Below are 144179 nucleotides of genomic sequence, written 5' to 3' on the forward strand. Positions count from 1 at the left end.
CAAAATCAATTTATTTTTTTTCCTATAGGAGGCATATTTCATTAACCAATCTGTGGAAACTGAAAGAGAAAGGGTGGAAATGATAATTACAGACATAAGAGATAGAAAAACTGAGCTGAAGTAGCTATTATTTGATAATATAGACTTTAACATCAAAAACTTTAAAAAAGATGAAGAATGGGCCCGGCGCGGTGGCGCAAGTGGTTAAACGTCCTCACCTTGCACGCCCGGGATCCCATATGGGTGCCGGTTCTAATCCCGGCAGCCCGGCTTCCCTTCCAGCTCCCTGCCTGTGGCCTGGGAAAGCAGTCCAGGACGGCCCAAAGCTTTGGGACCCTGCACCCGCGTGGGAGACCCGGAAGAGGCTCCTGGCTTCGGATCGGCATAGTGATCCCCAAGTGAGCGCAACGGGCCGATACTATGCCGATCCGAAGCCAGGAGCCTCTTCCGGGTCTCTCACGCGGGTGCAGGGTCCCAAAGCTTTGGGCCGTCCTGGACTGCTTTCCCAGGCCACAGGCAGGGAGCTGGAAGGGAAGCCGGGCTGCCGGGATTAGAACCGGCGCCCATATGGGATCCCGGGCGTGCAAGGCGAGGACTTAACCACTTGCGCCACCGCGCCGGGCCCAATAAAAATAAATCTTTAAAAAAAAAAGATGAAGAAGGACATTGCACAATGATTGAAGGATATTTTTGACAGAAAGAAATCTCGTAAGTCCATTTGCTCTAATCTCTCGGTGAGGTATGTCATTTCTTTGCTAATTTTCTGTCCCATAAATCTGTCTATTGATGTGGATGGAGTATTAATATCACCAACTATTATTCTATTGGAATCAATTTTTTCACTTTAAATTCATTAATATTCGTATCATCTAGCTAGGAACCCAAAACATATACTGTGTCAGATTCCTCATAAGAATGCAAGAAACAAGAACTTTTATAACAAGTGTTTTGAATTCTGTATCCCACATTTTCTCGATGTCTTTCTCAGTTAACTCTGTGGTTTGCAAAACATTTTTGTTCCTTTGAAGGGGAGCCTTCACTAATATTCATTGTGCCTCTGTATCTTCTCTTGCTCTTTGTCATTGTGCACACAGTTACAAGATACCAGATGTCTTGTATGTCTTGTATAGCTAGGTTGTTTGTGGTTCTGATCTTGCAGGAAGCTATTGGCCATTTGGTCTGAGGGCCACACGGACCTATTTTGACCCATATGATGCCATAGTCAGTATTACTTTCCTGTGGGGCAACTGCAATGCAATGATCTCAGTGACTTCTCACCAAACTCAGCACATGGGCAGCTCACTATTGTCCTTTGCGGTCTTAAATATTTTGCCACTCTGTAATAAATGGGGCCTGATGTACCACTACTAAAGTTCTTAATTTGCTGGATGTCAGTTCTGAAGTCTACCTGGAACTGCCTTGGGTGAAACCTGTAGAAAACCAGGTTGTTGCAGTTCACTCAACCAGAAATGAGTTCACTCTCTGCTCAGTACATGCACAGTCCTGTCCCATAGCCCTTGCCTCCATAAAAAAGTGGTACCCAATTCAGCTCTAGGAGGTAGATTTGGCTGTGAAACCCACCTTGTTCCTGCACTGCCCACCTAGGTCCTGCCACTCTGTCTCTGCTCCTGGTCAAATCAAACCAGCAGAATATGCAGTTCTTTGGGTTCACCTCTTGAGTTCCCAGTAAATGTTACTTCCCACCTGTTTGCTGCTGGTGATCCAGCTCCCAGTGGAGTTCAGATCACCATCCGCTGAATGCTGCTGGAATATCAGTCACTGCAACAATACACCATTGGTTTCACTGCTTCCTTGTTTCTGTCAGTCTTCAGATATCCCTCTGCTGTTGTTCTGTTTTCTCCTATTTCCTGGAATGTGCCCTCTACTTTTTACTGGCTAATATTTTTCAGTCTGTTTAAATGTGTCCTTACCCTATTCCACATTCTTGATTCCCTCAAGTTCTTGTCAACAGCAAGAAGCACATAAAGAAGACATTTAAGGAATTCAAAATATATGACACACTTGAGATGAATTAAATGAAAGCTGATATATCCAAAATGAAGAATGCAGTGGAGCAAACTAAAAGTACAGTGGAGAGTCTCCAAAATAGAATGAAACAAGCAGAAGATATTTCCTACAGGGGGAAACAAAATAAAATCTGGAAGCAGAGCTGGATCAGGCCAAAAAAAGATTCAAGAATCGAAAGACACTTTTAAAGGCCAAATCTAAAAAATAGTTATGGGAATATCAGAAGGTGCAGAAAGAGAAGCTGCGTTTAAAATGTATTCAATGAAATAGTAAGGAAAAAAAAATTCTTTAATCTAGAGAAAGAATTGGGAAATAAGATCCAGGAGGGATACTGAACTCCCAAAAGACTTGATCAAAATCGATCTTCACAAGATATATGATCATCAAGCTCTTTTCAATTGAACATAAGAAAAAGATCCTTAAGTGTGCACATAGAAAAAGAAATAATCGACACATAAAGGAATACCAATTAACTTCACAGGAGATCTCTCAGAAGAAACTCTACAGGCAAGAAGAAAATGGAGCAACATATTCCAGATTCTAGAAACAAAAAAGAAAAAAGAAAAAAAAATGTCAGTCCAGCATAACTTACCCAGCAAAACTTTCCTTTGTTTTTGATAATGAAATAAAATTGTTCCACAGTAAAGAAAAGTTAAAACAATATGCCTCTTCCAACCAGCCCTACAAATGATACTTCAAGATGTTCTCTGGACAGAGAAAAGGAATAGTTCCCACCAGAACCAAAGGCAAATGTGAAGAACATCCCAGTAAATAACAACAGAAGAATAAATCAATGAACAACAAAGTGCTAAAATGTCAAGACCAAAGTACCACCTATTTGTATAAACTCTGAATGCAAACAGCTTAACCTCATCAATGAAATGCCAAACATTAGTAGACTGAATTCAAAAACAAAACCCATCTATTTTTTGGCATACAGGAGACACATTTCACCAACAAAGATCAGCAGAAACTATATCTCATGGATTTTTTCTTTTCTTATATCTCATGAATTTTGATATTTTTGTTGTTTTAACTCTTCAAAACACTTCTGATTAAATTCAATGAGTCATAGATCATAAAGAAGCATTATTTTCTTCAAGAAGGTTCTTGATTTTCTTTTTCAGTTATTTAATAATGCATTACTCATTCAGTAGCATGTTGTTTAACTTCATGGTGCTGTAAATTTTTTTCTTTCTGTTGTTGATTTTGCATTGTAGCTTTTCATTTAAAGGGATAGATAGTAACTATGCAATGGAGACTATCATATCCAGATGTAAGCATACAATGCAGTATGCATCTCTATTTCCAGATAAAGTTGGACTCCCACTGCAACTGTTTATTATATTTTGGCAATAGGATGCTGGACTCTCTGCCTTTGTCCATGCATGCAATAATAGACATATGACTGTATATAAAGAACTATACTACAGTAATGGTATGGGAGAATTCAGTGAGGGGAGAGGGATTTGGGGAGGGCATAAGGAAAATACCAGGGCCTTTGGAACTGCATTTTAAAATGATAATAATAAAAATGAGTAAAATTTGAAAAATGGAAGTGAGAAACAAATATGCTTAGGCCAAGTGATCAGGAACTAGATCTACAGTCTAATCTTAGTAAATGGTTTTGAAATGAAAGAATAAACTCATGTCTCCTCTTCTTCAAATGAGAAAAACGATTGTGCAATCTGATATTACTTTATAACTCTTGTATTTGTTTAGCTATTAGTGCAATTTTGTTCCACATAACAAATAAACAACTTAAGTAAGACAGGTTCAGATCAGACTCTAGGCAAGTCCTCTGATCTCATTTTATTTAATCAAATCCAGCATGAGCTAGAATGACTGAATAAGGTACCAAGCCCACTAAGTTCACAGGTCAGGATCTGTCCTGACTTGTAGTGCCCTGGGATGGAAAGATGTAATGCTGAAGATTCCATTTTTTACCAGGCAGATGAGGCTGAAGAAGTGTGAATATCTGATACAGAGTGGCTGCTTTAATAATATGCTGAATACTTCTCTCTGTTAGGGTTCTACAGAACGGAATAGACTTACTGTTTCCTAAGAATAACAGTTTTTCCTATTACTAGGAAGCCTGGCATTCTTTAACCTCCACTTTCTCACACTTGTTTGGGCCCAGCCATATATACACTTTTTGATAAAAACACATGTCAGGTGAAATATAGAGTGAAAATGCATCTGCTAGTTCCCTCTTCAAATAGCTGCAACATTTGACTGAATCAGAAAACAAACAAGACCTCATATGTATTTCCCACATTGGTAAGGGATCCGTAAATCTGGAACATCTTTGGCTAACTTCCAAGATGCATGTGCAGGGATCTGGAGCACGGGTGGAGTAGTAGGGATTTGAACCAGCATTCATATGGGAATCTAATGTGCCTGGCAAATTATTAACCTGACTCTTACACGTGAATTATTTGAAAGGTTTTGTTACTTTTACTGTATGTTGTAGTAACATAAGACAGCAAGCAGCAGACACAGAGAGATTTACCATCCACAGGTTCCCTCCCCAAATGGCTAAAACATCAAAAGTTGGAACAGTCTGAAGCTGAGATGAACGAGCTGCTTTCAGGGTACAAGATGCCAAGGTCTTGGGTTAATCTGAACTAATTTACATGGACTGGCAGTCAGTGTGAGTTCTTCTGCACAAACTTTCAGTTTGCAGAAGTAGGATCCTCTTCGCACCTGTTTACTGAGGTAGTGGATATGTTTCTTAGGGAAATGATGCCATTATCAACTTGTGAGAGGTGAATAAGAATCCATCACTTTGAAAATACACTGAGCTCTCTGTAGAGTGGAGAAGAACCTGCACAAATACAAGGTGACATGGGCATAACACTGGGGAGGGGGTCTTAGGAATGAGGTAAACAGTACATTTGTTTCAAACATTGTGTGCATGTGGTGAAGTGGCTTGAAACAAAGTTATTGTGGAATTAAACAGATGAAATGTGAGTTGCATGGCTAGAGGCATTCAGGTTGTATGTTTTGGGTGATGGGAGCTGTTGTAGAGATTTAAGCAAGGAACGGACATTAAATGGTGCATACTCTAGTGGTTGCTAGTATATGGCCTGGAAAAGGACACACCAGTGTCCTGTATAATAAATTAGGAAACCACTTCAGTGATAGGAGAGATGTCACAGGTTTGCCAGCTTTCTCAACCTTCCTGTAATGCTTACTTCCCTATTTCATAAACATCCTCACCGTGGTCTCATTAAATCTGTTCCACATTCCTATTTTTCTTTTAATTGTTGACTTCATCTCTTTTTGCTTCTCACCTTACTGGAAGTCTAAAGCCTTCCTGATTTTTATGCTCACAATCAGTTTGGTAATCACACTGAGAGTGTTCTGGAAGATACGGGACAAATAATATTTTATACAAGTTTAACCCTCTGAATCCCAGCAGACATACACACCCCTGTTTAACTTTAGATTCACCAAACAGGACCGCAGGTTCAGGCTGCATGTTTCAACTGTGTTTGGCAAGTCTTCTTGCACTGTTTTTCAGCCTTCATCCCATTGATACTGAGAAGTACTACTTGATCCAAAGCCCAAGTGATCAAAAATTCTGCCAGAAGACACTCATCTTTTTAATCTGATTTTAAAATATTCTCCTCCACTCTCACCCAGACATCTAAGTGTAAGGTCCCTTTATCAGGCAATCAAGGATTATATTTTACCTGTGTCCTAAGACTGTTGCAATTGTGATTTTGAAACCACATTGCTATTCTGCTTCAAAAATGATGAAACAGCTCAATGTAGGAAATATACTTCCCCCTCCCCCCACCTTTTGCCCCTTTCTTTGCCTGCTTACCTCCTTCTGCAGGGATCATCTCTTCCTTTCTTTTTTTTTTTTTTTTATTTTTTCTTTTTCTCACTTGAGACCCCATGCTGGGAGCCAGTTGCAAATTTAACTTGTTGGTTCCTGGTGAGGAGATGCCACCTGAAGTTATGGGGATAGCGCTCTCTTTTGGCAACTGACAAAGTTTATCTCCAGATTTTCAGTTTTTATACATTTCATGAAGCAATGGTTCAAACCCAACTGAGAATTAGGTCATGCCTAAGACCAGAGAGTACAAAGAAGCTAATGTTGACTTAGTCAAAGAATTATTGAAACAAGAAATAGATAAATGGTACTGTCCATCCTTTGTTGACCAGACAGCACAGTTGTCCACCTATCTTCAAAGAAAACATGAAAACACATCCAAGGACTCACTGGGGACAAGAACACACTGTGGGTGACAGGCCTTCTGCCTTCTCTTTCCTAGAACCTCTTCTTAACAGATCCACCAGGCCGCTGCTGTCCCAGCTATCCTGCGAGCTGTTTTCCATTATTACACTCCAGAGATTTTCAGTGCAAAAGCAGTTGACTTGCATTCATCTGCACTAGCTTTGCTTTCTGAGTTTGCACCTGCACTGGAAGAGTGTGGGAAATGATTTCCTGTATATGTGGTTGGCTCTTTTCTTTCTTCCTTACCCTGCAAAGGCATCATTGACACAGAGCAGCCCAGCAACCTGGACTTTAGTGGATGCTCAGCCACCCAATCTTCATATGAGCTGGCAGGTACTGCAGTCCAAACAAGTTTGGCTTGCATATTTATCTTGCCTTTCACTCATGCCGGTGTGTGTTGTGAGCTAACCGTGCCTGACACACCCACAGTCCCAGATCACATGTATGCCAATGTGTGCTTCATCCCAGCCTGGTCTAGCCTGTTTCCAGCACCAGCTCTTGTGCTCACAAGCAGAATCTGTCCCCAGCAGGAGAGTTTTGCAGGTTTCCCTACCAGGCCTTCTCCTAGCAATAGTTCTTTCATGTGTTTTTTCATGCTGCTACCCAGACTGACGTGGTTAGACCCTGTCTTGGTTCTCACTAGTGGGTTCTGTGGTCTAATATAACCAGGCTGGATCCCTTCTGGCTTGTGAAATGGGTACTGTATCAGCTCTCATGTGACCTAGGAGGTACTGTTGGCTAGCCTTCCCTGTCCCACATACATTCTGTTTTTCCTGAGTGCCAGTGTGTGATGGAGTATATCCCAGGTCAGTCTGCCCAAACCCAAAGAGCACACACATGTTGGTGAATGCTGTGGTCTTTCACAGCATGGTCCACAAACAGCGCAGTTGTCATATTTACCACTGGGAGTTACACTCCAAATGAGGAGTCCCCAGAGTTCAGCTACTAGGACTGGGTTTTATGTGTGCTTATGGGTGCTCCACTAAGCCTGACATGTCCCATCCTCATTCTCAGCTCCCACTGGATGGTGTTATAGCCTGCCCAGCTGAGTGGCCCATACTCTTTACCGGTTTCTATGCATTGTAGCAGGTGCTTTGGCCTGGCCCAGACTGACCTGTCCCCAGACCCAGCCTACAAAAATGGTGATAAGTGCTGCAGACTTACCTGACCTCATCGTCCTCAGGCCTGACACTTGTGCCACCAAATGGGATGTGCAGTCTAGCAGGTTAGTTCTGTAAGATCCCCTACCAAGCCATCTTACAGCTCCAGACCTCATGTATGATTACTTGCCATCCTCTGCTCTTAGTGCTGGTCCCTGCATGTACTGTTAGGCGCTGCAACTTAGTACTTCACAGCATCTCCCAGTTCCAACTCCCACAAGTGTCAGGTAGACTCTTTTCAAGTGAGTTGTGTGGTCTAGCCTGGCTTGGCCCATCACTGTCCCCAAGCTGCCAGGCACTGTAGTCCCATGGAGGTGAACCCTTGTGTTCCCTACAGAATCTAACTGCCTGGAATCCTCTGCATTTCCCACCTATCATTTTATTTTTTTTTTAAATCAGAACCCTTAAACTCTGCAAATGCCTTCAATACCCAGTACTGCACTGGGCCTGTACCTGAGAACTCTGAACTAAATGCAAGTACCCCAAGTAGTAGCTTTTAGTTGAGCCATGACTGCTGGAGCCCAGGAAATGTATCATCAGCAATGTAAAGTGAGAGACCAGGCCCAGATATTGTACACATATGTTCAAATATAAAAGAGTGTTATATAAGATATTATGCTGGAATGTCTGAACATGTGCAGTTATTTTAATATAGTAAGCCCTGTGTGTAGAGGTGATACCTGTTCCTCTTTCTTATATTATGCTACAAAATTGGAAGGTGAGTCCACATGAATTCTGTGACTGATGTATTTTATTGCTCAACAACATACTCAAGAGTGACATAAACCTTTAAGAGCCTTTAGATTGACTGATATCATTAGCTTCTTTAAATCTGTCAGAAGTCTAGAAAGTTTATGATATCTAGAGAATTGAATCGATGCAAACCTAGAAATCTCACAGCTTTCTCTAGTTCTCATATTTCTCGTTTGTCCCTGGAAGAAAAAACCTGCTGCCTTCTGATATTTTTAGATAACATAAAGGTCTAGGAAAACACATCATAGGGAGAAGGTTTATGTAGTACATGTGGACAAGGTTAAACCACAGGGTTTCCATTATACTCAGAGAAACTCAAGACAGGTTTTGAATTCTCCACTTCAAATATCTTCTTTATTTTTTTTTCCCTCTCAGGTATCTCTGAATAGGAGTTTCTGGATAATTAAAGATAACAATATTAAGTAAGTTGCAACTGTATTTTGTTCAGTTTGCTTCAATTAGAGATTACAATAATAATCAAGTTTACAATAATCAAGTTTCATTTCATTTCCCATCCAAGGTTGTGTGGGATTTTGACATGGAATGATATACAAATGTAAATTTTGTGGAAGTGACTATTTGGGAAGCCTTTTTCTCAAAAAACCAACTTTTTGATTTATTTATTTTATGTATACCTTTGATTTCTATTTGGTTTATCTCCTCCCTTTTTTTTTTTTGATGATTTCTTGTTTGCTATTGTGTGTGGGGGGCTCTTCTGCTGCTGTTTTTCCAGTTCCTGGAGGTGTGTGGTTAGTTCCTGTATTTGGCATCTTTCTTGGGCATTGACATGGGCTACAATTTCGATGAGTTTACCATGTAGCACTGCTTTGGCGGTGTCCCACAAGTTTTGGAATGTTGTATTGGAGTTTTCATTCATTTCCATAAGTTTTTTTGATCTCATCTTTAATTTCTTCTCTGCCCCATTGTTCATTTAATAGCATATTGTTCAACTTCCAAGAGTGACTATATTTCCTGGGGTATTATTTTGAGTTGTTGATTTCCAGTTTCATTCCATGGTGGTCTGAGAGGGTACATGGTATGATTCTAAAGTTTTGGTAGTTATTTTTAGATTTGATTTGTGTCCTATCATGTGGTCGATTCTGGAGAAGGTGCCATGCACCGCTGAGAAGAAAGTATAGTCTGTCACCTTAGGATAAAATGCGCTGTATGTGTCTACTAAGTCCAGTTGTTCTATTGTTTGTGTAAGCTCTGTTGTTTCTTTGTGAGTTTTTGTTTCGTAGACCTGTCCATTATTGTAAAGGTGTATTGAGAACACCTAAAAATATTGTGTGTGTATCTGTGTCTCCCCTTAAGTCTGTAAATAACTGCTTCACGTAATTAGATGCATTGGAATTTGATGCATAAACATTAACGATGGTGATTGCTTCTTGATGGATCATTCCTTTCACCAGTATAAAATGGCTTTCCCTGTCTCTTTTGATGTTAGTTAGATTGAAATCTATGTCGTCTGAAATTAGGAAAGCTACCCCAGCTTTTTTTTCTCGTCCATTGGCATGAAATATCTTTTTCCATCCCTTCACTTTCAGTTTCTTTGCGTCTTTTCTGGTTAGATGTGTTTCTTGCAGGCAACAGATAGTTGGGTCTTGTTTGATGATCCATTCCACGAATCTCTGTCTTTTGATTGGTGAATTTAGACCATTTGTGTTAAGAGTTAAAATTGAGAGGTTGAGATTTTGCTCTGCCATGTGATTGTGTTTTGTGTGTGTTGTTATCTGTGTAATTGCCCTACTTTTTGTGGGCTTTAGTTTGGAGACTTTCCTGTTTGCCATCTTCGTTTATGGTTAGCCTCCTTTTTTTCTGGAATTAGCGCATTTCTAAGGAGATTTTGCAGAGCTGGTTTTGTGTTGGCATATTGTTCTAGTTTTTCTTTGCTATGGAAGTATCTGATTTCATTTTCATATACAAATGAGATCTTTGCTGCGTACATTATTCTTGGTTGACAGTTGTTTCGTTTCAGGATTTGGAAGATCTTTGTCCAATCTCTCCTTGCTTGTAGGGTCTCTACGGAGAAGTCAGAAGTGATTCTGATTCGTTTTCCCCTGTATGTGATCTTTTCTCTGCTTCATACTTGTCTCAGGATTCTTTCTTTGTCTTTGTTGGAGTAGAACTTGAGCACCATGTGTCTGGGTGAAGATCTCTTTGGATCGTGTCTGTTGGGAGTTCTCTGTCCGTCCTGTATGTGGGCTGGATTCATGTTCCAAGTGTTTTGGAACTTTTTCTGTATAATTTTGTCAAACACCGTTTGCATTCCTGATTCTCTTTCTACTCCTTCGTGACGTCCCATGATCCGAATATTTGATTTTCTATGGTGATCTTTCATTTCTTGTTTCTTTTTATTAGCTTTGCTGAGGCTTGTCTCCTGCTGTTTAACTAGCTGGGTATGTTCATTTTGTGTGTCTTCCATTTCAGAGATCCTTTCCTCTGCTGTATTTATTCTGTTGGTCAGACTTTGAATTTTGAGTTCCAGGTCCTGAATTTTGTTTTTAACTTGTTGTATTTCGGTGGCTATGTGGTTCTTGAAGTCTTCCCACTTCTTCTCGTCGTCTCTGATGAATTTTAGCATTATTTTTTTTTAATTCCTTGTCTGGTAGATCTTCCATGTCTTCATCTCGCAACTCTGATATTGATAATGGCTTTTGGCACTTATTTGGTGGGGTGCTGGCTCTTTCATCTGGAGCACAACTTTTTCTGATTGTTCTTCCCATTGCGTTGATCTATTTTGGGAGTGGCCAAGGATCCCATGTGTTGAGGGGTCTTCAAGCACTTTCCTGTAGAGATTGGAGCCTGCATGTGTGGAGTTTCAGGGCGTTGGGATTTTCAAGGCAGTTTTGGTGTGTCCTCAGTGCCTGGAACTTTAGGGCACCACCTCCTGCGCCACATGGATTCAAGGCACACTCTGGGCACCTCCTCTACAGGTGTGGCGCCCCAGGGAGTGGAAGGATGAAGATGTTCTCTGGGTGCTTCCCCTGCACTGGAATTCACAGGACATAGGAGATTTTATGTGCTTTCTTGGTGCGTCCTCAGTGCCATGAACTGCAGGGTTTTTCAGAGCACACCTGGTGTTTTGCCCCCACATGGGACTGTGGGTGAGGCACTTCCTGGGCTTGGCTCCTGCACAGTGGTTCCACCATGCATGGCATGTGGGTATTCAAAGCCTTCCTTGTGTGACTCCTTCGCACAGGACTGTGGCGGAGGAGTGACCCAGGACCACTGTTAATGTGACTTCACGGCGGGTTTGCACAATGCCAGTTCAGCTCCAGAGATTTCAGAGCTCTCCTGTTTGGTCACCCACGCTCAGAACTGTGAGGTGGGAGGGGTGGACTGGGCAAGTCACTGTGGGAGTGGCTCCTGCATGGCGGGCTCACACATCAATGCACAGGGGTATTCAGAGCCCGCCTGGTGTATCCCCTGCACACAGAACTGCACAGCATGGGGTTAGCCAGGTGCTCTGTGTAGGCGGCTTCTGCGCAATGGGACCCGGCGGGACCTCACAGCCTGGCGCGATGTTCAGAGCCCTCCTAGTGTGTTGTCCACCCACAGGATATCAGGGTGTGGGGGGATTCCAGACACTCTGGTAGTTTCTGCACACTGAGATGCACTGGTGCACACAGTGCAGGAATATTCAGGGCACTTTGTGCCTTCTCAGCACACAGGACCACTGTGCGCCACCTCCAAGGCACAGATTTGGCAGTTTCAAGGCACTTGCCCTGTTTCCTCAGAAGCTGGATCCTCTGCAGGAAGGGGGGGTGAGAGGAGCACCCAAGAGGCTCAGGCTTCTGGAGGGCAGGCTCCAGAAACTGTTAACCCTTCCCCGGCTCACCTGAACCTCAGGCTGTTGCAGTCTGCCTCTGCTGCTGTTGAATACCTTTGCCAGTGATGATCCCTCCTGGCCTCCTTGTCTCTGTGTCGGCTGTGTCTCCTGTTATCTGCCCTTAAAGATATATTTTTTTGAGAAAATAAACAAAATAGACACTTCACTGGCCTGACTGGCCAAAAAAAACAAGAGAAAGTGAGAATCAACAGCATTAAAGATGAAAAAGCCAACATAACAACAGACACTGCAACCATTAAGAATATAATTAGAAATAAATTTGAGGATCACCAAGAAATGGAAAAGTTCTTAGACTCCCACCACTTACCAAAACTTAGTCCAGAGGCAACAGAAGAATTAAATAAACCAATAACCAAAGCAGAGATTGAAACAGTCATCAAGGATCTCCCAACAAAGAAAAGCCCAGACCCAGACGGTTTCACTACAGAATTCTACAAAACATACCGAACAGAACTAACCCCAATCCTCTACAAACTCTTCAAAACAATAGAGAAGGAAGCAACCCTTCGAAACACATTCTATGAATCCAAAATTACCTTAATCCCAAAACCGGACAGAGAACCATCAGAGAAGAAAAGCTATAGACCTATCTCTTTGATGAACATTGATGCAAAAATTCTCAACAAAATCCTAGCCAATAGAATTTACTCTTCTCTGCAGGTTTCTATTCTGCTGATCCTCCCTCAGCTATCTTTCTTCCCTCTTTTACCAGGTCTTCCTCTATGCCTTCCCTTCTCAGTCTGCCTCCTTCTATTTCCTTTTTAGTTATAGTCTTACCTGTGCCAATAGAGATAGAGTGTGGATGAGAGACTTTGTAGCCTTGGGCTTCTTGTCTTAGTTCTGGGTAGATAAAGAGCGTGTGGTTTCACACCCTGCTACACTCTCACAAATGTGCTCCCCTGTTGGGAAACATGCTGCTGTGGCCTGCTTGCCTGCGCCTCCACCCAGGTCAGCAGGCTCTGTTGAGCAGTGATCTGCCTCTGGAGTTGGAGCTATGCCTTACCATGCCAAGCTTCCCTAACCCAGCTTGAGGCTGTGGATTCAAAGCTGGATTCCAAACCGCAGACAGCTGGAGGCTCGTGGGGAATCCCCCTGCTGCTCAGCTTTTACCCCAGATGCGGGGCACCACTCAACAGAGTCTACTGATCCAAGCAGAGGTGTGGGCTTGCAGGGACACAACAGTGTGACCCAGTGGGAGAGTGCCTTTGAGAGAGTGTAACAGGTAGAGCAGCCTCGCACTAGGGCCAGGCCCAAGAGCCTTCTGACACAACACAGGGTTGTGTACACTCTCTGTTGCACTTTCTCACAGGTACTGTCCCAAAGTGAGACACACTGTCATGTCCCTGCTAGCCTGTTCCTCTGTCCAGATCAGTAGATTGATTGAGTGGTGCCCCAACTCTGGGGTTGGAGCTGAGCACAGCAGGGACTTCTACCCCAGTCTCCAGCCACCTGCTGCTCTTTCTGTCCCTGAGTTGTGTCAGAAGGCTCTGTGGACCTGGCCCTAATGCGAGGCTGCTCTACCTGTTACACGCTCTCAAAGGCGCTATTTCACTGTGAGACAAGTTGTCATTTCCCTGCAAGCCTGCTAGCCTGTAATCCTGCCCAGATCAGCTAGCTGTGTGGAGCACTGCAGCTCTGCCTCTGGAGTTGTGGCTGAGCATGGCAGGGTGTTCCACTTGAGTTTCCAGCTGCCTGTGGCGCAGGATTCGCAGCCCTGTGCTGGTTTGGGACAATTTTGGGTGCTCCAGCCTAGTGAGGGTCCCTGTTGCGTACTCTCAAAGGCACTCACACTGTGAGACACACTGTCATGGTCCTGCTATCCTGGGCCTCTGTCTGGATCAGTAGACTGTTGAGTGGTGCCCCCGCCTCTGAGCTTAGAGCTGAGCACAGCAGGGGATTCTGCCTGAGCTCTGGCTGCTGGTTTGTGCCTTAGAATTTACAGTCTCAAGCTGGGTTAGGAAAGCTGGGCTATGCTGGAGTTTCCAGTTGCCTGCAGCTTGGAATCCGCATCCCCCCAGCTGGGTCAGAAAAGCTTGGGTTGTCCAGGCATAGTGAGGCTTCCTGGTGCACTCTTTCAGATGTGCTCCCCAGCTGTAAGGTGCACAGCCATGTCCCTGCTAACCCGCACCTCCATCTGGGTTGGGCGACTCTGAGGAGTGGTGCCCCACCTCTGGGGCTCAGGCTGAGCACAGCAGGAAATCCCACAGCTAATCCACAGTTTGGAGCCAAATTTCTGTGACCCAGTCCCTGAGAGTCACTCCAGCCCCCTCTGCAATCTCTCAATGGTGCTGACCTATTGGAGGGCGTTCTGCTGGGACCCTCTCCCCTGCTTGTCCTCAACCTCTGCAGGAGTTGATGGCCCCTATGTTCAAACGTGTAGCCACCCTTAGGGTTTCCAGGGCTCCAGTAGTCTGTGGCTCCAGCTGGTGTGGAACTTGTTTTTGCAGCTGCCCTTGTCTTCCCTGGATCGCCCAAAACATCTTTACTCTTTAAACAACTTGTAGCCTGGTTGAAGAGATATCAAAATAAATCACGGATGTTATTAAAGTAAAGTAGCATCAGATATTATTTCAGTAATCATGCTTAAAAAATTAATGACAAAAGACAGTGTACTGGTCATTATGTTCCCAAAGTGTATTTGAGGGAGAATTTGAAGAAGAAAGATAAGGAGTATATGGAGAAGGAGTGCTGACAGAAGGAAAGCTGACAGAGAAGGAGAAAGACAAGTCAGAAGCTAGTTGCAGACAAGAGAAAATGAGGGAAAATATTTTATTTTCATAGTAGGAGGCATTATCTACCTCTTTAGTGAATATATAACCATAGAGTTTTCAATTGAAGCAGGAACCTGTTTTCCCTTCCATCATTCCTATTCCTTATATGCATTCCAGAATTTCAATTCATCACCAACCCACATTAAAAAAACAAGCAAAACAAAACGCCAAACAAACCTTACAATCAGTAAGTAACAGACTTAATAATCTACAAAGTCTTGATAACTCTGGTCTTGATATTTGGAAATCTGCACTCATGTCAACACCATGTTATTTATAATCATTGGTGGTGCAGTTTCCAAATGCTTGCAATATTTGGACTACAATCAAGAGTGAAGCTTGCTCCAGAAGACCTATTTTATAACTTAACTATTAAAAGAAGTGAATTTTGGCCCATGTAGCCTCATACTACTGCTTTTAATATTGGGCACAGATTTAAATCCCAGTTGCTTCATTAACAATGCAGCTTCCTGCTAATGTAGCTGGGAATGCAGCAGCTACTGAACTCTAGCATTGTACTGAGGGATCCACAAGGAGTTCCTGATTCCCAACTTTGATTTGATTCAGCTTAAGCTGTTGTGATCATTTAGAGAATGAACCAGCAAATGGAAGATCTCTCCATCTCTGTTTCTTTCCCTCTCTTTCTGGGAATTAATTACCCTGATTGTCAAATAAATATAATGAAGCCTTAAAAATTATTAAGAGTGAAGTTAATAAATCAGCGTTGTAGGATTTAATATCACACAAGTATCACTAAATTACCAACTGATATATCAACAATAAATAATTTTGTCCCTTGTATGATGCTATGGAACTCTAGGTACATTTTCTTTAAAGGAATGCTAATGGATATTAAAATATTAAATATTTCAATAATTTACTATAAGTAAATATAAGTAAATTTGATTAATTTATATATATATTAATAAAATAAATAATCAAATATTAAATGAATAGAGACAAAATAGTATTGTGAAAGAAGTACTTATTCGCATTAATGATGAAATTGAATATTTGGAGTTGAATTCACCACAAAAACTGCAGTTTTTGTTCAAGAACAACTACAGTGAACAATATCTATGAATAAATAAGATACAAATGAATTCTCATGGAAAGTTTTAAATATTCAAATAATCATGATTTCAACATTGATATATTGTGAATCATAATAAATCATATGTATAATAAATACTATGTCAAACATGTAAATACTAACTCTAATTCTACTTCAAACTCTGTAGATTGCCACTCATTTAAAGGCGATATCTGTCTATTTAAAGTATAGAATGACAGGAAGTGTTCAAGAGACTTTGTATCTGTTGTTTTATTCCTCAAAAGTCTATGCTAGCTATGGCTGAGCCAGACTTAAGACAGGAGCCTAGTCCCCAACGGGGTCTTCCATGACATAGAAGAAGATCAAGTACTTGGGACAACTTCTGTTTTACAAGATACAGTAAGCTGGCACCTATACCAGAAGCACAGCAGTCCAGACAGGAACCTGTGCTCACATATGGAGTGTTGACTTTGCAAGGAAGAGTTTAACTTTTTGGATCTCTCTGATTGACAACCTGGATGATATTAAGGGTAAATTATGTTTCAGCTAGCTTCCATAGAGCCTTCTCTTAGGGAAAAAAAATAAGTGTAAATATTTATTTATTTTTATTCGGAATCCTGATATACAGAGAGAAGAAGATACACAAAGATCTTCCATCATATGGTTCACTACCCAAATGGCTGCAATGGCCAGAGCCTTGGCAAACTTAAGTCAGGAGGCAGGAGCATTTCCCATGAATCCCATGTGGTTCAGAGACTCAAGACTTTGGGCAATCTCTACTGCTTTCTAGGTCACAAACTGCAAGCAGAATATGAATTGAGGCATCCAGGAGATGAACTTATAAACTGGATCCCAGAGTTTGCAAGGAAACTATTTAGCCTCTAGGTTAGTGTGCTGCTCCCAATAATATCTTTTTTTTAAATATCTTTCATAATACAGCACCATAGGCTCAGCAGATTTCCCCTTGCACTCTCCACAATCCAGCTCCTCCACATGTTTAACATGTTTTGTGTGTCGTTGATTGACATCCTCCTGATGATATTAAATGGGGATTGCTCTGCAACCTAGTTTTACAGTGGCTTTCATTTGCAAATATAATTAAAAACTATGTCAATAACTACCCTCTAGTGCAATGAGAGTTCTCCCTAATATTTCTGGGAATTCCTGTAGATACTCTCATCCTGGATAATGTTATTTAATCACAGTCAGAATCTTCTCAATTCCATGTATTCAATTGAGGTCATTGTTTAATACTCAGGATTACTTAAGCCAGTGAGGCCATAACATAATAAAATGAGGCATATGTCATTTCTGCTGAATCATAAACAATTGTCCTGGATATGTAGGTTCATTTCTGGGATTTCTGTTCTGTTTCTTTGATTTCAATGTCATTGTATGTATCTGTACTATCCTCATATAAATACATATATAGATATATATATATATATGCAGTTTTTGAAGAATGTAAAAATACTATATATAACTCAGAAGAGGGACTTACAGAGAGAAACATCTTCAATTGACTGGTTGAGCCCCAAATGGACAAACAGCCAAGTTGAGCCTGTCCGAAGCCAGAAGTCAGGAAATTCTACCAGATTTACCATACAGGTGCAGAGTCCCACGACTTTCATCCATTCTCTGCTGATTTTCCAGGCCATAAGCATGGAAGTAAATTGGAAATGCAACATCTGGAAAACACATCCATGTCTAAATCAGATTCTGGCACTTGCAAGTGGAAGATTGGGAAATTGAGTAATTGTTCTGGTCCCTCACCTTGTTTTTGTTTTGTTTAATTTTGTTTTTTTTTTTTTTCTCTCACTGATGAAACTCATTTCCCCTAACCTCTCTCCAAATTACCCCAAAATTGACACCACCATGAATTAAATAACATGCAATCGAATGACAAATATAACCTCAATTTTCTTGCTGTATTCCTAAGTTAAATCTGAGGTTGGCAAAAGCTGTTGCTCCCTTGCAGGGGAGTCTTCAGTTACATTTGTTGTGCATCTGTCTCTTCTTCTGTTTCTTTTGAACATATTTTATATTGTTTTATAGTATAGTTCCAGAGGGTCTAAGGTTTTCCATTCTCTTCCCCACAATCCCTGCACCCTATACAGTGATTTCCCCTACAGTTTTACACTTGTGCATGAACAGTCACAAGTCCATCATGATGTTTTTGAAGTGTTTCCCAACAATCTAGTCAAGGATATTATCAGGAAGTCCATCATCTTACTGTTAGGATATGTTCAGTTCTTTCAATGGGGTTACATCTTTGGTCTCTATGAATAAACATGCAGCACCTTATCAGTCAATGATACATCTCCATTACATATCTTCTAAAATGCAAAACTGATGATCACTAACCACAACGGGGTAAAAATGCAATTTTTCATTAATTTGAAGTTAACAAGCATGCTACAAAAATAAAAATACATCACAAGAATTTTGAAAACATTAATTAAAATATTCTTGTAGGAATAGATGCTAGTAAATGACTCCTGTGTCTCTGAATGGACTAAAATTTAAAGCAAAAACTTCAATTCTAATTATATGCACCAAAACAGTGTTGAAATGACCATTTACAACTTCAAGTGTTTACAACTAATGCATCTCTTATGGGTAATCAATTTGTGAATCACAAGAAATTATTGGGAGAGATACCATTAACTACAAAGTGAGAAAATATAAGATTTACGGCAAAAATCATTAGACACTACAAAATTGCCAATTGAAACAAGAAAAAGCCATTCCATCAGAAGATGAGCAAAAGAAAAGAGCAAAGGCTACAAGGTCATAAGCTACCTGTTTGTTCTAGTATGAGAAAACTTACAGCAACATTTCAGTTTTAATATGGCTAAGGCCAATATGGCTATGGCTTTACTTCTCTTTTTTTTGTACAAGTTTTTGACACTTTTTGGATATTTGGTTAGGTGTGAGTGGCTAGAGGAAATTGGGTGTGGCCATGGTTTCAACATTCTCTTTTTTTCCATCATATATTCAGGGGGATGGGAATGATAAGAGGAGAAGTCATACCCAGCATCCCAATCATCTCAGGTTCCCTGATGTGGGCAGGCTCCCAGGGACCCAGTCAAGTTGTATTGATAATTCGACATATCTATGTCACTGCCAATCTTGCCGCTCCAAGCACACCAAAATCTCTCTAGAATCATCCAGCTGACATTTTCCACCTTAGAATTTTCATGTTCCCAGTTATTCACTGTCAACTTTTTGCTTGGGTAATTGAGGAATCTGTTCTGTCCTCAATTGTCTGCTACAGAACCAGCAGTCCTCTGCAGGCTACAATGCACTGCCATAGTCTCCATGTGCATATGGTTATGCTGTTCATCTCTCCACCTAAACCACTGAGTAGGCCCAGCTCTGACACATGCAGTCCATGGTCAGACCATGGAACGTGCAACTTAATCCACTGGTGGAGTTTTGAGTCCAGCAGTTAAATTGGGGGGATTTGCAAACAAACTTCATCTGAGGTAATCTCAGACCTAATTCTTGTGCCTGCACACCAAAAGAGGGTCCAGCAATGTTTCCCAAATTGGCCAATTGCGTAATGTTATTTGCACTTGCTGGGTAAGTTGTCTCCAACTTTGTCTTCTATGCAAACTAATGGATGTTGCAGCACAGTCCAATCCTGCTGACGACACACCCAGAGTGTACTTGAACCAGCAGGAGCTGTAGCCTAGTCAGAGCGACCCATAGTACCCCTCCACCAGGTCTTCTTCCTGGCCTGGTTCCTGTATTTGTAAGTATGTTCAAGAGACTGGTCCATTCTGTCCAACATCCCATTTAGTTCTCATACATGTCAATGGGCATTAAAGCCTAGTTCAACCCAACCAGATAGGCTATCCAGCACACACATGTGCAGGCGGGTGCCACTCTCTGTCTAGCCATGCCTGTTCCAGGCCTGGTTCTCTTGTTCATCAGTGGGAGCGGCAATCCAAGATGGAAAGAACCATTGCTTCCCTACTGGGTCCACTTTAATTCCTGGATCTTTCACTTTCCAAATGGTACTGCCTGTTGGCTAGACAGAATTTGCCCCTCATGCCACCATCTGCTAACTGATGCTGCAGCAAGGCCTAACCAACCCTCATTCCCTCTAGTTTATGCATGTACTAGTAGGTACAGTCCATCCAGTTTGGCTTGTCCCGAATTTAGCTTTCTTGCATGCCAGCAGGTGTTGTAGCTCTGTCCAGCCTGGTTTGCCAACAATTCCAGCTCTCAGGCGCACTGCAGGGAATAATGGCCTAGGAGATGATCACAATGTAGCATCCCTACTGGTTTCACCCACTCTTCCCTGGGTTTCACATGTGTTAGTTTGATTCTGTGGCCCAGTCTAGTATATGTGGCCCATCTCACATCAGCATTTGCTAGCTGGTGCTGTGACAAGGCGAAGACTGAGCCCAGTTCTGGCTCATGCTCTTAAAGACTAAATCCAGTGAGCCAAGCCAGCTTCTAGTCCTGGCTATTGTGTGAACTGGCTGGTATTGTGGCCCATGCTGAAATGACACACATACACACTATTTTGGATCTCTGAATTGCCAGCAAGTGATATGAACTGGCCAGGCTAGCCCCAGAACTGAGCAAAAGTTTAACCCATATGTACCATAACGAGGCATCGTCTGGTCTGCTCTCTTTCATGGCTCTTGTGTTCACCTCGGGGACTATGTCCTGACAGAAGAGTTGCCAAGACCCTCCTCCAGAACCTCTCCCAATCCCAGATCCATACACACTTTTGGTTGTATTGGCCAGCCCTAATTAATTGTTTTTTTTTTTTTTTGCCTAGCAGGAACAGTGACCTTGTCTGACTGACCCTTAACAATTCTGGCTCTTATTGTTAAGTGCTACAGCCTATGCTAGCCTGGTTCATACCCAGACACTGCTCATGCTTTGTTCAACAGGGACAGAGACCTAGTCCAACCATCCTGATTCTTATGAGCTTCAATAAGTACTGAAGTTTAGCACAGTTTTGCATGCCCCAGGCCAGGTCTACAAGCATGCCAAGTTAAAGTGAATCCATATCCAAATCTAACTGAAGCCGCTACCCTGGCCCTGATGCTAACCTGTGGGACCCACACTCCATCCAGGCCATCCCCTTAGCTTTTCAACCAGGCCTGATTGCAGCCACTGATCTTGCATCTACCAGTGGTTGCTCTAACCCAGCTGGACATATCCCCTCCTCTGTCAGGTTTTGGCTTTGAATGCTGTAGACCTGTCTGGCCCAGCCATCCCACAGTCACAACTCTTCTTTGCACAACTCTTCTACAACCTGGCTTGCTCAGTCTTCTCTTACCCATGACTCATGCAAACCAGTAGTTGTGGCAGGCTAGCCTGGCCAGAGATGCACCCTGTCCAATTTTCTGCCCTTGCCAGTGGGCTATGGTTCACTCTTCCCTGTCTGGTCTGCATGATTCAAAACAAATTCAGACACTTGTCAATGGATAGAGCTATCCTGCCCAGCCTTCCCAACAACCAGACCTTGATCACATACTCATCAGTGGGAGCTATGACCTAATTGGGCTGTCTCCCAGGTTTTCCCTCTCTCACCACTCTCAGACCCAGATCAAATGCATGCCAGCATTTGCTTGGACCTTACCCTACATGTCCTGCCCCATCCATCTTGCCCTCTGTAAGAGCTGATGTGGCTTGGACCACCCCACACCCTATTTTATGGTGATAATGCAGGTGTTGCAGCCTGTACCTGCCTCCTTATTTCCCAGGCCCAGGACCAGCGAGCATCAGTGAGTTCCATGGTTATGCCTAACTCATACCATCACCATCATAACACTCAAGCCAACCAGTGGGACTTGCAGTTTCATACGCTGGACCTATATATCCCTCCCATAATTTACACTGATCCTGGTTCTCTTGTGTGCTGGTTGGTGTCATGGCACAGTTTAATGAGACACTCACTGTAGGGTACTGGAATCTAACCCTGCCAGACAGTCCCCCAGCCATAGCTTACACGTCTGCTGGCATGTGGTGGTTAGCCATGTTCCATACTAACAGACCCATGCCTGGAATTCCATGTGGACTGGTGCATCAGTCTGACCCAAAAATATATTCAGGTCATTCGCCTCCAAACCACCACATATCAATCACCTCAATTATCTGCAAATGGGTGTCTTTGGGAGTCACTCGGAATTCATTCATTGCTTTCATGTGCTAGAGTCCAGCTCCAACTGAGTTTGGGACTCATGAAGGGTGTGTGGATTAGGTATAGAAAAGAAATGGACCACTACAATTTCAGGATCAAAATGAGAAATGTGAGGTACTACCTGCGATGAACAATACTCTTCAAACCTTCGTGTCTTCCACATCCACCGCACAGACCCCAGCATACATGTACTGTGGCCTGAACCATGGATGTCTCTAGGCAGTTAATTCCATATCCTAGACCCTAGAGCTCAATGCTTGGTGGCCACATGGCTGAGCTTACTACAAATTGGTGTGTAGGCCTCCAAAAAGCCCAGGACACCACCATCTCCTAGCATCATTGCATGGGGACCTAGGATGCACAGCAAGAGTTTTGGGTCAGCACTAGTATACCCAGCCACAAACACATTGCTGTAGAACCCAGACACCTGATCCATCCTGCTGTCAAGGCTTATCTGGACTCTGCCCACCAACATGACAGCAGTGGACAGAGCAATGATCCTGGGTATGCCTAGAGATGTCTGAGATCTGTCATCAGCATTGTTGCTATGGATGGAAGAAATTCTCAGACCTGAGCCCGGCTTAGCTGAGCATCCTTCCACCAACTGTCAGCATTGCTTGAAGGGCTAGGACCCCTGGCAGAAAGCCAGAGAAAACATGGATACCCCCAGACACAGCCATGAGGCTGAGAAATTCAGACACATGCCATGCTGCTTGCTTATCATCTTATTAAATGACTCTGTCTCTTCTTTTGCTCTTGGTCATTGTACTTCTCCTTCGCAGATTCTCCTCCTTAGGACAGGTTTCTAAACTCTGTTACCCATAGGTCTACAATTCAAGTTTACTTATTGTGATTTGTTCACAATTCTTTGTTTGAAGTAACTTGTGTCACTCACTCCCTCTAGCAAGTTTCAGGTCCGAGCTTCCATGTTAGACTTCCGCCAGGGTTTCTGTAGCCCCAGGTCATTTATTTCCACTCTACTCCTGTGATTCCATGCTGATGCTGCCCCACTGTCTGTACAAGCTTTCTTCCACTTTTGGATTGAGCAGTTCCCAAGATTAGTTCTCAGGACACTGGGTGTCCTGAATAGCTAGACTCTTGTTGATGCTGATCATTTTGGAACCATCTGGCCAAGTTCTGAGGGCTACCCAGAACCATTTTGAGTCATAAGATTTCAAAGTTGGTATGTTCAATGTGGGCTTAGTGCAATGCACTGAGCTCAGTGAGTTAAATTCTAGTTCAGTGGATGCACAGATCACTGTTGCTTCTGCAGTCTTAAACCATTGCCACTTTGTACAAAATGGCACCCAACGTACACTGATAGAGTTCTGAATTAGCTGGCCATTAGGTCTGTGTGTTGCCCTCATCTATTTTGGGTGGGGGAGGCCACATCATTGCAATTTATTGAGCCAGAAATAAGCATGCTCAGAGCTTAGTGCATGTACAATCCTCACCCATAGCCTTTGTCTACCTACACAAGTTGGCACCCAATGCAGACCTACTGAGGATCTGGGCTGTGAGACCCATCTATACAAAAGTCTTCTGTTTAGGATCTGCTGCTTTGCCCCTCCTACTGTTCAAAACAAACAAACCAGGGGGACAAGCAGTGTTTGGTTTGGGTTCCCTTCCATGTGTCCCGATGAACTCTCCTTCCCACCTCATTACTTGTGGAGTTCCAGCCACCCATGGAGTTCAGATGACCACTTTTCTGACTGCTCTTGAGTTTTCTGGTCACTGCAAAACCACACCATTTCTGCAGTGTTTTCTTGCATCCATCAGTATCCAGGTGCCCCTCTGTTGTCATTCTATCATCTGTTACTTCATAGAATGCAACCTCTGATCACCCTTGCTAATATTGCTTTGTGTGTTTAAGTCTGTTTATTTTATTTCTCCATCCCAATTCTCTTTGAACTCTGAATTCTCCCAGTCCCTTCTGATTAGAGTCGTGCTGCAGAACTTTTTGAAATTTTGTATTATGCAACTTGTCAGAACACAGCCCATAGGAAACCTGGGACAGCGGTGACCTGTGGGAGCATCTTGAGAAGAGGCTACAGGAAAGAGAAGGTAGAAGGCTTGTCACCCACAGTGTGCTCTTGTTGCCAATGAGTCTTGGATGTGCTTTTGTACTCTATTTGAAGATAGGAGGACATTTGTGTCCTGTCTAGTCAATCAAGTTAGGACAATATTATCTATTCCCTGTTTTAATAACTCTTTGACTAAGTCTACTTGTTAGCTTCCTTGTACTCTCTGTTTTTAGACATGATCTAATTCTGAATTATGTTTGAATCTTTGTTTCATTAAATGTATAGAAACTGAAAATCTGGAAATAAACTTTGTCAGTTGCCAAAAGAGGCCACTGCCCCTTCCCCCATTCCTTCAGGTCTAATCTCCTCACCAGGAACCTGCAAGGTAAATTTGCAACTGGCATCCAACATGGGGTCTGGAGTGGGAAAAAGAAAAAAGAAAGGATGAGATGACCCCTGCAACAGGAGGTAAGCAGGCACAGAATGAGGCAAACGGTAGGGAAGAGGAAGTATATTTCCTATATTGGATTGCTTCATCATTTGTTGAAGCAGAATCACATTGCGGTTTCAAAATCACAGTTGCAGCAGTCTTAGGACACTGGTAGAATATAATCCTTGGTTGCCTGATAAAGGGCCCTTAGGCTTAGATGTCTGGGAGGGAGTGGAAGAGAATATTTTAAAGGCAGATTAAAATAGGAGTGCCTTCAGGTGTAATTTTTGATCACTTGGGCTTTGGTTTGAGTAGAGCTTCTTAGTATTAATGGGATAAATGTTGAAGATTTAGAAACTGCCACTGAGGACTGTCTGAATGAATGCAAGCAGGATGAGCAAACTAAATACCAAATAGAGAAAGGAAAAATGGAGTTTTTCTCTGAGAGTTATAAAAGGCTAAAAACAAATGTAAACTTGCTAATGTAGTTTGCTCCTTGAATCTGAGAGTGAAAATGAGGGTCTTAAGCCCACAATATTGCTCTATCCAGATTTTCAACCCTACTACCATCTAGTAATTCTGAAGAGGAGTGGGAGGAGATTCTTTCCGAGAGTTATCAGTTGCATCTGATGAGGAAAGGACAGGACAGAGGCAGTACCCTAAGGTGCAGCAGGCATAGGAGGTGAGCTTTGCGGCACTGCCTTCAAATACTGCTGCAGTATGAGGCCTCACGGGTTAAGATTAATCTTCCCCGTCACTTTCAATCAGCAAGGGAGTAACATATGGTCAGGATTTGATCTGAATACAGTGTCTGATTTTAAGAAAGTGTGTGCTAATTATGGACCAACCTCTTTCTGTTATTAATTTCTTTCAAGTTGGAGTGAACAGGGTAAATGGATTCCTTATGATTTTTACCTTGTAGTCAAAAAAAATGGTATTGTCAAAAATCACAGTTTTTATAATGGCAAATGTGGCTTGGTGATGAAGCAAAGGAGAAAATCAGACAGCTTGGTCAACATGGTAGAAAAGTTGGGGTCACTGTTGATATGCTTATATGTAATGGTATATGGACTAATGTGGCATATCAGACTGCTAATATCAGCCCTATCAGACTGCTAATATCTGCCCTAATGCTATTCAATACATCTGAGAAGTAAATTTAAACACTTGGGAAAAAAAATGACATGAAATCTGATCATGTTGGTAGATTCAAAAAAATCTATAAGGGTGTGAGGAACCTTATTCAGACTTTGTGGGATGGCTTAAGGATGCCATAGAAAAACAAGTGTTTGGCTTTGATATACAAACTGTGTTGTTCAGGCAGTTGACTTATGATAATGCAAATTTGGATTGCCAAAACATTATAAAACCTCAAAAAGAGGATGGGGAACCTGATGGATTATCTGAGATTATGTCGAAATGTTGGAACTATTCAACATAAGGTCAAAATTGCTGCCCTAGAGGCACTGGGTGTTAATAAACAACAGAGACTTAAATGTTTTAATTCTGTCAAGCCAGGACATTTGAAAAAGCAATGTTGTAATTCCTTCATTGAAAAAAAAAAAAGAATAAAAGAAAAAGCAATGTCATACCCCTCCTACAACTTCTGTATGGCAAGAGGCAAAAGGAGACGAGAATGTAAACTTTTTCTCAACCAGGCTTATGCCCTTGCTGCAGGAAAGGCAATTATTGTGCTAAACATTGCCACTCTAAATTTGATAAGGATGGAAACTTCTTCTTCTGCCTAATTTGGTTCCTAGAACCCACGTACCCCTGCCACAGCAATATTTTATGCCAGCAGGAAAAGTCTGGGGGTGCACCAAATCAAAACTCCTGGCACCAAATCAAAATTAAGGGACAAAAATATTAGGGAACATTCTGGAGCCACTGCAGGTAGTGCTGTTGTTGCTCTGCCTGCTCCATGTGATCTGACAATACATCCTTCTCAGTGTCCATATAAGTTTCCTTGAGGATATTGTGGTCCCATTCCTTCCGGTTCTGTGGGTCTGATTTTGGGATGAAGCAGCCTGTCTTTAAAGGGCATTACTGTACATACAAGAAAAATTGATAAAAATTATACCGGTGAAATTCCTCTTGTGATGACAGCTCCTTTGGAGTGGACTTTTACATAAGAGATACAATTGCTCAGCATTTGTTGTTACCTTATGCTCCCCCAAAAAGAAAAATTGTCAGTGTCAGGGAGGATTTGGTAGCACAGATGCTGTCATTGTCCTCAGCACTACGCTGTAGAGTCAGTGAAACCACTGCTTGATTTAATAATACAGGGAAAGACTTGTACTGGAGTACTTGATGCTGGAGCTAATGTGTCTATTTTTACTAAAAGTGAGTGGCCTGAAAATTGGCCTTGCAGGAGGCAACTATAGGGTTAATTGTCCTGGGAGAAAAAAGTCACTTTCTTTTTTCTTTTTTTTTTTTTTTATATGCCTGGAAGAGAGGATATCACAAGTTATGTTTATTGCTTACAGTTTTTGATTTTGATTGACAGGTGAAAATACAGGTATTTGTCATATAAAACATCATGTTTGGAGTAAATAAACACTGTGGAATTATTAAATTTAGCTCATTATTAATTATAGTCAGAGATGATCTCTGTGGTAAGAAAACTTACACATTCTTTTTGCATTTTAATTGTAGCAATCCTTTTTGACTGGCCTTGTGGTATAGCAAGTTAAGTTTCTGCTTCTGAGACTGGCATCCCAAATCAGAGTACTAGGTTGAGACCTGGTTGCTACAATTTCTGTCCCAACTTCCTGACACTGCTCCTGGAGAAGCAGCACAAGATGGTGCAGGTGATTCGATTCCTGTCACTGATGTTGGGAACTAAGAGCGATTTTTCTGGTTCTTGACTTGAGTGTTTTCTCTTCCTGGTCTTTGTCATCAACGTTCTGGAGATGTCTAGCTGAAGAAAGAACTGTCTCTCAGTCTCTTTCTTCCTCACTCTTTTCTTTCTTTCTTTCTTTTTTTTTTATTGTTAACATTGTATTGTGTGATACAGTTTTATAGGTACTGGGGATTCCCCCCACCCCTCCCATACCCCTCCCCCCATGGTGGATTCCTCCACCGTGATGCATAACCACAGTTCAAGTTCAGTTGAGATTCGTTCCTTGCAAACACATCAAGGATCTCCCAACGAAAAAAGTCACTTTCAATTATGGCTCAGCAGTTGTAAATTAAGTTGTGTGGAGAGGGGAAAATGACTGACCTCGAAGAGCTGTTATAAGGTGGAGCACGGAGAGAGGGGGACTGATCCAGCAGAGGAACAAAACAGGAGACACAGAATTGCAGGGAGAGGAGTGGAAATGTCACTGGACTTGGAGGAACAGCCAAAAAAATAAAGGAAAGGCAGCACGCTGCGCAAAATGTTGGGTTGTGGTCCCAGGCAGGGGTAAGGCCGGCGCAGTCTTAGCCAATCCAGAGAAGACAAAGGCATCTACAAAAACAAGTCCCCACACCAGCGGGAGCCACAGACCACTGGGGTCCTGGATACCATAGAGGTGGCTACAGGATTGAACATAGGGGCCATGAACCCCTGCAGAGGTTGAGGACAAGCAGGGGAGGTGGTGCCAGCAGCATGCCTTACAACAGGTCAACACTATTGAGAAAGTGCATAGGGGGCTGGAGCCTCTCTCTGGGGCTGGATCACAGAAACTCAGCTCCAAACTGTAGATTAGCTGCGGAATTTCCTGCAGTGCTCAGCCTGAACCCCAGAGGTGGGACACCACACTGCAGAGTCTGCCAACCCAGACAGAGGTGCAGGCTTTCAGGGACACAGCTGCACACCTTCCAACGGGGGGGGGGGTGCGGGATCTTTGACAGAGTGCAACAGGGAGAGGAGCCTCACTAGACCTGGTTCACCAAGCTTTCCTAACCCAGTTAGGGGCTGCAGACTCCGAGCAGCAGGCGGCTGGAAGCTCCGGAGGATCCCCCTGTGGTGCGCCTGACCCAGGGCAGAGTAGCTCCCCGCTGCAAAAAGCCCTTGAGCTTCAGGCAGCCAGCATCGGAGCAAAGCGTGGCTCCACCCACATGGCGCAGGACTGGTGCAGGGAAGCTGGGCAGCAGGTTGGCTCCTAACGCAGGACAGAGCAGTGTCCCACTGCAGAAAGCCCCAGAGCCTCGGGGCAGGGGAGGGGGGAGGGCGCCTGAGGAGAGGGCAGTTCCAGTTTCTCCACTGAGCCAGCGCTGGGCAGCCCGGCTGCAGGGCAGCACTTGACTTTCACATCAGAACAGTGTAGCTCAGCAGCAGGTTGGCTCCTAAGTTTCACGAAAAAAAAGCTAGACCAGCAAGACTTCAAATGACACACTAGGTAACAACAGAGGTCAAGGGTGTGAAACCAGTAATACCTCATAGCCATGGGGCGAAATCATAGGAAAATAAATGACCAAGAGATAAGAGCCAGTACCACCACAAAAACTCACCAAAAGGCTGGGTCAACCACAGAGATTACAGATGAAGAAATTGAAGACATACCAGACAAGGAGTTCAAAAAAATGATTATGATACTCTTCAGAGATAAAGAAAAAAAATGGGAGGAACATAAGGAATTTAAAAACCACATAATTACAGAAACCAAATTACTCAAAAACGAAATTCTTGCCATTAAACACACTCGAGAGCCTAACCAATAGAATTACTGCAACAGAGGATAGGATATCCAAATTGGAATATGCCCAGAATGAAAACAGACAGATCATTAACCAACTGGAGACACAACTACACAAGGCACCCAAGGCAATCCAAGAAATGAATGACACCATGAAGAAATCAAACATCAGAATTATGGGGCTCCCAGAAGTAGTAGAAAGAGAAACAGGCATACAACCGGTGCACAACAAAATTGTACAGGAGAACTTCCAAAATGCCTGGAACATGAGCCCAGTCCAAATCCAGGAAGGCCAGAGAAAACCCCACAAGATTGACCCAAAAGGATCCTCTCCCAGACACATGGTAATCAAGCTACCCTTCAATGAACACAAGGACAGAATCCTGAGATTAGCACGAAGCAAAGACAAGCTTACTTTTAGAGGCAGATCCATCAGAATCACCACTGACTTCTCAGAACAGACTCTCCATGCAAGAAGGGAATGGAATAAAATCTTTCAAACACTGAAACAGAACAACTGCCAACCAAGAATATTGTAACCGGGCAGAGATCTCATTTGTATTTGAGAATAAAGTTAAATACTTCCATAACAAAGAGAAATTAGAAGAATATGCCAGCACAAAACCAGCTCTACAGAATCTCCTCAGAAACGCACTACTTCCAGAGAAAATAGAGCCAAACCACAAGCAAGGATGGCAAGCAGGAAGACTACCACATTAAAGCTCACGCAAGGAAAAAACACTCAGAAACCACCATCCTCAAAGACACACATACATGGCAGGACAAAATCACAACCTCTCAATAATAACTCTTAACACAAATAGCCTCAATTCATCAATCAAAAAACACAGATTATCAGACTGGATTAAGAAACAGAATCCAACTATCTGCTGTCTACTAGAGACGGATCTAACCAAAAAGATGCTAAGAAACTGAAAGTGAATGGATGGAAGAGGATATTCCATGCCAATGGACAGGAAAAAAAAGGCTGGTGTAGCGATTATATTTTCGGATGAAACACATTTCAACATAACAAACATTAAAAAAGACAGGCAATGATGGTATATTTTGTTGAAAGGCAAGATACATCAGGAAGAAATTACCCTTCTTAACATTTATGCTTCAAATCTAGATGCTCCCAGGTATGTGAAACAACTACTTATGGACTAAAAGGAGATATAGATGAGCACACCATAATTCTTGGAGATCTGAATGCTCCACTAACTTCATTAGACAGGTCAAAGAGACAAAAGCTCAACAGAGAAGCTACAGAGCTCACACACACAATAGAACAACTGGACTTGGTAGACATATATAGAATATTTCATCCTAAGGCTGCAGAGTACACATTTTTTTCAACAGTGCATGGCATCTTCTCTAGGATAGACCACATGATAGGACACAAAGCAAGTTTAACTAAATACAAAAAATCAGAATCATACCATGCACCTTCTCAGATCGTCACAGAATGAGACTGGATATCAACAACTTAAAATGCCCCAGGAAATATGTAAACTCCTGGAGGTTGAACAATATGCTATTAAAAGAGCAATGGCTTAGAGAAGAAATCACGAACGAGATAAAAAAATTTATGGAAACCAATGAAAACCCAGACACAACGGTCCAAAACTTGTGGGACACCGCCAAAGCAGTGTTACGTGATAAGCTTATTGCAATTAGTGCTCATGTCAAAGCAAAAGAAAGGAATCAAATACGGGAATTAAACACACACCTCCAGGAATTGGAAAAATAGCAACAGAGTGAACCCCAAATAAGAGGAAACAAGAAATTATCAAAAGAAGGGAGCAAATAAATCAAATAGAAATAAAAAAAAAAACTATACAAAATCAATGAATCAAAAAGCTGGTTTCTGGAGAAGATAAACAAAATAGACAACCCATTTGCTCAATTAACAAAGAGAAAGCAAGAGAAAGCAAGAATCAGCAGCATCAAAGATGAGAAAGGCAACCTAACAACAGACACTGCAACCATTAAGAAAATCATCAGAAATTATTACAAAAATTTGTACTCCAACAAATCAGATAACCATTTGGAAGTGGAAAGGTTCCTAGACTCCCACCACTTACCAAAACTCACCTCAGAGGCAACAAAAGACCTGAATAAACCCATAAATGAAGCAGAGATTGAATCAGCGATCAAAAATCTCCCTTCAAAGAAAAGCCCAGGACAAAATGGCTTTACCACAGAATTCTGCAAAACATTCCAAACAGAGCTAACCCCAATCCTCTAAAAGCTCTTCAAAACAATAGAAAAGGAAACAACCCTTACAAACTCATTCTATGAAGCCAATATCATTTTTTTAAAAGATTTATTTTTATTATTTTTTTATTGGAAAGGCGGATATACAGAGAGGAGAGAGAGGAAGATCTTCCGTCCGATGATTCACTCCCAAAGTGAGCGCAACGGGCCGATACTATGCCGGTCCGAAGCCAGGAGACTCTTCCGGGTCTCCCACGTGGGTGCAGGGTCCCAAAGCTTTGGGCTGTCATCGACTTTAATCCCAAAACTGGACAGAGAACCAACAGAGAAGGAGAACTACAGACCAATCTCCCTGATGAACATTGATGCTAAGATTCTGAATAAAATCCTAGCCAATAGAATTCAAAAAAAAACATGAGACAGAACATACATCCAGAACAAGTAGAATTCACCGAGGGAATGCAGGGATGGTTCAACATATGGAAATCCATAAACGTGATACACCACATCCAAAAACTGCAAAACAAGAACCATTTAATTGTATCAATAGATGCGGAAAAAGCCTTCTACAAAATCCAACATCACTTTATGTTAAAAACCCTAGCCAGGGTAGGCATACAAGGAACAATCCACAATATAATCAAAGCAATATACGAAAAACCCAACGCCAGCATCATACTGAATGGTGAAAAACTGGATCCCTTTCCACTAAGATCTGGAACAAGACAAGGATGTCCGCTATCATCACTGCTATTCAACATAGTCCTAGAGGTACTCCCAGAGGCCATAAGACAGAAAATGAAATCAAAGGCATACAAATGGGAAACGAAGAAGTCAAGCTTTCACTATATGCAGATGACATAATCCTGTACATAGAAAAACCAGGAGACTCAATACAGAAACTGCTAGAATTTATATGAGAATTCGGCAGAGTGGCAGGGTACAAAATTAATGAACAAAAATCAACAGCCATAGTGTACGCAAACAGCCCCATGATGGAAGAAGATCTAACCAACAAGATACCTTTCAAAAAAACAGATGGAAGTATGAAGTACTTGGGAATAAATTTAACCAAAAGTGTAGGAGACCTATTCGAAGAAAAGTACAAACTACTCAAAAAAGAAATTGAACAAGACCTCAAAAGATGGAATAACATCCCATGCTCCTGGATAGGTAAAATCAATATCATTAAAATGCCTATATTACCAAAAGCAATATATATTTTCAACGCAATTCCAATCAAATTGCCCAAAACATTCTTCACGGAACTGGGCAAAACGATTCAAAACTTCATCTGGAAACAAAACAAAACATGAATAGCTAGAAAAATCCTAAAGAACAAAAAGTTAGCAGGGGGAATCACGGTTCCAGATCTCTGGACATACTATAGAGCAGTGGTTATCAAAACAGCCTGATACTGGCACAAAGATAGAGAGGAAGATCAATGGAATAGAATAGAAACACCACAAGGGAACACACAAAAATACAGCCAAATAATCTTTGACAAAAAAAGGCCAACTACAGTCCAAGCAAATGGAAAGGCCTTTTCAGTAAATGTTTGGACAACTGGCTGATTGCCTGCAGAAACAAAAAGATGGATCCACATCTATCGCCATACACTAAGATCCAATCTTCATGGATAAAAGACCCAAACCTACATCCAGAAACCTTCAAACTCTTAGGAAAACATGTACGAAATATCCTGCAAGACCTAGGAGTAGGTCCTGACTTTCTAAGAAAGACACCAAAAGAAATAGCAGTTAAGAACAGAATAAACATGTGGGACCTCATCAAACTAAGAAGCTTCTGTACAGCTAGGGAAACAATAAAAGTAAAAAAAGCAACCCACAGAGTGGGAAAAGATCTTTGCACACTACATAGGTGATAGGGGGCTAATGTCCAGGATATACAAAAAACTTCAAAACAGCCAAAACACCAAAACAAACAAGCCACTCAAGAAATGGGCACATTAAATGGGCAAACATTTCACAAAGGAACAAGCCCAAATGGCAACCAAACTTATGAAAAAGTGCTCCAGCACCCTGGCAATAAGGGAAATCCAAATTAAAACATCGATGAGGTACCACCTAACACCAGTAAGATTGGCCCACATAAACAAGAACACCAACGACACTTGTTGGCGAGGATGCGGGGAAAAGGGAACCCTACTCCACTGCTGGTGGGGCTGCAGGTTGGTACAGCCTTTATGGAAATCAGTCTGAAGAACACTTAAACAACTCAAAATCACTATACCATATGATCCAGCAATAGCACTCCTAGGAATATATCCAAAGCACCTGTTTCATGACAAACCAACATGCATCCCTATTTTCATAGCAGCACAATCAGTAATTGCAAAAACATGGAAGCAATCGAAATTCCCATCAGCAGAAGATTGGATAAGAAAGCTTTCGTTCATGTACTCCATGGAATACTACTCAGCTATTAAGAAAAACAAAATGGAGATCTTTGTGGCTAAATGGGCCCAAGTGGAAACTATAATGCTAACGGAAATGATTGAATCCCAAATGGTTAGATACCACATGTTTGCCTTAATTTAACCAGTAATTTTATTTGTTTGTTGGCTTATTTGTTTTTGAACCTGTCATTGATATTGTCTCAATCCATATGTTGTGAAAAATTGAACTTGCATTACTTTTAACATATTGTTTACCCAATACTATGTCAATCAATTTCATAACATTGTAAATTGTTGCTGATGTTTCGTAGGGGCTTTTAACTGACAGGGACTTTACTCTGTTAGCTCTACCTTCCGACCAGAGAAGGTCTCCCCTAGAAACCGCTGAACTTATCTGGACAACAAGATGCTGAACTCTATGCCAGGTATATGCATGCAATTTATGAATCCCAATTGAACTTCAACTGTGAATATGCAGCTAGTTGGAGGAATCCACCATGGGGGTAGGGTTGTGGGATGGGTGGTTGGAATCCCAGTGCCTATAAATCTGTATGAAAGACAACCTCAAAAAGTGAAATATTAGAATAATGGGCCTTCCCGAAGGAGTGGAAAAAGATAGGCTTACAAAGGGTGTTCAATGAAATAATGTAGGAGAACTTCCAGAACACTGGAAATATTAATCCAGCACAAATCCAGGAAGGTCAGAGACCGCCAATAGATTCGACCCAAACAGACACTTGCCCAGGTATGTGGTACTCATGCTCCCCTCAACCATATACAAGGAAACTATTTGAGGACAAGTAAGAAGAAATATTACTTTCAGAGGAAGGCAAATCAGAATCACAGCCGATCTCTCAGAAGAAACACTCCAAGCAAGGAGAGAATGGGGTAAAACCTTTCCAAACCAGAAAAAAACAACTGCCCACCAAGAATAATATACCCAGTGAAGCTTTCATTTGTATTTGAGAATGAAATTAAATTCTTCCACAGTAAAGAGAAACTTGGAGAATATGCCAGCATGAAACCAGCTCTAGAAAATCTCCTTAGAACAGTGCTAAACCCAGAAGCAAAAAATGAAACCCAGAACCATGATGGCAAATCAAAGACCTCATCACTAAAACCCATACAAGCAAAGTCAACTAATCAGAGATTCCAATAGACGCAAATACACACTTGCACACTTACACATGTTCATGGCAGCTCAAAATCACAGTCTCTCAATTTTATCACTAAACACAAATGGCTTAAATTCATCAATCCAAAGACACAGATTAACAGAATGGATGAATGCAACCATATGCTGCCTACAAGAGACACATCTAACCAAAAAAGATGCGAAGAAAGTGAAAGTGAAGGGATGGAAAAAGATATTTCACTCCAATAGAAGAGAAAAAAAAGGCCAGAGTAGCTATTTTAATCTCAGATGACTTAGAGTTCAACATGACAAAAATCAAAAGAGACAGAGATGGACACTTCATGTTGCTAATGGGAACCTTCCAGCAGAAAATGATTACCAATATAAACATCTACTCACCAAACACAGTTGCACCCATCTATGTGAAGCAATTGCTGATAGACTTAAGAGGGTACATAAATGAACACACAATAATTGTGGAAGACCTCAACAGACTGTTAACACCAATTGACAGATCAACAAAATAGAAACTTAACAGAGAATGAGTAGAAATCACACAGACCATAGAACTAATGGACCTGGTGGACATATACAGAACCCTCCACCCCACGGACACAGAATTCATGTTTTTTTCAGCAGTGCATGGCACCTTCTCCAGAATTGCCCACATGATAGGGCACAAAGCAAGCCTCACTAACTTCAAAAAAATTGGAATCATAGCATGCACCTTCTCAGGCCACAAGGGAGCGAAACAAGAAATGAACAAATCGGGCCCGGCGCTGTGGCGCAAGTGGTTAAGGTCCTCGTCTTGCATGCCCAGGATCCCATATGGGCACCAGTTCTAATTCCGGCAGCCCCGCTTCCCTTCCAGCTCCCTGCCTGTGGCCAGGGAAAGCAGTCGAGGACGCCCCAAAGCTTTGGGACCTGCACCCTCGTGGGAGACCCAGAAGAGGCTCCTGGCTTCGGATCAGCATAGCATTGGCCGTTGCGCTCACTTGGGGAGTGAATCATTGGATGGAAGATCTTCCTCTCTGTCTCTTCTCTCTGTATATCCTCCTTTCCAATAAAAAAAATAAAAAAATAAATCTTTAAAAATAAAAAAAAAGAAATGAAACAATCAAAATGCCACAAAAAGTATGTAAACAACTGCAAGCTAAAGAACATGCCACTAAGTGAACAGTGGGTCAGAGAAGAAATAATGGATGAGATAAAAAAAATTTATGGAAACCAACGAAAACTCAAATACAATGTTCCAGAACTTGTGGGACATCACCAAAGCAGTGTTGCATGGTAAGTTTATAGCAATCGGCACCTATGTCAAAGCCCAAGAATGATACCAATTACAAGAATTAAACACTCACCTCCAGAAATTAGAGAAACAGCAACAAAATGAACCATCAAATAAAAGGAAACAAAAAATCATCAAAACAAGGGAAGAGATAAACCAAATAGAAATAAAAAATGGATACACAAAATGAATGCATCAAAAAGCTAGTTTCTTAAGATAAACCAAATTGACAACCCACTGACCCAACTCCAGAATTCTACAAAACATTGCAAACAAAGCTAACCCTAATCCTTCACAAACTCTTTAAAGCAATAGAAAAGGAAGCAAGCATTCCAAACTCATTCTATAAAGCCAATATCACCTTAGTCCCAAAACCAGATAGAGAACTAACAGAGAAGGAAAACTACAGACCGATTCCTTGATGAACATGGATGCTAAGATTCTCAACAAAATTCTAGCCAATAGAATCACAAAAACATCAGAGAGATCATTCATCCAGACCAAGTAGGATTCATCCCTGGCATGCAGGGATGGTTCCACATTTGGAAATCCATTAATGTAATACACCACATCCAAAAACTGAAGAACAAAACTCATATAATTGTATCAATAAACGTTGAAAAGTCTTTTGACAAAATCCAACACCACTTCATGCTAAAAAACTCTAGCCAATGTAGACATAGAAGGAACAATCAACAACATAATTATCTGGAAACCCAAAAAAATCACTAATAGGCAGAAACATCCTAATGAATAGGCAGTTAACAAAGGGAATTACGGTTTCTTATCTCTGGTCATAGTACAGAGCGGTGATCATCGAAATAGCTTGGTACTGGCACAGAGATAGAGAGGAGGACCAATGGAGCAGAATAGAAACAACAGAGGGGAACCCACTTAGATACAACCAAACAATTTTTGACAAAAATAGAGACAACAACCCAAGCAAATGTGAAGGTCTCTCCAATAAATGCTGTTGGGACAACTGGCTAATAGCCTACAGAAACCAGAAGATAGCCCCACACCTCTTACCATACACTAATATCAAATCTACATGGATAAAAGACCTAAGCCTACACACAGAAACGTTCAAACTTCTGTAAGAAAATGTAGGAAACACTGTGCAAGAGCTAGGTGTAGGCCCTGACTTTCTAAATAGAACACCAAAAGCAATAGCAATCGAGACCAAAATAAACAAATGGGGTTTTATCAAACTAAGAAGTTTCTGTACAGCAAGTGAGACTATTAACAAAGTAAGCGAACAAACAGACAAAACAAAACAACCTACAGAATGGGAGAAGATCTTAGCACACTACATAGGTGATAGGGGACTACTCTCCCAAATATGGAAAGATCTCCAGAGAAACCAAAACACCAAAACAAACAAACCTCTCAAGAAATGGACACATTAAATGGACAGACATTTCACAAAAGAACAAACCCAATGGCAAACAAACATGTAAAAAAATGCTCAAGTTCCCTGGCAATAAGGGAAATCCAAATTAAGACACTAATATGGTACTACTTAAAACCAGTAAGAATGACTCATATACAAAAAACCACCAACAACACTTGTTGGCGAGGATGTGGGGAAAAGGGAACCCTTCTCCATTGCTGGTGGGGTTGCAGGTTGATGCAGCCTCTATGGAAATCAGTATGGAGAACACTTAAAGAACTGAAAATCTACATACCATATGATCCAGCAATAGCACTCCTAGGTATATAAGCAAAATACCTGCTACATGAGAAACCTTCATGCACTCCTGTGTTCATAGCAGCACAATCAATAATTGCAAAAACTTGGAAGCAACTGAAATGCCCATCAGCAGAAGACTAGATAAGGAAGTTATGGTTTATTTAGTCCATGGAATACTACTCAGCTATTAAAAAAAAAAAAAATGCAGTTTTTTTGTGGCCAAATGGAAGCCATCATGCTAAGGGAAACAAGTCAATCCCAAAAGGTCAGATACGACATTTAGCCTTAATCTAAGTTGAAATGCTGTCACTTGTACATTTAAGAAATCATATTTGAGTTCTTGAATTTTAACGTACGAATCCATATCAGCATTTGTATAACAGCATAACCTTGTGTTGTCTTGACAAAATATTGAAACTTGTTACATTTATGTTGCAAAGTTTACGAGTTATGTTTCTCCTTGTTTTACCATTGGCATAGTAAATTGGTGTAATTTAAAATAATGAAATTGGGCCCGGTGTGGTGGCGCAAGTGGTTAAGGTCCTCGCCTTGCATGCCCAGGATCCCATATGGGCGCCAGTTCTATCCCAGCAGCCCTGCTTCCCTTCCAGCTCCCTGCCTGTGGCCAGGGAAAGCAGTCGAGGACGGCCCAAAACTTTGGGACCCTGTACCCGCGTGGGAGACCCGGAAGAGGCTCCTGGCAATGGATCAGCATAGCATCGGCCATTGTGCTCACTTGGGGAGTGAATCATTGGATGGAAGATCTTCCTCTCTGTCTCTCCTCTCTGTATATCCTCCTTTCCAATAAAATAATAATAAAAATAAATCTTTTTTTTTAAATTTATTGTTGCTTACATTGTATTATGTAGTACAGTTTTATAGGCGCTGGTGATTCCCCCCACCCCTCCCATACCCCTCCCCCCCCATCTTCAGACCATAGAAGGTCTCCCCAAGAGGCCACTGAACTTATCTGGACAATAAGACGCTGAACTTTATGCTAGGCATGTGTTTGCAATCAATGAATCTCAACTAAAAATCAATCTTTTAAAAAATAATGAAATTTACATAATATCCATACATAATTTCAATTAAAAAATGTTCCCTTTTAAAGGAGCTGAAAGACCTTCAAATATGCCTTATGAAAACATACGTTTGGCCTGGTGCAATAGCATAATGGTTAAGGTCCTTGCCTTGCACACCTGGCATGCCATGTGGGCACCAGTTCTAATACCGGCAGCTCCACTTCCCATCCAGCTTCCTGCTTGTGGCCTGAGAAACAGCCGAGGAAAGCCTAAAGCCTTCAGACCCTGCACCCCCATGGGAGACCTGGAAAGAAGTTCCTGGCTCCTGGCTTCAGATTGGCACAGCACTGGCCATTGTGGCCACTTGGGGAGTGAACCATTAGACAGATCTTCCTGTCTGTCTCTCCGCTGCTCTGTACATCTGCCTTTCCCATAAAGTAAATAAATCTTAAAAAAAAAAAAAGAAATGTTTTCTTTTATAAAATATCTAGAAAATATTGGCTCTTATTTGAAAAAGTTGCTAGGTTTTCCAGTTAAAGGTTAATTGGATAATTGATAACCTAATAGTTTTACCTGCTATTCAGGTCCTTTAAGTTAAATGAGCCTGTAAAACATAAATAACAACTCAATAACTTTGAAAACAGCTAGTAAAGCTAATTTTGTGAGTTTTCCTCTCATCGAGGAGGATAACTCAAGGTGAAAACAAACTCTCTCCATTAGATAAGCAATTAAAAAAAACAAAAGAACTCTGAATACCTATTTCTAAATAAGGTGCTGTGAGAATTCTAAAGTAGTAATGAGCAACAGTGTGTTACATGCTGACTCCAAACAGTTATGTGAACCAGTGTTCTTTCATGCTAACTGGCTGCACTAGTAGTACAATTACAGAGTTTAGCATTTGCAATAGTAACCATACCAACCTGCAAAGCTTTGATGTTATCTAGTATCTTGTCTTTTACATAAAACGTTTGCTAATTACTGATCTACATACTTCATCCAGTGACCTCAAATATATAGCTTTTGGAGAAAAAAGTTTTAGGAACAAAAAAACAAAATAAGTATAGAAAATATATAAATGTTGATTGGGAATATAACTCAAAATATCAAATCAATACATCTCTTCAAATAAACTATTTCATATATTATCCTACAGGAAATAATTTAAATTATATATGCTTACTTTCAGACATGACTATTTTACAAAAGTAACAAAAACTAAAGTAAATATGAAGTGTAACACTGAAGATTTTGTTAAATTTCCACTGCCAAAAGGTTAGATACCACATGTTTCCCTTGATTTAACCTGTAATTTTTGTTTGGTTGTTTGTTATTTTTTGAACCTGTCATTGATACTGTCTCAACCCAGATGTTTCGAATAATGGAACTTGCATTATTTTTAACATATTGTTTACTCAATACTATGTCAATTAATTCCATAATGTTGTCTATTGATACTGTTGTTTTGTTGGTAATTTTAACTGACCAGAACTTTACTCTGTTAGCTCTACCATCAGATCAGAGAAGGTCACCCCAAGATGCCACTGAACTTATCTGGACAATAAGACGCTGGACTTTATGCTAGATATGTGTTTGCAAGGAACGGATCTCAACTGAACTTGAACTGTGGTTATGCAGCAAAGTGGAGGAATCCACCATGGGAGGAAGGGTATGGGAGGGGTGGGGGGAATCCCAGTGCCTATAAAACTGTATCACATAATACAATGTTAACAACAATAAAAAAAATTTTCCACTTTAACGGGCAAATATACAATGCTGTATATTTTCTTGAATGTTTTCGCTAGTCTCAAGCCAGATACACTTTACAGTCTCTGCACTGAGGAAAGTAGTGTGATGTCTAGGCAGTGTGATAGCAAGGAAAGGGTGGAGCTTGGATGCAGCTATCCTAGCTGTTTTCCTGAAATAATATATCAGTGGACTGACTTGGTACTGCACATTTCCAAAACCAGACCCATAGTCCATAAACTGCAGTTCATTTACAGGTAATGTGAAAGGTTCATCTAGGTTCATGAAACTGGGATTGTCTGCAAAGACAATAAAACATTTCTGTAACCTGGAGCCATTCTCTGAAATCATATGGTCTATAACCTTCTCCTCTTGCCTAGATTGGTTTTCCACACTACGTTTAGGTTTCTGATTTGGTTACTCCTTAATGATGCCTGCTCCCTCTGCAAATTCCTTTCTTGGAATTTATTCCTTGATATAATGGTGTGAGTCCATTGGCTTCAAATATGCTCTTGACCCAAATATGGATACATACTCTCTAGCATGGGCCACTAAATTAAATTGTTAAAGTGTATGTTGTTAGGCATCATTTACAACTGAAGGATTCTCACTCTTCAGGTAGTTAAAAGGCGATCCCAAAATAAGTCTTTCTCTTCACATGATACTGGGATATTGGTGAATAAAATAGGTAGGTAGAGCTAGCCAGTCACATCACTTTTATAGGTAGCAGATGTTTGTATTTTGAAGGATTCTCCTCCAATTGAACTGTCACTTCCTAAATACTGCCTATTGAAGCTGTGGAACAGAAATCAATAGCTTTTGATCTCACAAAGTATTCCATGACTGAAAAAAGCTTATAGGCTCCATGCACAACAGCTGCAAAAAAATTTAATAATTTAGGATCTGATTGCCCAAGTATGTGCAGGATTTCTATGATGAAAATGACAAAACATTAAAGAAACAGAAGACACCAAAAATCAAAACATCTCCTATGTCTGTAGATTCGTAGAAATGATATCAGAATGTTCATAGCAACAAAAGCAATCCACGGATTCAATGAAATCCAATCAAAATAGATACAACATTAGTCTCAGACCTAGCATAAATGATACTGAACATCACAGACATGAGACCAACACAGTGGCATAGCTATCTAATACTCCACCTATACTGCGGCATTCCATATGGGCACCAATTCCTGACCTGATCGCTGTACTTTCTGTCCAGGTATCTATGTGCTTGAAAACAAATAGAGAATGGCTCAAGTCTTGATCTCCCACCCACGTGTGAGATGAGAAAATGCTTGTGGGTCCTAGTTTCAATCAGCAAAGCAGCAGCCACTGTGACCATATGGCTAGTGAAGCAGTGGATGGAAGATCATCTTTCTCTTCATCTCTTCTTCCATGTGTAATTCTTTCACACAAAAATGTATAGCTTTTAAACAAAAATTCATATGCAAGCACAAAGGACATTGGATATATAAATCAATCTTTAGCAAAAACTGAAATTAGTGAATATAAGCTCAGTTTTCTGTAAGAAATTCCATACTTTCCTAGCAGGATTATGGTTACTAATATGTCCATAATAAGCAGAAAAAAGCTATTTGCATTTTATTTAATATTAATGCTTTTTCAAAGTGTTTGATTCCACATGGCAGACAATAGTATGAGGATCAAAGCCATAGAAGTATTGAGCATGCAGTAGGCCCTGACAGACAAGCTCTGCAACCCTGTGGAGATAAGCGGTTAAAATTCTATGTCCCTTATGATGTAAATACGTCTGTTCTAATGGGAGGTTGTTTTGTGTCAATACAGTTGTAGGAGATAACTATGTGGGAAGAATCAGAAACTGAAGTGGGAGGCTAAGATCTATTCTGTGGGAAAATGCCTCCTTTAACCGTTGTTCAACAAATTGTAGCTCTTTATCAACCAGAGGGCTCAATGAGCTAATTGTCCAGCACAGGATCGCCTTCTAAGGTAGCAAACACATTCTGTAGTTCATAATTAGGAATTCCCAACATAGGGGTAGCCAATTAATATCTCCTAGTAGTATTTGGTAATCATTTAAAGTTTTTAATATTGACCTTCTAATTGAGATCTTTTTGGGTCTAATAGTTTGTCTGCCCACTGCATATCCTAAATAGTTAATTACATCTGTTCTTTGTATTTTCTCAGTAGCAATAGCAAGCCCGTGCGGTTGTAAATTTTCTTAGAGCATAATGAATACCTTTTGCAGCATCTCAGCAGACGTGGTAGAATGTAGAATATCATTCATATAATAAATAAGATATACGTTTGTAAAACTTTTGCCAATAGATGCCATAGTTCTTTCAACTAAGTATTGACACATTGTGGTCAATGTGTCATACCCTAGGGGGAGCACTCTCCATTGATATCTTTGAAAAGGTACCTTATTATTAGAAGTAGGAACTGAAAAAGCAAATCTGGGCCTATCAGTTTCATGGACAAAAATATTATAGAAGCAATCTTTGAGATCTAACACTATAAATTTCCAATCCTTAGGAATTGCAAGGAGATCGCAGGCCAGGCTGTAATGGTCCCATAGTAATCATACTGGCACTTACATTTCACAAGTCAATTAACCATTTCCGCTTCCCTGACTTCTTTTTTATAAAAAACACAGGGAAATTCCAGAGAAAGAAAGAAGTTTCTATGAGTTCTTTTTATAATTTTTCTTGTACTAATTCTCTAAGAGCCTACAATTTCTGTTGATGTAGGTGCCACTGAGGAGTCCATACTGGTGTATCAGACTTCCATTGTATCTTAACAGCCTTGATTGTCTCAATAGCCCCTAGGAAAATCCCAAACCTTGGCAATGTAGGTTAGTAGATTAAGTGGCTCAGTAGTTCCTTGCTGATATTTTCCTAAGCCTTTTCCCTTTTTATACCCCATTTAGCCATAATATGTCTCACTGTAGGAGAAACATTTTTGAGAGGAGGTAATTAAAGTTGTGCATTGGTTTGTTGTAAGAAATTTCATCCCCACAAGTTAATAGAAATTTCAGTAATTAGAGGCTGAATGTCATCAGGCTCCACAAAACTGGACAATATGATACTAGACTCTATGCCTGGTATATGCTTGCAATGAAAGAATCTTGACTGAATTTGAACTATAATACTGCAACAAAGTGGAGGAATCCACCATGGTGTGAAGGTTCAGGGAGGAGTGAGGGGAATCTCAGAGCCTATGAAACTGTGTCACATAATAAAATGTAATTAGTATAAAAGAAATAAATTTTTAAAAACCCATCTGTTAATACTGAATCAAAATTTTTAGCAGTCAGAACCATAAAGACAGATGATCAATAACCAGACATACACATAGCTGAGATAATCATGTTGTAAAATGCCATTACTCAAATGTTTAAATGGCAGAGTTTGGATATTTTTAGTCTTATTAAATTTATCATTTTAATTCATTTCTAATTTTAGTAGTTCAATTGGAAAGACCTCAGGTACAAGGCATCTGAGTGAAAATAGAATACAAGTGAGAACTTGGGGAAAAGGTTAGAAGATACAATAGGAAATAGCATGCTAATGAACCACAACCATAAGAAGACAACTCAGCTTAATTGAACTGGCCCTCAAGATGTTGGAACAAAAAAGGCATTTCAAACATCTGAAGAGAAACTGTTGTTGTTTTTCTAATAAAGAAATCTGAGACAATGTGATACAATTAGATTTGCCCTCAGTCAGTCTGGTGCAGGGATCTACTGGTATGTGCCAGATTTACCACTGGGAGGAGACCAGATTAAAGAATTTATTGAAATGCTTTGTCTGGTTGCAGTCTCTTCAGGTAAACCTAAGAAGCAAGGCAAGGAGCCACTGAACCCAGAACAGTACCCATCAGCAAAAATGTGGGTCAGCTGAAGGTGTAAGATAGACAAGGTCGGTTCATAATGTCCCCTAGCATATCGGAGAATCAGGATGGGTGCAAGAGGGGTCAAATAGGACCATACCAGTAGCCAGTTAACACTGGAGCCAGGGCTGGGGCTGATTCTGAAGCTGAAGTACTCACTGATGGATGCCAAAGAATATGAGACATGTCAGTCTGGGGGCGGGGGGATGGGGGGAACCGAGTCTATGAGCCCAAAGGGTGTGAAGCCAAGAGGAGCCTGAGTCTTCTGGCCAAGATTCTAGAACCTACCTCTATAGTGGTTGGCAGTTCTGTGAGCCCTGGGAGTGGGGGATCCAGTGTGTCCCAGGTTGTATGGCCCAGGGCCAAAGGCCTGACTGTGTGGTGGTTGCTGGATTTGTGATCCTCTGTGCAGGGGCACGTCTGGCAAGACCCTGGTCACCTGACTCATGTTAATGAGCCCACCTAGGAGAACTTCCTCGTCAGTGTAGAGGATGGATTGCTGGACATAGAGGACATGGTAGCTCATTGGGTTCTGCAGAGGACATCTGGTACTCTAGCAGAGAATGGAGAACAGAACATATGGGCAACTAACCCATTCTATGTGGCCTGATCAAGTATGTAAACAGAATCAGAAATTTAGAAAATTACATACTATTAAAGATGGAAAACAGTACCAAAAACAAGAGAATAATTTCAGGGCAGTTTTTATATACCATGGAGAGTTATCTGGTGGCAGGGACAAGTGTACAGACTCGGAATTTGGGGCAGCAGTGGCATAAGGTTGTCCCCTACTTACTGGCAATGAGCGGCTTGGGCAGGAACATGAGGACCTAACCCCCAACAGGAACATTTGAAGATTGGTGGTGCTTTTGACTGGCTTGAACTTCCTGCTCTTGTGATTCTTGGGGACTTCAATTAACAGCTTCTTCATGATCTCTAGCACCATGCTCCAGTGCCTGTCAAAGGCTAGCTCAGCCCAGGAGTTTTTGTCATGGCAGCTGATTAGCACCTGTGTGATTTTCTTGACCAATTGTGTTAGCACCAAAAGTGGCCCATGTTGAACTGTTTCTTATTCTGCATCTGTAGCCTCTCCGGGGTCATTTCACTCTTGGACTTGTTGAGGAGACTCATGATACTGGCAATGCCTCTGGTTACTTCCATCTGCATTGCCGCTGCCTCTGCAAGCCAGTTTTGTCTCCCAACATAGATTTAAGTTTCCAGATAAAATAATTGTGAACACTAGCATATCTATCTATATAAACAAATACCTAGAACATATCACTATATTATATACATATGTATTATACACACATATCAATATATAAATGCGTATTTTATTGCATTTTGAAATAAGTAATCAAAAATTGAGATAAACTTCACTGACCCAGTTATTTCAAGTTAAACATTGTAGTTTTCCGAGAAGTCAACATCATGTTAAGTTAGAATCATCTGCTGGTTAAATTCTTAAATGTTGCAATAGCTGTTTTTGAATCAGGAATGGAGTGGCCATTAAAATTAATGAGAATTGGTGATTTCATTCTTACTAATGATCATATTCAGTATTTCGCATTGAATTTAACTTAAAAAGTGAAATTTTTGCTTAAGAACACCAACAGTATAATTTCTAGAAGTTTGTAAGATACAAATGAATTCTCATGGAAAACTACAAAAACTTTTGGATCTTGCTGCTGCTGAGTTCCTTTATGTTATTATGGTTGTATAGTCCTTCATAAACTGTCTTAAATCTTGCAGGCATGGTCAATGAAAGACAGTCCAGTATCCCATTGTTAAGATCAATTTAAGAGTTCCACTGGGAATCCGTCTTTGATCAGCATTTGGCTTAAGCCCAAACACTCAAGGTTACTATGAATGGATGGTTATTTGGTCTTGCCATTTTAACAATATGTTGTTCATTGATATAGTCTTATGTTGTCATTTTACTGGGATGTTCTTCACATTTGCCTTTAGTTTTGGCCGTTGCTATTTGTGATCTATATCAAGAGAACATCTTTAACCATCATTTATAGGGCAGGTTTGGAAGGGGCATATTCTTACAGCTTTACTTTGATGTGGAAAAAATATTTTGCTCTTTCTTTCTTTCTTTCTTTCTTTCTTTCTTTCTTTCTTTCTTTCTTTCTTTCTTTCTTTCCTTCCTTCCTTCCTTCCTTCCTTCCTTCCTTCCTTCCTTCCTTCCCTTTTTGCTTCCTTCCTCCCTCCCTTCTTTTCTTTTCTTTCTTTCTTGCTTTCTTTCTTCTTTCTTTCTTTCTTTCTTTCTTTCTTTCTTTCTTTCTTTCTTTCTTTCTTTCTCTTTCTCTCTTTCTCTATTTCTTTCTACTGTACATGTGTTCATAAACATACTAAAATATAAGTAACGAAGGCACAAGGGAGTGCCTAACCCTGCAGTAGTGGGCTGGCATATGCTTTATGGATGCCTTCAGGTCCAGACACCAGTTTCATGGCAAACTGAGGGGCAGCCCCACACCCCAGTCATCACTGAAGCTCCAGCTTCTGCAGCAGGGGCACTTTCGTTCCTGACCGTGCTTCTTATGGGCTGGCCAGTCCTCTTGCTGACACTGGAAGCCACACTAGTATGCCATCTGGCAGCAACCACAGATTTTTGAATTCCCAGGGCTGCTTCTTTTTTTTTTTTTTTTAAAGATTTATTTTTATTATTTTTTCATTGGAAAGGCGGATATACAGAGAGGAGAGACAGAGAGGAAGATCTTCCATCTGATGATTCACTCCCCAAGTGAGTGCAACAGGCCGATAATATGCCGATCCGAAGCCAGGAGCCTCTTCCGGGTCTCCCACGCGGGTGCAGGGTCCCAAAGCTTTGGGCCGTCCTCGACTGCTTTCCCAGGCCACAGGCAGGGAGCTGGAAGGGAAGCAGGGCTGCCGGGATTAGAACCGGTGCCCATATGGGATCCCGGGCGTGCAAGGCGAGGACTCAACCACTTGCGCCACCGCGCCGGGCCCAGGGCTGCTTCTTGATCACTGTGCAGGATGGGTAGTACCACACCTAGTAAGTGCATGAGTTCCACTCTTCCTCCACCACATCCTGTTGGCACTGTAGTGCTGAGTCATGTTCAGAATGGGAAAGTATTCTTCTATGGGGTTTGTAAAAGTTGCTGTATTGCAAGCCAATACTGGCTCTGCTTAATGTACTTGCTGGAGACCTCCTCAGGTCAAGGCCACCAGCCCCAAAGCACTAGCTGTAGGTTGTGCAGGCAATTAGTCATCCATGGTCAAGGTATTGAGATCAGAACCTGTGGCTCCTATGGCATCTTGTGCAAGAACCTGCTGAATCCTGGCCGTTGTTCTTGTCAAACGTGTGCGAAAAAATTTCAGTAGCATTTCCTTTCACATCCACTTCTCTGTGGGCTTCAAAAGAGTAGCGCTTCACCTGCCATGTGCCATGACAAGCAGAATGCCCTGGTCATTGATTATAGAGTACTTTGTCTTCCTAGCCACCAATCTGAGTCACATGATGCCTAATTAGAAGTCGGTCATGACTGGTTTTTTGCTCTATCCCTGAAGTACTGCTCCCATGGGAAATGCCAGAATCAGGCGAGGATCCCTCTCTTCTGGCAAGGACAGGGCTGGTATGGGGCCTCATCTGGGCAGGGCCAGACTGGGCTGGCTTGGGCCACACAGCCTCAAGCCTTCTGGGCCTAGTCCATGTGCCACCGCCTTACACACTACCACTCATTTTCTCATCTTCAGATATTTATTTATGTTGCATTCAAAAGTCATATATACAGAGAGGAGAGAGAGAAAGGAAAAGTTGTCTGCCTATTTACTCCCCAGTGGTTGAAATGGCCAGACCTGAGTGGATCTGAAGCTAGGAGCAAGGAGCCTCTTCTAGACTTCCCACACATGTGCAGGGTCCCAAGGCTTTGTGACATCCTCAACTGCATTTCCAGGCCACAAGCAGGGAGCTAGCAGGGGATTGGAGCTGATGCAATATGGATTGATGTTCCCATATGGGATCCCAGCACATACAAGGTGAGGACTTTAGCTGTGTGTAGCTATAATGCTGTGCCCTTATTTCATTTTGAAAGGCAAGGAGAGCCCTGCTGGATATGTTATTTTGGGAAGAGGTTTGTTTGTTTGTTTTTGGTTTTAGAATCCGGAATATGTTGCTGCGTTCTTTTCTGTCCTGTAGTTTCTTGTGAGAGGTCACCTGTGAACCCAGTTGCTGTTTCTCTGTATGTGAATTGATGTGATTCATGTGCACATTTATAAATCTTTTCTTTATGTTGGTTTGAAGAGAGCTTGATTATTATGTGCTGTGGCAAAGATCACTTTTGGGAAACCCTGTTGGCAGTTCTGTGCCCCCTCGTAAATATTGTTTCCTAATTCTTTTTCTCCAGATTATGGAAGTTTTCCTTTATTATTTCATTAAATATACTTTTAAACCCAGCTTCTTTTGATGTGCTTTCTGAAACTCCCATAACTTCAATTTTTGGTCTTTAAATCGCGTGTTGTAACTTTGAATAACTTTTAGCTTGACCCAGTTGTAATGCCAGCTTTTTTTTTCTTTTTTTTAAGATTTATTTTTATTATTTTTTCATTGGAAAGGCAGATATACAGAGAGGAGAGACAGAGAGGAAGATCTTCCGTCCGATGATTCACTCCCCAAGTGAGCGCAACGGGCCGATAATATGCCGATCCGAAGCCAGGAGCCTCTTCCGGGTCTCCCACGCGGGTGCAGGGTCCCAAAGCTTTGGGCGGTCCTCGACTGCTTTCCTGGGCCACAGGCAGGGAGCTGGAAGGGAAGCGGGGCGGCCGGGATTAGAACCGGCTCCCATATGGGATCCCGGGCGTGCAAGGTGAGGACCTTAACCACTTGCGCCACCGCGCCGGGCCCAATGCCAGCTTTTTAATTGTTTCCCAACTGTGACAAGAAATATCTTCCAAGTCTGATATTGTTTCTTCTGCCCTCTTCATTTTATTACTCAGAATTTCCACTGAATTTTTAATGTGCTCATGTGCCCTTCATCTCCAATAATTTAGCTTGATTTTGTTTCAATGTTGCTATTTTCTGTGTGATAATATTCTTAAATTTTTTCAACTCTTGTACATGCTTCTCATTCTTGATAAGAAGCTTTACAATGGCTTTTCTGAATTTTGTTTTCCCCATTTTTCTTAATGTATTCCTCAGTTAACTCCTTTATAGGAGTCTGGAGTAATATTCAATCTGCTACTGTTTCTTATTTTTCTCTTGGTCATTTTAATCCTGGCTAGCAGATTGTTCTAAGCTGTGTTACCCACAAGTTCTACAATGCGATTTTACATTTAAAAAAATTGTATTATATTTTTGACATTCTTTACATAGTTAATTGGGGTAAAAAATGTTCAAGGGCTATAGGAAAGGGGATAAGACTATTATTTAAAAATTATTTCCTTCGTGTTTTAAGTGGGGTATTAAAGGAGAAGGCCCACCCAATTTCCCACCCACCCCAGGTGCTATATGTAGGGTATGCTGCAAGCTTCTTGCTCAAGCGGTTTTGATAGTTCACCAGTTTTGAATTGCTACTATTCTTGCCACTCCAAGCAGTATGAGGTCTTTGAAGAATCCACTGATTAACATAGTCCATCATAGAGTTTCCGTTTGCCCTATATGTTGCTGCCAACATATAGCTGAGATGGTTGATTCACCTGTTCTGTATTCTCTCTTTTCTTGGTTAGGGTTCTGAGTCCAGCATTTCGATTGGGGAGATCTCCCAAGGAACTTTGTCTAAGGTGTTCTCAGACCAGATTCTTGTATGTACTAGCAAGTACAGGGCCCGGCTCAGGCCATGGCCCTGATCAGCTGGTGTTTCGATCACTGGGTTGATTCTGTTTTCAGCCCTGACTTCCACTGGAAACAATGGGTGTTGCAGTCCAGCCTGGTTTAGCCCACCTCATTCTCGGCCCTCATATAAACCAGTGGGAGTTGTAGCCTAGTTGGAGCAACCCACAATAACACCCACCAGGCCCGCCTCCTACCCTGGTTTGCCAGTATGTGTAGCAGTAGTCCAGACTGTCCCACACTTCATTTCTCTCCAGTCCCTGTCCTGGTTTTTGTGCCCTCCCGTAGAAGTGGGATGAGCCCACTCTTTCCCTTCCAGGACTCTCCCACTCCCGAATTATGCACTTTCCGGGTAATTCTGTGGTTTGACTTGAGAGCACTAGCCCCCAGTGCAAGCTGATGCTGTGGTTAAGCCCAAACAAACCTCACCCACTCTAATTTTGTTTGCACCAGTAGGAATAATCAGTCCAGCCTGGTTTTCCCCTTATCTAGTCCACCTGACGCATACAGGTGTGATAGCCCTGCTTAGTCTGGTCTGCCCCCATCCCAGTTCATGCTCTCCAGCTGAAGTAGCTGTCCAGCAAAGGAACCACCACTTATTCCCCTGCTGGCTCTGCCCCATCCCTTCCTGGTTCTCAGGCAAGCGATTTTACATTTTGCAGTTGATTTATAGTTCTTTATTTGCAGTCATTTGTGCCACTCCCTCTAGTGAGTTTCAGATCTGAACTCATGTTAGACTTCCACCATGGTCTTCTTAGAGCAGCTCTTTGTTCAACTTCTACCTGCTATGATCCTTTGATGATGCTGTACTATTTTCTGTAGAGTGATCTCCCAGTTGTGTTTTGAGTACTTCCCAAGATTAGGGTGAAATCAGATGTCATAAATAGCTAGGTTGTTTTAGATGCTGATATTGCTGGAACAATGCTTGCTGTAAGATATGTGGGCCATCTGGACCAACTTTGAGTCATAAGATGCCAAAAATCAGTATTATTTTTTATGTGTAATCAGTATAATGCACTGCGTCCAGTGAGTTTACTCCCAGCTCAATGAATGAACAGCTCACTGTTGTTCCAGCAGTTTCAAAGCCTATGCCACCCTGTACAAAATGGTTCCTATTGTGTCACTTGTGGAGGTCTGGATCTGCTAGCTATTAGTTCTGGGAGCTCTTCAGATCTATTTTGGGTGGAACCTGGTTGTTGGTGAAGGTCTGCCTTCTGGTGCAGTTCAGATTGCCATTCGCTGACTGTTGCTGGGGTATCTGATCACTATATCAGCACTCCGTTGTCTCTCTTGTAATACGTCCATAGGTCGCCAGGTACCTGTCTGTCAACAGCATGTCTTTTCCTATTTCCTGGATTGTGCCCTCTCTGCCTCTGTCTCAGGTTTCTCCATCTGCTTAAGTGTATTCTTACCCTATTCTGCCTTCTTGATTCTCAGAGACAGATTTTGTATGCACTGGTTTGTTCCCTAGTGGCTGCAACAGCCAGAGCTGAGCTGATCCGAATGATGTTCAAGACTTGCCAGAGAGAATGTAAAATAGTGCAACTGTTGTGGAAAATAGTTATTGTGTTCTCAATTGATTAAGCCTAGAGATACCATGTAATTCATTGTTGCTATACTTGGTGATGTAGTGAAGAAAATTGAAAGATGTAACTCTACATGTTTTGGCTCAATTCAGGCAATTCTGCAAAAGCCAAATGTGAGGACACCTCAAATGTTCTTAAACGAATGATTAGGTAAAGAAATCATATAGACATACAACGCAACACCAGGCAGGCATCAGTATGATTCATTTGCATTACTCTTGATATATTATGCGAATTGAAAGAAGGCAAACATCTTAGTTCACATGTTGTTTGATGCTGTTCATGTGAACTGTCCAGAATGAGCTGACCTATAAGGACTGGGCACACAGTGAAGGTTTCCAGGAGCTGAGAGAAGAAAGAATATGAAGAAGGCATTTAGTGGAGCAGGATTTTCTCTTGCCATGATTTGCAAATTTGGAATGAGATTCAGGTGTTGGTTGTATAACAATGTGAGGAGTATAAGTCCTGATGGTTTTTTATTTTATGATTGATTAAAAATTGTGTTTTTCATTTGAAGTATGGAGGTAAAGAAGAGAGAGAGAGCAAGAGAGAGAGAGCTTATATCTCATTTTCACTTCCCAAATGAGCTCAGGGTCCAGACCTTTGCATGGCCATATCCAGAAATCCATCCAGGTTTTCCATCTGAATGTCATTAACCTTAGCACTTGGGGTCATCTTCTATTGCAGGTGTGTTAGTTTGCAGTGTCCTTTTTCTGAAATGAAGAAATTGGGTTTGAGCAGGTGCTTGTGATGAAAGCCAATATTATAAATGGTGACTTAATCTCATGTAGCAAGCACAGTTCTATCCCCTACAATGGATGATTTATGGTGTGTGAATTCTACATGTATGGATTTTCCAATCTCTAATGCAAATGCATATATGTATGAGAAATGTCAATATGGTGCCTCGTAAGCCTAGGGACATCGTAGTGTGTCTACAAAACTTCAGGTCTGATGCTGAGGATGCCACGGCTGTGCTTTTCCTATGCAAACCCAAGATTCAAAGCCTGGCCAGTACTTCGATTGCTTCCTTTTTACCTGTGTATTTCTAGTATTCCTTTATACATGTTTCTCATGTTTGTACAGACGTAGACTTGGGCTTTTTAAATTTTTATTTAAAAGGTAGAATTATAAAGCAAAATGAGAACTTCCATTTTCTAGTTCTGTCCCCATATGGGTTCAACAGCGGGAATTGTGGCAGATGAAGCTCCACAGCCAGAAGCTTAAAATAGGTCAACTACATGGTTACAAAGGCCTACAGACTTGAGGCATTTGTTTCATTTTTACTTCAGTATAAAATAATTATTACAAAAAAAATCCTAAAACAAACATTATTATTTTGCTTCAGAGAAAATATTTTTCAAATAGCTATTATCCGGTCAAACCTGCAGTGATGCAGCTGAAGCCAGGAACTCCACAGTTGGCAGCTCATGTAGTTTATGTATTGACAGGAGGTTTACTAATATCCAAAATCAATTTTTACTAAACCTAAACTAATATTACTTAAAATATAAAAAATACAGAATTAAAAAGAAAGCTGATAAATGAAATGAATTTGTAAAGACATATGTCATAGATTCTTTATTAAATCTTGCAATTAGCCATTAGTAATCACCATCACTTTCACCTAGTATTGATTCAATTGTTTTTTGTTCTTTTGTTACAGAGCAGTGAAAAATATCAAGGCAGGTATGCCATTCTATGAACATTTTTACAAGAAACTTATTTTTATATTTTTAAACTGTTTTAATTCCCTAACTGTAAATGCCAATATAAGTAGACATTTTAAACCATTTTTCTTTGAAGGTTCACATTTGTCTACCTTTAGGAAATGCCCCATATACTTTCTGCTTTTCATGGTGAGAAACTGAAATACGTCATTTCATGTGTTGTAACAGTTTGAAGCTGCACAGTAAACAAAAACTTTGTACCTCCATGATTGGCATCTGTTCCAAGATATTATCAAGCTATTTCATAAGGAAAACATTGTTTATATTAGGGCAAGTTCCAGGAAAAAGAGGGTCACATAACAGGATGTTTGGGGCATTGTGAACTCAATTGTATCATTGTATGCCTTTAGTCGTGTGTCATTGCCTTAAGTTCCCAAAATCACTTTTACCATAACATGATTGACTAGTTTGAGGTGCTATACCCATTACAAAAATCATTTCACCTTTGCAGAAAAACAAAACAACCACTGTCAGGAGAATTCTATGAAACATCAGAGAGGTGGTCAAGGGTCCATACAATGTGCTGAGGCAGCAATGAGGTGCTTAGGGACATTTATCCTGGGCTTTGCCATGCAGTCAGAATATCCGTATAGCCTTTCTAACCAATGAGCAATGTTCATCACACACCCATGCCATCTGACTCAACTGCATGGCTTTTAGCAAAAGTTGAAGCTAGCACAGTCTCACTATTGCTTATCTCCTAGGGTTTCAATGAGGATTGATTAAGAAATATATGAGACACTTAGTGAGCCTTGCGGTGCTGCGGAGAGGCCTAGGAGTTTTCTAACAGGAGAGACACATTTAGGACATAGCAGGACATGAGTAGTAATAAGTCATACTCATCCTTTTTTTCTCAATAGCATTGCAGCAGTTCAAGGAGGGTAGAAAAGATATCCTATGCCTCCTCCCAGTCTTTGTACGCAGGCTTCAATATCAGCTTAACAAACTAGATTTCCCTTCCATTAAAAAACCCCCACCTGACTAGGAAGTTACATTGTATGTTCTATCCCTTTTGTCCCAAAGAAGAAGTTCTGAATTGTATTTTTTTTAAGATCTGGGTGTTGTCTGTGCTACCTAAGCTGACATCTGCCACAACCTTGATGGCCAAGGTGGTTGAGGTCCATGTGGACATTTGGCCTGCTCTCTTATATATTTTTTTGTCACACCCATTCTTGAGATACCTAATCTTCCTGTGGAGAGAAAACCAAAGTGAGTGAAATCTAATCAGTCTATTGTAGGACTCTGAGTGCACAACACACAGAGCCTGAATTGATGTAGCTCATGGCAGCCATGGTTCCATCTGGTCCACTCTTCATGAACTTTGTGGCAGCAGAATCCTGGTGGAACACCCACAATGTTCAGTCATGGGGACTGAGGCCCTGATAGCTCCTCTCACTGTGGTAATAATCCAGGAAGATGCAATGTTCTCCACCCAGGGTCACTGAGAGAAGGTATAAAGGGCCAATCAACCTGTTGCAAAACACTGTGCTGGACACTAGGGACATAACTGAGACTAAGACCCAGGGCATATATTTTAGATGCTTGTGATGTGGTAATGAAAACACAAGTGGCGTTTACAGTGATACTGGAGGGCAGGAGGGCAGTGATCCAAATGTGAGTGTGGGACTGATGATAACTGGAGGTGAGAGTACATGATGTTTAGAGGAGTTTGGTGAAGAGTGATGCCCCCAGCAGGCCTTGTAATTCCATAGGGATGGGCCCAGTTATCCACCAAATAATTTACCCCAGGACCTGGTTCTCTCACATGCTGATTGATGTCATGACCCTTTCTAATATGACCCATCCCCTGTTCCAAAACTCAGTCAGGTACTGGAATCTAGCATTGCCAGACAAACCATCAGCCATAGCTTTCATGTTGACCAGTGTGTGGCAGTCAGTGATGTTGTAGGCTAACTGCCCATCTCAGGACTCTCATGTGGGCTGATGAAGCAGTCTGACCTAAACAGATCAAATGGACTCTCCCCTCCAAACCACAATGTCTCAGTCCCCAAGCTTGCCAGCATGTTCAGTGATCAGGTCATTGGAAATCATACAGGATTCATCCATCACCTATACTCACATTGGACTTATGCATGGATGCCTCTAGGTAGTAATTACATGCCACAAAATCCCTAGAGCTTTCCAGCTGCGTGGCCAGAAGGCAGAGACTGGCATCACTTGGTGCATTGGCTGCCCAAAGCCCAGGACCCACTAACTGTGTGGCAATGGTGTCTATGTCCATAATCCAAAGCATTGTGTCTGACATGGCTCAGGTATCTCCCACAGTTGCCACATTGCTGAAGACTGCTTTCACCCAAAGCTTGCATCTGAACACCCACCTCCTAGTTTTCTCCTGCCATAAATTGGTGAGGAAAGGGCGGGCCAGAGTCCTAATCCCATTCCCGAGATTCCGCCATGGAATACTCACCCTGGGGGGAGAAATTTCTCAGGCCTCCAAAAAGCTCAGGACTCACTCTCCACGTGGCAACGGCGTCCATGGCCAGAGTCCCAAGCGTTGTGTCCAACCAGGTTCAGGTATCCCCCTCAGTTGCTAAGGCTGCTTTGATCCTAGCACTGCAGTTGAACACCCCCGGAGCTACTTGTCACGGCAGTTGATGAGCACCTGCATGCTGTTCTTGACCATTGTGTGAGCACCAAGTGGAACCCATGTTGAATTGCTCCTCCAGCCACTTCTACAGCCCCTAGGGCATGGTCTTACTCTGGACTTGTCAGGAGTCTCATGGTGCTGGCTATGACTCTGTTCACTTCCCTCTGCATTGTCGCTGTCTCTGAAGCCCAGTTTTCTTTCACAACATAGATTTAAATGTCCAGATAAAATAATTGCAAACAACAGGATATCTATCTATATACATAAATATCTATTATATGTATCTACATACAATATATACATTATAATATACCAATTTGAAATAAGCAACCTTAACTTTCAAAGAACTCCAGTGATCTAGGTTATTTCCAGTTTAACCTTGTAGATTTCAGAGAAATGAACCTCATGTTAATTTATAATCACCTGCTGGTTAAAATTCCCAAATGTTGCAATAGCTGTTTTGGCTTCAGGAATGGAGATGAACCCAAAAAGTGAACTATCTTATAACTGAGCCATTTAAATAAGTGAATGGGGGCCCTTGTTGTTTCAAAGTAGCCTTTGCTGCTGCCTGTGACTTTGTCATCCCATATTTAGGCATGGGGTGGACTCCCAGCTCCTCTATTACAATGCAGCTCCCTGGTAACGTAACTGGGAAAGCGATGGTGAAGATCCAAGTGCTTGAGCATCTCTCACCCATTTGGGGAACCCATATGGACTTCCTGACTCCCAACTTTGACCTGGCTCAACACCAGCTGTCATGAAGATTTGGGAAACGAATAGGCAAAAGGAAGATCTGTTTCTATTACACTGCTTATCAAATAAATAAAATAAATCATAAAAATAATTACTAAAATTGAAGTTGACCTGTGTTGCCAGACTTAATATCACACAAATAGCAGTGAATTTCCTACAGATATGCCAATAATAGATTATCATTAAAGTTAATGAAAAATTCTCAGTAAAGATCAAATTGAGTATTTGGGGTTGAATTTACCTTGAAAAGTGCAATTTTTGTTCAAGAACACCTACAATGTATAATTTCCAGGATTAGTTAAGATACAAATGAATTCACATGGAAAATTTAAAAACTTTTTAGGTCTCATTCATTAACCTCCTGCAGATTGTATGAAGTGGGTATAATATTTCAGCTAGCTTTCACAGGCCATTTACTTTGGAAAGTGTAATTTTTGATCATGTAAATGTGAGTTGTTGCTCTTGTTCCTGAGAAATCCAGTTCATATTCTCAACTTGAATAAGTTTTATTACAGCCTGAACCTCTTCAATTTCATGTTTTAAGTTGAGGTCATTGTTTAATATTCAAAAGACTGAAGAGAGTGAGACAACCCCACAAGAAGACAGGAGATATATGTAATACATAGTAACTTGTAAGTAATTGACCTGATGTGTAGGTCTCTTTCTAGTGTATCTCTTCTGTTCTTTCATTCAATGTCTATGTTTTTTTAAAGATTTATATATATATATATATATATATTTGAAAAGCAGATTGACAGAGAGAAGGAGAGACAGGGAGACAGATTTTTTGTGTTCTGACCATTCATTCCTGAATGGTCACAGCAACAAGAGCTGAGCCAGTTTGAAGTTGGTTTGCAAGAGCTTCTCATGGTTCTTTCTATGGTTGCAGGGTCCCAAAGGTTTGGGTCACCTCTTCTGCTTCCCCTTCTGTAAGCAGAGTGCTGGATTGGTAATGGAACAGCCGTGATAAACCATGCACATATACGGACCTGGTGCTTGCTAGGGCATGATTAGTAAATTATGAATGTTTTTAAAAGATGTATTTATTTTATATGCAGAAAGAGAGAAGCAGAGACAAAGAGAGATATATTCCATCTGTTGGTTCACTCCCAGGATGGCTGTCGTACCTTGGACTGAAGCCAGGAGCTAGAAGCCTATTTCAGTTTCCCATGTGAATTCAAGGGCCAAAAGGCTTAAGCCATTCTCCACTGCTTTCACAGATCTTGTGGATCTCTGAAGTGAAGGTAGAGCAGCTGAGACATAAACTGGTGCTCATATGGGTGCTGGCACTGCAGGTGAAGAGGTGGCTTGATTTTCCTCTGTGTTGATCCCCCTGCATATGAAGTCAGCATCATTTTATCCAGATCTGAGAAAAAAGATGTATCTATTTTGATTGGGATTGTATTGAATATGAAAACTTTGTTTTGGTTTATATGGACATTTTGATGACATTACTTTTAGAATTACATAAACGGGATTTTTCCACTTTTGTGTCTTCCATTTAATGTTTTGTCATTTTTGTTTTTAAAAAGTATTTGCTATGTTATTTTTATTCAAAAGGCATTTTCATTTGTTCAAAGCATTATGTAATTTTCATCATAGAGATCTCTCAGATCCATCTTAAATGTTTTTTAAGATATTGGCATTTTTTAATCCATTGTGCATAGGGCTTGCAAATTCTTTTTCAGCCATTGAATATTTTAGGAAATCAAACGCTATTGATTTTTTGGTGTTGGTTTTTCTATCCTGCAACTTTACCAATAGGCTTTGGCAGAATCTTGTTTCTCCCTTAAATAAAATCATGACATCTTCTAACAAGAATAGACTAGTATGCTTTATTTTTATGAGGAGTACTAGAGCAGGATGGAGGTTAACCACCTTGGAGGGAATATACAGGATATGTTGTTCTCTGTCTGGGAACCTGTGCTCCCACTGCTGAGCGAATCATCAACATGATAAACAGGGCAGGTGATCAGGAACAAGGTCAATAGTCTAATTTCAGCAAACTTCAGCATTTCATTTGGTTTTGAAATTAAAACTTGAATTTCGGAGTCCTCTACTCAATTTAGGAAAACACATTGTGAAATTGGAGGTTACTTTATAACTGTCATCCTTGTTTAGCCATTAATGGAACTTTTTTTTTTTTCCAGCTAGGATGAACTATTTTGCTGAGACAGATGAGGATCAGGTACTGGGCAGATCCTCTGTTCTCACTGCCTGCAATCAAGTCCAGCATGAGACAGATTGACAGATCAAGGCCCCAAGCCCGCTGTAGGTCACAGCCTGCCCTAATGCGCAGTCTGCCCTAATCTGGGTGGAAAAAATATAATCCTGAAGGTCCCATTTTCAGACCAGGCAGCTGAGGCTCAAGAAGGGTAAATAATTGGTGTGAAGAGGCTGAACTGATCACATGCTTTGGAAATCTCTGTTAGGTTTCTACAGGATGGAATAGATGACCCTATAGTCTGAGAAAGTCCATGATCACCTGGCAAAACTCATAGCCATACCCTGTCCTTTCACCATGTCCCTGTCAGGGTCTTACTGGTTCTCGCAACTTCACAATTTTAAACTCCCAACAATGCCACCACCACATAATGAATCAAGGGGCTCAATAAATCAAAGAAGGGACATGACAGATGTTTCGGAGAATATACAGAAATGGCAAGGCCCATATTTTTTTTCAATTTTTTAATTTATTATTATTATACTTATTTTCATTTTATGATACGGTTCCATAGGCCTGGGATTTCCCTTAACCCTTCACCAAGTCTCGCTCTGCAGCTGAGTTCCTCTATATATTTACAACTATACAGTTCTTCATCAGCAGTCATAAATTCATCATTACAGACAAGGACAATGATAGTCCTGCATCCTGTTAATTAAAATATTTAGCAGTTTCATTGGGAGTTCATCTTTAATCTGAAAGTAGAGATACAAATTGAATTGTATCCTCACAGCTGTATATGATAGTCTCCAATAGTTGCTATAAATTCCCTTAAATGAAAAGCCACAAAACAAAATTAACAACAGAAGAAATAAAAATTTACAATGCAATGAAGTTAAATAACATGCTATTGAATGACTAATGTGTCACTGAAGAAATGACAAAGAAAATGAGGAACCATGATGAAGAAATGATGTTACTGTATGACCTATGAATCAGTGAAGATAATATGAGGAAAAAAAAATAGTTTGAAGAAATGAAAATACAAACATAAACATCAAAGTCCATGTGGTATAGTTTCATTCCCAAAGGGACTGCAACCACTGGAGCTGAGCAAATCCAAAGCCAGGAGCTCGGAGCTTCTTCTGGTCTCCCACGCTTGTGCATGCTCCCAAGGTTTTGGGCCATCTTTCACTGTTTCCCAGGCCACAAGCTGGGAGATGGATGGGAGGCCAGTCTGCCAAGTTTAGAACCAGTGCACATATATATTCCTGGTGCATTCAAAGTGTGGAATTAAGCCATTATGCTACCGTGCCAGGTTTGTTTTTTATATTTACTCTATTGCTTTATGACATCTGATTGATGGGCTTAAGCCATTTACATTGATTGTTAGTATGAATGGATGGGTGTTTGTATCTGTCACTTTAGCAATGGGTTGTTCATTGATGTAGTCTTCTCTTGTTATTTTACTGCTATGTTCTTCACATTTGTCTTTGGTTTTAGTGGGTGGTATTCCTTTTCTATGAGAAGAGAAAATCTTTAAATATCATTTATACGGCAGGTTTGGAAGAGACACATTGTTTTTGCTTTACTTTATTTTTTTTATTTAAAAAAAAAATCTTTTGATTATCTTAACAAGGTTTATTAGGGCACAAAAGATAAAGGGCTATATCAAAGTAGGTAAAATCATTGTTTCTACATTAATACTATCATTTTTGTATGTATCTGGGGTAAGCTGAGAGCCAAAGTTAGAAGTCCCACCCAGCCTACAACCCATCCCAGGTCCTCAACGTGGGGCATACTCCAAGGGTCCTGCTCAAGCACTTTTGATAGTTCAACAGTTCTGAATTGCTGCCAAACTCTCCATTCCAAGTATGATGAAATCTTCAGGATCCACTGGCTGACATAGGCTATTCATGGTTGGGGTTGTGAGATCAGTAGTTCAGTTGGAGGTTTCCCCAGAGAAAATTTGTCTGAGGTGATCCCAGAACTGCTTCTTGCGTGTCCTTGCCAGTACAAGGTCCAGCACAGTCCATCGCCCCATTCAGCTTGTGCATATAATGGTGGTTGCAATTACTGTGCCAGTTCTGTTTCCTGCCATGTCTTCCATAAGAACCAATGGGTGTTGCTGTCAAGCCTGATTCTGTCCACTTAATACTCGGCTCTCACATAAACAAGTAGGAGCTGCAGCCTAGTTAGGGGCGACTCCCAATAACCCCCAACTGGCTTGTCCCCTACCCTGGTTGCCATAAGTACCACAGTATGTACCACAGTCTTGTTCAGTCTGTCCCACATCCCATTCAGCTTTCATATAGTTCAATGGGCATTAAAACCTAGTTCAACCTAACCAGGGCAAACATGTTGGCAGGTGCCATTTTGTCCAGCCATTCCTGCTTCAGGTCTGGTTTTCATGCCCTACCGTGGGAGTGGTAATCCAAGAGGGAGGTGCCCACTATTTCCCTACTGGACCACTCCCACTCCAGGATCATGCACTCTTCATGAAGTCCTTCAGTTTAACTTGACAGAAGTAGCCCCCAGTACCACCCTGGGCCAGCTGATGCTGCCACAAAGGCCAACCAACTCTCTCTGATCTGTGCTTGCACCAGTAGGAACAATCAGTCTAGCCTGGCTTAACCCTGATCTAGCTCACATGAGGCCAACAGGTGTTGTAGTCCTGCCTGGTCAGGTTCGCCCTCATTTCAAAATAAGCACTCTAGGGGGAGTTGTGTTCCATCAAGGGGAACGCTGTCATTTAGCTTTTCTTTAATGTGGAAGAATATTTTTTTCTTTTTCTTTTTCTTATTTATTTATTTATTTATTTATTTATTTATTTATTTATTTATTTATTCTGTGTAGCTCTGTAACATCCTAGGATCAGATGATTCTGTTTGTCACTTCTGCCCTCCCTACTTCCCCATTCCCTAAAAAGCTGTACATGAGTTTCTAAACATATTAACATATATGTAATGAGGGGGCCAGGGGGTGCCTAATATCGGTAGCTGTGGGCTGGTCTCATGCTTCATGGGCACCTTCAGGTTCAGGTGTCAAACCCTAGGATCAGCCCCACACCGCAGTCATATCTTTGGTTCAAGCTCCTGCAAGCAGGGGCACTTTCATTCCAGTCCGTGCTTCTTGTGGACTAGCCATTCCTTCTGCTGGCACTGGGAGCTGCAATATCAGGCCAGCTGGCTGTGCCTGCAGTTGTTGAACTCCTGGAGCTTTTTCTTGATCACTGTGTCAATCATAGTAGGTGCACAGGTTCTCTTCCTCCAGCATGTACCCATTGGCATTGTAGAACTGGGTCAATATCAGGTTGGGGAAATGCTCCTCTACGGAGTCTGTAGGAAGCTTCTGAATCACAAGCAAATACAGTCTGTGCTCCTTCTGTTTGCTCGAGGCCTCTTTGGCTCAGGGACACCAGCCTCAAGGCACAAGCTGCACGTTGTCCATGGTCATGGCATTTAGACGCACCACCTTGAAGCCGGCACCAACCTGGTGCTTCTTCTAGCATCTTGTGCAGGAGCCTGCAGGATCCCTACCCTGGTTCTTGTCAAAGTTATACCTGGAATTCTTAGCGATTTTAGCACCATTTCCATCTGTATCAATCTCCACGTGGGTTTCAGAGGAGTAGCTCTCCACCAGTGGGATGTCCTGTTCTTGGATCAGTGTGTACTTCACACGATGCCCAATTTATGGTTGGTCATGATTGGACCTGTGCTGTCTGCCTGTAGCACTGTTTCCAAGGAAGACACCAGCCTAAGGCGAGGCAGTGCAGCATCTAGGAGGGAGAGGGCCAGGGTCGGGTGGGCTCTGGCAAGAATGAGGCTGGGCCAGGCTTGGGTTGCACTGGCACCCTATGGACCTGACACATGCTGCTGCCATGTGCACCACCACTCATTTTCTTATTTTTAAAGATCTATTTATGTTTTATTGATAAGTCAGATACATAGAGAAACAGAGAGACAGAGAGTAAAATATTGTATCTGCTGATTCACTGCCCAAGTGGTTCTAATGGTCAGAGCTGAGTGCATACAAAGCCAGAAGCCTCTTCCAGGTCTCCCACACATGTGCATGATCCAATCACTTGGGGCTGTCCTTGACTGCTTTTGCAGGCCACGAGCAGGGAGCTGAAGGCAAGTCAGTGCTGCTTGGATATGAACTGGTACCCCATATAGAATCCCAGCACATCCAAGGCAAGGATTTTAGCTATGTGAGATTACCAGGCTGGATGTTATTTCATTTTTAAAGACAAAAAAGCGCTTTGCTGGATACATAATCCTGCATGACTTTTTTTTTTTTTTTGCTATTAGAATCTAGAATATGTTGCTCCATTCTTTTCTTGCCTGTAGAGTTTCTTGTGAGGGATCACCTGTGAAACTAATTGCCATTTCTCCATATGTCAATTGATGTTTGTTAAGGGTAGATTTGAGGATCTATTTACTAGGTTGGTTTGAAGAGAGCTTGAGAGTGCTGTGCCCTTCCAGAGTATTGTTTGCCAATCTTTTTCCAGATTATGTTAGTTTTCCTTATTATTTCACTAAATACATTTTAAACTTATCTTTCTATATCTTCTGGAACTCCCATAACTTTTATAATTTGCCTTTTAATAGCATCTGTTAAATTTGAATATTTTTTTAACTTGACCCAGGAATGCTTCCAGCAGTTTGATTGTTTTCCACTTGTGACAAGAAACACCTTCAAATTCTGTCATTCTTTACTCTGCTTCCTTTATAACATTATTGAGACTTTCCACAGAATTTTTAATTTGCTCTGTTCCATCTTTCATTTTCAATAATTCTGCTTGATTTTGTTTTGTTGCTATTTCCTGTGTGATACACTCATTAAAGTCCTTGAAATCCTGTATGTGCTTCTCATTGTTGATAAGAAGCTTTATAATGAGTTTTCTGAATTCTCTATCCCTCATTTTCTCAATGTATTCCTAAGCTAACTCTGGGTTGACAAAGGCTTTTGCTTCTTTGTAGGAGAGTCTTCAGTACCACTCATCGTTTCTCTGTTTCTTATTTTGGTCTTGGTCGTTTAATTCTGGTTAGCACAGTTTTCTCCTTATGGCAGATTTTTATGCTGTGTTACCCACAGATTCTAGAATTTGATTTTACTTACTGTGGCTGATTTATGGTTCTTTGTTTGCAGTCACTTGTGCCACTCCCTCTGGTGAGTTTCAGATCTGGGTTCATGTTAGACTTCCACCATGGTCTCCATAGCACATCCCCTGGCTCACCACTACTACCTCCTTTGATCCTGTGATTATGCTGCACCATGGTCTGTACAAACTTTCTCCATGTGCATTTGAGAAGTTGCAAGGACTAGGGAGATAATACGTGTCACAAGTAACTAAGTTGTTGTTCATGTTGATATTTTTTGGAATGTGTTTGCTGTTAAGTTTAAGGGTCACCCAGACCTGTTTTGAGTCATGAGATGCCAAAGGCAGTATTATTTTTGATGTGGGATTAGAGCAATGCCTTGAGCTTAAAGAGTTCATTCCCAGCTCAACACAAACACAGCTCACTGCTGTCCCTGCAGTCTCAAAGTCTTTGCTACCCTGTACAAAATGATACCTGTAGTGCCACTTGTGGGAAATCTCAAACTGACAGCCATTAGGCATGAGAGCTATCAAGAACTTGGTTGTTGGTGAAGTTCTGTCTGCTGGTGCAGTTCAGTTTGCCATGCATTGACTTCCGCTAGGGTGTATGGCCTTTTCATTAACATACCATTGTCTTTTTTGCTTTCTAATGTTCATCAGTCTCCAAGTGCCCCTCTGACATCAATCTGTCCTCTCCTATTTGCTGGAATGTGCCCCCTTTGCTTTACCTTTTCTAATGTGTCTCCATCTGTTTAAATGTGTACTTTCCCTGTTCTGCCAGCCTGATTTCCAGAAACAAATTTTGTATACACAGGTTGATTGCATAGTGGCTGCAACAGGAAGAGCTGAACTGATCTGACAATAACCATAATTTGCCAGTGAGAATGTTAAGTAGTGAAGCTGCTGTGGAAAATAATTTTTGTTTCCTCAAGTGATTAAGCCTAAAGATATCATGTAATCCACTGATGCTATACTTGCTGATATTCTGAAGAGAACTGAAAGGTGTAACCTTAAAATATATATTCAGACTCGCCTCAGCCTGTGCTGCAAGAGCCCAAAGTGATGACACCTCAAATGTTCTTAAATAAATGAGTTGGTAAAGGAATCTTATATGCATACCATGTAACAACAGGCAGCCATCAGTATGATTCATATGCATGTTTCTTGACAAATAATATTAGTTGAAAGAAGTGAAACATCTTAGTCCACATGTTGTTTGATCTTGTTCATGTGAACTGTCCAGAATGGGGTGACTTATCTGAACAGAGCACACAGTGTTGGTTTCCAGGAGCTGAGAGAAGGAAGAATGTGAAGGAAAGCATTTGTTATACCAGGATTTTCTCTTGGAGTGATGTGCATATTTGGAATGAGATTGAGGTGTTGATTGTCCAAAAATGTGAGGATTATAAATCCCAGTGGCTGTTCATTATATGATTAATTAAAAATCGAGATTCTTACTTGAAGTATGGAATTAGGAGAGAAAGAAAAAGAAAGAACGAGCGAAAGAGAGAATGAACGAGAGTGTGAGAGTGAGTTTATATCTCATTTTCACTTCCAAAATGGGCTCAGCATCTAGAATTTTGTGTGGCCAAATCTGGGAACCTGAAACTGCATCCAGGTTTCCCACCTGGGTGCCATGGGCTCTAGCACTTGAGCTTTCTTCTTTTTCAGGTGTGTAAGTTAGCAAGGAGGAAAACACATCATTTGCCTCTAAGTTGGCCTGCACCTGGCTAGGTTGACTGAGGCAAGGCTAGTTAGTCATTGGACAGATCAAGTGCGGCCTAGCATCACTGGAGGCATTTGAATTGTAAGCTGTAAGATGTGAACTGTTGCAGGGACTGAAGTGAAGGCAGGACATTACATGGTGCATGCCTTATGTGGCGGTTGAGTAGAAGATGACCTTCTTAAGGCCAGGCTGATGTCAGGTAAAAGAAGTTTAAAAATCACTGCAGTAGTCAGTAGGGCAAATATTATAGTATTGCCTCCTTCCACACAACCTGTGATGTCTACATTCCTGTTTATTCGAATTTTTCCATGCGGTCTCTGACTTATTGGAAACCTCATTTTTCTGACTGCAAAATATCAGAAATGTTTACAGCATTGAACTTTCTGCTGATTTCAAAGCATTAGTGGATTTGTAAGTTAGTACTGAGTTAAAGGTGTGTGTGTGTTGTTTCTGTGGTTATGACCAGTTCCTGAGCATTTGTGTAGTCACAGTGAAAGTTTCCTGGGAGATGTCCAACAACTTATTTGCCTTATGCAAGTCTGACGCACTGAACTCCAGTAGGTATGACACTGATTCATTTTGTGGCCACCAGATAGGACTTCATTTTATGGCTTCTTTTTTTCCTTTTTCCATATTGTATTGATATTTATTTCAGGACAAGCCATGTCAAAATAAAACAAAAGAGTTAATCCTTGCCTTTAACAATATTGTATTATAAAAGCATTTTAAAACTCCATCCTGTCTTTGAACATGAATTACGGGTAGGTGGGATAATGATATGTGATAATATGTCTCTATCCAGATCCATAATCGGAGTGTTCTCTGTATAGTTCAAGGCGACAATAAGTGAGGAGTGGAAGAGGAGGAGAACAGGGAAATAAGGCTTAGGTTTTGTTGCAATGAAGAGGTTAGGAGTTATGAAGATATTTTTGTCATCATTTCATCTTTATACTGGGTTAAGTAATGCATACAATTATAATCAGCCGGCTTTTTGGAGTTATTACTCAGAAATTTTCTTCCTGCAAACAATATATTTACAAATGAGCTTATTAGCTTACACAGCAATCTTATAATAACAAGTAAAAAATAAAGATGTGCACTCCTAGTACATTTGTTTGTAGTACTTTAAGGAAATACATATTGCCATGGTGATAGAGCTCTAAGAAAATCCAACAAAAATGCCTAAATATTGAAGGTTTTAAAGAAAAAGGCAAAGAAATAAATATTAGTTGCAGCTTAAATATAAAGCTAATCATTGGTTAAATACCTGAACAATACAGATCTAATAAACAGCAAAACCAGCCTGAAAGATCCAGCATTTAAAAGATGCTAAGAAATAAGGCATGCATTTGCACAACATCTCCTTTCCCTCTTCGATGTACACTTTTTCTGATCTGCTTCTAAATGCTTACCAAACAAAATCTGTTTCCATCTTTAATTTGATCTCAATTGTCCTTAGAAAATTCTCTGTGATTCTGTTCTTTTTTTTATATATTATTATTTCTGCTTGGAATAGTGATTTTGGTCATAGTGCCATATTTAAATTCTTCCACTAGTCCTTCCACTAGGAACTTGACTTATATAGTGCCTTGCCTTCACAGAATTAAGAAAAAAACAACAACAAAAAAAGCATTCAAACACTATAGTTCAAAAGGTTGTCTTTTCCCTTCAAACAGAATAACATTACGCTGAGAGTTTTAAAATCTCGAGAGAAATTGACTCATTAAGAATTTTATCATTTTCTCAGCAAGGATAGTGGGGAACAGAGGTGGGAGAGAAAAGCAAGTAAGGATTTTATGAGTAACTATTTAGAATTGAATATTAAAAAATCTGTTCTGAAGCACTGTGTTCCTTTTCTCTCCCAAAGTGTAAGAAAACACATATGAAAGGGTTCTTTGATTTCTGTTGGAAATCTATCTTTGGCATGGAGAGCTCAAGGAGGTCAGCCAAGTGCTGCTGTGAGCTTACTGTTTCTTCTTCTTCTTCTTTTTTTTTTAAGATTTATTGATTTGTATTGTAAAGGCAAATGCACAGAGCGGAGGAGATATGCAGAGGAGGATCTCCGTCTGATGATTCACTCCCCAAGGGACAACAATGGACGGTGTTGTGCCAATCTGAAGCCAAGAGCCAGGAACTTCTTTCCAGGTTTCCCATGCGGGTGCAGAGTCCCAATGCTTTAGGCCATCCTCAACTGATTTCCCAGGCCAAAGGTAGGAAGTAGGATAGGAAGTGGAGCGGCCAGAATTAGAATCGGCACCAATATGGGATCCTGGCGCGTTCAAGGCAAGGACCTTAACCTTTATGTTATCGCGCTGAGCCCAAGCTCACTGAGCCCAAGCCACACTGATACTATTGCTGAAATTTCTATCATTTTGTAGTACATTATCATAACATTAAAACAGGGAACATGTTATAAAAATGTATCTAACTCTTAAAGTTATCACTGGAATGTACTGAATCTTTTGGTTAGGTGTAAAGTCCAAATAATGAAGACAGTGACTTTTTTGTTATTGTGATGCTAACAGATCATCTCCATGGCACAGGCAGCAATGATGGGTTGTTATAAGTTATTCATGAAGAGGAAAGGGTCAAGCCAATATTCACACTGCAGTCAATGAGAGTAAGTGGGCAAAGCAGTGGGTTTCTAGAGTAGCAGCGTGAAGGAGTGGCCGGTATTAGCAGGAACAGCATTTGCTGACTGGTTGGTCCTGTGGCTTTTCCAGTTTTATATCAATCATGTCTTCTCTGCTTCTATTCTGTGTGCTTTCCATTCCAGGCAAAGCGGCTGCCACATGTCAGAAGAGCTGCTTCACGTTTATCCTGCTTTTTCACTAGTTTCAATAAACATGACATTCAGCTCTTGGGCTTTCCTCTCTCCCTCCTCAGTAGACACTTGTTTCTCATCAACAAGATCTGCTTTATTTCTTAGTCGCATGATGATAATACCACTTCTTCTTTTTGTTCTGACATCATCAATCCATTTGTAGTGTGCTGGAAGCAACTGACATTTGCAACATTGTAATCTATTATGGCTGCAGCAGAATTGCAGATGCAACTGAAAATGAGGCTACAGAGAAGTTCCTAACCCACATTATCTCTCACTATAGTCTGATTGTTCAATCCTCCAAACACATTGTTTTTTGCTATAAAATCAACGCCAGTTATTGCCTGATAGGTGTTGTCAAAATTATCATAGATGAATCTGGTGATCAAGAATGTCTTTCCAATTCTCTACTCCTCAGGAACACTCAATGGATTCCTGAAATATTCCTCTGTGTATACGATGGAGCCTGAGGAGCTGCTGAAGCCTCAGAACAAAAGATCATCCACACCGATGCCTACTACCACCGGCTGACAGAGAAGAAAAAACATGAAGAAAAATTTAAAATGTTAAAAATGTGTGGTTCAGCACAATACCAGGGGCATGACCCCTTGGAGGTCAAGGCGGGAGGGTAGCAGCCTCCAATGCCTTCCTTGGAGAAGCCTAACAATGAGTGAGGCCCACAACTTGGGGGCTGAGATGGAGAGAGGTTTCAAAACAATCAGGGCTGTGCTCATGGCTTCCGAGGCAAGTGCCTTTACCTGCCTCAGCACCCAGCATTGTCCCAGGCTACGAGAGGCTGAAGGTGGTGAAGTGGCATCCTCAGACACGTCTGGGATCACTTGCACCTAGCTTCCCAACTCCCAGCTTCCACTAGTGCTGCCATCACTGCAGTTCAACCTTCCAAGTGCAAAAGCCTCTGGCAGTGAACAACACGACCGAGGTGCTTGCTTAACACCCCTCTGGCCGGCGCCATGCATGTGTCACTATGGCTTCTTATTTTAACTGGTTGAGGAAGTCTCACTTCCATCTGTTTGATTTCACAATGACAAAGTGGGTACCAGCACAGTCTCATTACTAATTATTTGCAAGGACTGCAATGAGATGGGTACAATGAGGATTGATTAAGAAAGGTATGAGACACATGGTGAGCCATGCAGTGCTGTGGAGAGGCATAGGAGTTTTCTATCAGGAGATACATTGCTGGAGGCACTAAATCATGAGCAGTAATGATATGGTCCTGCTCATCATTTTTTTTTTCCTCAATAGCTTCTCAGCGGTGCAAGGAGGGTAGAAAAGGAACCCTATACCTTTTCCCTTAACCTTATCAGATTAATGAACAAGATTTCACATCCATCTTAAAAACCCTACTGCCTAGGAAATTGGATGGTATGTTGTTTTATCACTTTTGTCCCAAAGAAGAAGTTCTAAGTTGTATATTTAAAAGTTTGAGTGTTTTCTGTGCTACCTAAGCTGACATCTGCCACAACCTTGATGGCCAAGGTTGTTGAGGTCCATGTGGACATGTTGCCAATTCTCTTGTATTTTTTTTTTGAGATGCATAATCTTTAGATACATAGTGTTTTTTTGTCATACCCATTCGTTTACATACATTATCTTCCTATAGACAGAAAACCAAAGTGAGTGAAGTCTAATCAGTGCACACAACACAGGCTGAATTGATGTAGCTCAAGGCAGCCATACTTCCATCTGGTCCACTCTTCAGGAAATTTGTGGCAGCAGAATCCTGGTGGAACACCCACAATGTTCAGTCATGGGGACTGAGGCCCTGATAGCTCCTCTCACTGTGGTAATAATCCAGGAAGATGCAATGTTCTCCCCTGAGGGTCACTGAGAGAGGGCATACAGGGTCCAGCAGTATTACCTGACTCAATCGACCTGGTGAGACACTCGTGAAAGAGGCTAGGACATAACAGAGACTAAGATCAGGCCATGCCCTTGAGATGTTTGTTATGTAAAGAAGCACAGGTAGAACTGACAGTGATACTGGAGGGCAGGGAAGACAATGACCCAAATGTGTGTGTAGGACTGATGATACTTGGAAGAGAGTGCTTTGTGTGGTCAGAGAGTTTAATGAAGAGTCATGCTACCTGGTGGGTTTTTATGTATTTGGTGTTTGAAGGAAAAATAGCCTTCTATGGGCAGGGTGTCATTCTAATCTAGTAACATGTCTTGGTCTGAGTTGATTGTGTGGATTTCAGGTTATTTGAATGAGGACAGATGTAGAGAAGAAGGTAGGTGGGGAGATTTGCTGTCATAGTTAATTGAGGTGTTATTTTTTTGTTTTGCTTTTATAATTGATTTGGACTTGAACATGGACTTGACCGAGATGACTGAGGTGTGTCTAAAATTCTTTGCCAAATATCAGGTTGGAAAGAATCCCAGATTGCAACAATCGCATAAGTAAAGCTTCTACTCATTGCAGTTCTAGTTACAGCTCATTCCCCAGCACATAAATATTCCAGTCACCTTGACTGGATCACAGCTTACAGGGCAGGGCCGCTGTGCACTCATAGCCCTGCAAAGAGCAGTACACACAGCTGCAGAGAACACTTAGAGGAGACAGCTGCAGCAGCAAGTGACAATGGACCTGATGCCAGACTTTTCCTTAGGAACCTGGATTCTCCTTGCTATCAGCCTGGTGCTCTTGTATCTGTGAGTAGCTGTCCATCTGATTTCTCCTGTAGTCTTGCTTCTGGAATGGTAATGAGGTTTGTTTTTCATTCATCTGTTCTGATGGTTAAAGGGGAAGATGACCAAGTCCGGGCTACTGACCTATCTCACCCCCTCCAGTTCCCAATCTCTTCCTGTATGAAGTGTTAATAGCATCTGTTTTATAGAAGATATGCTGGTTGATTCTCAGTTTGACATATGCTGTGTAGTTAGAATTCAGTTGAGATAGGTTATAAACACATGGATTCGAAGTACAGTGGGATTCTCACCAAAGGCTTATTCTCCAGAGATTCTGAGGGCAAAAGAGGTTGACTTCCACTGATCTGCAGTGGCTTTACCTTCTGAGTCTGCATCTGTACTGCAAGAGTGAGGGAAATCATTCCCTGTACATGTGGTTGGCTCTTCACTCTTTCCTTTCCATTGTCCATGCATCACTGAGAGAGCAGCCCAGTGCCCCGGACGTCTGCAGAGGCTCAGATTCAGATCTTCTATCCCTCTGTGCTTCCTGCCCTGGAACTCCCCTACTGCCATTTGTCTCCTGTGAATTGACTGCTCAGACTTGCACTAGGTGAAATGGTGATTTTCAGAGAAGGACAGATCTGGCAGCCATCTGCAACCATCTTTCCCTTATTCTTCACAGTTTCTGTGAAGTTAACAAGTCAGTAGTGGTATAGAGATTTATTTTCCCTCTAATTTTCCTCTTCAAGTAGCCTCAAGAAACCAGAGCACCACCAAATCCACGTTATGTTTTCCTTTTAATATTGTTCATCATTGAGGGGGATCTGTGTATATATAGTTTCTGATTAGGGTGAGAGTTTGAGGCATGGAAGAATGTGTGTGTGTGTGACATATACTTCAGTTTTGTTTGTTTATTTTTGTCCTGAGTCTGCAGTGGAGTGGGCAGCAGATGTTATTCCTTGATGTCACTATCTCAGACCCCTGGCATGGGGATCAGTGCCTTACAGATCCACAATTGTGGAGGGATGACTCAAGGGAGTTATTTCAGTAGTTTTGATACTTCTGAGAAATTTTTAAATTTCATTACTCAAGTATTGACAAAAAAGTTTTCAAGGTCTGTTGGTTGACAAAGTTCACCTATTGCATCCGCAGACCTAAGAACATGCTTCAATGCTGGGCCAAAATTGTCCAATCTATTCTGCTTTTCATCCTCTGGTGAGTCAGTTGATTTCCCCTGCTGGCCTGGATGAACTTGCTGTCATGACCCTGGTGTGCATCTGGACGTGCTCTCCTCCACAGAGGCATCAGTAACTGAGGTAGCACAGTCCAAAACATGTGCTTCAAAGTTGAAACATACATCCTGTGATTTTCCTTGAGGCCAATGTCTGAATCTGGCAGTTTCTTGGGAGTCCCCTAAGAAAGCCTATTTTGATTACCTCATTCTTGACTCTTGTGTTTATTTTCCAGTGCAGGTGTGCTATGTCACATGCAGTAGCCAACACACCTACCATACTGTTTGGTCAGTTCCAATTTTACCCTATCCCTTGTGTGAGTTGATGGTGCTGTGATCCAGCCCTTCCTTCTGAATACCAGTGGGTTATGCAGACTAAGAGAGGCAACCACCAAGGACCCCTCAAGGACTGGCTCCAGCCCTGGTTTTTGCCATGTTTTGCGGCAGGCTAGCCCTACTAAGTACACATCCCATCTGGCTCTCATGAAGACTTATGGGTGCTGTGATTCAGGTCAGAACTACCCACCTCCACACATAGACATGGTTCTTGTGCACTAAGATGAAAAATATAGCCCAGCATGGGAGTGTTCACAATTCCCAAACCAAGGATGTCCACAGCACTGAATCCTGTGCTTTCCTTGGTGTACTGCCGTCCAGCCTAATATGATTCACAACTAATGCTGGCACCCTTCAGCTGATGCAGCAATCCAGCTCAGCCTGACACATTCTCAGATGAACCCACACACAGTGTCAGCTCTTATTCTGATATCTGAGCATGTGTCCCTTCTATGTAAACTATCACCCTTGTGACCTGCCTCCTCCTTGACTTTACAGATATGGCACCTCTACACATGGCCATTTTAAGAAGCTGGGCATTCCTGGACCAACACCTCTGCCTTTCCTGGGAAATATCATGGGCTACCGCAAGGTGAGTGTCATTTGAACTGTTGCCTTTCGGTGGGGTCCAGCTCCAGCTAAGTTCAGAGCTTGGGAAGGGTGCATGGAGTCGACAATAAAGAAAGACACAGACATGGACACTTGGTGTGTTCTCACACAGCTCAAGAAAAAGATGTTTTTTAATTACTCAGACACCTCACAGGCTTCTACACAAGCAACTAATTGTTCTATTTTTTTACTTAAGGCTAGGGGGTATGTACAGATATTTGGTCATTCTGTCTGTGCTTCAGGGCTTAGCAGGTACCCCTAAAAAATTCTGCAAAATATTGTATTCATATTCTTCAAAACAGGCCATTATTCATTCTTCAATAGTAGCTGTGGAGCAACAGCCAGGACTCCAAGGCCAAGGCACATGCTATTACCTGCTAATCAGCAGTACATTCTGAACACATTCCTGTTTCTACAATTTACCCATTATTTAATGGGAAAATAGGTTACAAAGAAAAAATATAAAATCTAAAACACAAATTTTAAATGTTAAATCCCCCTACACCATAGACTCTATAACCCCAATGAAACAATAATCAAAAGCATTTTCTTTAATAAAAGCATCCTAAATTTCATAGCTAAAAATTATAAAAGTGGCTAAAATAGTTACATTTTGTATGCTACAAAAATCGCAAAAACAGGCTAGTGTTTGAGATGACAATAACTACATTTATTGCGATAGCAGTTTCAGCTCTCACTCTCATCACTTCCATTACTTTTTGAAATTCCTGGGCCCGGTGCGGTGGCGCAAGTGGTTAAGGTCCTCACCTTACACCCCCAGGATCCCATATGGGCGCTGGTTCTAATACCAACAGCCCCGCTTCCCTTCCAGCTCCCTGCCTGTGGCCTGGGAAAGCAGTCGAGGACGGCCAAAACTTTGGGACCCTGCACCCACATGGGAGACCCGGAAGAGGCTCCTGGCAATGGATCGGCATAGCATCGGCTGTTGCACTCACTTGGGGAGTGAATCATCGGATGGAAGATCTTCCTCTCTGTCTCTCCTCTCTGTATATCCGCCTTTCCAATAAAAAATAAATCTTATAAGAAAAAAAAGAAATTCTTATTAAGATATTTCCCAGAAGGCATGCTATATTTCTCGGCTTGATTTCAGGGCAATGAGTAGGTACACAGTACGGTGTCCAAAAGTGGCATGGGTTTAATTGTGCTCCTGTGCACAGTTAAAGGCCCAGTAACCAAGACATTAACAATAACATTAACTCTCAAGCACACGTTGTTGGCAAAAGCCATCTCAATGTGTCAAACAATGCCTCAATAGATTACAGAATACTTAGTGGGGTACTTGAGTTTCCATGCAAAAAGGTGGTGAGACTGTGTCAAGGTGGTCAGAGAGAAATCTGCCGGGTACTGCCAAACAGCTTTAAGTTTCCTGGGCCCTGACAAGCAGGGCAGTTGTTCTCTTCACACCTTCGTGTCACCCACATCCACTGTATGGACCCCAGTTGCCTTTTCGTCATGTATTTGCATAGACTGTTGAATTTTATGAAATGAAGTTTTCCTCAGGCGAAAAGGTTTGAATTTATCCACTTTCTGATGGATGTGCGGATCACAATATCCATGACTACACTTGATCAGAAGCTTAGAAGTTCAACTGAATCCAGGCCTTGCAAGCAGAATTGAGATACCCTGTTAGCTGAGCCATCTCTGCTACAGCCTATGATATGTATCAGTGTGAATTTAAAATGACAAGGCAGGGACAGATTTAAGGCACAGATACTCAAACATAAGAGAGAGGTGTCTTACCTGCTATGCTGGAATGCCTGACCCTGTGCCATTATTATAATATACTAGTGCTGTGCTTAGAACTGGTATCTGTTACTCTTCCCATATTGTGCTCTCAAATTGGAAGCTGAGTTCATATGCATTATTTCACCAATGCAATTTCTCCCTCTGGAACATACTCAAGAGTGACATAAATTTATGTGTAAAGAAAAAAAAATTGACTTGTGTCTTTGGTATCTTAAATCTTTCTGAAGTCTAGAAAATGCACAAGATCTAGAGACGTGACTGGATTCATGTTGGGGAACCTCACAGTTTTCCCCAAGTCTCAGTTTCTTCATGTGTGCGTGGAAAAAAATACCTGCTGGTCTATGAAATATTTTACCACCACAAGGCCTGGGAAATTTCTTCACAATGATAAGGATTACATAGTATCTGTAGATAACGTTAAGCCACGGGGTTTCCACACTGTTCAGGGAAAAGTAAGAATTCCTTGGAATTGTCCACTTCAAATACTGTTTCTCTTTTTATTCCAGGTATCTCTGAATTAGAGATTCTGGATAATTAAATCATAGCATATTATGCTTGTTATAGTTGTAATTTGCTTAGTTTGCTTCAATTGGAGATCAAGTTGACTGGTTTTACAATAATAATCACATTTCATTTTATTTGTCTTTCAGGGTGTGTGGAATTTTGACATGAAATGTTACAAAACATATGGAAATATGTGGGGGTGAGTATTTGGAAAGCTTCCTTGATTTGGTGAGGTTCTCACTGCTTTGGGGACAACCTTAGCTCACATCCTTTTGGTATAAGCTTATCAAGGGTAAAGTTGTGGAGGCTTGTCCTACGAAGGACTGCATACAGTCCAGCTATTGGTGTCTGAATTTGGTGTCAATGTTGCTGGTCATTTCCTTTTTCAGCTGTTGTTGACCCAGGGACCCCATTCTGAACAGAGTCTTGCTGTTGCATATTTTGGTTGCTTATAGACCCTTAATTTAGTACAATACTTTTTTCCAGGTCATTGTAATATGTCTTTGTACCTGAGTGCTAGCATATCTTCTTGTGCTAACTCCTTCCAATTAAAAATCTAAATTATGTTACCTAAGATTATATTTAATATTTGCTTTTGAAAGAAAGATTATGAGTGGGCCTGGCATTGTGGTACAGATAGTTATTTCTCCACCTGTTAGAGCTGGCATTGAAAATGGTTACCTGCTTGTGTCCAGCTGCTCCACTTGTGATTCAGCACTCTGAAAAGTGCTGAAAAGCAGTGCAGAATGACTCAAGAACTTAGGGCCCTGGCCCTATATTTAAAACTTGGAAGAAGCTCTTGGTCTACTGTTTGCTTCAGCTTAATCATGGCCATTGTGGCAATTTGGGAAGTAAACTAGAGTATGGGAAATTTTCCTTTTCTTGCATTCCTTCTCTCAGTGTAAAATATACCTTTAATAGATGAATGATGAATGAGTGAATAGAATTCTTGATTAAAGAAGGACTGAGAGGTATAAGTAAAAATGTTGTATATATAATATATATGTATGTAATGTATGTGTATATATGTGTATATTAGGGTGAAATATGTGGCATCCTTTTCTATTTCCAGCATTCATTCAGCAGAGAAAGTGGTATAAAAGATGTGCTTGGAATATATGAGAACGTTGGAAAAGACTTTGCCTCTTCCTACATTTTTTTAATTGTTTTTATTGAAAGGCGGACATACAGAGAGGAGAGACAGAGAGGAAGATCTTCCATCCAATGATTCACTCCCCATGTGAGCACAATGGCTGATGCTATGCCAATTCAAAGCCAGGAGGCTCTTCCAGGTCTCCCACATGGGTACCGGGTCCCAAAACTTTGGGCCGTCCTTGACTGCTTTCCCTGGCCACATGCAGGGAGCTGAATGGGAAGCGGGGCTGTCGGGATTAGGACCGGAGCCCAAATGGGATCCCGGGCATGCAAGGCGAGGACCTTAACCACTGTGCCACCGTGCTGGGCCCATACCTACATTTTTTTGAAAATTTCAGATTTTGTCTGGTAAATCTCTAATAGCTGGTCCAGGGGCTTCTAAGGTAACATGGCCTATAAAATTATTGTGATCTAATGGGAGAACATGAAGTACTGGATCTCCTACCATTCAAACTTTTTTTTTTACAGGAAAGTGGTTACGATCATTAATTCCATGTTGTTTCCTTCATGCATCAGAGATAAAGGGGGATATTGAGCGGGAAGCCCCACCTGGTTTCCCTCCCAACTCAAGTCCCGCATGTTGGGCATCCTCTAAGATACTCACTCAAGTGTTTTTTTTTTTTTTTATTGTTGCTTACATTGTATTATGTAGTACAGTTTTATAGGCGCTGGGGATCCCCCCCCACCCCTCCCATACCCCTCCCCCCATGGTGGATTCCTCCACCTTGTTGCATAACCATAGTTCAAGTTCAGTTGAGATTCATTGCTTGCAAACACATGCCTAGCATAAAGTTCAGCGTCTTATTGTCCAGATAAGTTCAGTGGCCTCTTGGGGAGACCTTCTATGGTCTGAAGATAGGTCTAACAGAGTAAAGATCCAGTCAGTTAAAAGCCCCAACAAGGCCTCAGTATCATTATACAACATTATGGAATTAATTGACATAGTATTGGGTAAACAATATGTTAAGAATAATGCAAGTTCCATTCTTCGAAACATCTGGGTTGAGACAGTATCAATGACAGGTTCAAAAAATAACAAACAACCAAACAAAAAATTACAGGTTAAATCAAGGCAAACATGTGGTATCTAATCTTTTGGGATTCGCTCATTTCCCTTAGCATTATAGTTTCCAGTTGTGCCCATTTAGCCACAAAGAACTGCATTTTGTTTTTTTTAATAGCTGAGTAGTATTCCATGGAGTAGATGAACCAAAGCTTTCTTATCCAATCTTCTGCTGATGGGCATTTCGGTTGCTTCCATGTTTTCGCAATTACTGATTGTGCTGCAATGAACATAGGGATGCATGTTGGTTTGTCGTAAAACAGGTGTTTTGGATATATTCCTAGGAGTGCTATTGCTGGGTCATATGGTATGCAGATTTTGAGTTGTTTGAGTGTTCTCCAGACTGATTTCCATAAAGGCTGTACCAATTTGCAGTTCCACCAGCAGTGGAGTAGGGTTCCCTTTTCCCCGCATCCTCGCCAGCAAGCGTCGTTGGTGTTCTTTTTTATGTGGGCCAATCTTACTGGTGTTAGGTGGTACCTCATCGATGTTTTAATTTGTATTTCCCTTATTGCTAGGGAGCTGGAACATTTTTTCATATGTTTGTTTGCCATTTGGACTTGTTCCTTTGTGAAATGTTTGCCCATTTCCCGTGCCCATTTCTTGAGTGGCTTGTTTGTTTTGGTTTTTTGGTTGTTTTGAAGTTCTTGTATATCCTGGAAATTAGCCCCCTATCGCCTATATCGTGTGCAAAGATCTTCTCCCACTCTGTGGGTTGCTTTTTTACTTTGTTGATTGTTTCCCTTGCTGTACAGAAGCTTCTTAGTTTGATGAGGTCCCATTTGTTTATTCTGTTCTCAACTGCTATTGCTTTTGGTGTCCCTCTTAGAAAGTCAGGACCTACTCCTAGGTCTTGCAGGGTATTTCCTACATTTTCTTGCAAGAGTTTGAAGGTTTCTGGATGTAGGTTTAGGTCTTTTATCCATGTAGATTGGATCTTAGTGTATGGTGATAGATGTGGGTCTATCTTTTTGTTTCTACAGGCTATCAGCCAGTTGTCCCAACAACATTTACTAAAGAGTCCTTCCCACTTGCTTAAGCTGTCATTGGTCTTTTTGTCAAAGATTAATTGGCTGTATCTGTGTGGATTCCCTTTTGGTGCTTCTATTCTATTCCATTGATCTTCCTTTCTGTCTTTGTGCCAGTACCAGGCTGTTTTGATAACCATTGCTCTATAGTATGTCCAGAGGTCCTGGATTGTGATTCCCCCTGCTAACTTCTTATTTTTCAGGATGGTTCTAGCTATTCGTGGTTTTTTGTGTTTCCAGATGAACTTTTGAATCATTGTATCCAGTTCCGTGAAGAATGTTTTGGGCAATTTGATTGGAATTGCGTTGAAAATGTATATTGCTTGTGGTAGTATAGACATTTTAATGATATTGATTTTGCCTATCCAGGAGCATGGGATGTTATTCCATCTTTTGAGGTTTTGTTCAATTTCCTTTTTAAATAGTTTGTAGTTTTCTTCGAATAGGTCTCCTACACTTTTGGTTAGATTTATTTCCAAATACTTCATACTTCTCTCTGCTATTTTGAATGGTATCCTGTTGGTTAGATCTTCTTCCATCTTGGTGTTATTTGCGTACACTATGGCTGTTGATTTTCGTTCGTTAATTTTGTACCCCGCCACTCTGCCAAACTCTCGTATAAGTTCTAGCAGTTTCTGTATTGAGTCTCCTGGTTTTTCTATGTATAGGATTATGTTATCTGCATATAGTGAAAGCTTGACTTCTTCGTTTCCTATACGTATGCCTTTGATTTATTTTTCTTGTCTTATGGCCTCTGCAAGTACCTCTAGGACTATGTTGAATAGCAGTGGTGATAGTGGGCACCCTTGTCTTGTTCCAGATCTCAGTGGGAAGGGTTCTAGCTTTTCATAGTTCACAAATTATGAATCACTACCGATCTCGCCTCTCCAAACACAATGTGGTCGTTGAAAAATCCTCTGATTGACATTGTCCATCATAGCATCTCTATTTGCCCAGTATTTTCTTGGCAACCTATAGCTGAGGTGGTTGATTAACTTGTTCCAACAGCTGTCCTTTCATAGTTAGGGTTCTGAGTCCAGCCTTTCAACTGGGGAGATCCCATAAGAAACGTCATCTGAGGTGTTCCCAAGCCAGATTCTTGTATGCACCAGCAAGTACAGGGCCTAGCTCAGTCCATCAACCTGATCAGCTGGTGGTTGCAAGTGCTGGGTTGGTTCTTTTTTTAGCCCCACCTTCCACTGGAACCAATGGGTGTTGCAGTCCAAACTGGTTCTGCATTGCGCATACTCTGCCCTCACATAATCAGTGGGAGTTGCAGCCTAGTGAAAGTGACCCAGAATAATCCCCAACACCCCCCCCACACACACACTGGTTTGCGAGTATGTGTAGCAGATCAATCCATTCTGTCCCACATCCCCCTTGGCTTCGTACATGGCAATTGGCATTGAAGCTTAGATCCATCTAACCAGCACAAGTATCCAGCCCTCATGAATGTTGTTGAGTGCCTCTCTGTCTAGCCACCCCAGCCGCTGTCCTGGTTTTCATGCCCTCCCGTGAGAGTGGTAACCCAAGAGGGGGGAACCCACTACTTCCCTCCCAGGAATCTGACTCCCGGATTGTGCACTTTCCAGGTGGTTCTGCAGTTTAACTTGACAAAATTATCTCCCAATGCCAGTTTCTGCAAGCTGATGCTGTGACTATGCCCAAACACCCTCGCCCACTGTAATTGTAGATTGCACCAGTAGGAATAATCAGCCCTGCCTGGCTTTTCCCTGAACTAGTCCACCTGAGGTGTACAGGTGCTGTATCACTGCTTAGTCTGCTCTGCCTCCATCCCAGTTCATGCTCTCGAGTGGGAGTAGCTGTCCAGCAGGGGAACCACCCTTTATTCCCCTGCCAGTTCTGCTCCCTCCCTTCTCAATCATAAAATTGCCTATAAGACAACCAGTCAGGTCATTGTTGGCTGCTGCCACATTGTGCTTGGAGGGTGCTTTCATTCTCCTTAGTACTCATATTTTAGAGCTAGTATGTGCTAGTGTTGATTAAGTAGCTCTGTGCATAGATTTGCTAATCAGGGCCAAATAGTTCTAGCTGGCGAACGTTGGCCCTCTCCCTAGACTCCTAATAACAACAATAGCAACATGAAAAGATATGCAAAGGAAATGAACAGACGTTTTTCAAAAGATGAGATGCAATGGCTATCAGACATAGGAAAAGATGCTCAGATTCCTTAGCTGTCAGGGAGATACAAATGAAAACCACATTGAGGTACCACTTAACTCCAGTCAGATGGGCCTACATTCAGAACTCTACTAGCAATACCTGCTGGTGCAGGAAAGGATCTGAGGAGAAAGGTACATGCCCTCACTGCTGGTTGGAATATAGGCTATTACAACCACTATGAAAATCAGTATGGAGGGTGCCTAGAGAATTGCAAGTAAATTTGCCATATGACCCAGATATCCCACTCTTAGGAATATACACAAAGTTAAAGAAAACTGCATGAGAAAGGAAGCTGTAATCCTATATTTACAGCGCACAAGCTACAATAGCAAAGACATGGAAACAATCAAGATGCTCATTGAAAGAGGAGGGGGTTAAAGAAACTGTGGTACAGTTACTCCATGGAATATTACTCAGCCATTAAAAAGAATGAAATTAAACAATTAGCAACTTGATGCTCCCAGCTAGAGAGCATCATTCTCAATGCAATAAATCACAAAAGGACAAATACCATATGTTCTCTTTAATACAAGGAAACCATTATGCAAATTAGTTATTTGTGTTTTCTTTCTGTTACCCAAGCATTGGTAATTCAGTGGTCTGTTTTTTCAACTCTATCATGAAGTGCAAGGACAGATTACAGGAAAAGAAAGTGATCTGGCAGTTGTCATTGGGGGTTCATAGAGACCCTCAGTACAGAGGGAAGTGGCAGTGAGGGTAGAGTAGTGTTGCAGAGAACAGAGAGCACAATAGTGGCTGGTGAGCAGAGATCCAGACCCCAGCAACAGCCAAGGACCCAGCAGCAGTCACGGCTAGATTCTTCTGGCTGCCAGGTAATTCATTTTACAAATGAATGCTAAGGAGAAGAATTTGTCAACCAGAGTAGCAATGTCAAAAGGCAAAAGGATAGCCCGAGGCACTATGAATGTTACTGAAGACTCTTTAGCAAAGGAGTAAAAGATCTGCCCACCTTCAGAGTTAATAGAGGATTAAATGGAATACACTGAATTCAGAAATCTGATTATAGTTTATTGAACAACAATGTGAAAACATGCAGGAGTTCAAGGATTAAGAATTATGTTTTATAGGAAATAGTAGCAATTAATCAAAGGAAAGCTGATATATCAGAAATAAAGAACACTGGAGCGAATTAAAAGTACAGTAGAGAGTTTCAAAAAATAGAATAGATAAAGCAGAGGAATTTCAGAACTTGAAGATATTTCCTATCAGCATAGGAGAACAAACAAAAACCTGGAAACAGATTTGGATCAAGCTTAAGAAAAAATAGTCAAAAAATGAATGATACTATTAGTAGCCCCAGCAAAAGAGATATGGAAGAATGGTGAAGAATGACAAGCTGCAATTAAGGGTGTATTCAGTGAAATAATGAATGAAAGCATCCCTAATCTTGAAAAAGAATTGGAAAACAAGTTACAGGAGGTTAATAGAACTACCAGGAGTGTTGATCAAAAGTGAATTTCACTGGGACATGTGATAATTAAGCTCTTCTCAGTCAAACAAAAGCAAACTCCTTCAATGTACAAATAAAAAAATTCCAAGTGGCCTATAGAGGAAACCCAAACAAATTGAGAGCTGACCTCTCAGAGGAAACACTATAGGCCACAACAGAACAGAGTGACATATTCCAGATTCTAAAAGAAAACAATTTTTTAGCCAAGAGTAACATATCCTGTAAAAGCTCTCCTTTGTATTTGAAACTGAAATAAAATTCTTCCACAGTAAAGCGAAACTCCAAGATTTTGCCTTTTTCAAACCAGCCTTACAATTGATACTCAAAGATGTTCTTGTGGAAGAACAGAAAGAGAACAACAGACAAATATTGTTGATGAATATAGATGCAAAGTTCCTCAACAAAATAAAAGTCAAAAGGATCCAACATCATGTCAGGCAGATCATTCTACCAGACCAGGTGGGATTCACCCCAGGTATGCAGGGATGGTTCAACATTCACAATTCACTAAATGAGATACATCACATCAACCAATTTAAATAGAAATAAATAAAGACCACATGCTCATCTCAATAGATGCAGAGAAGGCATTTGATTAAATTCATCACTATTTCCTGCTGAAAACCATAAGCAAGATTCGCATAGAAGGAACATTCTACAACACAATTCAAGCAATTTACCAAAACCCAAATGCCAACATCATATTAAATGGAGAAAGACTGAAAGCCTTTCTTCTAAAATCTGGAAGTATTCATGGATGTCCAGTGTAACCATTACTCTTCAATATAGTATTGGAAATCCTTGCAAGAGCTGTTAGGCAAGAAAAGGAATTAAAAGATCCCAAACTGAAATGAAAAACTGAAAGCATCTGTATTTGCAGATAACATGTTTCGATACATAGGAGAACAAAAAACATCATTTAGACACTACTGGATCTCAGAAGAGACTTTGGCAGCATAGCAGGATACAAAATAAATGAAGACAAATATGTGGTGCTGGTGTATACAAATGGTTGCATCGCTGAAAAATTGTAAGTATTGCCTGCTTTAAGATAGCAGAAATCTTAAATACCTAGGAATTAATCAGATCAAATATTTGGAAGACCTCTAAGATGAAAACAGTTAAAGATTAAAAAGAAAAGAGAAGAAAACATTGAAAAATGGAGAAACCATGTTTCAGGAATGGCAAGATCAACATCATCAAAATGAACATATGATCAATAGTAATACACAGATTCAACACAACCCCAATTTGAATTCCAACAACATTCTTCTCAGAAATGGAAATGATGATACAAAAGTTCATCTGGAAACACAAGAGACCCCTAATACCCAAAGCTATCCTGAATAATAAAACTCACTCTCAGGGAATCACAATTCAAGACCTCAAGACCTACTACAGAGCAGTGGTCATCAAAACACTCAGGTACAGAAACAGAGAAGATCAATAAAACAGGATAGAAACACAAGAAGAGAGCTTGTGCATGTATAGCCAACTGATTTCTAACAAGAACACTGAAAACAATCCAGCAAAAAAAGCCTGGTCTATTCAACAACTGCTGTTGGGACAAAAGGATAGCACCATGCAGAAATAAGAAGTGAAACCCACACCTGTGATATAATACAAAAATCAGCTCTAAATGGTCAAGGACCGAAATCTACATGCAGAAACCATCACACTATTAAAGGAAAACATAGGAAGCACTCCCCAAGAAACAGGAACAGGGACAGACTTCTTAGAAAAATTATTTCATTTTTAAATGCATTTTCTTTACTTGCTTCACCTTAATTTTTTGAAGACAGGAGAGTCTTCTGTGCTTGGAATCTTGTTGTATATCTTACTCTAACTTGAACCAGGAAAGGATGTTGCTATGTGTTGTACAAAAGGGCTGTAACAAACATAATCTCAGGATTAAAGTGTGGTTCCTGGGCTTGGCTGTGCCTGCTGCATCAGACTTGTCATGTTTAATCATTTCTGTTTCCCCATAATAGATTTTTTCAGGGTCGGCAGCCTGTGCTGTTCATCACTGATCCAGACATGATGAAAACAGTGCTTGTGAAAGAATGTTACTCTGTCTTCACAAACCGGCGGGTAGGCATTGGGATATTTTTCAAGCTTAAGTATTAATTGTTATTAAGTATTAATTGTTAAGTGTTTGTTCTTAAATATTAAATATTCACAAAGTGATTGGGGAAGATTCATGATTGCTTCATTTTGTTTTTCTGGGTGACACTGTGTGCAACTACAAAATTAGTGAATTTCTCCAGTAGCAGGTAGACAACAAACTATATTCATATTTCATGCTTCACCTCTCTCTCTCTTTCTCTCTCTCCCTCTTTGTGTTTGCATGTAGCTAACCACATAAGAAAGATGTGTATATTTGTACATTTAGCAGCACAAACAGATCAGAACTCTTCCATCAGAAAAGAACTCACATTTACTCTTTTGTTAGAGTGACAACATGTATCTTATACCTTACTTTCAACAGATTCCTTGTAAGATTTTTTAGTTTTTATTCAGAGGAGGTCAATTTCTTAATTTTTCAAAGTTGAATGAAATAATATTGAAATTGAAAATAAAAAATTAAACTGTTTTTTGGTAAGGTTTAGTTGGTGCTAGGTTCTCCCTGATCCCCATCCAAGTTTCATATCCTCTACTTTTTGTTTCCATCCAGTCTTACAATGTGTGTCTTTCCTCAATTTTTCAGAAGTCCATCATGCTGCCATTGGAGTGTTTCCCAACCCTTTAGTAGACAATGTCCTTATTATCAATGTTATTGGTACTGCCCATAAATAACAAACAACTAGTTCTCATTTTACCTTCATTAGAGCCCTGGGATACAAGCATGAACTCACAACCAAGTGATTGACATTCTCCTACATGCTTTTGTTCATTGTACATTTAATATCACGTCTGAAAATTCTTTGCCTAACACTTCTGTGTTTTATACTTTATGCATATACTGTATTTTGACTTAGTATTTATGTCAGGTATGAGGTTTAGATTACTGTTAATTTTTAGACTATGTGCTGCCCAATTGTTTCAACATTCCTTCACTCACTTTATTGAACTGATTTGTCACCTGTGAAAATCAGGAGTGATTGTGTGGGTTAGGTTTCACCATCTGTTCTATTGTACTGAACACATTTGTCTAATCCTCCAATAATACCATAGTGTCTTGGATATGGCAGCTCTATAATAAGCCTTACCATGTAGTGTGAATTCTCCCACTTTATTTTTCAGGACTGGCTTAGCTGTTCATGTTCTCTTGCCTTTCCATACAAATACAAATTTAGGATAGTTCATTTGTCTGCAGCAAAGTGCAGCTGAGCTGTGTTAGAGTCTGTGTCCTTAGAGTTGTGACTATGTCAGTCTATGACCATAGCATGCATCTCCATTGTGTTAGGTTTCTTGGATTCCTTTCATTAACATATTACTATCAGCATATACTATCTGTCTATCCATCCATCTATTTATCTCTATGCATATATGTTAATTCTTTACCTAAATTGCTTATATATTGGAAGTGATTGCGAATATATTTATATTTTATCTTCACAAGTTTAACAAGAGAGTGATTTCATTTGAATTCTGACTGATGGGAACGGTAAAATGTTGAGCTTCTCCATTGCATTGTATATTGACTGAAAGTCTTTTCTTCTACTCTTTTTTTTTTTTTTTTTTGGAAAACAGCATCTTTCATTTTTTTTTAAATCAAGTTGAGAAAATGTGCGTGTAATTTTCTTGCATAATATTGGAAATGTTCATTATAAATAATCTATACCTTTAGAAGATGAAAAAAAAAATCCTAGAATTTGGAGTTGCTTGGCCAGTTTCAGGATGGTTTGTATAATTCTCTTTTTCCTTTTAATCTTGTGATGATATTGAGAAAAATGGACTTACATACAATTATAGTATTTCTACAGAATAGCAAATAAGTTTGCTTTTTAAAGATGAATTTATTCTTATTTGAAAGGCAGATTATTCAGGGATAGAAGTTGAGATGCAAAAGAAACTCTCCCATTTACTGTTTCACTTTATAAAAGGCTGCAATGACCAGAGCAGATTTAACCAAAGCCGAGCTCCAGGAGCCGCTTCTGGGTCTCCCATGTAGGTTTAGGGGCCAGATGAATTCATCGTTTTTTGCAGTTTCTTTAGGTTGTATTCAGGGAGCTGGATCAGAATGCTGGTTCAGGATGTCAAAGCTAATACAGGTTCTTTGAACTGCAATGAGAGGTTTAGTATTAAATGCCACATGCTGGACTCATAAGTAAGTATTAGCCTCAAATATTATCTGTTTTTTTTAAAAAATCATTGTACAAATGTATACGTTTTTTGGTTGCATATAATGCATTTTTTAAAATTCTATTGCATAGTATTTCAATAAATAAATGTCGAATCAATGGATCAAGTAGTTAACATTTTCAGCTTTAATTTTGTAAAATAAAGTTTTCATTAAATATACCAAAAGTCTGTTAATGAAAGGGGTAGTGATGGCAGAGAAAGAATGAGACAGAGGGAGAAAGACAGTAAGAGTGAGACTTAGAGCATGAGCATCCATCAATTTGTCAACGCCCATATTACTGTAATTGCCAGAGCTTGGGCCATTTGAAGCTGAAAGCCAGGAGCTTCTTCTGAGTTTTCCACATGGATGCAGGAACCAAAGTGTTTCATTCATTCCCTATTGCTTTCCTCAGCCATTAGAAGGAAACTGGATCATAGTTAGAGCAGTAGGTGCCTTTATTGGGTCCCACCAACACTGTTCCTTCTATTTTCTTACAGTTTATTCAAGCCAGGGCCTATGAATTATTCTCTTTCAGTGTTTCATTCAATAAAAAAATACATTATTACGAAGTATAGGTGTGCCACTCTAGTATCAATCCCTAAATCTTATTATGGCACAGTATTATGGTGCCTGCATTTCAACACCCTTCTCTGTTTCCTCCTGCAGTCCTTCAAAGCCTGCAGTAATATCTTGAGTTCAAATGGGCTATAAAACCTGTACACATGAGAGAAACATTTGGTGTTTGCTTTTCTATGTAAGGTTTATGGGCTTAAGATGACAAGCCCCTGTTCCATCCATTGTGCTGCAAATAATAGGACTTCAGAGTTTAGTTCGTTCTTTGATACTATGATTTCTTGGAGAGGATATATACCTCAGAGCGGTATAGCTAAACCTAAATTCAATTAATTTTTATTTTTAAGGAAAGTTCTCTTCTCTTATCAGTTGTAGTTCATGTGCATGTTTCTGTCTATAGAGAGTGAGGCAGAGGAATGAAAAACAAAAATTTGTTTCAAAGAAAGATATAATTCTTGTGGGCCATCTGGCCTTCCACCAGCAACTCATTTCTTTTCTGCTCTATGTTAGAGGATGCTCTAGGATCCTATTTCTGATTGTCTCCTGGAAGGACAGATTCGATGATATATGGCACACTGACCTTTATAGGAAAATGGAAGAAAAATGCCTCAGACCATAGCAAATCTACTATCCTATGTGGCTAGGCATTTGGAATAATATTTATTGAGCACATAATCATACCATGCAAACCGGAACACTTTTACTAAATATTTTGAAATGACTGATGTGTGTGTAACAAATATTTACAACAATGATGATTTTTAGAACCTATGCATGACAAAATGTCTGTATTTGAATTCTAGTCTTTTGGACCAGTGGGATTTATGAAAAGTGCCCTCATCAACTCTAAGGATGAAGAATGGAAGAGACTTAGAACACTGTTGTCTCCAACCTTCACTACTGGAAAACTCAAGGAGGTAATAAATTAGTGGATTTTTAAGTAGAAACTTAGCTGTGTCTGGAAACAAATAGAAAGAAATCCTAGTGAATTTGAAGGGGAAAATGCATTGTGCTCAAGGTTCCTCAAAATGATCTTTTAGTGTATGTGACCCAGAAGAGACATTAGATGTTGCTGAAATACCTCTGTTATGGCAATCCATTCCTTTTGACCTGGATATTTATTTTAAATGTGAATTATGTAGTGCATACTTAGACCAATGTGACTCCTGCATGCATTAGAAAACTACTTCCTTATGTGACTTGAATCTCACTATGACTGAGTTGTTTGTGTGTACTTAGATGTTACCCATCATTGTCCATTATGGAGATGTGTTGGTGAAAAACCTGAGTCAGGAAGCAGAGAAAGGCAATCCTGTCAACTTGAACAAGTAAGGATGAATGTATTTGTGGGGTTCAGTGCTCTCTCAGTGCATGGCATGGATTTGAAATTTCCCTTCTGGAATCCCTACAGTAAGCATACAACAGCAGGTATGTTGCATAAACTCCAATGATTCAATCAGAAAGAGTCAGACACAACTCAAATGGAGATGGGGACAGATTGGGCCTTCTTTGAATAGAGCACATAATGCAGTTACTAGCTTGATGATCACCTTGAGTATCTGAGAGAAAAAATTCAAGTGTAGAAAGAAGGAACTTGATTGTGTCAAAGTTAAAGCTTTGTTTGTTTTTGTTTTGGTTGATAGTATGCCACAGGGCTGGGGCAGTAGGGAAAGTATTTTTGGAAGCAAGCTCTATGCCAGGAGATTCCCAGTATGTGTGTAGGAATAAATGAAGTGCCTTCATGTTATTGCTAAGGATATTAGAAAAATGTTAAATATTGAAGTATGTTTTTTACTTTAAATTTCTTGAATATGTGGAGAGAGAAGGCCCAGAAAAGCCTTTGGGTTGGCAACAAAACAATTTATTATCTCAACTAAAAATATTTGGTTATTTATGTATGTATAATTATCTGATGTGATGAGAGGCCTCTAGTATGACATATGTTCTGTTTCCTGATCCTAAATATCTGCAATAACTAGGGATTAGGCAAACCAAGAGATAGTGATTCAATCTAGTTCTCACTTGGGTATTGAATGACACCAGTGCATGAGCTGTTCCTTGGTGTCTCCAATAACATGTATTCTGAAGAAACTGGGGATTATTAGTGGAGCTGACATTTGGCCTGAGGACTTACACGTGGAATGCAGCATCCCAAAAAGCATCCTAATTGTACTATTCTGCTCCTCTAGTCAGTACGGGCTAATTTTGAATTATTCAGTAGTAGACTTTGCAAATGACAAATTCTTGGAGAAGCAGGGAGCATATCACATATTTATGAATTCTTCCTAATACTAGGTGTAAGGTAGATTTTATTCTTATACTTATCCATGTTTGTCCATGATTTTAATGTGAATTCTACCTTCAGGACCACCTCAGATTCTGGTAATGGAAAATAGGGTGTATTTTAGAGGTTTGTCAATGGATGGAGGGAAGGAGAAATGAAGTTCCTGCAACGTAGAGCAGAGTGTTGATGTTTCATAATGTGCTAGGGAAAAAGCATTTTTCCCATTGGTTTCGGGTGTGAGGCAAGACCTGGACGCATGTCACTTTTTTTTTTTTAATTAAAAGATTTGTTTTTATTCAAAGGCAGAGTTACAGAGAAGAGAGATAGAGACAGATTAAGACAAAACATCCATCTGCTGGTTCATGACCTTATTATAATTAATTGCATTGCATTATGTGACACAGTGATATAGGCACTGGGATACCCCCACACCTCCCTGAACCCTCCTCTTATGGTGGATTTATCCACCTTGCTGCATTATCACAGTTCAAATTCGGTTGAGATTCTTTCATTGGAAGTGTTTACCAAGCATAAAGTCCAGCATCTTATTATCCTGGTGAGTTCTAGGATTTCTTGTTGAGACCATCTCTGGTCTGAAGGTAAAGCCAGCAAAGTATCATCCCAATCAATTAAAAGCCCCGATATAACATCAACAACAATTTACAACATTATGGCATGAATTGACATGGTACTGATTAACCAATATGTTAATAGGAAAATGCAGGTTCTTAACCACATCCTGTGACTTCTTCATACACATTTCAATTTTGGTTTATATTCAACCGGGTTCTATACACCTCAAAATGGCTATAGATTACTATTCAGGTGTCTTGTGTCTATTTTCATTCTCGTCCGATCTCAGAAGCTAAGCAGGGTTGGGCCTGGTTAGTACTTGGATGGGAGACTGCATGTCACCTTATTGAGTCCCTTGGAGTGAGTTATTCCAAGTTGTCCTGCTAAAGCTTAGATCTTACACATCAGTTATGAACACATATAGCACACAATTTTGTAATCTATGTTTTTATGGTCTTTAGCTCTACTTGAATGTAGATGCTTGCCTAATATTCCTAGAGTCCTGCTACCCCTAGGACAAAGAAAACTGCACATTTCACCCTTGAAACTTGTGAGTGTGAGTAACAGAAGTAATGTTCGTTTTCATGATCTAGGTTGTAGTTTTATTTTTTTTTTTAACAAATACGTTTATCTCAATAGTAGAGGTAGATGTATCCTATTTACTGGTTCACCATGTTAGCTATTTCTGAACTCATGCATGTCCTGCATGTGTGACAGGGTGAGAAGCTGTTAAACTACAATCTTCTGCATTTCAGGATATGTTAGCGTGAAGCTAGATCTGAAATGTGGTCAGCTGGATTTGAGCCAAAATTCTGACTGTTGATGTGTGCTTACTAAACATGAGCCACTGAGGCACTATAACTGCGTCCGGATGTGGTCCAGGAGTGCTTTTGCCGTCTGCCTGTTGTGCTTGACATGTGCTTGCTCAGCACTTCCTGCTGCATGTGTGGCTCAAGAATGGCAGATAGGTGCTGGTTTTAATTGTTCTTGTCTCTCTCTACAGAATCCTTGGGGCATACAGCATGGATGTGATCACTAGCACATCATTTGGAGTGAACATTGATTCCCTTAGAAACCCACAGGATCCCTTCTTGAAAAATCTCAGGAGACTACTTAATTATAATATCTTTAGTCCTTTACTTTTCTCAGTATGTAAGTATTTATTCATCTTTTTATAATGTGTCTTTCAGAAGTTATTAATAAACAATAACAAGCCTATTTTAACTGTATAGTTAAGCCATCATTGTTGCCAATTCTAGAACATTTTTGTCACTTCAGTAATTCTGTTCCTTCTTTCCCCCTGTAGCACTCATCTTTTATCTCCATAGATTGACTATTTCTTAAGCTGTATTCAAATGGAATTATTCCACACAGGTTCCCTTGTGATTGGTTTATTTCAATCATTGTTAGGAAGCAGTAATGTTCCGTTATGTAACTTTCAATCTTTTGTTTATCAATGCATTCATTGGTTATTGGACATTTGAATTGTTATTGTTTTGGCTTGAAAACTGTGTTCCTTATTTATTTTAATTTTTTGTGTTAACATGCGTTTCAATCTTTTGTATATATATTCAGTGATAGAATTAGTGGCAATTATTCTGTTTAGCTAATTCAATAACTTTCAATTGTTTTTCAGTAATACCTGTATGATTTTGTTTTTCTTACCTGTAGTGTGTAAGGGTCCAACACTTTCTCTTTCTTGCCAGTGCCTGACTCTTGCATTTTTTCATCATATAGCCTTTCTATTGGATAGAGGTCATAACCCATGCTGATTTTAATGTTAATCCTAAATTGATAATTGCATAGCTATTATTCATCATTGTCATGCTTTCTTTTGATAACTGTCTACTTAAGTTCCAGTGCCATTTAATTAAATTATGTTTTCCTGTAATTGAATTGAAAGAATTCCTTATATTATAGAGAAAAGTGTCTTTACACGTAAATGGTTTTTAAGATTTTCTCCTGTTCTGGTGGTATCTTTCAGCATTTTACACAGTTTCTGTGTAAGGATAAATAATTTTTGTTTGTTCCAGTATTATTAGTTTCTAAATAACTTTTTCATCTGATGATACAATTCCATAGGCTATTGAATTTCCCTTAACTCCTCTTTAAATTCCTACTGGTGTGATTTCTTCTATATTGTGGCAATAGTATGGTTAGTAATAAGCAGTCATAAGTCCAGCATTCTGCTATTTAAATGTACTCTGATATTGCAGGTATGGACAATGGCTGAAAGTCTAGGTTTGTGGGGATCTTGTACTCTAAATATTTGCTGTGTAAGTGCAAATGATTAACGTTTGATGATGTATGATATGTGTATTTCCCTTTTTTGCTTGTGATTTGAATATCAGGTCTAGGAATCCATTGTCAAATCTGAAGTCATGAACTCAAACCTCTTGGCTTTCTCTTAAAATCATACAGCTTTATATCTGCTGTGTCATAAGTTGATGCATTTTGGTTTTCTAAAGCTATATATTTTTTATTTGAAATGCAGAATTAAAAAGATGGTGATTGTGGTTGGTTGGAGAGATGGCAGTAAGAGATTGAGAGCCAAAATTTCATCTCTGATCTTGTTTATATTGCAGATTTTCTCAGGTTTTTGGGACAGGGCAAGGCCAAATCCAGGAGTTAGGAGATTCATGAAGGTCTTTACTTGAAGCAAGGGCCTTAGAACTTGTGCCATCTTCTGCTACATTTCCGGGCTACATTAGCAGAAAGCTGGATGGGACTTGGTGCAGCCAGGACTTGAAGCAGCACCCACATGGGATGCCTCAGATGCAGAAAGAGACTTAATTTCTCACAACATAGTGCCAGTCCTTGGAGTTAGCCTTTTACAGAATGATTTTAAAAAAGGCTCTCTTCATTTTTGACTGTGACTGTCTAACTGTAGCAGCACTAATGGTTGAACTGAATAGGCCTCTCCCTTATATGGAAATAGATCATTCACGTTATTCAGTTGAACAAAGAAAATAAGGATTACTTCTGGTCTCTGTTTCTTTTATTTTGATCTCTGTCTATATTAAAGGTCCTATACTACTTGCTGTGGTGTTATAGCCTTCCATATGTTGAAACTGGGAATTCTGAGAGGGATTTTCCATCTGTTGATTCCTTCCTCAAATGGCTGTAACATTTGGAGTTGAGCTAATCTAAAGCCAGTAATCAACATCCTTTTCTGGTCATTGTATAAATTCATGTATTTATTGAAAAGTCAGGTTTACAGAGAGGAGGAGAGACAGATAGTAAGATTGTCCATGCATTGGTCCACTAAACAAGTGGCCATAACAGCAGGAGCTGAGCTGACCAAAGCCAGGAGCCAGGAGCTTCTTTCCTGGATTCCCATGCAGGTATAGGGTCCCAAGCATTGGCCCACCACCACTAGCTTCCCAGGTCACAAGCAAGGATGGGTGAAGGAGCAGCAGGAATATGAACTGGTGCCCAAATGGGATCCTGCCTTATGGAAGGCAAGGATGTTAGCCACTAGGCTATTGTGCCTTGCCCTGATTGAGTCATTTATTCTGCAGATAGATTATTGCTCAGGTTGCCACTGCTCAGGTCTTGATATTTAATGTTACTATCAGAGTAATATTAGTTTCATACTATGCATGTGCAAGTATATATTCTCCCAAATATTTTTAAAGTTAATGTTATTAGTTTACAATACAGTTCCATTAGTTCTAGAATTTCCCCTCCTGCCTCCTAAATTACCTTCCCTTCATTAATATCCCCTATAGTATTATAACAGTATAGTCCATCATAAACAATCCATCATTCTGTTGTTTAAGTGTATCTTGACATTGTAGGTATGGACAACGGCAGAGTCCATCATCCCATTGTTAAGGTATTTTTAGCAGTTTCATTGGAAGTCCATCTGTGATTTGAAAGTAGAGTTGAACATACCATTGTATCTTCACACTGTTTATGAAAGTCTCTATGACATAGTCATTAAACATGCCCTTCATGAAAAGCCATAAAACAAAAGCAGTCATATGTGAAAAGGGGTAAATTTACACCATGAAGTCATGAAGTTAAATAGCATGCTGCTGAATGACCAATGTGAAACTGATAAAATGAAAAAGGAAGTAAAAGCCTTCTGGAAGAAAAATTATGCTAGTGTATGACCTATGTGTCATTGAATAAATTTGTAGGAAAAAAAAAACATTTAGAAATAAAATAAAAGCAAAAATATTGTAACTCATTAAATGTGGTCAAAGCAGCATTGAAAGGGACATTTATAACAAGAGGTGCTTACAAAAGAATCAAAATATCTCAAAAGAGTGATCTGATAAAGCATCTCAAAGATTGCTTAAAATGGAAAATGAACAGGGATTTGGAAATCATAAAGAAAATCACATCAAAATGAATTGGCGCTAGAGACTATTAATTGCATTAAGAAAGAGCAGTTTTTATTTTTTAACATATTTTTAATGATGTTTATAAGTTGATTCAAGTAGAAAAGGTTTAGTATCAGGGCAAAATGGGTCAAACCATTGTGTTCACATTTTCTTTTCCTTCTTCCTGTATATGGGGGAAGGGGAGAGTAAGGGGAGAAACCAAACTCAGCGTACAAAGCACTTCAGTACCTGAGGAATGGAGCATGGTGCCTGCTGTCGTTGTAACATCCTTGATATGGAGCATGCCACAAGGTTCTTCTCAAGTGGATTCAATGGATCTAAAATGCTGTTGATCTCACAGACGCAAACATAAGGATATCTTCCCAAGGCTCAATTTTTGACACAGTCCACCTCTAGTTCTCTGTTGGCTCAGAAATGTGCTGTCATGCTTCATTGTAGTAGTTGTCCAATATGACTGCCCTCTTACCATTGCTATGGTACCAGGTGTGCTCTGCAGGCTCCAATGGTCCGACACATCTGCCATGTGCTTTTGGGTATGCTGTCCACAGCTCTGTCAAAGCCACAGGGGAGGCCCAATTGGGATACATGCACTCCACTGACAGTCCACTGATCCTGCTGCTCTCCATGGTTGGAATTATGAGTTCAGCAGTATTGTTCGGGAATCCTCATAGCAATCTTTTATATTTGACATGACTCTTCTGTGTATACCCACCTTTATGGGGTACAAGTTTTTCTTTCACCTATGTCACCTTGGTTCACATGTTTCCTATGATTAACATAGGTAACCCATAGGTTACCTATGTTCACACTGGTAATTGCAATTGCTAGGTCAGATCTATTTCAAGCCTCATTTATTTTTAGTTTAATTAATTTTTTTGGTTATTATTATCAGTTTACAACACAGTTCAATCAGCCCTTGGGTTTTCCCTAGACCATTGATTAATCCCACTCCCAGCCAATGAGTTTTTCCATATCATTACAACAACATTGTTCCTCGTAGACTGTCATAAACCCAATAGTGTGGACATGACAGTTCAAATGTTCAGCATCCGATTGTCCAGTAGCACCCAACATTTTTTACTGGGAGTCCATCCTTGATCTAGACGTAGAGACCTATACTGAACCATATCGTCAAATTTGGACTTGCCAGTCTCCTCTCCACAGTCAGTATAAATCCCTTAAGCTAAAACCAGAACTGCAGGGGCCCTAAACATTCCCCCACAGCATCGGATAGCAGATGCTAGCACTGTAGTCTAATCTGTAAGGTTAAACTACAAACGTATTTGGAAAGTGCAGGAGCCAAGTGTGGGAGTGGCCTATGAAAGAAAGAGTGGGCACCTCCCTCTTGGGTTACCACTCTCACTGGAGAACATGAAAACTAGGACTGGGGCAGGAATGGCTGGACACAATGGCACCCACCAACATGTGTGTTGGCTGGGTGGTGGAGTTGTATGAGATGTACTAGACTTTAATGCCTGATGACACATATGAGAGCTGAACAGGATGTGGGAAAGACTGGACTAGTCTGCTGTATATACTGACAAGCCTGGGAAGCTAGGGCAGGACAGGCCTGGTGGGGGATTATTGTGTGTTGATCTGACAATGCTGCGGCTCCCACTGGTTTATGTGAGCACCAAATGTGAAGTGGGAAGAATCAGGCTGGACTGCAAACACACATTAGTTCCATTAGAAGATAGGCCCGGAAACTGAACGAACCCAGAAATTGCAACCACCATCTGATTGTGGAGATGGACTGTGCTGCACTTTTATTTGCAAGTAAACACAAGAATCCTGTCTAGGATCACCTCAGACAAAGTTTCTTTGGGGATCTTCCCAATTGAACCACTGGATTCAAAACTCTAACCATGAAGAAAAGTGCAGGTTCCATGGTGCGCCATGGATTGCAAACGCCAGATCTGAGCCTCCTCAGAGGCTTAGACAGAGCAGTGAACAGCAAAATCAGGGGCACATGGAGGATATGGCAGTCTATCAGAACCTGCAGAGGATACCTGGCAGCACAACAGAGGACAGAATATATCAACTACCCCAGTTATATAATGGCAGTGATAAACTGTGCAAATTGAGACTATAAGGTGGACTATGCCAGCCAGTGAATTCTACAGCGACTTCATCGTACTTGGAATGGCAAGAATGGCATCAAGTCATAACTGTTGAATTATCAAAGCCACTTAAGCAAGACACTCAGAGCATGGTCCACATTCCGGACCTTGGATCAAAGGGAAGCTTGTTGGGGCTTCTCCCTTTATCTCCACCTTTACCCCAGATATAAAAGAGAGAGAGAGAGAGAGAGAGAGAGAGAGAGAGAGAGAGAGAGAGAGAGAGAGAGAGAAGACGGAAATAATAGTCTTATCCACTTTCCTGTAGCCCTTGAACCAGTGTGCCCTAATTAACCATGTAAAGATTGTCAAGAATAAAGAAGTTTTTTAAAAAGGCACAGAATAAAGCCAACAACAGGAAGAAAAAAAAGAAATTTACAGTTCCATGAAGCTAAATAACCTGTCACTGCATATGATGGTCTTAACTATACTTACTGTACAGTCCCTTAAATGAAAAGCCACAAAATAAAGTCAGCAACAGGATAAAGTGAAGAAATTAAAAATACCATGAAGTTAAATAACATAAAACAGAATGACTAGCATTTGCTGAAGAAACAAAAAAGGAAATCAAGCACCATTCTAAAGAAAATGATACTAATATATGACCAGAGTTAGGGAAGAATTCAATGAGAAAAAGAATGTGTTTTGAAAAAATGAAAATAGAAACAATATAACCCACGAGATCCAGTTTCCGCTGATCTTTGTTCATGAGATATATCTCCTTTAGGTAACAAAGAGATAGGTTTGCCATTTTTAATCCAGTCTACTCTTCCAAGACAACTAATTGATGAGTTAAACCATTTACATTCACAGTTAAAATAAGTGGGTGGCAATTTGGACCTGTCATTTGAGGAATGAGTTGTTCAATGATTTAAACTTCTGCTCCTATTTTATTGTAATGATCGTCACATTTGTCTTTGGTATTGGTATATGCTATTCCTCTTTTCTGTCAAGAAAACATCTTTAAGTATCATTTGTAAGGCAGGCTTAGAAGAGGAATATTCTTTTAACTTTTCTTTATTTTGGAAGAAATTTATTTCATTTTTATAGATCATGTGTCATGGTGAATATCACTTTTTGTCATCCATTTTCAAGTTCTCTGCTTCTCCTGGGTGCTGTTTTCCAATTCTTTCTCCATGTTAGGAAAAATTTCCTTTACTATTTCTTTAAAAACAATTTTAAATCCAGTTTCTCTTTCTGTATCTTCTGAGACTCTCATAAGACTATATTTTCAATTGAATAGAATTTTTCAGTTATTGAATACTTTTTTTCAGCTTAATACAGCTCTGCATTCAACTTTTTGTTTGCTTCCCCCTGCTGAGAGAAAATATTTTGCAATTCTGAGATTCTTTCTTCTGCTTTCTTCATTCCATTTTGGAGATTCTCTGTTTTACTTTTCATTTGCACCATTAAAAAGCAGAAATTCTTCATTTCTGATATATCAGCTTTCCTTTGAGTCATTGCTGCTATTTCCTTGTAACACATTCCTTAAATTCTTAGTATTCCGGCTTTACATGCTTCTCGATATTAAGGTTTATACCAAGTATTTTGAACTTTGACTCACCCATTTTTTCCATGTATTGCTCAATTAATTCTGAGGTTGGCCAAGGCTATTGCTCCTCTGCAGGAGAAGCTTCAGTCATATCCATTGTGCTTTTACCTCTGCTTTTGCTCTTTGTCACTGTACTTCTGGTTATTAGATACTTCTCTTTGAGGCATGTTTCAACACTGTGTTTCACACACAGGTCTGCAGTTTGATTTTACTTGTTGTGGGTGGTATGCAGTTCTTTGTTTATGGTCGCCTATACCACTCCCTCCAGCAAGTTTCAGATATGTACTCTTGTGTTACACTTCCACCACGGTTTGTGTACCCCAGCTTCTGGCTCACTACTTTCTATCTCCAGTGACCATGTACTGTTGTTGCACCATTTTCTGTACAATGTTTCTCCCATTTTCAGTCACATATTTCTCAGGATTATGGTGTATGTGCAGCTCACTGTTGTCTCTACAGTTTCAAAGCCTTTGTAACATTGTACAAGATGACACCTCATGTGAAACTTGTGGAGTTCTTGATCAGCTGGCCATTAGGTCTGCATGCTACCTGGACCTATTTTGGGAGAAACTTGAAGCATGCCACATTGTTGTAGTTTGCTGAGCCAGAAATGAGTTCACTTTTAACTTAGTTCAGGTGCAGTTCTGTCCTATGTCTATTGTCTCCCTACACAAGATGGCATCCAATTGGGCTCTAGTGGGGTTAAGCTCTGATATCTGCCCTGTTCCCACACTACGTGTGGAATCTGATGCTCTGTTTCTGCTCTTGGTCAAAGCAAAAATGAAAACAGATTGGGCAATTCTTTGTCTAGGTTTACTTTTTGAGTTCTCAATCAACTAACCTTTGCACATGGTTTCTGGTGGAGTTCCAGATCCTGATGCAGTTCAGGCAGCCATTTGCTTAATGTCACTGGTGTATTTGTTCACTCATGCACCACACCATTGTATTTGCTACTTTCCAGTGTCCCTCAGACTGCAAGTTTCCCTCTGTTGTTGCTCTGTTCTTTTATTTATTTTTATATTTTCTTGAAGGTGCACTCTCTGCTTGATCCTGGCTAACACTTCTCTATTTAAAAGTGTCCTTCTACTGCTACACATACTGGCAAACCAGTGTAGGAGGTGGGCCTGGTTGGTATTATTGTGGATCGCTCCAACTAGGCTACAGCTGCCTCTGGTTTATGCCAGGGCCGAGTATGTGCTGGGCAGCACCAGGCTGGATTACAACATCCATTGGTTCCAGTGGAAGTCAGGGCCAAAAACAGAACCAACCCAGCGATTGCAACCACCAGCTGATCGGTATGATGGACTGTGCTGGGTCCTGTACTTGCTAGTACATACAAGAATCTGGTCTGAGAACACCTCAGACAAAGTTTCTATGGAGATCTCCCCAATCAAAATGCTGGACTTAAAACTCTAACTAAGAAAAGAGAGAAGACAGAACAGGTCAATCAACCATCTCAGCTATATGTTGGCAGGGAAATACGGGGCTAACAGACTCTATGATGGACTATGTCGATCAGTGAGTTCTTCAAAGACCTCAAACTGCTTGGAGTGGCAATATTATCAGTGATTCATAACTGGTGAAATATCAAAACCACTTGAGCAAGAATCTCAGAAGATGCTCTACATCTCAGACTTCGGGTGGGTGGTAAATTGGGTGGGCCTTCTCCCTTAATATCCCCCTCTAAACATGAAGGAAACAATATGGAAATAATAGTCCTACCCACTTTCCTATAGCCCTTGAACCTTTTTTACCGTAATTAACTAAGTAAAGATTGTCAAAAAATATAATAAAAAAAAAGTGTCCTTACACCAGCATGATTAGCTTTAGCCCCATTGCTTACATAAAAGGATAGGTGCTGCATCCCACCCTAACACTGTCCTCCACATAGTCTGCCCTCATGTACAGCTTTGGGAACTACAGTCTAGACAGAGTTACCCCAAAAGCTTCCATATTCAGGAGATTTGTCCAGTCTGTCATCCTTCTCCTTTAGCTCTCATTCACATATTTGGGCATTGAAGCGTAATTCATCCCAGTTGACTCCACTCTCCATCCTGCACTCTTGCCAGTGTGTACCAATACATGTCATGGCAGGCCTGCCTGCGGTCCTGGTTCTCATGAACAAGCCATTGTTTAAAGAAGTTGAGCAAAACAATGTTTTACTCAGTCTAGCAAGAAATGCAAGAGAGAAAACCAAGTAAAATTAGAGATGAAAAAGAAAAGATCCTAGGAAACAAATTAGTTGATCTCTTCTGGAGGATTGGATTCCTTGATCAATATGAGGTTTTCTTCATTGCTTTAAAAGTTTTTCATGTCAAACTCTGTAATATCTGATATAAGAATGACCATGCCAACTTGCTTGTTACTTTTCATTAGCTATGGATATGATTTTGCATCCTTTTACCTTCAGATTCTGCATATCTTTGTTGGTGAGATGTGTCTCCTTTCGGCAGCAGATAGATGGGTTTTGTTTTTTTGATCTAGTTCTCTAATCTGTAACACTTGATTAATGAATTTAATCCATCTACATTCAGGGTTAATTTGAATAGCTAATATTCGGTCCTGATATTTTAGCAAAGGGCTGTTCTTCATTTAGTCTTTAGTTGTCCTTTTAATGGGGCATTCTCTATGTCTATCGTTGCTTTTTTGGGTGCTATTCCTCTTCTTTGTCAAGAGAATATCTTGTTAAAGATTTATTTTTATTTTTTTTTATTGGAAAGACAGATATACAGAGAGGAGAGACAGAGAGGAAGATCTTCCGTCCGATGATTCACTCCCCAAGTGAGTGCAACGGGCCGATACTATGCCGATCCAAAGCCAGGAGCCTCTTCTGGGTCTCCCATGCGGGTGCAGGTTCCCAAGGCTTTGGGCGGACCTCGACTGCTTTCCCAGGCCACAGGCAAGGAGCTGGAAAGGAAGCGGGGCTGCCGGGATTAGAACCGGCGCCCATATGGGATCCCGGGCATGCAAGGTGAGGACCTTTAACCACTTGCGCCACCGTGCCGGGCCGGAGAATATCTTTAAGAATCATTTGTGGTGCAATTCTAAAGAGGAAATTCTTTGAGTTTTTCTTTTATGTGAATGTTTTTTTACTTCATTTTCAAAGACCAAGGAAAGCTTTTTTTAAAATTTATTTTGGTCTGACTACAATTTTCTTTTATTATACATAACATGTCACTCAATTCTCAATAAATTACCTGATTGTCTTCAAGTGCACTTTTAGGGGTGTGTTCATTGTTTTATTTAGCTGAAGTGATCTTGATTTTCATGTCATAGCAAGGATTTCATTGGTAAAACCTATTGGGATTTCTCTGCCCCTTATTTTATATTTTCCCTGATTCTTTCCCCAAATTAAGAAAGTTTTTATTTGTTATTTCACGACACACATTTTTAAAGCTCAGCTTCTTTCTCTGTCTTTTTTGAGACTCGCATAATTCTTATTATTGGACTTTTAATACTATTCCTTAATTTTTAAATGGTTTTGTTAGCTTGTTCATCTTCCAGCCTTTCAGTTATTCTCCCATTTTTGAAAATAATGTCTTCCAATTCTGAGATTTCTTTCTTCTTTGAGGGTGCCAATTAAGTTTTAATTTGCTCCATTGTGCCTTTTATTTGTAATTATTGACTTGATTTTATTTCAGTATTGTTATATTTCAGTGTTGCTGTGTGATAAGTTCTTTAAATTCCTTAGAGTCCTGTGTGTGTTTCTCATTGTTTTTAAGAAGTTTTATAACAAGTCTTTAAAAGTATTTTTGGAAATTTTATTTTTGATTATTTGTACATTAAGGATTATGGTGGGAATGGGCAAGGGCTAGAGGAATGTGCCTGAGCTCATTAATTCCAAAATCTCATTTTTGCTTCTTTTTCTGGGTGAAGGGGGAAATAAAGGGAGAAGCCACACCCATCGCCTCAACCACCACTGTTCCCTGGAATGGGACATGGACACAATGCCATCCCAGAATCCATGATGTAAGGCATGCTCCTAGGGTCCTATTTAAGTGGTTTTGATAGCTCAGTAGTTTTGAATTACTGCCGATCTTGCCACTTCATGTACAGTGAAATCCTTTCAGAGCTCACTGGTTGACAATGATTTAAAGTTTGCCCAGATAGTCTCTTCCAACACTTGGCCAGGGTAGTTGATCAATTTGTTTTTGTTCTCCATTTTATTTCGTGGTACCAGGTACCGTCTGAAGATTCCAATACACTGCCATATTCTCCATGTGTATCTGGATATGCTGTTTACTGTTCCATCTAATCGACTGAGGAAACCCAGCTCTGACACATGCCCTCCATGTTCAGACCATGGAGCCTACAATTCTCCCAATGTGTGGAGTTCTGAGTGTAGCAGTCATGTGTGGGGATCCCCAAAGCAGCAGCATCTGAGTTGATCTTGGACCTGATTCTTGGGTTTGCTTGCCAGTACAGGGTCAGGGACAATCCATCTCCCAAATCAGCCCACATGCAAATTGGTGATTGCAAATGCTGAATCAGTTCTTTCTCCAGCCTCATTTCCTATGTAAACCAATGGGAGTTTCAGCCCACACTGACCCTGCCCACTACACATTCATCCTTCATGTAAAGCAGCAGAGCTGCAACGTAGTCAACACAACACCCAATAATCCGCAGCAGGCCTACCCCCTTACCTGGTGGCCTTGCTTGCCAGGATACACAGTCAATGAAACACTTTGTCCCACACCGTGTTCAGCTCTCATACATCTCGATTGGCCCTGAAGCCTGACTCAATCAAACCAGCCCACTATCCAGTCGACACACATGCTGGTGGTTGTCACTCTATCTAGCCATGCTTGCCCCAGTCCTGTTTTACATGCCCTTCAGTGGGAGTGATACCCAGAAGGGAGGTTCTCAATGTTTCCATTTTGCACCCACTCCCATTTCCAGATCTTCAATTCTCCAGGTGGTTCTGCAGTTTAGCTTGACAGAATTTGCCCCTGTTGCCAGCACCTGACAGCTGATTCTGCAGAAAAGCCCAACCATCCTGCAACCACTCTGGCTTAAGCATGTATAAGTGGATACAGTTAGCCCTGCCTGGCTTTTCCCTAAACTAGTTCATATGCAGGCTAATAAGTGTTTTTCTACTACGCTTATACCTCTCCCCTCTGGGTCTCATGAGTGCTGCTTGGGTGCTTCATCCCAATCTAGCATGGGCCCATCCCATTGGCATATATTTGCCAGTGGATGCTCTAACCTGGCTCAGCCATGCTTATCTCCAGTTCCAGCTCTCAATGGAGTAGGCTACAGCCTAGCCCAGCCCAGGGAGCACCCAATCCTGGCCCTCATGTGAACTGGTTGGTATTGTGGCTCAGCTCTACCCAACCTACACTGCATTGTGGTGCTCAGATTGGCCAGCGGGTGATATGAGCTGGTAAATCCTGGCTTGCCCCAGACTTCAGCCAAAAGTGTGCCAGTGGGTACTGTAACCTCTCCTAATCTGGGCTGTTACCTGCCTTGGTTCTTGCACTCACCTGCAGGGACTGTATACCAACAGAGGAGTTTCCCAAACTCCTCCATCAGAAATTATCCCAGTGCCAGTTCTCTCACACTCTGGTGGGTCAAAGCCCAACAACTATGACCCACATTCAGACCCTGCAGGAACAGTGTCCTCTCCTAACCAGCCCTCACACATTTGGGTTCTTATTGTTGGGTGTTTCAACTCAGTAAAGCCTGATCCACACCCAGGCACAGCTTACACATGGCTCAGCAGGATCAGAGACCTAGCCCAGCCTTTTTTTCACCCACCTTGGTTCACATGATTATTGGTAGCTGCCGCATTGTAGCTTGATTGTCATACCACATACACACTTCACACCCATGCCAAGGTACTTTGCAGCCATGTCTGGAGGAGACCATAGACCCCTCCATCTTCACACTCATCAGTTGGAACCCCCACCCTGCTTGGGTTTCCCCTTAGATCTTCAACCAGCCCTGTTTTTAGCCAAACATTATGCACATGCCAGTGGTTGCTCTGCCCCAGTTTGGCATAGCTCTTCCCCTATCTGCCTCATGCCAACTCTTAGATATGAGAGTCAAACCTGGCATGATCTCCACTCCAGCATGATTTCTGCACTTGCTAGTGTGCTAAGGTTTGCTTGGCTTTGCCGTTCCACCCCCTTCCAAAACCAACACACACTTGGCAGTAAGTGGAGCTACGTTGTCAAGCCTATTACCCAGGCCTGAACCATAGTTCACTAACAGGAACTATGGCCAACCAGAGAAGTTTCCAAAGTTCCCTTACCTTGCTCAATCCCAGATATAGATCTCACATATGCCAACTGGTGTAGATCCATACCTCATAGCGTGCCCTTTCACCAAGCCTATGTATGAGCCAGTTAATATGTTGGCCTAGTCTGTCCCATGCTCTGATTTAAGGTGCACATACAGGTGCTGCAGCCTGAATCTGCCCAGTCTGGTCCTGGCCCCAGTATCCGTGCATGTCGGCAGGTCCCATGGTCATGCCTAGTTCAGCACATCACTACCCCCACCCTTAAGCTATCCAGTAAGATTTGTGATTCCATAGGATTAGGCCCATATATTCTCCACAGAATCTACCCCTGGGCCTGGTTCTCTTGTGTGTTCATTAGTTTCATGGGCAAACCTAGCATTCCTTGTCCCCTATGCTGACCCACACTGTCAGATACTGTGACCTAATCCTGCCAGGTATGTCCCTAGTTTTTGTGTTTTGTGTGGGTTTGTGGTGGTCAGCAGTGTTTCATGCTAAGTCCAACTCAAGGTTTCCATTTTTGAGTGCATCTGTCAGACACATAAATGCCCTCTGACATCTCCCCTCCATACTGACAGCTCTCAGGCATCTTGCCTACTTTCAAGCACAGTGGCCTTGTTGCTGGGAGTTCTTCAGGAATAATTATTTGCAAAAGACTCCCTGAGCTGTCATCCCTATGCCTTAGCCACTCACCCCCTTTCCTAATAAATCCACAATCGTTGTGTCCAACAGTGCATGGGTTCTTGAGCCCAGCTTTTGCAAGCATAGTTATTGATTTACTTATCCAGACCTCTGCCTCCCCAACAGAGTCCAATATTATGGAATATGTGCTAGACAGTTGTCTTACTCCTCCACCCACCCAGGATCCAGGCCTATTGAAATTCTCCAGGCCTGGTCCACCAGCACACCAGGGCAGCATGCTTCTCCATCTCCTCACCTTACCTGACAACAAGCACATGGAGAATTCCCAAGGGAATTTGCATACCTGCTTAGATGTGAGGTCTCAGGTCCAAATATGCCCCACTGTTGCTATGCACTCCCCAAGCTCACGTCCTCCGGATCCCATGAGCTAACACACTCACCTATCCCCACTGCCTCCCCCATCTCAGCAAGGGAATGCTTGTTTTAAAATTTTTTATCCCCCATTTCCTCGATGTATTCCTCAGTTTACTTTATGCCTGAAAAGGGTTTTTGCTTCTTTGGAAGGGAGGCATTAGTAATATTCATTGTGCCTGTCTTTTCTTTTGCTCTTGGTCATTGTACTTCTGGTTAGATTTCTCTTAGGCTGGTTTCTAAGCTTTATCACCATAGGTCTGCAATTCATTTTAAGGAATGGGTTCAATACTTCATTTGCAGTCACTGGTGCCATTCTCTCTGGTGAATTTCAGTCCAGGGCCGTTGTGATTGCTAAAATGAAGGAAAGACTATTGATGTTCCATTCTTGTAATGGCCTCTGTGTGTGGTTGTGTCATTATTACTTAGTGTTTGTTAAGGAAGTCTAAAGAAAAGCTCTGAAGGAATGGTTTCTTGTTGAGACCCCGAGGACATTTACTCCTTTGATAGAGAAGTTGTATTTGTGCCATATAGATTTTGCTTTACATTATGATTTCTTTATTTTTTCTTTTTCCTATAGCACTCTTTCCTTTCCTCACCCCAGTGTATGAAGCATTGAATATCAGTAAGTATCCCGGAGATGTTACAGATTTTTTGAAAAGCTCTGTTGAAAAGATTAAAGATGATCGCCTCAAAGAGAAGAAAAAGGTAACTCTGATGTTATTTGCATGAGGATGTTCTGTTTGTCCCTTGTTTGGGGGCCTATAACTATATGATCATTTTGAGGCATAGTGTTGAGATGATGATCCAGGCCACTCCAGTCAGACCTCTCGGTTTAAGTGGGGGCTCCTCAGGGAGCAGCTGCAGTGCTGAGCTCCTGATGGACTTGACATAAGGTTATGATATCTTTAACCATTATCTTTCAGCACCGAGTGGATTTACTGCAACTGATGATTAACTGCCAGAATTCCAAAGAAGTTGATTCCTACAAAGGTAACTGAGAATGTATAGGAAGCTCTGATGCAGGATTGGCTGTGTCATACCTAGACCTATTTTCAGAATTTGAGGAACTTCCTTGTTGTCTTGCATAATTGTTGCTGGAAAAATTGTATTTTTAATGAGCTCCCAGGTGCTGTTCATCCTTGGACTGCATTCTGAATGTCACAAGTTTATCTGTATTCCATTTTTGTCCCCTTAATTTAACTCTCATATATTTTGACAAATTATCCTTTACTTTTCATACAATAAAGCCTTGGTATTTTCCAAGTGGTGTACTGGTTGCACTGTGCATGTGTGACAGAGAAGCTTTCTCCTGAAATCACCCAACTGAGATGGTGATGAGGATGTTGTAATGAAGAGAGAATGATAGGACTGGGATAAACTGGGATAAAGTGAACTCACGCATTTTTTTTTTCTGGCTCTCTATGGATAAATTTTCTTTTAAAAAGAAAAAAAAAATGGTCTATTGGCAACACAGATCAGATTTACAGAGTGAAGGAAAGACAGAAAAATCTTCCATCCACTGGTTCACTCTCTAATGGCCACAATGTCTAGAGTTCAACCGATCCGAAACCGGGAGCCAAGCGTTTTTCTCCTTACACCCATGCATGTGCATGGGCTCTTGGCTTTGACCATTCTCTATTGCTCTCCCAAGCTGTAAGCAGGGAGCTGGATAGGGAGTGGAACTGCTGGGAGATGTACTGGCATACATATGTGATGCTGGTAATGGAAGGTAGAGCACTAGCCAATTGAGCCAATGTGCTGGGTGCTTATACATTTTTTTTCCTACAAGAATTTTGAAATTTAATGTAAAAATGTTGTTTCTTAAAACATTTGTTTATTTAAAATAGCCGTTACAGAAGGAATTGGAGAGTGAGTATTCTACCTTTACTGGTTGATTCCACACATGGCTGCCAAAGCAGAAATAACCCTGGAGCATGGATATCCATTGAAAACTCTTTAGCATGTTCAGGGGTTGAAGTAGTGGAGCCATCATTTTTCCTTCCCAGAATTATTAATAGAATGCTGGATTGGAATTGGAAACCTGGACTTGAATCCAGCAGTCATATCCAATGCTGTCTTTGCAGGCACTAGCTTAATTGTGTACTATAACATCTGGTTGAACTTCACTTAAAATATTTTTCTTCTCCTTTTAGCTCTGACTGATACAGAACTTCTAGCCCAGTCAATCATCTTTCTTTCTGCTGGTTATGAGACAACTAGCAATGCTCTTTCTTTCATCATGTATTTATTGGCCACTCACTCTGATGTCCAGCAGAAACTACAGCAGGAGGTTGATTCAGCTTTTTCCAATAAGGTGAATGAATGAGTGAGTGAGTGATACTTGGGATGGGTGCACTGTGGGGCAGCGGTTAGTGTCTTGATAGAATGCCTCGACATCACCACTCCGGGGACTGCTTGCAAAGTGTGTGGTGAGGATACTTCATTGACAATTAAAGGAATAAGCTAAAAAGAAAAACACATGGAGAAACAAGGCAGAAGCTGTAACTCACAGAACTATGACATCTGTGGGAATGATCTTTGGTCGCATGTGTGTTTTACAAGAATCCATAGTGTCACATAGTAGGAGTCTTTGCTACTCAAGTCTGAGGTCACTTGCTCTGCTTCCATTGGCTGAATATTGTTTGGTTGAGTTTTTGTGTGAATGAGGCTGGCCTGGGCTGGTCTGGACGGGCATGGGGATGCAGACTCTGCTCTTCTTCCTGCCATTCTCATTCTCCAATCACAACATCCGTGTTAAAGAAGACAAGAGATGATTTAGCATGTCTGTTCTTGATTCTAAAAAAGCCTGGAATCTAGTGTGGTGTGCCTGTTTTACGTCCAGATTAACACCAGGATCACCTTCTAGTTTGCAGTTGAGTACTGAAGGTATGCCTGAGGAACTGTTCTAGAAACAGTGTGCAAAGAAGAGGTGCTTTCCTATCTGTATAGAACTCTCACTTGACCTGAATTTGTTGCCACATTTACATGAATTAAAAACAAAATTGAGTGACATTATATGTCCATATTTTCAAATAAAAGGTTTCTTTTTCTGTTGTTTCTTTTGAGAGTCAGATGTACAGATACTGGACACTATGCAAGGCACATGCTTGCATTGAAAGAAACAAGACTAGATTTGAACAGTAATACTGCAATAAGGTGGAGCAATCCACCATGTGAGGAGGGCAAGGATATGGGAAGGGAGAACATCAGAGCCCATGAAACATTATTATAAAACTGAATGCAATAAAAAGTATATGTAAAAAAGTACAGAAAATGAAAAAGAAGAGGTATAGAAAAATCTTGCATTTTCTGGTCACTCCACTTATGTCCACAATGACCAGTGTGGCATCAGGATGAAGCCAGACAGTGTAAGGGATTTTCTTCTTTTCAAGTCCCATTTGTTGGCAATGTTGTAGCCTCTTTTTGAAAGGTGATATTGACTTTGCATATTTTTGTCGAGCATAGTGTTCTACTCTATGCATCTCTCCTTCTAATATATTTTAATGGAATGTCATATATATAAATAGGAAGAGAGGCAGAGAGGAAGATCTTATATCTGATGGTTCACTCTGCAACAAACAGATCTGAGCAAATACAAACCAAGGAGCCAGGAACATCTTCTGGGTCTCCCATCTGGTTTCACAGTCCCAAGGTTTGGGGCCATCTTCGACTGCTTTTGCAGACCATATGCAGAGAATATAATGAGAGTGAGGCCACTGTTTTAGATCCGACCACCATATCAGATTCTGGTGGGTGCAAAGTGAATTATTTAGCCACTAATCAACCATGGTGTGCCAAATATTTCTCTTCTTTTTTAAGATTTATTTTTATTATGTTTTTATTGGAAAGGCAGATATACAGAGAGGAGAGACAGAGAGGAAGATCTTCCGTGCGATGATTCACTCCCCAAGTGAGCACAATGGCCGATGCTATGCTGATCCAAAGCCAGGAGCCTCTTCCAAGTCTCCCACTCGGGTGCAGGGTCCCAAAGCTTTGGGCTGTCCTTGACTGCTTTCCCGGGCCACAGGCAGGGAGCTGGAAGGGAAGCGGGGCTGCCGGGATAGAACCGGCGCGCATATGGGATCCAGAGTGTGCAAGGCGAGGACCTTAACCGCTTGTGCCACCGCGCCAGGCCCTAAATATTTATCTCTTTAATACACATGAGACAGCATGAGTATTATAAGGACACATTGAGATTTTCTGGCCCTGGTTAGAGGTTTGTCCTCAAAATGTCCTAGTTTACAACTACTTACCATATCTGAATGCACTGCTTATTGAACACAATGAAAGGACAACTGTTTTAATTTCAAATCTCATTTTCTCAAAATCTGTTTTTTTCTTCCCAGGCATTTGTCACATATGATGTCATCATGCAAATGGAATATCTGGACATGGTGGTGAATGAAACTCTCAGATTATACCCAATTGCTAGCAGATTTGAGAGAGTCTGTAAGAAAGACTTTGAAATCAATGGAGTATTCATTCCCAAAGGGACAGTTGTGGTAATTCCGGTCTATGCCCTTCACTATGATCCGAAGTTGTGGCCAGAGCCTTATGAATTCCACCCTGAAAGGTAGAGGAAAACACCTTGAATCAGGCTGGTTTAAGCATATCTCTTAAGTGTTTGAGTAAACAAAGAACTTGTGATAGCAGAATCATTAGTTTTGTAATTTTACTTTTTATTATCATTTTATGATTTTCAAAATTTTACATCTTTTTATTACTATCATTGTATGAAGCAGTTCCCTAAGCCCTTAGGTTTTCCCTTATCCCCTCCCCAAAGCATGCCCCCTCACTGAATTCCCCTATATCATTACTATAGTATAGTTCTTCACACAGATTCACATGTCTACCATTGCGGACATGGACAATGGCAGAGAATCCAGCATCCCGTTGTCAAGATATAGTAAATGGTTTCATGGAGAATTGAACTTTATCTGGAAGTAGAGATGCATACTGCATTGTATCTTCACATCTAGGTACGACAGAATCCATTACACAGTTATTATACATCCCCTTAAATGAAAGCTACAAAACAAAATCAACAACAGGAAGAAAAATAGAAATTTGCAACATGAATTTAGAAACATGCTATTAGATATGATAGTCTCTGTTACACAGCTACCATATGTCCCCTTAAATGAAAAGTCACAAGACAAAACAAAATCAACAATAGGAAAAACACAAAGGAAATTCAAAATACTATGAAGTTGAATAGCATGCTGCTAGACATGACAGTTTCCATTACACAGTTACTATATGTCCTGTAAGTGAACCACCAGAAAACAAAACTAACAACAGGAAGTAAAAAAGAAATCAGCAATGCCATGAAGTCAAATAACATGTGACTGATGAATAATGTGTTGCTGAAGAAATGAAAAAGGAAATCAAGAACCTTCTTGAAGAAAATCATGCTACTGTATGATCTATGATTCATTGAAGAATTTAATCAGAAAAATGTTTTTTGTACAGATGAAACTAAAAACAAAAAATCAAAATCAATGATATACAATTTTCACTCATCTTTATGGGTGAAATGTGTCTCCTGTAGAAACCAAATAAATGGGTTTTGTTTTTTAATCCACCCTACTAATCTATGACGTTTGATTGATGAGTTTAAGACGTTGACATTCAAGGTTAATATGAATGGATGGGACTTTGATCCTGTCATTTAACAATGAGTTGTTCATTGATTTAATCTTTTGTTGTTATTTTACTGAGATGTTCTAGCATTTGTCTTTGGTTTTGGTGGGTGATATTTCATTGAATATACCTTTAATCCCAGCTTCTGCATCCAGCTTTTTGTTTGTTTCCCCATGGCATCAGAAAATATCTTGTAAATGTGAGATAACTTCTTCTGCCTCCTTCATTCTATTTTGGAGACTCCACTGCACTTGTGATTTGCTCCACTGTATTCTTCATTTTTGATACATCACTTTTTATTTGATTCATTTCCAGTATGACATGTTCGTTGAATGCATGCTTTACATGCTTCTCATTGTTGATAAGATATTTTGTAACCAGTGTTTCGACTTCTGTATGCCTCATTTTCTTGATGTCTTCCTCAGCGGACTCTGAGTTTGGCAAAGGGTTTTTTCTCCAATGCAGGGGAGTCTTCAATCATATTCATTGTACCTTTGTCTCTTCTTTTGGTCTTGGTCATTGTCGGTCAGGTTAGCAGGTTCGTCTCCTTGTGGCATGTTTCTAAGTTTTGTCACCCATATGTGTACAATTAGATTTTACATATTGTCGTTAGCACACTGCTCTTTGTTTGCAGTCAGTTGTGCTATACCTGCCATAAAGTTCAAGGATTGGGTTCTTATGTCAGATTTCTACCATTTTCTCCATAGCTCCAGCTCCTGGCTCACCAGTCTCTAACTCCTGTGATCCTGTGCAGAGAGTACACTATTGTCTGTACCACCTTTCTCCCTCTTCCAGTTGGAGCAGGTCCCAAGATTAGGGAGACACAAGGTGTCCTAGTTGCTAGGATGTTTTTGGTGGTGATCTTGCCTGAACCAGTTGGCCATATCTCAGGGCTACATAGACCTATTTTGATCAATGAAAGTTCTGTGTCATTTTCCGTTCGGGAATTAAGTGTGTGGATTTTGTATTGGTGGTGATTCTGGATATTGTCTTCTTCTGATACACATAGACAGTACATACAAATAAAAACACACATAATTTTGGTGATATTTATGTTTAACTGTATTTTAGTAACTGTTACCTTATTTTAGGTGTCCAGCCTTTTAAAAATTATTTCCAGTTTTGTTACGCTAATTTCTTTGTCGGTCTCATGTCACAGTATCTATGGAAAAGCTGTCTACCTTGCATCTGATAGCCTCTTCTTTGGAGCAATTGTAAAACCAGAGGCTGTGTTGAGGAGAAGTCCTCATTGCTGTTGGACAGAAGAGTCAGTCAGGACAGAGGATAGTCTGTGTGCCCAGATCCTGGTTCCGGTTGCCATTCTCTGGCAGCTCACATGTTGTCTTAGTAGTGAGTGACACTTTCCAGTGTGAATTAACCAGATCTTGAGCCTGTTTGCTGTTCTTGGAAGTAGCAATATAGGTCAGGCTGCTGTACAATTTGAAATGGATGATTGACTACTAAGGTTGTTTTAATAAGGAAAAATGATTCAAGAATTTGTAGAGCACTGGCTGGCAAGTCAGAAGCATTGGGACACAGATTTTTCAAAAAAATGTTTATTTTATTTTCACTGCAAAATCAGATATACAGAGAGGAGGACAGACAGTGGGGATGATCTTCCATCCGATGGTGTGAGAATTCACTCCCCAAGTGAGGGCAACGGGTTGGTGCTGCACCGATCCAAAGCCAAGAGGCAGGAAGTTTATCCAGGTCTCCCACATGGGTGCAGGGTTCCAAGGCTTTGGGTCATCCTCAACTGCATTCCCAGGCCACAAGCAGGGAGCTGTAAGGGAAATGGAGCTGCTGGCACCCATATGGGATCCCGGCGTGTTCAGGGTGAGTACTTTAGCCTCTAGATTAAGGCACCGGGCCCGGGATGCAGACATTTTTATCACCTACAGGTGGACTTTCTGTTGACAGAAACTGTGTTGTGGGTTTGTTGACCCTACTGATAGTATAGAGTGCTCATGTGGTAATTCTGAGTTAATTTTGTGTTCATATAACCTTTTGGTTTCAAAACCATCAATTGTTTCTTTCTTGCAATCAGACCTCTACTTTGTTTAGCTTCTTTCTTGTTCAGTGGCAAATCCATAGGGTTCTCTTTGATTATTCTAGTCACCAAGCTTTAGGTGTCAGTGATTGCCCTGGCAGTGAGAACTCTAGATGTTATCAATGTAGATTCTGGATAATGTTTGAAATATGCCCATATGTAACAGATACAAGTCTTTGGGGGCAATTCTAATTCATCTGCCTGTGCCTAATACTTGTCCCAATACCCACAATCAATGTCAGCTTTCTCACATGCTACATTGCTTTGATTGATAGGCTATTGGGTGTAAAACATATACTGCACTCCCTCTATTGATATGGCATTTTAAGCAAAACAATCTATAGGGGCCCAGCTCATTGGCCTAGTGCCTGACGTCCTTGCCTTTCCTGAACCAAGATCCCATGTGGCTGCTGGTTAGTGACTCAGCAGCCTTGCTTCCCCTCCAGCTCCTTGCTTGTGGCCTGAAAGGGCAATCGAGGATGACACAGGATGTTGGGACCCTGCACCAATGTGGGAGACTTGGAGGAATTTTCTGACTCCGATTGACTTTGGATTGACTTAGCTCTGGCAATTATGTCCTCTTTGAAAGTGAAACTGTAGATGGGGAATCTTCCTCTCTCTCTTTCTCTCCTGCTATATCTATATCTGACTTCCCAATAAAAATGATAAATAAATGTTTAAAAAATAACAGCCTATAGAAACTTAAGCATATTCTCTTAAACTGTAGCACTATTTTAAACTCAAAGTAGTATTTTCATGATCATTTTGCCAATATAAACATTATTTTCTTCATACCATCAAGTATCTAGGAATTTTGTGAATAAGTTTAAAATTCAAATAATTTATAGCCTGGTTGAAGAGATATAAAAGCATTTACTCATACCCTAATAACTGATGCTATTAGAGTAGAGTAGCATTAGATGTCATCTCAGTAATATCACTTATTTGTGGTAGGGGAGAAGTAGTGTGCTGGAGGGGAGGATCTCAAAGAGTATTTGATGGAGAATTTGGAAAGAGAAGGAGTATATGGAGAGGGAGTGAATTGAAGGAAAGGCCAAAGGGAATGAGGAGGAAGACAGGTAGGAAGCAGGTTGGAGAAGAGAGAAAATGAGGAGAAGAATTATTTAGATACTAGGAGGTATCATCTTCTCCCTCAGTTAACATATGCCCATAGGGTTGTCAGTTGAAGCAGGTACCTGCTTTCCCCTCCATCATCCTTACTTCCCATATGTATTGCAGAATGTGAACTCATCAACACCCTCAATGTAATTTTAAGGTGTTAAGCTAAATGTAATTTTAAGGTGTTAAAGCTTTGTAAACAGCACTCACATCACCTAATCAACAAGAAAGAGGTCCTCAAGAGTTAGGGTAATTGGCATTTGGAAAAATTCTCTTATTTACAACTCTTAAAGCTCAGTAATAGTAAGATTTGAATGGCCAACCCACAATTATGTGAAAGATGTATTTGACAACCCGAAATTGATGCTTTTAAGCATCACTAATGTGTTTTCATTTCTGTTATGGAACCAGGTTCAATAAAAAAAACAAGGGCAACATCAATCCTTACATATACCTTCCCTTTGGAGCTGGTCCTCGGAATTGCATTGGTATGAGGTTTGCTCTCATGAACATGAAACTTGCTCTGGTCAGATTAATGCAGAACTTCTCCTTCAAGCCTTGTAAGGAAACCCAGGTTAGTGTGCTTCATGTAGTGAGAATGTATTTTTCTGGCAGGTTTTTAAAAAACTGAATGTTGTAGTGTTATAATAGAATATTTTGTCATTACAGCATTTTTCTTAATTTTGTTTTCCTACATATCTGAATGCTTCCACAAATTTACACTCTACAGTGTCGCTTTTGTCCTTGAATAAACCTTCAATAATATTTTTGTGGGACTCATCCCACAGACAGCATGCAAAGTTTAAGGAATGATTTGACTTGGATTTGAACTTACTTTGAAACCTGTGTATGTCTTCTATGAAAGTGTATGATTGCATTTCATATTTAAATATGATTACATGTTATATTTATATTATAAAATATGTTCTTCTACCTCCATGTCCAATAACATGAGAATCTGTATAACAGAATCCCTAAATTTTAATTGCTCATTATATTGATTATTATACTCACCTCAGAAGGGCTTGTTTCAGAACTCCAATGTGATGACAAAGATAGATGAGAACTAATCTGTGAATTTCCTGATGCCTTAGAAGGTAAATTAATAGTTATATTTTGATGCTCTGAAGTACATATTTTTGTAACCATTAAGTGAATATTGTCCTTTGAATAATTACTTTTGATTCCGTGCTTCTATTTCCATTCCCAGCATGTTTGTGTTTATACCCCTCTTGAATTCATCTTCAAATGCGAACTGTTAATACCATGAAAATGGAGTAACAATACTCAAGCAGATATATACTTGTTTGGAATGGCTGTTAAGTAATCCCAGTTCCAGTGGTTGTCAGGACCTGTCCAGTGTTCATCTTTTTCATCTTTTCCTGGACTTGTCATGGGAGGAGTTTACGTGACTGTTTCACTGATTCCTACCAGGAAAGGTTCTAGAAAGCCTATTTCTAGTGATTAAGTTGCCTTTAATATTCATCTCCTTAGTATGATTTCTGCAGAGAAACCTAGGAGGATAGAATTGGCCACCAATTGAAAATCAGCGTGTAAGTTTAAAGCTGTTTAAAGAAATGGAGTCATCCCAGAGAGAAAGGTCTCTGTCACACTTGGTGTGGGATATTTCCTCCTTGACAGGCTTCCAATCATCTTCATCTTGGCACTTCCTCATGTAAATGAGGATTTGCTTGTACTTCTCCTTACTGAGGGGAGAACCATTGGATGCTTCCCCACACTGAACAAAAGACTAATTGATAATGAAGCTGAGAGGGTTCTTGAAAGCTCTTCAGAACTTCAGAATTTTCTTCTTTGCCATTTAAAGTACATTTGAAGGCAAGAGGAAATTAAGAAACAAAAAGCATATACTTTCTTTCGCATCACTAATTGGAATTTACTTCTCCATAATTTGGGAACTATCCATACACTTAAAATGTGAATCACCCATTCAAGAGTAGATTTCAACACAGAATACTTAACAGCATGTGACTTTTCGAGATGTGTTCACCATATATTAGGGATGATGTTTACATTTTTCACTATTGTTATTGCTGTTGTTATTGATGTTATGGGTGGTGCTTAATTTCTTGCTTCTCAGCATGCTTACTTCACCATTTCAGATCCCACTTAAACTAGCCCCACAAGCACTCCTCCAGCCTGAGAAGCCCATTATGCTAAAGGTCGTGTCAAGAGATGGGACTGTACACGGATCTTGATTATAATGTGGACTTTGCCTTTGTTCTTCATGGAAGCCATACTCAAAAAACACCAGAGACCTCAATGTATTTTGTTAATAATAGTTGGAAATAATGTTGTAACTGACCTGTGGTAAAAAAGGAAGGATTCTAGACAATGAGCAATTTGATCCATCTGTTTTGCGGAGTTCTGTCTATTGTGTAACACAGAGGAGTTGAGTAAATCAGTTCCAGATATGTAGACTCAGCTTCTGGTTGTTTTTGATCATTTCTCTCCCTCTTCTTTTAGTCTTCTCATTGTATGCCTAAGCTGAACACACAATAACTAATCTTCCTAGTTTGTCAAGAATTCTAAAATAGATTTGAATAACTTAGTTTGCCCAGTAATGTCAGTTGTTTTTTATGGTTTATGTTTATTATTTTCCAGTAAATATCCATTGAATATGCCAATTTCTTTATAAATTCTTCTAATTCATTCTTGCATTTAAATGGGAATCTATCATACTGAATCAGTGAGAACCAACAACTCACATTTTCCATCCTCATATGCAATGTGTGTGAAGCCTCCTCAAGAATTCCAGAATGACTATTTTTTATTTTGCTTTTTATTGCTATCATTTTATGGTACATTTTCAAAGGTCCTGGGATATGCCTAACCCCCAATGCCCTCCCACCTCTGTGAGTTCCCCCTATGACATGACTATAGTGTAGATCTTCATACACAGTCATATCTGTTTCATTGTGGCCATGGACAATGGCAAAGAGTCCAGCATCCCATTGTCAAGATGTAGTAAACAGTTTCATTGGGAGTACATCTTTGTCTGGAAGTAGAGATGCATACTACATTGTATCCTCACATCTGGGTATGATAGTCTGCATTATATAGTTACTATACATACATTTAAATAAAAAGGCTAATTATTAAAAAAGAGAGAGAGAGAGAAAGGAATTAACAACACCATAAAGTTAAATGCAATATGACTGAATGATTAATATGCCATTGAGTAAATGAAAATCAAGAATTTTCTTGAAGAAAATCATGCTACTATATGATCTATGAGTCATTGAAGGGTTTCATCCAAAAAAGTATTCTGAAGAGATGAAACAAATAAAGAAAAAAAATCAAAATCCATGAATCACAGTTCCTGCTGATATTTGTTGGTGAAATGTGTCTCCTGTAAGCAACAAATAAGGGTTTTATTTTTAAATCCACTCCATTAATCTATGATGTTTGATTGATGAGTATAAGCCATTGGCACTCAGGGTCAATATGAATGGGTGAAAATTTGGACCTATCAACTTAGAAAGGAATGCTTTTCTGGATACAATATTCTGGCCTGGCAATGTGTTGCTTTTGGAATCTGGAGTATGTTGCTCATTTTCTTTTGGCCTGTAGAGTTTCCTGTGAGAGTTCTGCTGTGAATTTAATTGCCATTCGTCTCTGTCAGGTGATTTTTTCACATGCACATTTAAGGCTCCTTTCCTTATGTTCAATTGAAGAGATTTCTTTTATGCAAACCAGTAGGTGTAGCAGCCCAGCTTAATCCAGCTGACCACCCACCTGGCCTTCATGTACACCACTGGGAGCTGCAGACCAATTGGAGCAATCTGCAATAAACACAGAAGTACTACCCCCTATGTTGCTTCCTAAATTTTCTAGTTGTAAAGCAGACTGGTCCAGCTTGTCTCACTTCCCATTCAGTTCTCATACATGTCAACGGCCATTGAAGCCTGATTCAATCAAACCAGCACACCATCCCACTCATACACAAGCTAGTGGATACTACACTCTGTCTAGCCATGTCTGCCCCAATTCTGATTCTAATGTTCAATAATGGGAATGGGAACCCAAAAGTGATGTGCCAGCTGTTCCCTTACTGGATCCTCTTCTGCCCCAGAATCTTGTATTCTTCCAGTGGTTTTGCAGTTTAACTTGACAGAATTTGTTGGCTGATGCTACCCTAAAGCCCAACCAACCCAAACCCACACTGTCTTGTGCTTAAATCAGTAGGAACAGTCAACCTAGCCTGCTTTTCCCTGATCCAGCTCACATAAGGGCCACAGGTATTGTAGCCATGCCCAAACTGGCATGACCCCACTCAACTCGCACTCTTGAGTGGGAGTGGTGGTTCAACAGTTGCACATACCACATTCTCCCTACTGGCTTTACCCCTCTCCCAGGGCCTCATGATTGCTGTAGCCACGCCTGACATGGCCAACCTCACTTCAGCATTTTCCAGTGGGTGCTACAGCTTGGCTGTGCCTGGTCCAACCCTAATTCCAGCCCTTGCAGCTGGGAACTGCAGCTCAGAGCAGACTCTCTGGCCCCTCATATAAATTGATTTGCATTACAACCCTAACTTGACTGACCTTCACTCCATTCCTGTGCTCAGATTCGCCACAGTATTGATGTGAACTGGCCCAGCTCTTTTGTACCTGACCTTCACCAAATATGACTGTGGTATCATTTCCTTATCTTGATTGGGTTGCTACTACTGTGGTTCCTGTGCTCATGCTCAGGGACTGTGTTCCAACAGAGGAGTTGCTCAATCTCCTCCATCAGAATCTTGCCTATTTCTAGATCTCACACTCATTGAGCCAACCTACTTAGTTCACCTCCTGTCCTAGCATGAATAGTGGCCTTTCCTGACTGGCCTTCACACATTCCTGGTTTGTCTGTTGGGGGTCACAGACCAGCCAGGCATGATCCACACCTAAACAGCTCACACATAGCTCCTCAGAGGCAGAGATTCACTCAGCTTTTCCTACAAATACCTTGGCTTGCACAAGCACATTTGGGTTCTTGAGTCCAGCCCAATCTGTCATACCCCAGACCCAGTCCACACCGATGCTGAGGAGCACTTCAGCCATGCCTAGACCAGACAGTAGCCCCAACTCAGCTTTCACATTTAACAGTGGGAACCACAACTGAGTCTGGTCGTCCTCTGAGTTTCCCAAGCAGGTCTGATCCAACCATAGATATTGCGTACACCAGTGTTTTCTCTGATCCAGTTTGGCATAGTTCCTCACATGTCTTGGCCTTTGCCTTTAAAGGCTGCAGTCTGGTCTGATCTGGTCTGCTCCCTGTTTCAACTCTTGCTGGCCAGTGCTTTAACCTGGCCCTGCTCAGTTTGTTCCCATCCCAGGCACATGCAAACTAGTAGCTATGATAGCCCACTTTGGAATTACCTGTGCTCCAGCCTGGTTTTTGTACTTGCCAACAAGCAAAGGTTTGCTTGTCCCTACATTGTCTGGCCTATTCCAGACCTGTCCCACACACTTGCCAATGGATAGAGATACCTTGCTCAACTAGCCCGTCCCCAGGCCTAGACAATGTGCTCTCCAGTGTAAGGTGTGACTGAATAGGGGAGTTTCCCAAGTTCCCCGGCCTGGTCCTAGACCCAGATCTCAGGAGTGGCAGTGGACGTTAAGCCTTTGCCTGGTATAGCCTGCCCCTCCATCTTGGCCTTGCATGAGCTGGTGCATGTTGCAGCCTAGCTTGCCCTACACCCTGTTTTAGGATGCAAATGTTGGTACTGCAGCCTTGACCTGCCTAGAGTATGCACAATCCCTGTATCCATGAGTGTGGCAAGAGTTCTATTTCCACAAGATTTGTTAGATGCATCCCCTGAGAATCTATCCCTGGATCTGGTTACCTTGCATTCCAGTTAGTATCATAATGCTGTCTAATGTGACCTGTATTTTTTTCTGAAGTACACAGTTAGGTGCCGAGATCTAATCTTGGTAGACAGGTCCCAAGCCCTAGCTTTTGTGTGGAGTGGTGTGTGATTCTCTGCCATATTGAATGCTAACAAGCCTTACTCATCACTCCCATGTGGGCTGGCATATCAGTCTGAGCTATTCAAATCTTCTGGTCTTTCCAGTCCATACTAACATGTTTCAGTACCTTTGTTTACCTACAGTTACAATGACCCTGTTGTTGGATTTTCCTCCAATTCATTCCTCACTTACATGTACAGTGCCTTTATCCATGGATGTCTCTATGTAGTAATGCCATACTCCTAACTCCTCAGAGCTTTTGCCAGTCAGGCAGTGCAAGAAACCTGCTGCCATTTGCTCCTGGGCTGCCTGCAAGCCCAGGATTTAGTGTGCCCTGACTCAGGCACCCCTGCATCCTCCATCCTACTTGAAATTTTACCCACCCAAGCTTGGAGGTCAAATTCATGTGATCCTGTTCCACCAGGATGCAGGCAGTGAACAGACTCTATGATCTGAACTGCTGAAATCTTAGGCAAACCCAGCTTGGAACAGTGGCTGGGGATGGGGCCCCAAATATTGAATCTGCCCTGGGTCAGGTTCCCCCAATCAGTAGCCATGCTGCCAGGAGGTCCATCCATGCAAGATCACTGTTAAAGTCAACATCCTGTTAAATTGTAATCATCTGTTGGTTCAATTCACAAATATTTGTGATAGCTGGATTGGAATCAGAAATGGAGCTGTACCCAGAAGCTTTAGCTTATAACTGAGCTGTATAAATAAGTGAATGGGGACCCATGTTGTCTCACAGCTCTGTTAGCTGCTACCTTTGACATTGGCATCCTATGTTTAAGCACAGGTTTGAATTCGAGCTGCTCTGTTTACACTGCAGTTCCATGCTAATTTACCTGGCAAAGCAATGGTGATGGTTGAAGTGTCTGTGCCTCTTTCACCCAACTGGGATTCCCATTTGGACTTCCTGACTCCCAGCTTTGACCTGGCTCAAGCCCAGCCGCATTGAACATTTGGCAAATGAATGGGAAAATAGAAAATATGTTTGTCCTTGAATCTCTATTAGTTTGACTATCGAATACATAAACTAAATATTTAAAAAGTACATATCAAAACTGAAGTTAACCTAAATGAGTTATAGGACATAATATCCTGAAAATATCAATAAATTTCCTACACATACACCAACAATAAATGACCATTGAAAAGTAATGAGAAAGTTTATCTCATTTCCACTAATAATGAAGTTGTGTATTTAGAGTTGCATTTTATTAGAGAAGAGCATTGTTTTTTGTTCAAGAACAACTACAGTGAAAATACCTTGGAGTATGTAAGATATAAGTGAATTCTGATAGAAAGATTCAAATACCCAGATGATAATGATATTAAAGTAAATATATTATTAACAATATATTGCATATATAATGAGCACTATATTAAGTATGTAAGTATTAAGTAACTTTACTTCAAACACTAGATAGGAGGTCATTATATATATATGTGTGTGTATATATATATACATATATAATTTTTCATAATGGTTACTTGGTGAATCAGAGTGGGAAGGAACAAGTTTTAGGGAAAACTGTGTGTACTAATTTCTTCCAAATTTTCTGTTTCTTCTTTTATCTGCGGTAATGGCAGAGACAAAGGAGGAAACCACTCACAACTTTCCACACATTCCACCATCCAGGAATGAGGAACTGTCACCTCATACCAACCCATAATCTCAATGTGTACATGTAACAAGGGTTCTATCCAAGTGGTTTGCATAGTTCTGAAATTCTGCCAATTTCACCAATTTGAGGATGATGTCACCCTCCCAATGTCCTTTGGCTCCATTCCCCATGAGTTTTACCTGTCATCGTTTGTTTGGGGTAGTTGTGTGGTCAGTTCCGTTCTGCTATAGCCCCAAATGAGCTTTCATATTCACCTTTTACAATAGGGAATGTATTCACTGCTCCAAATTTTTCGTTAAGTAGGACATGTTCTTGTAGGTGAGTGCTAGGACACAGACCATGTGTTTCAAGCATTACTTGATTCACCCCACCTGCCCAAGGGCTCCAGGACGCAGCCTAGGTAAACCAAGACCCACCAGGTTTCCCACGCTTGGATCTCACGTATCTGACATCTACTTTGTAGGTGGGCACTGGGACCCGGGCCAGGGGAACCAAGCCTCTCCCGATTCCCCACTCTTGGATTTCATAAACTCCACACCAATTGAGTAGGTTGGCTTTAGGACCAGTGCCATGAAATCGAAGTCCCATTGGATTCCCCTGGGGCTCATCAACTCTGCATCAACCTTCCAGGTAGACCCCAGGACCCAAGCCAGGCAATCCATACCCAGCCAAATACCCCAGCTTTCGGGCTCATGAACCTGACACCCACTCAAAGGCAATTCACAGGCCTGGGCTAGGTGATCTGAATTCCGCCAGTCTGCGACCCCTGGGGCTGATGAAACTGACACCACCTAAAGTACAGGCCCCAGGATCTGGACTAGATAACTCAAGCTCAGGAACCTTGTTCCCACCATGTTGGTGGTCTCGAGGACCTGAATAATCCTCCCAAGCCCTGTCAGATACCCTGTCCCTGGGACTTCCACAAAGGTGGAACCGCTGGATCCAGGTTGGTGCAATTCACCTCCTCTCAGCATCTGCAAACTTATTGTAGAGCAGGGCCTAGTCTAATCGTCCCCTTGTTCCAGGTCCTACTGATATCAGCCCAGTCTGGCTGTTGTCCTGGTCCTAATGTGAACTGGCCGGTGTTGTGGCTGTATCTGGCTCCTGTCCCCTTCCCTGGTTCTCAGACCTGCCAGTGGCTGTTATGTGCTGTCCCAGATTGGCCTGTCCCCAGATCTAACCCACATGTATGTCAACAAGTACTCTAAACTGACATGTCTGGGCTGCTCCTTGCCTTGCTTCTTGTGCTCACCTGCAGGGGCTGCAACCCAGTGATGGAGTTTCCCAAGCTCCACCACTGAATCTCCTCCCTGTGGCAGCTCTTGCATACACAACTGGGTTGTTGGCCAAAGCAGACTTTGTCCACCTTCTGTCATGGCAAGAATATAGGCTTTGTTCATCTAGCCACAGCCATTCTGGTTCTTGCTGGTTTTTACAGCCGAGTGATAAGACCTGGCCTGGCCTGTTCTATACCCAACGTGGTTCTCATGAGTACCAGTGGGGACTGGTGTCTAGCCAGTGAGACACTTCACAGTTCCAGTGCACTCCTGCATCAGAGCAAGTTGTAGCCCCATCCAGGCAAGTTTATGATCTGCAATCCAACTCTAGTCCTCTGCAATGGGACACTAACCCATGTGGGTTACCGCCTTAACTCGCCAGCAAGACCTGAACCCATCCACAGTTCTTGGGCCAGGGATTGCAGTTCCACAGGTGTGAGTCCACATTTTACCCACAGATTCTGCTAGCAGACAAATTTCTCTCATTCTTGTTCTCCCCTCCAAACCAATTTGCTCTCAGTACCCTGCTTACATATATATGTCATGGACTTTATCTGGAAGTCACTCAGCTATAATTATTAACCTAAAATAAAAAAAAAAAAGCAGCAGGTCATCTCTCACTACCACCCTTTATATCCCATCATTCCTCTATAAATCAAGACCCTTCAAACTGTGATGGTTGGCCACAAGGCAGCCTGAGGGGCTTTGGCTATCGCTTTTGTCCCTGCCCAGACCCTTTGTGGGGGAGCAAAGCAGCATGGTTATAGGCACCTGTGGAAGTAATAATAATAATAATAATAATAACAACTTTCAGGATAAGGTGATGCTGGAAGCTCACTGACCATTCCTTCTTCCCTTTCGCCCTAACGGGGAGCCAATGTGCTCAGCAGTACATACCTGTGCTGGTCCAAATGCCTCCAAACAGGGAGTCCTGAATTCCAGCAGTGAGTGTCCTGCTGCAAGCAAGGCAGCCATGCAGCCAAAATACAGACATCTGTGCAGTACAAAAAAAAAAAAGTCCTTCCAAGATGGAATTGTCCTGGAAACTGGCTGATCATCCCTGCTATCCAAGGAGCCAGTGTGTTCAGGCAGTGTTAAAAAGTGTTTAAGAAGACATATTTGTCTATTTTGAAGATAGAATGACAAGGAAAGACAAAGAGGTCTCAATGTGTGTGTTTATCCCTAAATGACCAAAACAGCTCCAGCTGTGCCAGGGTTTAGCTTGGAACGTAGAATCCCATCTGGACCTTCTCAGTAATGAGAGGAGCCCAAGTATTTGGGGTATTTTTGGCTTTCCAGGTACAGTAAGCAGGAACATAAGACAGAAGCACAGCAGGCAGGACATGTATCTGTGTTCCCATATAGAATTCCAACAGTGCAAGTGACAGTTTAACTTTTTGAGTCCCATTGATTGAAAGCCCAGGTGATATTAAGGGGGTATTATATTTCAGTTAGCTGCCATAGGCATCCTTCTGGGAAAATATTTTTTTTTTCATCTTCCATGTTAGGCTCAGGGGATTCCCCCCTTGCATGTTGCACAAGACCTCTTCCCATCTTAAATCATGGATAGATTGACTTCTTCCTTTCTAACCATGTCGTTTTCATGAGAAGTGGTGGAATAAGAAGGTTAATCATCCTGGAAGACAGAGTATGGTGATTCCTGCCATGGAGCCTGTGTTCTGACTCATGGGTAGACAGCACCAGCTCTCAGTTGTATGCAAGAGATCAAGCCCTTAAATCTTATAGTATATGGGGCTCCTCATAAGCACCTCCCCTAGTGGTGTCTTCCTGGTTCAAGGGACACCTGAGCAGGCACTCATGGGTTAATCTTTTTTTTTTTTTTTCACCAGTGTTCCACATTCTGGGCTCCTCTGTCTCCCTTGGTTTCCATGCAGGTGAAAGCAATTCTCATTGGTTAACTCGCTGTGCAGGTCTGTGACTCACCTTGCTTTGTCTGCATCCCTGTTTGCAATTGGTATTCACCCTCCTGGACTGCCAGTTACCAATGCAATCCTGTCTGTCCTTCATAGCTCTTCCTCACTTTTATGATACCTGTTTCTATCCATGAATTCTAGGGTGTTTCAGACACCTTGTCCAGCACTTCTCTTCTTTCAACTCTCCATTAGCCTAGACCCAGGATCCTAAGCTTTCTTCGCAGTGATCTGCACCAGCCTTCTGCATTCTGCCATTTTGGATCTCTCCCAAATGACTATATTTAGAATAATAATCATATTTCATTTTATTCAATTTCCAGGGCATATGGAATTTTGAAATGAAATGTTACAAAAAGTACGGAAATATGTGGGTTGAGCATTCAGGAAACTTCTTTGTTCTGGAGAGTTACTGTGTAGGGGACTACCTTAGCTCAGAGCCTTTTCATATAAGGTGGTGCAGGATAAAGATGTGGAGGCTTGTCTACCAAGGATTACCTACATCCCAGGCGTTGGTGTCTGAATTAGGTGTATATGCTTTAGGTCATCATCTTTTTTTCTGCCATTGCTGACTCAGGCACCCCTGTCTTACATTCTATGCAAGGTATGGCTTTCTCTTATTTTGGTTGCCACAGGGCTCCTTGAATTGAGTAAGATCAATAATTCCAGATAATTCTAGTGTGCCCTTGTAGCTGTGTGATAACGTGTCCTTCCTCTGTTGGTCTCTTTCCATTAAAAATCTAGACTCTGTTGCAAAAGGTTTGTATTTAATATGTGCTTTTGAATGAAGGACTGGCAGTGGGGCTTGAGTAATTGTGTGGCAAAGGTATCCTCTACTTGTTAGTGTTGCCATCCCATATAGATACCCATTTGTGTCCTAGCTGCTCCACTTCTAATCCATTTCTTTTGTATGGTCTGGGAAAGCAGTGGAGGATGGCTGAAGCTCTTGGGTCCCTGCACCCATATGGCAAATTGTGAAGACACTCTTTTTCCCTTTCTTGCATCTGTGCAGTTCTTGCCAGTGTGGCCACTTGCGTAGTAGTACCACAAGATGGAAGATCTCTTTGTCTTTATCTTCCCATTTTCTGTGTGTAAAATATGCCTTCAGTGAATGAATGAATGAATGAATGTATGAATAGAAATCTTAAAAAAAAAGTAAAAATGACTGAGAGGTACAGGTACACATGTTGCACACATATGTATATATATGCCTCTGCATGTTACAAAAAGCTTTTTCTCTCTCTTTTTTTTTTTTTTTTTTTTTTACTAAAAACAGGACTTGTTAGTGAGAGTGAGCACGAGTGTTTCTTTGCTTCCTTCTTTGGATCTGGAGAGCAAATATAGGGCTATTTAAACTACCCATTCTTGACTTGATACATTATTCTTGGTAATATGTGAAGCATTCTTGTCCCTTTTCAGCATTAATTTCTTTTGGTAGCTGCTGCTTTTACTGAGACTCAAGGAAGAGTTTTAACCAGCATGCTTAATGAGCAAGTAAGGCAACTCTTTGCCTCTTTTTGCATTCTTGTTTCAAATCTCATCTCATCAAACTCTTAGTGCTCTGACCAGGATTTCCAATACTATATTGAAGAGTAGTGGTTACTGGACATCCATGTCTTGTTCCATATTTTAGTGGAAAGTCTTCTAATCTTTCTCTATTTATCATGATGCTAGCATTGGGTTTTACATGAATTGCTTTGACTGTGTAGTAGAATGTTCCGTCCAAAAATCTATCCATCTCATCTAGGTCCTCTGATTTGTTCACATATACTTAAAATATTTCCTAATGACTCTTTGTATTTCCAAGGTATCTGTTGTTATATTTCCTTTCCCATCCCTGATTCTATTGATGCATATCTTCTCCCTACTTTTTGGGATTTCCAACTATTGTTGGAATTGCTTTGCTGTTGTTTCTCTAATCCTTCTATTGTAGTGTTAGCTCATTTATTTGGGTCCTTTCTAGTTTCTTAATTTAAGTATTATTTGAGATCAACTTTCCTCTTAACATTGCCTTGATTGTGTCCCATAATTCTTGATATGTTGTGTTGATTCCTTCATTTGTTTCAAACAATTTTTAAATTTTCCCTTTGATTTCCTCTCTAACACATTGCTCATTTGGTGACATTTTATTCAGTCTCCATGTGTTTACAAATCTTCCTTGTTATGCTGATTTCTTGGTCTCTACGTTCACACCATGATGGTCTGAGAAAATGCATGATATAATTTTGACTTTAAAATTTGCTGAGGTTTGTTTTGTGGCCTATAACATGGTCAATTCTGGAGAAGATTCGGTATACAGATAAGAAATAGTGTATTCTCTGTCAGTAGGATGAAAGGTTCAATACATATCAAACAATGCATTTGTTGTAGAGTTTGGGTGAGTTCTGTTTTTGTTTTACTGAGATTCATTCTCATCCATCTGTCTATTGATGTTAATGAGAAATTAAGATCACTTTCAGTTTCCTGTGATCTTTGTTGGTGAGATGTATATGCTTTAAGCAGTAGATAGATGTACTATGTTTACCTGGCCATGCAATCTGTGGTGTTTGATTGATGAATTTAGGGATTTACATTCAATGATAATATTCATAAGTGCAAGTTTGGTTTATTCTTTGAATCAGTCTTCTTCTAGGCTTTTAGTGGGATGTTCTCCACATTTGTCTTTGATTTTGGTAGCTGTTACTCCTTTGTTCTTACAAAAGAACAGCTTTTAGTATCAATTGTAAGGCTGGTTTCAGAAAGGCAAATTCTTGGAGTTTCTCTTTACTGTGGAAAAAATTCACTTCAGTTTCAAATACAAAGAGGAGCTTTACTGAATATGTCATTCTGGGCTGAGAAAATTTTCATTTTAGAATCTGAAATATAACACTCCATTCTCTTTTGTCCTATATTGTTTCTTCTGAGAGGTCAGCTGTCAGTTTTATTGGGATTCCTCTATAGGCCACTTGTGTTTTTTGTTGTTGTTGTTATTGTTTTCATTTGCACATTGAAGGGTTTTCCTTATTCAACTGAAGAGAGCTTAATTATCACATGTCCCAGTGAAATTCACTTTTGATCAACACTCTTGGTAGTTCTATTAACCTCCTGTATCTTGTTTTCCAATTCTTTTTCAAGATTAGGGATGCTTTCATTCATTATTTGACTGAATGCACCTTTAATCCCAGCTTCTCATTCTTCACCTTCAGGTAGTTCCATAGTCTTTTGTTGGGGCTACTAATAGTATCATTCATTTATTGAATACTCTTTTTAAGCTTGATCCAACTCTGTTTCCAAATTTTTGTTTGTTCTGTTAGGAAATATCTTCCAGTTTTGAAATTCTTCTGCTTCATCCATTTTATTTTTGAGACTCTCCCCTCTACTTTTTATTTGCTCCAGTTTTCTTTATTTCTGAAATATCAGCTTTCATTTGATTAATTGCTGCTATTTCCTACATAACGTATTTCTTATTCCTTGAATTCCTGCATGTGCTTCACATTGTTGTTCAATAAACTCTATAATCAGTTTTCTGAATTCTGTGTATTCCATTGATTCAATGTCTTCCTCCATTAACTCTGAGGGTGGGTAAATCTTTCTCTCCTTTGCTAAAGAGTCTTCAGTAACATTCATACTGTCTCTGTCTCTTCTTTTGGTTTTTGACATTGTTACTCTGGTTGACAGATTCTCCTTAGTGCTGATTTCTAAGATGAATTACCTGGCAACCAGAAGAATCTAGCCGTGACTGCTGCTGGGTGCTTGGCTGTTGCTGGGGTCTGGATCACTGCTCACCAGCCACTAGTGTCCTCTGTGTTCTCTACAACACTACCCTCACTGCCAGTTTCTTCTGTACAAATGGTCTCCAAGTACTCCAACCCCCACCAACTGCCAGATCCCTATTTTTTCCTGTAATCTGTCCTTGCACTTCACTGAATTGGATCTATATCATCAAACCCTAATTTGCCTATCAAATAGTCATTTAGTCAGGTTGTTGTTGGCTGCTGCCACCTTGTGGTTTGCGGGAGCTTTCTATCTCCTTGGTACTCATATTAAGCAGGGCCAGTTAGTTCTAGCTGGTGAAAGTTTGTCCTCTCCACAGACTCACAGGGACAACTACAGCAACAACAAAAATGTGAAAGAAAATGTGCAATGAAAATGAACACACATTATTCAAAAGATGAGATCCAAATGGCCATCAGACATATGAAAAGATAATCAATCTACATAGCTGTCAGGGAGATATAAATGAAAACCACATTGAAGAACCACCTAACTCCAGTCTGACGGGCCTAAATTCAGAACTCTACCAGCAGTATCTGTTGTTGTAATTGTGCAGAGAAAGGTACCTGCATTCACTGCTGGTGAGAGTATAGGCTATTGCAACCAGCATGGAAATCAGTATGGAGGGTGCCTGGAGAATTGCAAATAAATCTACCATATGACCCGGATATCCCACTCCTAGCAATATACCAAAAGCTAATAAAAACTGCATGAGAAAGGGAGCTGTAATCTTATATTTACAGCAGCACAAACAACAATAGCAAAGACATGGAAACAACCCAGATACCCATTCAAGGAGGAGGGGTTAAAGAAACTGTGGTACATTTGCTCCATGAAATATTACTCAGGCATTAGAAAGGATGAAGTTAAACCATTTGCAACTAGATGCTCCCAACTATTATCCTCAGTGAAATAAGTCAATACCAAAAGGATAAATACCAATGTTCTCTCTAATATAAGGAAACCATCATGCAAATCAGGCATTTGTGTTTTCTTTCTGTCACACATGCACTGGTTGTTCAGTGATGTGTTTTCAACTTTGTCATGACATATGCTTTTCTTGATTTTGATCCTGTCCTTGTTTTGACCTCATATCTGTTTTCAATCTTATTTTGTGGCTTCTCATTTAAAGGAATGTATGCAAATGGACTGATGGAGACTACCATGCTCAGATGTGAAAAAGCAATGCAATATGCCTTCCTAAAACCAAGTCAAAAATGGACTCCCAATGAAACTATGGGACATGTCTAGACAATGGAATATTGGAGTGTCTGACATTGTCTCTACCAACAATGTTGATGCACTCTTAAATAAGTGGTTGATAAAATTATAACTTGTGATGGATGACTATACTATTTAAACAATAAGGGTAAAATCAATTGGGGGTGCGAGTTTCAGGGGTAGGAAATCTCAGACCCTACATAATTGTACCACAAAATTCCTAATTAAAAAAAAATAGACGTTTCATCATGAAAATCACACACATAGAAATAATTCTAGATTGCTGGCACGGTGGCATAGAAATTGAAAGTCATGACCAGAAATGCTGCTCAAGATCAAAATCAGCTTCAAAATAGCAATCTGCAAAAGCAGCAGAAGATGGCCCATGAGTTAGCAGCCCTGACAGCTGTGCTGAAGACTGACTAAATCCGCTGTTCCTGGCCTTAACTGGACTCTTATAAGCTATTTGGTCTTACAGAGAGTCAACCAGCAAATGGAAAACCTCTCTTTCTCTGATTCTCTCTGTCATTATGATTTTGAACCTATAATAAATATTTTTGAAAGAATATTAGAACATTTCTTAGATTTATGTTCAAACATCTTAAAAGATAAGAGAATTTCAAATTACACTAAATAAAAGATAAGCTGAATTTTAGGTAAAGCTGCAAGTCATGGATAATTTGCTCATCATATAAGTTTCCTACAAACTCTTTTGTAATCTCAGATATTTCATGATTTAAAAAAAAACATTCTTGGTTTTATTATTTTATGATACATTTCCATAGGTTCTGGGATTTCCCTTCCCCTATATTGCTGTAGTACAGTCCTTCATACATTGTCATAAGTCCATCATTCTGCTTTTTATGTATTCTGATGTTATAGGTATAGAAAATAGCGGAGTCCAGCATTCTATTGTTAAGATAAATGTAACACTTTCATTGGGAGTTCATCTGTGATTTGGAAGTAGAGATGCATATTGTATTGTATCTTCATGTCTGGATATGATAGTCACACTTGCACCACTACTATACATACCCTTAAATGAAAATCCATACAGCAAAATCAAGAACAGGAAGAAAAACAGAAAATTTATAACACCGTGAAGTCAAATAAGGAAGTAAGCATTTCCCAGCAGTGACCATGGCAGTCGGTTACCACATCCTACACTATGTTGGCTGAGTTCATTTTGAAGACCCAACCACAGATTCTGTATTATGTCAGAGAAAACCCTGAGTTGCAGAAAGTGGGCATACAGGTGATTGCTTCCTGTCACCTCCATGGGAGATCTGGAATATGATCCAAGCCCCTCCCATCTACTACAATATCCACAACCAGACAAACCCTAGCATTCTCTGGCATTTGTGGCATGAGCCAACAAATGGCAGAGATTCTCCTCTCTCTGCGTGTCTTTTAATTTACAAAACTGGTGCTAAGCAAGTAATATACAAAGGCAAGTGAATCATCTAAGATTGACAAGTACTAAATCCAGCAAGGGAAATTTAAGATTGAGTGAAATGAGATCCAGTGCTTTATGTTCTCCCATCAAATCACAGTAGTTTTGTAGGCCATGTTACCTAAGAAGACCCTGGACCAGCTATTAGAAATTGATCAGACAAAATCTGAAATTTTTTAAAAAACTAGGAAGAGGCAAAGTCTTTTCCAACGTGCTCATATATTCCAAGCACATCAGTTATACCACTTTCTCTGCTGAATGAATGCTGGAAATAGACAAGGATGCCACATATTTCACCCTAATATACACATATATACACATACATTACATACATATATAGTATATATACAACATATTTACTTGTACCTCTCAGTCCTTGTTTCTTTTCTTAAGAATTCTATGCACTCATTCATCATTCATCTATTAAAGGTATAATTTGTACAAAGAATAGACATGCCAAAAAAAAGAAAGTTTCCTATGCTCTAGTTAAATGGCTGCAATGGCCAGAATTAAGCTGAAGCAAACATTGGACCAGGAGTTTGTTCAAAGTTTCCCATGTGCGGGCAGGGCCACAAGTTGCTGAGCCATTCTTCACTACTTTCCCAAGCAGTCAGCAGAGTGCTGAATCACATGTGTAGCAGCTAGACACAAGCAGTTGTCCATGTGCAATGCCAGCACTAATAGGTGGAGGAATAACCATCTATATCACCATGCCAGGTCCACCAATAACCCTTCTTTAAAAAGCACATAATAAATGTAATCTTTAGGTAGCAATATTTATATTGTAATTGAAAGGTAATAACAAATGAAGATATGCTAGCACACAGGTAAAAAGACAGATTAAAATTTCTTGGAAAAAATGTGTTGTACTCATTTAAGAATCTATATGCATCCAAAATATGCAAAAGCAAGACTCTGTTCAGAATGGGGTTCCTGGGTCAACAAGAGCTGGAGAAGGTAATGACCAGCAACACTGACTCCAAATTCAGACACCAATAGTTGGACTGTATGCAGTCCTTCGTACGACAAGCCTCCACAACTTTACCCTGGATATACATATACAAAAATGCTCTGAGCTAAAGCTGTCCCCCAAGTAGTGAGTGCCTCACCAGATCAAGGAAGCTTTCCAAATACTCACCCCCACATATTTCCATATTTTTTGTAACATTTCATGTCAAAATTTCACACACCCTGAAAGACAAATAAAATCAAATGTGATTATTATTGTAAAACCAGTCAACTTGATCTCCAATTGAAGCAAACTAAGCAAACTACAACTATAACAAGCATAATATGCTATGATTTAATTATCCAGAATCTCTAATTCAGAGATACCAAGGAGAAAAAGAAAGGCAGTATTTGAAGTGGATAATTCCAAGGAATTCTTACTTTTCCCTGAATAGTGTGGAAACCCCGTGGCTTAACGTTATCTACAGATACTATGTAATCCTTATCATTGTGAAGAAATTTCCCAGGCCTTGTGGTGGTAAAATATTTCATAGACCAGCAGGTATTTTTCTCCATGCACATATGAAGATACTGAGACAGGGGAAAACAGTGAGGTTCCCCAACATGAATCCAGTCACGTCTCTAGATCTTGTGCATTTTCTAGACTTCAGAAAGATTTAAGCTACTAAAAACACCAGTTAATTTCTTTTGTACTCAAAGATTTATGTCACTCACTCTTGAGTATGTTCCAGAGGGAGAAAGTGCATTGGTGAAACAATGCATGTGAACTCAGCTTCCAATTTGAGAGCACAATATGGGAAGAGTAACAGATACCAGTTCTACGCACAGCACTAGTATATTATAATAACGGCACAGGGTCAGGCATTCCAGCATAGCAGCTAAGACACCTCTCTCCCATATTTGAGTATCTGTGCCCCATATCTGTCACTGTTTTCTCATTTTAAATTCACACTGATACATATCATAGGCTGTAGCAGAGATGGCTCAGCTAACAGGGTACTTTAATTCTACTCGCAAGACCTGGATTCAGGTGTGCCTCAGGACAAGGCGTCTCATGCCTGGATCCCACACACCAGCCACCATGTGCATGTGGTGATCTACCCCAGGTGGTCAGTGCACCATTTGAAGCCAGGCTCCACCTGCTGGCTGCCTGGCCAGGGAGCTCTGGGGTTGTGGTTCTTTGAATCACTTCTAAGTTAGCTCCAGTTTGAACCTACTGTGCTTCTGGGATGTGAGTAATCCCAAAGATTCCCAATGACAGTAATTCTTCCTTGAAGAACTTGTAATCACTGAAAATGCTGAGCCCTGTGCACCAGTCCATGCAAAAGTTAAGTCTTGGGTCTGATGCAGCAGGATATCCCATGACCTGACATGATGATGAATCAGCAGACAAATCATATTAAGCAGGGGCATGACATTAACTAGCACTCGAGAGAACCATATCCAGAGGTAGTTCCGTGGGGGATGTGTCGGCTAATCCCTGTGGAAATATGAAACCCATTGGTTAGCTCAAAATTTGGGTGGTGATGGGCTAAGTTACGTGTGACCAAGAAGCTTGCCATCAATCACAGGTAAAGGAACCCACAACAGTCTGCACTGGTCCAGGTAGCAGCACACGAATGTGCATCCAGCATTGGGTGTGGGATGGGCAGGCCTGCAGTATTCACCAGCTCATTCACAGCCAATTGGAAGGCTAGACTGTGCCAGGCACTGGCCTAAAACCCAATAGCATGTATGAGAACTGGGTTGGGGTGTGGCTCAAGTGGAGGAACTTGTGAAAAGCCACAGCGAGTCATAGCTCCCGCTGGTGAACATGTGGTCCAGACCTAAGGATCAGACAAGTAGCTCCAATAGCTGGCTAATTTGTCAATTGGTAAAGGGGTGGGGTGTACTGGTCAGGACTGAGCAAACCTTAGCCCAGAAGCAAAACTAGAAACCAGCATGGAGCACAGGTCATGAAGAGCTAGGCTCTTGCACCTACTGGTCTGCATGAGCCAGGGATACTAAGCCACAGCGTCTAAGGCAGAGGTTGGGTGAGGTCGAGGGGTGAGCTAAGCTTAATCAGAGCAATCACTGGCATGCTCATGATCTATGGCTGGGAACAGGCCCAGTTGGGGAGCTAAGGGGACACCCTAAGTGGATTGAGGTTCCCACCAATAGGCGTGTGGGCAAGAATGGGTTCTGCATTTTAATCAGGAAACAGTTGTAGCCTCACTTGGCACAAGTGTGGACTGGGACTGGAAGTACCAGGCTGGGCCAGATCCCAACACCATCTGGTGGTCTGGAGGACCAGGGTACATGTGGGATGGACTAGACTGGGTATCAACCCCTACTGAGTCATATGTGAGCCATATGTGGGTATGGACAAGCCATGGCTGGGCTGAAATATCCAACAGCAACAACCAGATGGGGATGAAGGCCAGTCAAGAAAAGCCACTGTTCCTTCTAGGACAGGAGGTAGACTGAGTTGGTCTGCCTCATGGACCCATTGGTATGTGCAAAATCTGGCATTGGGAGAGGTTCTGATGGAGGAGCCTGGGCAACTACTCTGGCAGAACACAGTCCCTGCAGGTAAGCTATTGGAGCTACTTTGACCAGCTTGTCTGACCCTCAGGTCTGGACCATGTGTCCACCAGCGGGAGCTATGACTGCCACAGGAGTTTACCAAGTTCCTCCACTTGACCCACGGCCAGACACAGTTCTCATACATGCCAATTGGTTTTAGGCCAGTGCTTGGCACAGTCTAGCCTTCCAATCGGCCTGGTTCCTTTACCTGTGATTGATGGCAGGCTCCTTGTTCACACCTAGCTTAGTCCATCACAACCTCAGCTCTTGAACTAACCAGTGGGTTTCATATTTCCTCAGGGTTTGGCCGACACATCCCCCACAGAATCTACCCCCAGATGGTTCTCTCGAGTACTAGTTAATGTCATGCCCCTGCCTAATCTGACCTGTCTTCTAATTCAGCATCAAGTTGGGTAATAGGATATGATTCTGCTATACGTGCCCTGAGCCTTAGATTTTGCACAGACTGGTGTTCAGTGGTGAACATTGTTCAGTGGTTACAAGTTACAAGTTCTACACAATATTTAAATATGTTTGGTATATCAGTCTTATCCATAAAGATCATCTGGTCCCTCTTCTCCAACCTACCACGTCTCATTAGCATTGCTTACCTTCAAAGAAAAAGTTGCATTGTCCTTGGGAGTCTTTAGGATTGATTGACATACCAGAAGTACTGTGAGATTAACATGAAGCTACCTGAGCAACAAATCAAAGCACCAAAACCCCAGAGCTCACCAACTGGTACCCAGCATGCATAGCTTGGTGCTAAATGTTGCACTGGCTGTCCAGGGACAAATCACCGCATGTACACGTTGGATGGAATCATAGCTACGTGCATGGAGATGATCCTGGCCTGGCACCCACCATTAGCAAACAAGTTGCTGGAAGTTTTAATCCACAGACACCAAGTTTGTCCCCTCGCTTATCCCATCCACCACACAATGATGGGAGCGATTGGGTCCCCTTGAACCAGCCCAACTGTCCACACTTCCCCCTTCAGTGTCATCACCATGAAGGGAGCAGACTCTGGAGTTTGAGTGGGCCCAGGGACAGATGTACGTGCGTGCTCAGTGGCTGGAATCAGAGCTCTGAGGATGGAGACTATCCCAGTCTGGCACCCACCAGCAGCCAGTAACTGTTGGATTGTCTTTGATCTTCATCACCATGACAAAATGTATTTCAATTAAGACACTACAAAAAATATACTAGGATTGCACACTTTCAATTTTCACTAGTTATTATGAGATTGCTGTATAAGTTAATAAACTCATTTGTAAATGCATTGTCCACAGGAAGAAAATTTCTGAGTTACAACCCCGAAAAACCTGCTAAATTTACATTGTAAGCATTGCTTAATACAGTATAAGTTGAAAAGATGACAAACATGTCTTCATAATTCCTTATCGCCTCATTGCAACAAAACACAGCAGGAAAGCCTTATTTCCCTGATTTCCTCCTCTTCCACTCCTCACTTATTGTAACCTTGTACTATACAGAGAGCACTCCGATTATGGATCTGGATAGAGACATATTATTACATATCATTAGCCCACCTACTCTTAACTCACACTCAAAGATAGGATGGAGTTGTAAAGTGCTTTTATAAGACAATATTATTGTTAAAGGCAAGGATTAACTCTTTTGTTTTATTTTGACATGGCTTGTCCTGAAATAAATACCACTACAATATGGAAAATGAAAAAAGAAACCGTAAAATGAAGTCCTATCCAGTGGCCACAAAATGAATCAGTGGGGTTCAGTGTGTCAGATTTGCATAAGGTAATATTTTCTTGCATATCTCCCAGAAAGCTTTCACTGTGATTCCAAAAATGCTCCAGAACTGGTTATAACCACAAAAACAACACACACACACCTTTAACTCAATACCGACTTTTAAATCCGCTAAAGCTTTGATATCAGCAGAATTTTCAGTGTTGCAAACCTTTCTGATGTTTTACAATCCGAAAAATGAAGTTCCAATAGGTCAGAGATTGCATGGAAGAATTCAATCAAACAGGTTGTGTAGAAATTGGCAACACTCTGACATTTGCCCTACTGACTACTGCAGTGATTTTCTAACTTATTTCACGTGATCACAGCCTGACCTTGTGTGGGCCATCTCCTCCTCAACCACTAGATGAGGCACGCACCGCGTAATGTCCCTCCTTCACTTCAGTCCCTGCAACAGTTCACATCACCCACAGATTACAATTTAACTGCCTCCATTGATCAAGGCCACACTTGATCTGTCCAATGACTTACTAGTCTTGCTTCAGTCCACCTTGCCAGGTGCAGGCCAAGCTTGAAGCAAAGGATTTGCTTTGCTTCCTTGCTAACTTACACACCTGGAAAACAGAAAGTTCGAGTGATAGAGCCCATGACACCCAGGTGGGAAACCTGGATGGAGTTTCAGGTTCCCAGATTTGGCACAAAGTTCTGGATGCTGAGCCCATTTTGGAAGTGAAAATGAGATATAAACTCAATCACACACAGTCTCTGATTCAATTCTTTTCTCTCTCACTCTCTCTGCCTGTCTTCTCCTTTTTTCTCTCTAATCCCATACTTCAAATAAAAACTCAATTTTTAATTAGCCATAAAATGAGTAATCACTATTGTTTATAATCCTCCTACTGTTGGACAATCAACACCTCAATCTCATTCCAAATATGCACATCACTCCAAGAGAAAATTCTGTTCCAATAAATGCTTTCTTCACATTCTTTCTTCTCTCAGCTCCTGGAAACCAACACTGTGTGCTCTGTTCAGATAAGTCACCCCATTCTGGACAGTTCACATGAACAAGATCAAACAACATGTGGACTAAGATGTTTCACTTCTTTCAATTAGCATTTTGTGTCAAGAATCATGCATATGAGCCATTCTGATGGCTGCATGGTGTTACATAGTATGTATGTATGATTTCTTTACCTACCCATTTATTTCTGAACATTTGAGGTGTAATCACTTTGGGCTTTTGCAGAATTGGCTGAGGTGAGTCTGAAGATATATTTTAAAGTTACACCTTTCAGTTCTCTTCAGAATATTAGCAAGTATAGCATCAGTGGATTATATGGTATCTCTAGGTTTCATCATTTGAGAAAACAAAAACTATTTTCAACAGCAGTTGCACTACATAACATTCTCACTGGCAAATTATGAGCATTGTTCAGATCAGTTCAGCTCTTCCTGTTGCAGCCACTATGCAATCAACCTGTGTATACAAAATCTGTTTCTGGAAATCAAGCTGGCAGAACAGGGTAAGAGCACATTTAAACAGATGGAGACACATTAGAAAAGGTAAAACAGAGAGGGCACATTCCAGCAAATAGGAGAGGACAGATTGATGTCAGAGGGGCAGCTGGAGAATGGTGGACATGAGAAAGAAAAAAAGACAATGGAATGTTAGTGAAAAGATCATACACCCCAGCGGCAGTCAATGAATGGCTATCTGAACAGCACCAGCCGACAGAACTTCACCAACAACCAGGTTCCACCCAAAATTTGTCTGGATAGCTCTCATGCCTAATACCCATCAGTTTGAGAACTTAACATGTGGCACAATCATTTTGTACAGGGTAGCGAAGGCTTTGAGACTGCAGGGACAACATTGAGCTGTGTTTGTGTTGAGCTGGGAATGAACTCAGTAAGTTCAATGCATTGCATTGATCTCACATCAAAAATAACACTGCCTTTGGCATCTTTTGACTCAAACTTAACAGCAAACACATTTCAAAAATATCAGCATCAACAACAACCGAGTTACTTGTGACACGTAGTATCTCCCTAGTCCTTGCAAATTCTCAGATGCACATGGAGAAAGTTTGTACAGACCATTGTGCAACATCATCATAGGATCAAAGGAGGTAGTGGTGAGCCAGGGGATGGGTTAGGGAGACTGTGGTGGAAGTCTAACATGAACCCAGATCTGAAACTCACTGGAGGGAATGGCTCAAGTAACTGAAAACAAAGAACCATAAATCAACCACAGTAAGTAATTTCGACTTATAGAATCTGTGGGTAACACAGCATAAAAATCTGCCCTAAGGAGAAAAATGTGCTAACCAGAATTAAATGATGAAGGCCAAAATAAGAAACAGGGTAATGAAGGATGAGTGGTACTGAGGTCTCTCCTGCGAAGAGGCAAAGCTTTTGCTAAACTCAGATTTAGCTTAGGAATACATTGAGAAAATGAGGGATATAGAATTCATAAAATTCAGTATAAAACTTCTTATCAACAATGAGAAGCATATGCAGGAGTTCAAGAAACTTAAGGAGTGTATCACACAGGAAATAGCAACACTGAAATAAAATCAAGCAGAATTATTGAAAATGAAAGATGCAACAGAGCAAATTAAAAATTCTGTGGAAAGTCTCAATAACAAAATGATGGAGACAGAAGAAAGAATCTCAGAATTGGAAAGCATTTCTTGTCACAAGTGGAAAACAATCAAACTGCTGGAAACAAGCCTGGGTCAAGTTAAAAAATATTCAAATTTAACAGATGCTATTAAAAGGCAAAATATAAAATTTATGCGAATTCCAGAGGATAAGTTTAAAATGTATTTAATAAAATAATAGAGGAAAGTTACCATTGTCTAGAAAACCATTTATGAAACAGACGTCTCAAGCTTTATTGAAACCAACATAATGAAAATATTCTCAAATCTGCCCTTAGAAAATATCAATTGACATATAGAGAAGTGACAATTAGATGTACAAATGACGCCTCACAGGAAACTTTACAGGCGAGAAGAGAATGGAGAAGCATATTCCAGATTCTTAAAGAAAAAAAAAATTCCATGCAAAATAAAGTATCCAGCAAAGAGCATCTTTGTCTTTAAAAATGGAATAATGTCCAAGCATGGTAGTCTCACATAGCTAAAGTCCTTGCCTTGTATGTGCTGGGATTCTATATGGGTACCAGTTCATATTCAAGTGGCACTGATTACCCTTCAGCTCCTTACTTGTGGCCTGCAAAAGCAGTCAAGGAAAGCCCAAAGCCTTGGGATTCTGCACCCAAGTGGGAGACCTGGAAGAGGCTTCTGGCTTTGTATGCACTCAGCTCTGACCATTAGAACCACTTGGGCAGTGAATCAGCAGATACAATATTTTCCTCTCTGTCTCTCTTTTTCTCTATATATCTGACTTACCAATAAAAGATAAATAGATCTTTAAAAATAAGAAATTCAGTGGTGGCGTACATGGCAGCAGCATGTGTCAGGTCCATAGGGCGCCAGTGCAACCCAAGCCTGGCCCAGCCTCATTCTGGCCAGAGCCCACCCGACCCTGGCCCTCTCCCTCCTAGATGCTGCACCGCCTCGCCTTAGGCTGGTGTCTTCCTTGGAAACAGTGCTACAGGCAGACAGCACAGGCCCAATCATGACCAACCATAAATTGGGCATCGTGTGAAGTACACACTGATCCAAGAACAGGGCATCCCACTGGTGGAGAGCTACTCCTTTGAAACCCACGTGGAAATTGATACAGATGGAAATGGTGCTAAAATCACTAAGAATTCCAGGTATAACTTTGACATGTGTCAGGTCCATAGGGCACCAGTGCAGCACAAGCCTGGCCCAACCTCATTCTACTCAGAGCCCACCAGGGTCTGGCCTTGTCCCTCCTGGATGGTGCACTGCCTTGCTGTGGCCTGGTGTCTTCCTTGGGAAAAGTGCTTCAGGCAGCCAGCACAGGTCCGATCATGACCAACCATAAATTGGGCATCGTGGGAAGTAAACACTGATCCTAGAGCAGGGCATGCTACTGGTGGAGAGCTACTCCTTCGAAGCCCACTAGGAAATTGATATGGAAGGAAATGGCGCTAAGATAGCTAAGATCTTCGGGTTCAACTTTGACAAGAACCAAGGCAGGGATCCTGCAGGAGCCTGCAGGCTCCTGCACAAGATGCTAGAAGAAGCACCAGGTTGGTGCCGGTTTCAAGGTGGTGCATCAAAATGCCGTGGATAACCTGCGGTTTGTGCCTTCAGGCTGGCAGCCCTGAGCCGAAGAGGTCTCCAGCAAGCAGAGAGAGCACTCAATATATTTATTTGTGATTCAGCAGCTCCCTACAGACCACATAGATGAGCAGTTCCCCAGCCTAAATGTGACCTAGTACTATAGTGTCAACAGGGATTTGGTGGAAGAAGAGAACCTGTGCACCAACTATGAGTGCCGCAGTGATTAAGAAGCAGCTCCAGGAGTTCAACATTTGCAGGCCTGATATTGCAGCTCCCAGTGCCAGCAGAAGAAAAGACCAGGCCCCAAGAAGCATGTGCTGGTGTGAAAAAAAAACCCTGTCTGCAGGAGCTGGAGCCCAAGATATGACTGGGTTGTGGGGCTACTTCTCGGATATGCCATCAAACTGGCACCTAGATCTGAAGGCACACATGAAGCATGAGGCAAGCCCACAGCTGCCGGTATTAGGCACCTCCTGAAAACCCCATTATGTATATGTTAATATGTTTATAAACTGATGTAGAATTTTTAGGGAATGGGGAAGTAGGGAGGGAAGAAGTGACAGAATGGTTTACTCTGATCCTAGGATGGCACAGGGCCATGCAGAATAAATAAATAACTAAATATATAATTTTATATTATATAAATATAATTAATTAATTAATTAATTAATTTTTCTTCCACGTTAAAGAAAAGCTAAGAGTAGGGGGAATGTGAAAGGTCCTCTTGAAGGAATGCAACTCCCACTGTAGATTGTATATTTAGATGGGAGCAGAACAGATCAGGCAGGACTACAATACCTGTGGGCCTCATGTGACCTAGATCAGGGAATAGCCAGGCTGGACTGATTGTTTCTACTAGTGCAAGCACAAATCAGAGTGTTGGTTGACCTTCGTGGCAGCATCAGCTGGCAGAGGGTGGCACTGTGAGCTAATTCTGTCATGTTAAACTGAAGGACCACCTGGAGAGTGCATGATCCAGGTGCGAGAGTGGCCCAGTACGAAAATTTCAGGCACCTCACCTTTGGGTTACCACTCCCACTGGAAAGCATGAAAACCAGACCTGAAGGAGGAATGGCTAGGCAGAATGGAACCCGACAGCTTGTTGAGGCCTGGATAATAGGGCTGGTTAGGTTGAACTAGGATTCAATGCCCATTGATGTATAGCTGAATGGGATGTGGGACAGACTGAACAAGACTGTGATACATAACTGGCAAGCACAGGAACCAGGATAGGGGACAGACCACGTGGGGGTATTGGGAGTCGTCCCCAACTAGGCTGCAGCTACCACTGGTTTGTGTGAGAGCCGAGTGTGAAGAGGAAAGAATCAGACTTGAGAGCAACACCCATTGGTTCTTATGGAAGACATGGCTGGAAACAGAACTGAAACGGTAATTGCAACTACCAATATTTGCACAAGCTGATTGGGGCAATGGACTACGCTGGACCCTGTACTGGCAAGCACACACAAGAAGCAATTCTGAGATCATTTCAGACAAATTTTCTCTGGGGAACCCTGCAAATGAGCTACCAATCTCACAACCTCAACCATGAACAGCCTATGTCAGCCAGTGGATTCTGAAAATTTCATCATGCTTGGAATGGCGAGATGGAAAGTAATTCAGAACTGTTGCACTATCAAAACTGCTTGAGAAGGACACTCGGATTATGCTCCAAACTGGGAATCAGGAATGGGTAACAGGCTGAGTAGAGCTTCTAACTTTGGCTTTGCCCTTGCTGAAAATAGATAAAGGCAATAATAATATTAATGCGGAAACCATTATCTTACCTACTTTGCTGAAGCCCTTTACCCATTGAGAACTAATTACCTATATAAAGATTATGAAAATAAAAGAATTTTTAAAAAATAAAAATATATTTAAAACAATATGCATCCTGCAAATGTGCCCTACAAATGATACTTAAAGATGTTTTCAAGAAATGCAAAAGGAAATAGCACCCAATAAAAGCCAAAAGCAGATGCCTTGTGAAGTGAATGAGCCAAGTGGAGTCGTTTTGGCACTGGAAGACCTGTGCTGGCCCTTTCGAATGTTGCCATTCACCAACCTACTCAGTTCCCCAGGGATCACATACACTTTCAGGCATATGTGCTGCCAGAGTAGTTGTTTTGCATGGTAGCTAAAAAGGCTTGGGTGCTGAAATTCTCTCTGGATGTGGAGTTCATAGAGCCTGGAGAGAGGATCTACATCCTTACTTTGTGTGGAGGCCCAGCATGCTTGATTTGAACAGACTGAGTTTCCATGGACATTGGACAAGAAGTGACCAAACAGGGTTTCCCTCTAGATCTGATTGAAAAGCTGATGGTATGTGATGTGAATGAGCCAAGTGGAGTCATTTTGGCACAGGAAGTCCTGCGCTGCCCCATCCGAAAGTTGCCATTCACCAACACACTCAGTTCCCCAGGGATCACATACACTTTTAGGCATATGTGCTGCCAGAGCAGTTGTTTTCCATGGTAGCTGAAAATTGGGTGCTGAACTTGTCTCTGGATGTGGAGTTCATAGTGCCTGTAGTGTGCATCTATATCCTTACTTTGTGTGGGTGCTCAACATGCTTGATTTCGTCAGCTTGGGATCCATGGGCATTGTATGAGACGTGACCCGACAGGATTTCCTTGATATCTGCTGGAAAATCTGATGGGATGTAAAGTGAATGAGCCACGTGGAGCAGTTTGGCACTGGAAAACCTCTGCTGCCCCTTTCATAAGTTGCCATTCAGCAGCAAACTTAGTTCCCTAGATATCTGTTATACTTTCAGGCATATGTCCTGCCAGACCACTTGTTTTCTATGGTAGC

The 144179-nt window shown here is 40.9% G+C and overlaps 1 protein-coding gene and 4 pseudogenes across 2 annotated transcripts; 2 read left to right on the forward strand and 3 right to left on the reverse strand.

Annotated features, from left to right (window-relative positions):
- Positions 1-40614: 40614 nt before the first annotated feature.
- On the reverse strand, positions 40615-45037 carry LOC121152799 (annotated as a pseudogene).
- Positions 45038-62259: 17222 nt separating this feature from the next.
- LOC121152800 lies at positions 62260-64769 on the reverse strand (annotated as a pseudogene).
- Positions 64770-68648: 3879 nt separating this feature from the next.
- On the reverse strand, positions 68649-70320 carry LOC121152801 (annotated as a pseudogene).
- Positions 70321-71399: 1079 nt separating this feature from the next.
- Positions 71400-116852, forward strand: LOC121152790 (cytochrome P450 3A6-like). 2 transcript variants are annotated; one of them, XM_040974952.1, is made up of 13 exons: positions 71400-71470; positions 73512-73611; positions 76040-76092; positions 84786-84885; positions 88456-88569; positions 88892-88980; positions 91513-91661; positions 106402-106529; positions 106748-106814; positions 107978-108138; positions 110171-110397; positions 115048-115210; positions 116757-116852. In XM_040974952.1, exons 1-13 carry the CDS (start codon positions 71400-71402, stop codon positions 116850-116852), a joined length of 1518 nt encoding a protein of 505 aa, XP_040830886.1. The 2 variants fall into 2 exon arrangements, with proteins under 2 accessions (XP_040830886.1, XP_040830888.1); XM_040974954.1 differs by having other exon boundaries at positions 73512-73605.
- Positions 116853-132798: 15946 nt separating this feature from the next.
- On the forward strand, positions 132799-141691 carry LOC121152802 (annotated as a pseudogene).
- The last annotated feature ends 2488 nt before the right edge of the window (positions 141692-144179 follow it).

This window comes from Ochotona curzoniae, unplaced genomic scaffold, assembly GCF_017591425.1.
Source record: "Ochotona curzoniae isolate NIBS_2020 unplaced genomic scaffold, NIBS_Ocur_1.0 contig_2657, whole genome shotgun sequence".
Classification (NCBI taxonomy): Eukaryota; Metazoa; Chordata; class Mammalia; order Lagomorpha; family Ochotonidae; genus Ochotona; species Ochotona curzoniae.

Bases quoted from the DNA above. Each gene is read 5' to 3' on its own strand.
- LOC121152790 (XM_040974952.1), top strand. From the start codon at position 71,400: ATGGACCTGATGCCAGACTTTTCCTTAGGAACCTGGATTCTCCTTGCT. The intron at 71,471-73,511 runs GTGAGTAGCTGT...TTGACTTTACAG, and splicing joins AGCCTGGTGCTCTTGTATCT to ATATGGCACCTCTACACATG. The intron at 76,093-84,785 runs GTGAGTATTTGG...TCCCCATAATAG, and splicing joins ACATATGGAAATATGTGGGG to ATTTTTTCAGGGTCGGCAGC.